General features: G+C 45.5%; 8 protein-coding genes across 11 annotated transcripts; 5 read left to right on the forward strand and 3 right to left on the reverse strand.

The window, feature by feature from the left end:
• Window positions 1-242: 242 nt before the first annotated feature.
• Window positions 243-6,868, reverse strand: LOC120818487 (cysteine-rich and transmembrane domain-containing protein 1). The gene is made up of 3 exons (XM_040175616.2): window positions 6,690-6,868; window positions 2,830-3,152; window positions 243-1,189 (listed from the first exon to the last, which is right to left on the reverse strand). The coding sequence occupies exons 2-3, from the start codon at window positions 3,131-3,133 to the stop codon at window positions 1,086-1,088; spliced, it is 408 nt and encodes a 135-aa protein (XP_040031550.1). The 5' UTR covers window positions 3,134-3,152; window positions 6,690-6,868; the 3' UTR covers window positions 243-1,085.
• A 4,373-nt stretch (window positions 6,869-11,241) lies between these two features.
• Window positions 11,242-15,316, reverse strand: eif4ebp3l (eukaryotic translation initiation factor 4E binding protein 3, like). The gene is made up of 3 exons (XM_040175617.2): window positions 14,721-15,316; window positions 12,532-12,708; window positions 11,242-11,800 (listed from the first exon to the last, which is right to left on the reverse strand). Exons 1-3 carry the CDS (start codon window positions 14,851-14,853, stop codon window positions 11,772-11,774), a joined length of 339 nt encoding a protein of 112 aa, XP_040031551.1. The 5' UTR covers window positions 14,854-15,316; the 3' UTR covers window positions 11,242-11,771.
• A 2,377-nt stretch (window positions 15,317-17,693) lies between these two features.
• On the forward strand, window positions 17,694-25,911 carry acsl4a (acyl-CoA synthetase long chain family member 4a). Of its 2 annotated transcripts, none has more exons than XM_040175582.2 (15): window positions 17,694-18,035; window positions 19,517-20,038; window positions 20,127-20,304; window positions 20,756-20,865; window positions 21,233-21,371; window positions 21,532-21,682; window positions 21,796-21,919; window positions 22,085-22,156; window positions 22,266-22,405; window positions 22,503-22,675; window positions 22,779-22,853; window positions 22,951-23,139; window positions 23,351-23,465; window positions 24,300-24,457; window positions 24,643-25,911. In XM_040175582.2, the coding sequence occupies exons 2-15, from the start codon at window positions 19,682-19,684 to the stop codon at window positions 24,798-24,800; spliced, it is 2,139 nt and encodes a 712-aa protein (XP_040031516.2). In that variant the 5' UTR covers window positions 17,694-18,035; window positions 19,517-19,681; the 3' UTR covers window positions 24,801-25,911. The 2 variants fall into 2 exon arrangements, with proteins under 2 accessions (XP_040031516.2, XP_040031517.2); XM_040175583.2 differs by lacking the exon at window positions 17,694-18,035 and adding an exon at window positions 18,238-19,253.
• Window positions 25,825-29,632, reverse strand: nxt2 (nuclear transport factor 2-like export factor 2). 2 transcript variants are annotated; one of them, XM_078102065.1, is made up of 4 exons: window positions 29,522-29,632; window positions 28,507-28,593; window positions 26,364-26,508; window positions 25,825-26,168 (listed from the first exon to the last, which is right to left on the reverse strand). In XM_078102065.1, the coding sequence occupies exons 1-4, from the start codon at window positions 29,591-29,593 to the stop codon at window positions 25,984-25,986; spliced, it is 489 nt and encodes a 162-aa protein (XP_077958191.1). In that variant the 5' UTR covers window positions 29,594-29,632; the 3' UTR covers window positions 25,825-25,983. The 2 variants fall into 2 exon arrangements, with proteins under 2 accessions (XP_077958191.1, XP_040031549.1); XM_040175615.2 differs by lacking the exon at window positions 29,522-29,632 and adding an exon at window positions 28,824-28,998.
• psmd10 (proteasome 26S subunit, non-ATPase 10) lies at window positions 28,871-31,928 on the forward strand. Its single transcript, XM_040175610.2, has 5 exons — window positions 28,871-29,447; window positions 29,544-29,642; window positions 29,993-30,139; window positions 30,976-31,142; window positions 31,420-31,928. Exons 1-5 carry the CDS (start codon window positions 29,334-29,336, stop codon window positions 31,571-31,573), a joined length of 681 nt encoding a protein of 226 aa, XP_040031544.2. The 5' UTR covers window positions 28,871-29,333; the 3' UTR covers window positions 31,574-31,928.
• Window positions 31,929-32,729: 801 nt separating this feature from the next.
• Window positions 32,730-36,978, forward strand: xiap (X-linked inhibitor of apoptosis). 2 transcript variants are annotated; one of them, XM_040175598.2, is made up of 8 exons: window positions 32,730-32,889; window positions 34,162-34,450; window positions 34,549-35,116; window positions 35,226-35,325; window positions 35,443-35,521; window positions 35,748-35,787; window positions 35,911-36,033; window positions 36,145-36,978. In XM_040175598.2, exons 2-8 carry the CDS (start codon window positions 34,211-34,213, stop codon window positions 36,336-36,338), a joined length of 1,344 nt encoding a protein of 447 aa, XP_040031532.2. In that variant the 5' UTR covers window positions 32,730-32,889; window positions 34,162-34,210; the 3' UTR covers window positions 36,339-36,978. The 2 variants fall into 2 exon arrangements, with proteins under 2 accessions (XP_040031532.2, XP_040031533.2); XM_040175599.2 differs by having other exon boundaries at window positions 32,732-32,884.
• Window positions 36,979-37,377: 399 nt separating this feature from the next.
• Window positions 37,378-64,278, forward strand: stag2b (STAG2 cohesin complex component b). Its single transcript, XM_040175557.2, has 34 exons — window positions 37,378-37,698; window positions 44,768-44,894; window positions 44,975-45,056; window positions 45,230-45,373; window positions 45,505-45,601; window positions 45,719-45,795; window positions 45,976-46,180; window positions 47,290-47,441; window positions 48,532-48,605; window positions 48,714-48,837; window positions 49,335-49,433; window positions 49,628-49,707; window positions 49,806-49,913; window positions 50,798-50,909; window positions 51,035-51,152; window positions 51,243-51,346; window positions 52,635-52,727; window positions 52,824-52,913; window positions 53,010-53,213; window positions 53,619-53,689; window positions 53,827-53,914; window positions 54,038-54,118; window positions 54,221-54,313; window positions 54,435-54,609; window positions 54,770-54,909; window positions 55,011-55,112; window positions 55,192-55,340; window positions 56,724-56,852; window positions 57,013-57,239; window positions 58,095-58,317; window positions 59,158-59,265; window positions 59,361-59,487; window positions 61,452-61,529; window positions 62,387-64,278. Exons 2-34 carry the CDS (start codon window positions 44,851-44,853, stop codon window positions 62,408-62,410), a joined length of 3,822 nt encoding a protein of 1,273 aa, XP_040031491.2. The 5' UTR covers window positions 37,378-37,698; window positions 44,768-44,850; the 3' UTR covers window positions 62,411-64,278.
• A 10,587-nt stretch (window positions 64,279-74,865) lies between these two features.
• efnb1 (ephrin-B1) lies at window positions 74,866-128,317 on the forward strand. Its single transcript, XM_040175606.2, has 5 exons — window positions 74,866-76,288; window positions 99,311-99,588; window positions 118,808-118,900; window positions 123,698-123,814; window positions 126,665-128,317. Exons 1-5 carry the CDS (start codon window positions 76,107-76,109, stop codon window positions 127,048-127,050), a joined length of 1,056 nt encoding a protein of 351 aa, XP_040031540.2. The 5' UTR covers window positions 74,866-76,106; the 3' UTR covers window positions 127,051-128,317.
• The last annotated feature ends 13,171 nt before the right edge of the window (window positions 128,318-141,488 follow it).

Below are 141,488 nucleotides of genomic sequence, written 5' to 3' on the forward strand. Positions count from 1 at the left end.
CTACTTTGTTGATCTTCACGGCTGTGCAAGCCCTGACACATCCGTAATTTATTCCATCGTCATATTTGTTTAAAACGGTCTCTCCACTTCTCTGGTTTCACTTTTGTAAACGTGTCAGACGTGCTCCGGCAGCTGTGGTATAAATAGTTGATTGATCCGGTCAGGCCTCAGGCGGCTGCAGTGGATCTATACTCCTGTAACGTCGCACACAGCTGATGTACAGAAACGACAAAACCTTCCGCTTTATGGGAATAACTCATTTTAATGCAAGTTTCTCATCAAGGCAAAACAAAAGGCATCCGACAGGTAATTTGGTGTCTTCTGTTAAGCAAGCACTTTTTTTCATATTTTCAGTTTTATTTCCAAGCTTTATAATAAAAACAACATTGGATTCTTTTTTTTCATAACGAGATCATGGAACAAAACATGTGGCCATTGACTGTTAACAGTAATCAAACAAATCGCTGTCATCTTTAAAAACGCATTCATATGATTCCACCGGAGGACATACGTCGGCAAAAAAACGTCCCCTGTGCAACTGAAAGGGACACATTTCAGGCGTTAACTTAATAGCGGCCAGTGGCTCGTCAACGGCCCTTTGGAGTGTAGAGGGGAGAGGGTCCGTGGTAATGGGCTTACCCTCGGTGAAGCAGAAGGGAGTGCTGGAGATGGTTGACAGGGCAAACAGGAGTAGTATCTTACAGAGGTAATCATCATAAAGTGCCAAGAAAGCCTCACACCAGATGAGCCTGAGATCCGAGTGTACCGCGTGTTACTGTGTGTGTGTGTGTGTGTGTGTGCGCCTGTTGTGCGTTAGTGTAGGATTCTAAAGAGGAGCCTGAAACGTAGGGTTATGTTTAGAAGCTAGGTACAAGCTGCTACGGAGTAGCCCCTGGACAGGGTGGGCCGGTCAGTGCTGGGGGGGGTCACATCAAGGTAGATAAGACTTCCATATGGGAATCAAGGCTTTTATTTATAGACGGGCAAGACTTGGGGTGGATTTGTAAAAGGAGTGCGAGGTATAAGGCAGATGAGGGGAGGGCTTGAGGCACAGAAATGGGGGGCGAACACGGGGGGTGGGCGAGTTATGTCAGCATGTCCCAGAGACAACAGCAACACAGAGCAGTCCAGCAGGCTGTCAGGCACGTGTCTCCTGAGTCGTCCCTTCTCCTGTCCTCCACCACGTACACTGGAGAAAAGAGAGAGAAAACATTTGGAATAAAGCAAATAGTGATTTGTTTTCTCGAATCACGTAAAACCGGGGCTGATTCATCGCTAGGCGCAAGTGTAACCTGCTATGATTTCCGTCTAATTGCGTTCATCCCGGGAGGTGACACGTCGCCATGGCGACGCCACAGAAGCCCAGCGCCATGATGCGGCAGCGTTACGGTCGAGTAGCACGAGCGCTGCTTTTGAGGTGAAACGAGGCTCAGAGCCGACCAGACTTTTTTTTTTTTTTTTTTATAAATGTGTCGTACAGCAGCAGCTTTCCGTCACCTTCAGTCAATGTGTCTAAATAAGTCATGTGAAAGGATTACGTTGGCCATGTGTGAAGTTCCCAATCTGTTCCACACACACACAAAAAAAGAAGTACAACAACAGGCCAGCGTGGAAAGATCTCCGTTCCTTGTGGTTTTGATTAATCATTCATGTGCAGGGAGACGGGCGCCCGGCACATAACAACCAGGCGCAGTGACTCGTGACAGAGGGCTGTTTGTTACCACGGTGACCGGCCCTGCACAATAGATTAGGTGAAGCTAGCTGGACTCTGATAATGAAATGACTAGTTAATGATTGGCCAATATGTAAGAATGAATGCCTTTTTTTGTTATCAAGATGATTCAAGGCGTGTTCTTAATAGTAGAACACTCTTTTATTCCATCAGAAGAAGCTTATCTTGATCAGTTCCATGAGCAGTGACACCTCACTGCTCTCTGTAATACAATACCGTGTTTTAAAAGGTGTTCTCAGGAAGCTTTGCATATATTCATTTGGAATATTTTGTAAGTGTGATGTGTGCCTTTTTAAAATATTTGATTCACAGATTGTATATCTGCATGACTTTCCACATTTAAATCCTTAATGATTTGCTTGGCGTGCTGACTGGTTTTGCTTTTTTTCAGCTCTCATCATTTGGTCAAAAGACAGAATGAAGTTGTTTTTTTTGTGGATTTTCACAGAAAAGTCAAACATTTAATGGTTCTGGCTTCATCTTGGACAGTGAGAAATCAAGATGAGCATTTTTGCCCCTTTTTTAGAACTAACTATCTGGAAAAAAAATGTCACATTAATTCCTAAAATAAATAATAGTTCCTTTTTAAGAGTAGACAGTTTCCTTTGTTGTCAAAGTTAAATATCATCAGTTTTATTCAAGAGTCCCACCTGGACCCTGAAACCAAAAGCAGCTTTAATGCAATTCAGTCACAACTCATTTTTATTTATTTTTTCTGTTTCAAAAAGGTAACTTGAGGCTTTGAGGAATATTGATTTAAACATTGCAAAACTAATCAAATACCTCCCAAATTCTAAATCAATGTTATTTTATCAGACATTTCCAGCACAACTCCGTTTGGATCGACCTGCTGATGAAATGTCACATAACGAAGACGCCGCAGCTAAACGCCAATGTGACAAGAGGGAATGAAGTCATTTCAGGAATCAATAGCTACTAAAATGTGCCTTTTGAAAATACGATCTCTCATAATAATAAAATCAAGCTCAATGTGCGGCTTGTCTGGTCGATTAGATAACACCGTAATCGTATATTTCTTGCTCGGCGCGTCTTTTGCTTGCCGTTTGCACTCGTCTCTGTCGCCTGTTGCCACTCACCTGTGTTTTTGGGAGCCTCCCCGTACATGGGCCCAGGGGGGGCCCCCCCCTGCCAGCCAAACTGAGGCTGCGGTTGACCTGGGTATCCGTAAGCAGGCTGTCCAGGGCCAGGGTAAGGACCTCCGGGGCCCATCTGTCCTGCAGGGTAGTTGGGGTACGCGGCGTTCGGCTGCTCCATGTTCACGGGGTATCCCTGTGGAGGGTAGCCCTGGGGGGGGTAGCCCTGTTGAGGTGGGCCCTGGCCTGGGTAGCCCGGGGCGGTGGGGCCATTGCCTGGGTACGGAGGAGGCTGCTCGAAATTCATCTTGGAGACAAACTCTCGCCTGAAGAGCAAGAAAATACAAGTTGAATTAGTCTGCTTAGAAAAGACGACAGTGACGAGAGGGGCAGAGGACGTTGATGTGTTGTCATGGAAACAGCACTGATGTCAAAACAGGGAGAAGAGAAAACAATACCAGTCAATACTTTGGGAGTGAAGTCAAAATTGAGGGCAACAAGTAGTAGAACTTGTTTTTACAACTGACACTAAACAATATATCATAAAGTTAAATAACGATGCTACATTGGTTTTAAACCTATATTAGTGTAATATAAAAGTAATTACCTTTTTTATAGTTGTAAAGTGTTGTAGATACAATACTAACCGCGTTCACTGGGGCTGGGCGGTATAACCGGTATGCCGGTTTCAAATTTCCTTACGGTAGGAATTTCTCCTACACGGTCACACTGCGTTTAGCCGCAACAACTGACAGGCTGCAATGTGTAATGCTCATCGCTCACTCGCGTTACGTGTACGGAGATTAACTTTTTAACTTTATAACGACAATGAATCACCCACGACACAACAAACGCTCTTTAACGGGGACAAACTCCACGACACGTAAACAATTTGTAACAACGAGCGGTGAACAGCTGCTCAGGGGGCAGTGAATGAATGAGTTTATTCGGGGAGAAAAAAAAGAAATACCGTGACCGTTTTTGGCCACACACCCCCGACTAGTGTACACGATTTGGGGGTTCTTGTATATCGAAATGGTTAGTTTAAACTGTCTCGTGGTCATACTAGTTTGCTGTTGACTTTATGTGAATGTTTCCAAATTCCATTGCAAATTGAGAATAATGTGGCATTGTATCAACTGCGTGTGCGTGTGCGTGTGTAAATTCGCCTCGAGGGTCACATTAGGGACGGAATTCCACTGAGCCCATCTATGAGAACACAACATTTTCAGACAGGCACAAGCACAAATGATGCAACCGTTTTCCCCGGATGGAAAAGTGAGGAGCACAGAGTCGCTCTCCAATCCCTCGAATCACCTCGGGTCCCGTCACGCCTTGGCAAGTATCGCACGGGGAACAATACCCGGACGCCGCGGCCACGATGAGCCCACATAGCGCTGTTTGCATGTCGAGTGAGTGCTACGAGTCAACCGTCATCAGGGCCCACATCACAACCCACAAAGATAAGCGGTTATGTTCACAGACATTACAAATAGGAGTGCAGAGCGATGCTAATAAAATTAACCATGGGAACGAAAGAGCGAGAACGAGATTGCGGCGACCAAACTTCACACAGCTTTTTTTCTCCTTGCTGGGAAACACACACACACACACACACACACACACACACACACTCTTAGTGTTTCATTTGATGCAAATGCCCAACCAGGACCTTTTTTTTGTTTGTTTCCACAGCTGTTTGGAAAGTCCAATAAATGTTTGTGATTAGCTTTGTGTCCTAAGGTTAAAAGTTCAACTTTAGACCTTGTAAGAAGAAAGGGCATTTCCCAACTTAATGGATTCCGATAAGGAACCTTCAAGTCTCCGTCACTGGATTTGCTCATGTAGAGGAAAGCGGGCGAGATGGAAAGCACGTCTGCCAGACCTCCCTGGATTCCTCTCAGGTTGTATATGTACACGGTAAACATGTAAATAGCACTCTAACTCCATTCTGCTCAGCTTCTCCTTCTACATCCACTCCTCCGCCCGAGACAAAGCAACGCTGTAAGCGGAAATGAGTCAGGAGGCATTTCTCGAATAGACGGAGAAACGGCTGCCATTTTGGAAATGCAACATTGTATTTATTAGGCTATAATTTATGAACACTGTTAATCTCTTTGATTAAATAATTCTACAATAATAATAATGTGATTTAAACAAATAAAATCATTGAAAAGGAAAATAACGTAATGTTGAATTGAGCAGTAAGCTTCTCTTTGCGGCGCTTTTCAAAAGATGTCCGCACATTTCTTCCCGCCTGACAGATGGCAAGGCCTCCGTAACTACGGTTACCGTGCTCCAGGAGGAAAAGAATGATCCCCGAGGCTTTTGTTGTACCTTGAGGCAGCGAGAAAGAGTGAAGTAACACAATCATCCGATGTCTCTTTCTCTCTGTCCCGGTTAACCGGGAAGCGTTGATGGCTGTCGGATCTCAAGTCATTTGTGACCATAGAGAGTGTTACATTACCGGCTACAGGCTGAGAAGCGCTTTTTTCAAAAGGGACCTTACAGCGAAAGGGGTAATCTGACACCGGTGAGGCTGTTTACACAGCATCAAAGTTTACCCAGTGGGTCACCTTGGCTCTATTGTACACACATAAATCTGCAAAAGCCTTCAGTATCGTATTAAGTTCTGATGAGAAGTGATTTACAGGTTTCGTCTCCTATGAAAGCTGTGTGTGTGTGTGTGTGTGTGTGTGTGTGTGTGTGTGTCTTTCTTTGGTGTATGGGTGTAAGTTCACTTGCATGTTTGTCATTTGTTTACCAAATGAGTAAGATCAGACATTGTTCCCACAATATAACCATTGAGACGTCTCTCCGACGATGGTTTTACCTTGAGAGGAGTAAACAGGCGTAGTCGGTTCATTAATATGTGCGTTATATAATCGCGGCCTTAAACGATGTAGCGCAAAAAACAAGCCTCTTAACCGGGGAAGCCATTAACCTTGATCAAAAAATACCTCTTGAGGCTAGAGGAGCAAAACAAAGCAACTGGTCTAAATAGTGTAAACTGGTTAAGGAAACAGCGGGTACAATGATCTAACAGGACACCAGGGGGGCTTCTCCTTATAAATACGTTCCCTTTCCTATGTAGCCTCAAGTGGAAATGTATGTCCAACTGAAATTGACAATGTGATTTTAAAATTACATTCAATTTCATACAATACCATAATGCACCTTTCCCAAGTAAAGGTATTACACAACAGAAAATCCAAGTTTGGCCTATAGGACACGTCGACAATACAAGGCCTGGTTTATTCAAAATAGGGGCTTATTATTGGGGCCTATCGGGTGGAGACCTGCTGCACAGGAGCAGCTCTGTACAGAAAGACATCACAAGACCGAGGGGCTGCATGTGAAGACACACACACACACACACACACACACACACACACACACACACACACACACGGGCGGAGCCAAGTCACGACAAAGTGACAACAGAAGATAGCATTAATGTAGCTTTGACAGTTTCAGTTGAAAATAAAAAGGTTTGGTGCCACGCTCTTAACTTCACTGACATTTAGCCGCATAGCATTCGTTTAAGTTCGGCTATTAAGCTAGCTAGTTATTAGCCTAATATTAATATTACCATTTTGACATCAGCCTTTTGGTATTAATGGTCTATTAATATCAGTAATGTATCAGTAAAGTCCATTCGTATGACGTTGTGTCGCGACGACAATAGGTTAAGTTATCAATATGATTTAATGTTTAAGAAATATTTTGAGCTAATAACAAATGGCACCTGCAGGCCGCAGCCCATAGCATCGTCCCGTTTGCCGGGCCAGTTAATGATGAATGTAATGTCGGGCTCACAAACGAGCAGAAATAACGCCCCACGACCCGTTGTGGACACCTACCTTTCGTATGAATGGTCTTTTGTAAATATCAGCACTGTCTGTGTAGAAAGACAACTCCTCTTTTTTTTCTGCGTTAACAACACTGTTACCGCAATGTGCGACCCTGTGTCTATAAAAACCCAGTGCGTATCGAGTTTGCTGGACGTGACGTCATTTAAGAATACGGCGCGGTGGGGGGGGTGGGTGGGGCTAGTGGGCAACAGAGGCTGGGATTGGCTGACATGACGGTCGCTGTACGTGGCGTCCAATCACCAACGAGAGCGATCGCCAGTGAGTCGTCAGCTAAAAGCAGGGACTCTTGATCATCTGACTTGATAAAAAAATGTAATCGGCCCATATCACCGAGCCGGTGACGCAATTACGCACGAGGAGAAAGAAAAGGCGAGAGGGGTGACTAGTTAATATTAATCATTAATCAGAAAATGTGTTGATCTCGCCCCTTGACCTTTGATAAGAGCATGGGACAATTGCAGCTCTTGACATGCTAGTGATATGTTATATTTAATATTATATACAAATATATAAATGTTTACAATTACTTTAGGTGCTCTTTTATTCAACTACAGCATGTGTTTTTATTCACCATATGCACCTGTTTGTCTAAGGTGCGTTACTGATTTTCTCCCAGCAGGTGTCAGACTACTCCCAGTCAATTCCACTCTGCCAGTTTTTGCTGTTTCTTCCTCTACAGTGAACAAGCTGTTGTCTTGTCATGTAGCTAACATATTATTTATGTTATTTTCAGCCCTAAACTTAGCATATGTTAGAACCCAAATGACCTGATTGAAACAACATAATGAATGTGGTTTGTGTAGTATTTTGATCATATATATTATATTATCAGGCAAACTTTATCAAAACAAAAATGGTGCAGCAACGCTTTTGTATAAAAGATAGCTTAACACAAAAATGAAGTGCTTGACAATCTGGGCTACAAGGTTCTCATAGTATAACCTTCTAATTGTGAGATTGTTGTGTTCAAAGAACAAAAATCTGAGCGAGTCTGTTCTATTTTTGTTATGACAAGAGAGAGCTATGGCTGCGGGGGGGTCTCTATATGCACACATCGAGCTCTCGACTCCTTTTAGGCAGGCGGTGATGAGACAGCTCACTGAAAGAACGAAGCACTCACTGACAAACGCATGGCTCACCGTGGGAGCATTTACATACACAGCACATGAGAGCTGGTAGTGGGAGAGATGTTAATCTATAACAAAGTATCCTGTTCTACATACACCTAGTGTATTATTAATCTCTAAACTAACTATTAACTAAAGCCGAGTACTTTACGTTCAAAAGGTAGGTCATTGGGTTTGAAGATGGGGGGGGGGGGGTTGTGCAACATCATCTCAGTTCCTCCATCATAACGTGAAATTATACGACTAGAATATGAGCGTAGTGACATACCAGGGGCCGGCCACCCCGACAGCTGCCACTGACAGTGGAAGTTAAATAGGAAACAGTTCATATTCTGCAAGCTGATATCGGACCGTGGAGCATCGTGTGCTGAAATATTGTACAACGAGTGTGTTCAAACAGCTCGCCTGTGACAACAGAGTTGTAGACCAGAGAAACAAGGACCTGACCTCTACCATACACACATTGAGCTATATTTACAGCCATTACAAAGTCAAGCATGGGAAACATTTTGGAAGGTGGTAGGTACTGTTACTGGACACATGGCCTGGCAGCAGCTGTGAGAGGACTGACCTGAGACTGTCCAACGAGGAATGTCACAGATTCTGCACACAGCAAAGGAATGCTTAGCTATTCTGTATTCTCTGTTAGTTGTATAGTGAGCAAGGCCAAGTTGTACGACAACACAAAGTATTCTGTATTCCCTGTTTGTTGCAGTGTGAGCAAGGCCAAGGCTTTGCTGCAGTGTAGGTGGAGCTGTGTAAAGTCGATTCAAAAGAGTATTTCTTGTCATTTCCTACAGTTTACAGGCTTCATTCAGTCCTCTGTTGGAAAGCTCACTTACAGGAGCTAAGCAGATGAAACCTGGTATGAAGCACACGTGTCTACGATAGCAGTGTTATCCAAGAAACGAACATAATCTGTTTATAAAGCGCAGCACGTCTAGGAAATGAAACCCTTTACTAGTGCACTCAACCGAACAGCTGGCTTAACTCCTGCAAAAAGGAAAGAGATGCAAAGGCAGGTTTAGGTTTATCTAAGCGTGTTTATGGTGCATGGGACAAACATGCAATCCACTTCCCCCCCACCCCGTCATGTTGGCTGTGACCAAGTCGGCCGTGTGTAAACCAGTGTCTGTTTACATCGTCACCCCGGCAATTTAACCCGAATCCGCTGCAACGGCTTCAGCAGGAGCAGCTGACTGAAATGGAGCCTGGCCGCCCCGGCCCAGCGCCACCCAACCCTGAGACGGGAAGAAAGGGGGTGGAGGTGGGGGTGGGGGGGATAATTTGTCTGTGGAAAAGGGCAAGGGAGCAAGATTACCAGAGTTCATTGAAGCCCAACGGGGGGGTCATCTGAAAAGAAGTTGTTTACGATGGTGCGAGAACGATGTCATCCGGAACAACGCCATTGACTTGTTCTCTACAAGCTAAGAGGAAGAATTTACACACTTATGGTCACTATTTGGTTTCAGGGTGGCAATTCCATCAAATAGCACTAAATATGTATATTTTACCTCTAAAAAGTACAGTAGCAGTCAGAGGTTTTCTATATTTTGACACATATTCACACAAAACATCATGGAGGTTTGTAGAAATCTTCATATTACTTCTCAGACGCGTGTTTGCACACTTTTTGCCCTGATTGCGTGACAGACGCCTCGCTCCGAAAAGTTGCTGCATGCTCCCGTGTTATTGTGACACATGCCCCGTGATAAACGTAATAACCGGGGTCTCCCACTCTGGACAATTGTTCACCAAACAATTGAACAATGAAACATAACATTCTTGACATAACTGCAATAATACAAAAAAAGTTTTTCTTCTAAACCACCAAGTGCCACTTAAAAGTACATGAACAGCGTGCAGTGGAAGGCAACTCTATGCAGGCATATTTGCAAATGAAAAATGTAGGCGGCCATGTTATCGTGCTGTAGTGCAGATGCATGAAGGGAAAGCACATTTTTCATGCAGAGAGTATTTTTCCATAATGGACAAGCTTTAAACGTGGTTCACAATGGTTGGGGTGCATTTGTATCCTTTTAGATGCAACTTGTCAGTCATGGAAGCGCCATTTTGAGCTAGTCAACAAGCCTTTTACCCTACAATGCACCGTGTGTACACTGAATTATTGCTTTTCAACGAGTCAGCAGGCTCGTGATGAAGGTAGAGGACCGTTCTGTAAACACGTTGAGTGGTTAGATCTACTTTTAGACGTGTCCTGCTTCTGGAAGTGTGGTAGAACTCACTAAATCATTTAGATACAACTGGCATAGCAGTCCTCTTGATTCTTTTCTTCTCAACACCAAGGCAGTATGTACTGGACATTGGAGCCGCCCCCCGAACAGGACATGGGATGTTTACATCTGGTTTAGCAGTAGCAGCATGTTCTTCAGTGTGTCCCAAAAACATCCAATCCAACAATCCCTCGAAACTTTGTCACAGATTCATGTGGCCTTTTTACTCTTGTGTGCTCAGAACAAAGACGAAAACTGAACATGCAGGCCAATCAGCATGTTTGAAAGATAACTTTTTGAAATACTGTGAAACGTTTATCTTATCATTCTGCACTCCACAGCAGGTGCAATATTTGCTGTAGGGCGCAGTAACATTATGGCACACAGCAAGTTGACTACTAAACAGGCCAGACACAGAGCACATGCTCTGAGTCACGTATGAGGTCATGCAAATCAGAGCTTCTTGCGCAAAAATAGCAGAATTAGTCTGATGCAACGCTGAGGGGTTGCCGGTCTCACCTGCCAGACCAGTCCATCAGAGCCGACTGGCCACAGCCCTGACTTACCTATGACGCATAGGGACCTCCTAGATATTTACTAAATAAACAATTGCGTATCGGAGACAAGTCTGGTCAAATACCAGCAGGTCTCACACGCCACCCCCGGCCTTCCGTCGTTTAGCTGGAGCGTACCTCCTTCCTACCCACCAGACCTGTTCCTACAGTCAGCCCCCTTAATCTACAGATCAGTGGCTGGAACAAACGGGCATACTTCGCCTCGACCTTGTGTACACAGAGCCCTTCAGGCTTCGCAGCAACGTGTGCGATCCTGCGCTTTGAAGGAAGGATTTCTTTCATAGACCGTTTTAGTGGTCAAGCATCAGATGTTTATCTATTACAATGTTTGACAGTTCAACATTGCTTCTTGGGCAACCGGAAAGTGTTTAACTTGAATTTGACCCAAAGTTAAAATAAATGCAACATCTGTGTCCCGCAATGAGTTCCCATCAGCGGTGCTTAAAAACTCTCCATGAGTTATTCAACATTTCTGTGCCCAAATGCTTTTCCATTACATTAATACTTGTATTGCATTTTAAAGAATAGTTCAAAAGGAATAACAATGTGCGAAACATGGTTTAAAATAGAATGAGGTACATTTGACAAAACAGAAAATCCATTGTTGGCAGTCTGAATAGCCTTTATTTGAAATGATTCACACTTCATGTCTCTCTCCATACAAAACAGAAGAGGCTGATTTTCAGAAGGCCCTGACCCCCAATATCATGACAAAGTAAGTTAGACATCTGGGGGGGGGGGGGGGGGGGTATACAACAAAAAAAACGATGCCTGCAGTGAAAAACTACATTCTTAATGTAATCATCCTGTATTCCCCAACTTAAAAAAGGCTACATTGTACAATGTTATTTACAAAAGATTTTAAAAAAGCGAAATCAAAATGGATTATTTTCAATCCTGCTGCAGTGAGTAAGCCACTAATCAGCCCTTTAAACACCATTTATTCTGCTTAACACTTTTAGGATCAAAAACACCCTACAGTTTGCTAACTTTTCAATTATTTTTTTGGTTCCTCACAAAAGCTTTTATTTACAAAAGATGAAAAAAAAGCTTCATTAGGTAATATGCATTACAGCCATGAATGACCTTGGAGGTTTTTAAATGATAATTCTCCACAGGAGGTAATACTGGAGCTCAGATGTCCATCTCAAACTGGTTGTCATCTGTTGAATGGGAGAAAAGAAACGGTTAAGATTAAAGGCATGGGAGGGGCTTGACAATCAGCTGGTAGTTAACATTGGTGTTTGCGGTGAGAGCCCAACAGCACATTAACGGACTAAAGTAAAGATCACAAAGTACAGACTTTATCAATGCGTACAGGATAGGCAAGAAAAAAAGACTTTATGAGTATATCTCGCAAATCCAGACGGCACAAAAGGTCCTGTGTGTTTATCAACCCAAGAGGAGAATAAAGGGCGTCAACATTAATCCTTTAGGTCTTTACTTTGACAGGAGTGATGATAGTTTGATTAATTAAAAAAAAATTAATCCAAACTTCACAAACCTTTGATAACACTCCTGAATCATAGCTCAAAATAAGCCTTTTATTCCCAGCAAGTTCTGTTATCTGGAACAGGCTTTAAGAAACTTAATAGTCAGTAAAACTGCACATTGGGGGAAGAAAGAAAATCCCTCTAATCTTAAAAGACAAAACAGCTGATATAATCAACTTAACAAAAAAAAGCATATGTGAAATAAATTGATTGTTGCGTAACTATTCACTAACCTACTTTAAAAGCCATGTAAATAATTGGTGATATTTTGAAGTCATTGAACCATGAAAAACACGAGAATTATATGAACATATGGGTTGTCACATAAACCTTGAAGTGTGCATTCTCCATTAAACGAACATGAATTAAGCTCAGCAAAAACAAATAACTTAAATATTTACCTGGTACATCCTTCTCTTCTTCTTCAGCCTCCTCCTTCAGATCCTGTAGTTTCCCCATAGGGTGCGTAGCAGGAACCGTCACCCCGGGGATCTGGGGCAGGCAGCAAGGGGGGGTCCGGGCCAATGGGGAGTTTCGACAATCCAACAGAAACTTCCTATCATAAATGATTCGGGTACCTGAGAAAGACAGACAATCCGGCAGTCAACCTACAGTGAAATACATCTATTCAAATCAAATCCATGCGAGTGCAAACATTCGGGAGCAAAACTCCTTCCTGCGCGAGCTATTTGCTATTTCTGCATTTTTTTTTTTTTAATTAAGGGATTAGAAAGTCTAAATTATTATGAGATAAGACACGCACAGGCTCCTTCATACAACGGACTTTTGCTCGCAAATGTTTGATTTGCGCTCTCGGATTTTAACATTGATTTGCCTTCATAGAATTCTTTGATGACAAACAACCGATTGAAAGCTAGTGCATCTAAATACAATAACAGCTATTTCAAGAGCATTTTTGCATGTGTGCAATGTGCACATCTGGGAAGTGGAGTATCAATTTCCTCTAGCAGAGGGAATGTGTGTGGGAAAGGGGGGGGCTATATTCGAGTGCGAGGGGAAGGGCTGAAGGCCGCCGCTGCCAGGAGTTCTTGGAAATCAGAGCACAAAACAGCTTCTCATTGAAGCAGGATGTCTTTAAATTAGACCAACATGTTATTATTTTCCTTGGTCTCATCTTTGACATTAATGGGAGGGGGAAAAAGGAGGGGTGGGGGGTTGGTTGATTGATTTCAACAGCTTGCACCATCTAAAACAGCCTTTCCAATCTCACGTCAGTGATCGTCAGGACTTTGACAAACTCAAAGCAAAAACAGCATCATAAATGGCGCGTTGTGATGAGTTTGACCGGGACGCTACTTTAGTCGAAGAGTGAACTGCTGCCTCTTTATCGGAGTTTGAACCTACTCAACCTCGCCAAGAGGAAAAACATGTTATGCAATGACTGTAGAGCAAACCGCCCTGGACAAAGGGACGCTAAGCAGAGGGTGGGGGTGAAGAAGATGGGGGCGAGGAAAGCGGGTGGGAATGCAAGCCATAGTGCTTGAGATACATTGCAAGGCAGCTCGCCCTGTGGGCGGAGTAGTTATGTTAAAGTTTTAAAAAAAAAGGGGGGGGGGGAGAGAGAGAGAGAGAGAGAGAGAGAGTGTCATTCCAGCGACACATGGCGTGACCCCAGTGAAATGTGTTGCACATAGGAGGTGGAAAACAAGTTGAAACTCTTTCCGTAGCAAGTTCCTCTGCCTTATTTGGCAGTGTCATGTTTTTTTCGTGTGTATTAACTAAAATGGACCGCTCACTTCCTCCATGCATTAAACATTTCCATTCACCCCTCCTCCTCTCCACTTGTACAGAATGTTCTCGACAGTTCTTGTGATGTAAAGCAGCGAGGACAGGACGGCCTCCACCTCCTCCACCACCAAGGCGAGGCCAACCACTCCACCGTTTTTGGCATCCACCCACTTTAAGTCACACGTCACTTGTTAAACCGCGTGTTGTTGTCTCCGCAAGCCAAAACAAAATACAGTGTCGACAGCAAATGTGATTTTTTAAAATCATGTTCATGTCAATTAACATGAATCTTTTGTGTAAGCCAAAAAGTTACTATAGTTCAGCTTTTAGCAATGGAAATATGTACATATGTATCGGTCACTATATAGTCTGATTATACTTAACTCCATAGTACTCGTGTACGCGTTTCTTTTATGTAAAGCTTCCGGTGTCGTGTTCACTAGGCTCGGAAAAAAAGAAAATGACAGCAAACTTGCTGTGCTGACAACACGAGGGCTGCAGACGCCTGTCAGCGTGCAGAACGTGAACAACGAGACACTTCTGCTCGACCCCGCTGCACAATAGCGACAGTTAACGCTCGCACGGTTATTAGACGGGTTGGGGCGGTGGTGTAAACACACACCCTCCATCAGCCGTCTCGAGCGCCTTCGTGTTGCATTGTTTGCAGCTTCTCGCGAGACTCATCACATCGTTTGCCTTTATGCTTCTTGACACATGCGAAAATCGTTGTGTACAGCTGCTGAAGCTGCTCCGACGTCCTTCCGTGGCGTTGGCGCATTTTGAAGAATTAAAAGAAAAAAGGCAAAAAAAAGTTGCATTGAACACGAGACGTGGCCCTTACCTCCGGGCGTGGTGGAGAAGAGGGTCCCCCCGGGTGTCTGGCTGTAACAGTCGGGTAGCTGGGACCAGTCCTTCAGGGTGAGCACCCTGGTGGGGATGGGGCAGCTTTTAGCTTCATTAGTGCCAGTCGACATGCTCAGCTTCTGCGGGAGTGCAACTAATTCGCTTTTTTCTTTTCTTAACGTCCTCGAACTCGCAGTTTAAGGCTCGCTCACCGGCCTGCGCGGAGACAAGCCGCTTCGGAGGGGTCTGCGCAGCGAGCGGGTGGCCGGAGTGAACTTAATGCAAGCGGAGAACTGGAACAAGCTGAAGCCCGGCGGTGTCCGTCGCTACAAGCTGCTTCTAAACGCCACCATGTGCTGTCTTTGTACCACACACCGCTGCAGCGGCCACTCGTGATGTTTTTGTGCAACGAGCTATGAGACACGTGGTTATGGGGTGCGATTGTTTTCTTGTAAAAGACAGCAGCGGGAGAAGGGCGGGGGGGTGTTAACAAAAATAACCCAAAGAACAAGACGTTTATTGATGATTTAATAGTATGATGTATATATATATATATTGTTTTACACTATTGCACAAAATAAACAGATTAAACGTGACGATGTCATGTTATTGTGTCAGAACGGGTTTCCTTCAGGAAAACGTCTCTTCAGCCCTTCATGGTGGTTGTCTAGTATATAACAACACAAAGTTGCCCTTTGGGTATGATGTATGTACAATTATGGCATTGCTTTTACAGATGGTTCAACATGAGCATTACAAAAATTACCATCCGTGTCTTGTCTGGTTCACAAATCCAGCGCTCCCCCACGTCATCCGTGACGCTCGCTCGAGCGCACTGCCCCCTACTGGCTCTCTATGCGTGGAGCAGACGGCACGTTTCTCACGGAGGGCTCGTCGTCAGCTGCTCCAGTCCACGGAGCGACGTACAAACAGACATCAACAAGCACTTTGTGTCATTTTCCTGAATCTACTCTTTATTTCTGTCACATGGATTTTTGTGGGTATTTGTGGGATTGTTGTCATAATTGCGGTACTGATTGTATTTACTCGATGTGCTTGAACCTTATGTTCTTCCTTGTAAATTGTTCTTGGTGATTAAGAAATGAAACACAAAATCCAAAGCTGTGTAAATTGCCTGTCGGATTTTTAATTACTGTCCACACAGTGGACACAAACAACGGCAAAAAAGTTATTTTCTTCTTCGCTTTTTTATTCCTTCTATGAATAGAGAGGAATAAATAATGTGACATCATAAAATTATATGTAAAAATACAGAAAAGTATTTCAAATGTTAAAAATACTAAATATATATTTAATTTTGCCCTTTCAGTTCCATTCCGGTTTCCGATAGAAATGTACTCTCATGTACCATCCACTTGAGGGCGTCAATGTCATGAACACATTTGGGCAACAGTTCTTATGCATAATATATGACAGTGAGATGTATAGTAATTAATATTTCAGATGTATACATTTTAATATGATGATTTTTTTTACATCTCGCGTTCACTGGTTACCCTCGTTTTTAACGTCCCATTACAATGACTTGTGTTTTTATTTTTTTATTTGCACAATTCAAAATAAACAATAACCAAATAATTGGTGGATTTCAGTTTACTGTGCCGCGAGAGGCTGTCAGGTGTGCCGTGAAAAAAAAATCATTTTTTACATACTGTCACTTCATTGGTGAAAAAAAAGAACCAACTTGTGTGTTTGTGTGTGTGTGTGTCGTCGCGCTGTTGGTGGTATGAAGGCTCAATACTCCCCTCTGCCTGTGGGGGGCGGTACGCAGCGTAATTAATAGGCAGATTTGCTGAGGCGACAATTTAAAACAGTGAGATTTACGTCCGGCGCATCTGGCGCATGCTTCTGCGTCGTCGCACTCGTTTCAATTCATGGTTCTGAATCTGCGTGTGTTGCAAAGCAATTCATCTCCAGAACAACAGGCGGAGTAACGTGTTTTTATTGAAGACGACCCAGAGAGTCACGTCTATTTATTTATTTGTTTGTTTATTTATCATAGACTTTATTGTCCCGTGCATCGACACTGCTGCTTTTCATCGCGGACACATTTGTCCAGTATTTTACTCCTCGACCAGCAAACCGGCGTTCGCGGCGATCTCACTCCGTGAATCCAACCCGCATATGCGGTCATATCTACGCATTTCTTCCGACAAAAGCTCTTCAATCTGATCCGTTCTCTCGTAAACATTCTTCGTTTTAATAATGGCGGTATCGGGCTATGAAAGCGGAAATGTGAGACTCCGTAAAGGACGTAGTTAGCGGACCAATCGCAGCCTGGTGCGCTGCGGAAGACTTGCGTTGTCTAGAAAAATGTCTCGACACACGCAAGGACGTGAGGAGGTGTGAAAAGACACGCAAGGGACACGCAAGAGGGTCTTAGGTCTGCGTCGCACTGAAAACGCAGAAGCATAAACTAGGCTTAAGAGATATCTGGGCATAAAGCCTGTGCCATCTTGGCATTAGGATGATGTTAAGTTTAATAAAACACAACTAATAGAACACGCGTTTCCCCGATTTCTTAGAGTATATTATGCTCATGCTGAAACTATGTTTGGGATCGATTTTCATATCATTTCCGGTTGTTGGTGTGCCGTGAGTATTTTTTCTGTGTCTTAAGTGTGCCTTGACGCAAAAAGGTTGAAAAATACTGTGATAGACAACAAAATAAAGTGAAAGAAAGAAAACTGAAGTCATTTTGTTGCGTGTGTATGTGTGCATGCAAAAGTAAGCACGGCTTGAGATTGTTCACTGATGTTGGATTGTACTCCTGTGGTAATTAATAAACAATGGAAATGTACTTATAGCAGTTAGATTTTTTTTCAGGCACTTTTTGAAACATTTTATAGGGGGACATGTTTCTTTTAGGCGGGGTAAATCATCCCATAATTCGGTTCACCTAAATATAACAGAAAACTGACCTCTGCTTTACCTTCACCTTTTCTTAAAGGTTCCTAAAGAGCTCTTCCAGAGAGCCCTCAAACACTCGGCGGTGTAGCAGTGGGGACAGACAGCCCTAAAACGCTGGAGTAAGCGGCAGCGCGCCTGAAAGTGCGTCAGCCCGTGCGGGGCGAACTGACATCGGGCCTTATTACCTCATGCCAAATACTTCCCCTTGCGGATGCGGGACGTACACAGAAAAAAACGACTGCAGACCTAGCTCGGCCTCTCATTGGTCCAGAAACATGGAATCAGATGACGTAGTAGTTCCGGTTTCTAGTTCCCTCATTAAAGGTAACTCTCGGTCATTTGTGAACAGAGGCGCGACTGACCCGCTTCCCCTCCGCTGAAGGTAAGGACGCCTCCAGTCAGCCGATAAGCGGGGTGGCTCTTTAATCCCATTCCCGCCCCCGAGACGTGTGTTGGGGGTTAATTTGTGTCGGAGGCGTTGAATTGGCTCAGGCTAACGTGCTCGGTAGCTAACGCGCACGCTAATCAATGCGCGGCCGCTTTGTCGTCATGTGTGTGTCCGCCGCGGCGCTCCTCAGCCCGTCGTGACACACGAGCCGCTAAATAGCGCGCGCGTGTGAGGAGGGACGCAAAAAACGCGCTCTCCGGCTCCTGTTTAGTGCGTGCGTGAGGGTGATTTTTAGGAAATGACGTTCCTTTTTTCCACATGGGATTTTGTGTGTAACTTTAACGTTAAACTATACACAATCGATACAATAGTTTGGTCTTTCCCGCTCTAAAAGTTAATTAATTTGGGTTATATTTGTAAATTATCTGTAATCTGTTATCTGTAAATTATTTATATTAGCGTGTAACATGCTCGGCATTTCGTCACGAGTCGAGTGCGACACGCGTGGTGTTTGTCTCGCCATGAATAATCATTGAAGGATGCGATTTGTATGAAGACCTTTTATTTATATTCACAAATAAAGGCGTGTCAGTCCATCCTGTTCTGTGTTAGTAAACTGAAATCCACCAAAGCAGGAAAAAGGCCCCAAAACGTCTCGTCATGCAAACAAACAGTCTTTATTTATCTAATGAAGATCAACCAGCTTTTTTTGTCCCCTTCTTACATATACACACTTTCTGTGACGTGGATGGAAGCAATGATTCACTACAGTGAGTAAAGTGAGGCTTTGGGAGTTTTGGTTACATCAGTCAGTGTTTTCCCGAGGTTTACAACTTCTATTGGGAAACGCTGCACTCCTTGTGCTGTACAATTAGTTCATTGCCTGTTCTTCCAGTCCAGCTGTTTCTGTATTGGTTATTTATTCAGATGTTGAAGACTCGTTGCATCCCCTTGTTTCCTCCTCAATGTGCCCTGCGTCTCGAGGCTATTCTTAGCGAACGGAGCTTGACCTATAGTGGCCTTTTCTCTGACCACCGAGTGGGGTGAGCTTCAGGAGTATTGTCATTGGTCGCGTGCAGCTCGGTGCCCTTGGGGATGACCCGCGGGGGGGGGGGTGGCGATTGTGAGGCGGACGCTTTGGTACATAAGTGATGGAACGTGCGTAGATGAAACACACGCTCCTGGTGCAACGTGGAGTTGAGGACGAAAGCGGTGAGTCTCTCGAGCGCTGAGTGTAGTCTGTAGCGTACAGGTTGTGGATGAACTTGAATGGCTGACTAGTTTGATGCACAAACCAGTTTTGTGAGGGTTTGTTTTTTGTGTGTGTGCAGCCACACAGGCTCACTTGTACAGCTCACTTCCTCTTTGAGACCGCTGTAGGCACACAGCTATTTCGCTTATCTTTGTTTAGTACTTTGACTTAGTTATTTTACATGTGTATAAACTTTATCATCTTTTTTTCCCTTTTTTTCCAGCTTTAGGTGTAACCTTTTGAGGGCAGTGGACCAAATATTTCCATCTCGTAGTAGTTCTAGGATTCTTAAGATTGGGTTACTTTTCTTGGGGGGGCTTGGACTTGTTTGTGACCAGCACACTATAGAAAACTAGCCTAAACAACCAGGGCTCCTCCAGAGAAAAGAATGGGTCCCCAACCACAGTCTGCCCTCCAAGCTGTCCTCCTGCTTCCAATCCACCTTCTGGTGTGGCTGTACTCCGTCCTGTCCTTCCTTCCCTGGTACTGCGTGACTGGAGCCGGGGGGCGAAAAGCTCTGTCCAAGCGGATAAAGGCCCGTTCAACTTCAGGCCGCGCGGAGGGGCCCTACCGCTCCGTGGACCACTTCGATTCCTTAGCCAGGGAAGACTTCCCGGGCAAGGACACGCTGGATAAGCTGTTCACGCATGCTGTGCAGCGCTTCGGACCGGCAGACTGTCTCGGCACCAGAGATGTGCTGTGCGAAGAGAATGAGATCCAACCCAGCGGTAAAGTATTTAAAAAGGTAAAGGCTCCCACTATCCTAACCGTGTTTTGCGAGTGATGCCCGTGAGGGAGGAAGACGTTTGACGTTGCAACCTGTCCCCCGTCAGCTGATCCTGGGCGACTATAGATGGCTCTCGTACAATGAAGTGGACTGTATCGTCGATCATTTTGGCAGTGGACTGGCAGCTTTGGGGCAGCAGCCCAAAAGCAGCATTGCAATCTTTTGTGAGACCAGAGCGGAGTGGATGATCACAGCCCAGACGTGCTTCAGGCGCAACTTCCCATGTAAGAACATCACATCGTGTGCCGCAGCGACGGTCAACTGACGCATAGAGGGGGAAAAAAACAATTATTGAATTAAACCCCGAAACAATTGAAATGGTATTTTCTAAGACAGTTCTCACACACACACACACACACACACACACACACACACACACACACACGAGGGTCCTGATGGCCGACTGTGTGAGAGCATTTTCTAGATAAATATATAGTCATTGTGGATTTACTGTGTTTATCTGTCTGTCTACATTAATATAGGCTAATATTAACATCCTTTTCTAAAAACTGAACAATTTAATTTTTTTAATCATCTTTACTTAAATTCTGCACTTTGGCATATTTAATTATGGAGAGATTATTTCATGAATGTAGATAATGCAATTACTGTTTATTAATATATACACACTACTACATACATATTTATATACATATATATATTTTTTGTATTCAGTGGTGACATTCTACGCCACTCTGGGAGAGGACGCGATTGCATTTGGACTAAACGAGGCTGAAGTGACGCATCTAGTCACTAGCGTGGAGCTGCTCGAGACAAAACTAAAAGTGAGTGGATCCTTTTTAAAGTAGCAGCTATATCGGTCCACTGGTTTAGTTTCTGTCTAAAGACCGATCAAATTCATTATGAAAGTGATTTCCTGCACATTGTGCTTGTCAAGCCACTTGTCTATTCTATATGAGGTAATCCTTTTACTAGCGGGTACTAAAGGATTACCTTAATTGAATAACAAAGTGTGAACAACATCAGCAGTTTTAGATTCCTACCTTTTATTTCAGTTAAGTTTACATTTATCTTTTTTATTTTTGTTTTGGTATCCATTCTAAAGGTTAAAGTCAGCGAAGATAGACCAAATGAACTGGTCTGATTAGGCGTCCCCTCCTAATGGCAGCTTTGTCTCCTCTTTCTGCCCAGAATGTGCTTCCACAGATCCCAAAACTGAAGCACGTGATCTACGTGGACCAAAAGAAGCTGAACACAACATGCTACCCAGCGGGATTGTCCACCCACAGCATGCAGGAGGTGCAAGAGCTGGGCGCGCTGCCCGAGAATAGTGCGTATTTGTCTGGTTTGAGATGTGCTGCTATTTCAAAATTGACTTGTACGCGCAATGAAAGGAAATACTGAAGCTTTCTTTGAATTCAGTCTAAAGCTTTGTATTTGCTCCATTGCATTGTTGATCCTTGACCTGTGTTTGTGTCCCTGTCCTGCAGTGGGGAGGGCGATTATGAAGCCCCAGCCCTCCGACCTGGCCATGGTGATGTACACCAGCGGCTCCACCGGCACACCGAAAGGAGTCATGATCGTCCACAGCAACCTGATAGCGGGAATGACGGGCCAGTGTGAACGCATTCCTGGACTTGGGTGAGTCAGTCAGTCAGTCAGACATGTAATTTTGAATGCTAAACCAATGCCGTTTGCACAGGATCCCAGGAGGTAGCTAACCTTTACCCCCCCGACCCCATGTGTTGTGGCAGGCCTAATGATACTTACATAGCCTATCTGCCCCTGGCTCATGTTCTGGAGATGACCGCGGAAATCTCCAGCGTCACATATGGCTGTCGGATCGGCTACTCGTCCCCTCAGACGCTATCAGACCAGGTAAAACCACGGCAGCCACTTCCATTCGTCATGCAGTTTTTCATCACACCTAGGTGTGGGTACTAATGCCTTGTTGCCATGCCCTTTCTCGTGTGCGTGTGTGTGTGTGTGTGTGTGTGTGTGTGACCTCGGTTTTTTATTGTTTCTATCTTCTGTTCCCTTTAGTCCACTAAGATAAAGAGAGGAAGTAGAGGAGACAGCTCTGTGCTCAAACCCACCTTGATGGCAGCTGTGCCAGTAAGGAATCTCTGTCCATCCCTCACTTCTGTCCTCCTTACAAATGTTTCCTTTATCTACCTCTCCTCAAATGTATACAGTTAATTTATTTCTTCTCTCTCCTTAAAAGGAAATTATGGACCGCATCAACAAGAATGTGATGAGCAAAGTGCAGGAAATGAATATCATCCAGAAGACGCTGTTTACGCTGGGCTACAAATATAAACTAGAGCAGATCAGGAGGGGCTATGACGCACCACTCTGCAATGCGTAAGCAAACCACCTGTGACTTTGTTTGTTTTTTCTTTGGAAATGTGCTTGTTGTGGTCCAGTTTAAATCAACCACCGGGCTCTTTGACTTTTGCAGCCTGTTGTTTGGGAAAGTGAAGAAACTCCTTGGGGGTCGTGTGAGGATGATGATGTCTGGAGGAGCCCCGCTGTCCTCGGCCACGCAGAGGTTCATGAATGTATGCTTCTGCTGTCCAGTGGGTCAGGGTTACGGCCTCACGGAAACCTGTGGGGCCGGAACCATCACAGAGGGTAAGATTAGGTGGGAGACTTTAGATTAATAAGGGGGAAAGAAGAAGAAGAAAGAAGATTAAGAAAATAAAGTCTGATAATATGTTGTGTCCTAATTCTACAGTTGCGGACATCAGCACTGGTCGGGTTGGAGCTCCTCTGATCTGCTGCGAGGTCCGGCTCAGGGACTGGGCTGAAGGTAGGTTTGAAAGAAACTGTTTGCATAAGCCGCACCTTTTTTAGTGAGTATTTTTGCAATTAATTGTTACTTATACATGATCATTTTCCAATCATAGGCGGCTACACCAGCAGAGACGAGCCAAACCCAAGAGGGGAAATCTTGATCGGCGGCCCCAACGTCACCATGGGTTACTACCGGCAGGAGAACCACAACGAGGACTTTTTTGTAGATGAAAAGGGTCAGAGGTGGTTCTGCACAGGAGACGTGGGCGAGGTTTACGCAGACGGCTGTCTCCAGATAGTGGGTGTGTATGTTCGTTCCCTCACTTATTACCCAGGGCTGTGGATGTGTCCTCTGATGGCGCCTGTGAGAGGCGCGCCATGCACTTTCCGATTTCATAGCACTGTCATGCAGACTTCCTGGTTGTAATTTAAAACAGGGAAGCGCTCTGTGCTCGATTTTTAAAAGTGCGTGATTGTCAAGCCATTTAATTTGTTTTTCCCATTCCAAATTAGATCGCAAGAAAGACTTGGTTAAGCTGCAGGCCGGGGAGTACGTGTCTCTTGGTAAAGTGGAGTGCGCTCTGAAAAACTGCTCTATCATAGACAACATCTGCGTTTATGCAAACAGGTGAGTGCGTTGCCCTAATTTGTTTAGGAATGAATTAAAAGGGGGATGTGAATAGCGTGTATAATAGTGTATTCCTAGACTTCAGCGTCTAATCATGTCCATTTTTTGAAGCCGTACATGTGATGTACTGTGAGAACCACTTGCTTACATTTTATTTTTTCTTCACTTAAATGTCCAGTTACCAGGTTCTTATAGTCAGTTCTTTTGGATGTAAATAAAATCAATGAAATCCTTCCTCTCAGTTAAAACGACCCTGATCAGTGTCATTTGGTTTGTTTACGAGGTCAAACGATCACATGTTTAAACTTTGTAATGCTGTTTGAATTCTCAAAATACCCTCTACAGATGACCTCTTAAATAATTTTCAGACGTCCCACCGCTGTGTTTTTAAATGTCATGTCAGCTGACATTTAACGGCTTATACACTGTCTGGAATGGTGGAGAAACTCTTTTCTCCTAAAAAATGAAATCATTTTTAGCATCAACTACTAGGATTGTGAGATTTTCAGAACTTAAAACTTAATGTTGTAATGTATTATTATATTCAAATCATCCTTAAATCTATTTGTAACCACGTGTATCGACTTTTCAGTGCGTTTAGCTTCAGCTGCATCGACAAATTGAGTGAGCACTTTCCCAACTTTAATCCCCACATACAATCAGATTAACACCTCAACTTGCTTCAGTGCTTACCCGTCAATCCAACCGTGTACATCAATTGCTTTCCAACTGGTTCAAGTATTTTTTTCTCTCGTGCTTCAATATGACTGAGCACAGATGCATCTTTATCCGTAGCCTTTCTTTCAACTTGTTTTATATTTTATATATTTTCAGTGACCAGAACTATGTGATCAGCTTCGTGGTTCCCAACCAGAAAACGATGACCGTACTGGCCAAACAAAGAGGCATAGTGGGAGCATGGGAAGACATCTGCACGCACCCGGACATGGAGAGGGAGGTCCTGAAGGAGATCAAGGAGGTTGCTGCTAACAGTAAGACACGGCTGTGTGTTTTCATAGTAGGGTGGCGCGGCTATAGTGATCGTGTCATACTCGTGTCCTCATCTGCTGTTTGTGATACATTTTGAGTTTGAACATAGCTTGTCTTCTCTTATAATTCTCGTATTTTGTGATAAATGCGAGTGAGCACCAGTGTTCTCTTCCTTTCTCTCATATAGTTAAACTCCAGCGATTTGAGATTCCAATGAAGGTGCATCTGAGTCCAGAGCCGTGGACCCCTGAGACGGGCCTCGTCACAGATGCATTCAAGCTGAAGAGAAAAGAGCTGAAGAACCACTATCTCCACCACATAGAGAGAATGTACGGGGGCAAATAACGTGTCTCACTCAAAGCGTCGCCACTGTAACCATTACCACTGTAAATAGTCCTCCCAGTGGTACCCAAATGGATCTGTATGCTGTTTGTGTCCCACCAAATGAAAATGTGTTGAACAGAGAAGCTGTAATTATTTGTAGTTGTGATCCATGTGACCTGCTTTGTATTTATTTATTTAAGTGTACACGGTCAAAGACATGCACTAGAGTAACAACTGTAGAAAAAAGTCACAAGACAGTTTACGGCACATCAATGGCACCCACTTAAGTCTGCTGGCTCTGTTTGTAGCTGAATTAAAAAAAAAAAAATAAAAAAAAAGTACCACTGTGGCCCATATGTTGCAAAGCTTTGTTGTTCAATTGAAAATGTTAATTTGTAGTTATCAGGGAGGCTTGTATTTTGTTAACTAGAAGTACTAATGCTGTGCCTTCGCTCTGCAGCACCTGTGTAGTTAAGCAGAAGTGGCATTGAGTTAGAAAAAATAATAGTTCACGCTTTTTTTGTGTGAAAAATAAATGCTTTTTTGCCATGTTTTACTTGAATACCCACCAAGAGACTGTACTCTTAAAGAGTACTGAAAGATCATGTAGATTGAGCATACTCGTGAGCATGTCTATCAACATACTTTCTTTTTCTTACAAATATTTAATTTATACTTTTGCTATTGTCGATTTATTTGGTGAGACCAAATGTATGAACCTAAATGACTCAGGAAAATAAGCAAATGTTTTAATACAGTATCAGTGTCCATTAGTGGGTTACTAGTACAGAAAGCCCTCTAGTCAAGGTTCTGGTGGGAAGTGTTTTTATTTAAGTTCAAGCATGTTTTGCAATAAAGATGTGTATTTGCATTAGCAAGTCATAGCTGGTTATGATACGATGTTCTTCGCTTCCGTTCCTGGGTTAATGTACATTTTGGTGTAAAGTTTAACTGAGTCTAGTTTGATCCTTTTAATGAAGGTGTATTTATCCAAATGTGTTGATGGTGTCTCATCAAACCTTAAAGACGCACACATTCACAATTGTTTTACATTTGGTTGTCTTTTTTTGTATTTATTACTCCATCATGAGCATATTGCCCTGTTCAACATTCAAGAATAAACACTTTTTTGCATCGTGTGGTGTTTGTTCATTTCTGTTTCTAATTACTGTTGAGTGTTCATACATTTTAGATCAGGGGAGCTTCAGCTATTCCAATCTTGAAAACGAAAACAGTCACTTGCAATCTTCCAAACAGGCTGGTCGTTGTTGGGTGTAGCCTGTGCTGTTAAAAGAAAGTTCTGGTTGAAGAAACGCTGTTTGTTCCCTTCGAACTTCACCGTCCCACCAGTCACCACAAGCAGTGTGGTCTGACCTTGGGTAGCTTGCTCTGTGAATGAAGAAAAAAGGGTTGATTGATTAGTGCAACTTCACATGCAGAACATCAGGTTATTAAACAGATCTCAGCTTGATAATTTCACTCCAACTCAAAACATGCACCACATTTTCATGCACAGTTCTCCATTCTAATCTGAGAATCCAACACAGCACTTAAATATAAATATATTGAGATCGACCCACTGACCATGAACTGGCTGGCAATCCAGGGTTTGAACTTGGAACTCGCTCGAAGGCAAAGACTCAAAGAACTCGCTGAGGGCCTCCTGTCCTGACACGGCATTCCCATTCCACACCAAGGTCGACTTGTCCAGGTACAGTCGGGTCAAGTTCTGGGACAAACACAATCGTTAGAAAAAATGATAACACTGACCACCAATGCACTCTGCTCCACCGATGCTGGATTAGTTTTCTGTTGAAAAGGTAAAATTGACATTGCTTACTGTCAGGGGTGAAAGTAACGAATTACAAATACTCACATTGGTGTAATTAAGTAGATTTTTTGGATACTTTTACAAGTATTTTCTTCAAGTGTGTAATTTTACTCACACTTGAGTACAATTTACACCATGTAATCTACTTCGCTACTTTTAAAATCAAAAGTCGCTATTGAGTATGCCAATTATGCCCACAATTTAAAATAATATTCAAACTGTCAGATTGTTGTTTTTTCAATGCAAATCATTATTGGCTGTCAGATCGCGCTCTTTTAATTATTCTAAGACATAATATAAGCAAAGGCCAACTCGCTGCTGCAGCAGGGAAATGTTTCTGGGGGTAAAATACACAGCGGTGTAACGAGTGGACTGAGAATTTGAGAAAGTAGCCAAAATGGAGTGACCAGGGAAAATGGCTGTACCTGGAGGAATATTTCATTTACCAAGGGAGAAAATGAGACAGCGTCCATATGAAGTGCAAACTTTGTTTTACCAACAAGGTGATATCTAATCTGCTTACATCACTTCAACGTCTAATCTAAAAAAACACATTGCGGTAAGAGCTTTTACAACTATACTTGTATGATATGGCTTTCATTTTTTGTCATGTGTTTTGGTTATTCATTTGGCTATGATAAGTCTGCCATTGGTTAGGCTGATAATAAAACGGAGCGAGCTAAGGTGTGGAGTCAGTGGGTTACCTGCCGCCATTCAGACATCCCACTAGTCCGACATGGGCCTCAAATTGACGGACTGGCGACACTTTATTTTCTATCAAACGTCCCGTCGTTCTGACACTTTTTTTCCTCCTATGGTCAGAATGGCGGTATGATTTTTTTTTTTTAAACATCCTGCCCTTGCGACAATTCCTTTAATAGCCTATTAAAACCTTTTTTATTTGAGGAACTCCGCAACCTCGCAAACCAACTTTAATAATCTATTATCAAAATCCCCTGAAATTAGTAGTATAAGGCTATAAGTTAGTTTAAAATAAAAAGAATTAAAAATATTTCAAAAATTAAAAAATAAAGTGCACTAGCGAACAGGAAGTGAAAAAAGCGAACAGGAAGGGACACAGGTGGCTTCTTGAGCTTACAGGGTAAGCTAACCATGAATAAATCCAAAAAAAGTCTATTATATTATATATATATAAAATAATATTTTGAAACATTAAGTTGCGGCTTAATGTTTTATTTATATTAAAGTGGGCTGGTCTTTATTTCATATTTATACAAATATGGGAAGGATTCAAATAGAACAGCATAGTCCAAAGTTTGATTTATTTCAAAGTAGGCCTACACATGCACACTGCACTTGTTTGTTGTATTCTGTGGTAACAGATACAATTAAAAAGGTTAAAATTAAAGATAATCAAAGATGAAAACTTTACAACTTAAAAGCTGTGTTATGGGTTTTTTGCGGCTATTTTTCTTTGGTGAAAAAGGGGGCAAAATGATAATAAAGGTTGCAGAGCACTAGGCTGATACAGTTGATCAATATCATTTATTATTCAAACATTTTATTTTTTAATTAAAAATGTACCACTTTTTTATACTATGCTAAACAATCAAATTTAAAAAGTAATTGGTACTTGATACAGTTGATCAATATCATTTATTATTCAAACATTTTATTTTTTAATTAAAAATGTACCACTTTTTTATACTATGCTAAACAATCAAATTTCAAAAGTAATTGGTACTCTGAGTAGTTTTTGAGAAGAATACTTTTACTGAAATATTTTTTTAACACGAGTACTATATATAAATATTAGATCAGCCTAAACCACAGCGGTAACGGCTTTGTTGATATATTTTTGTGCCATAGTGCACTCATACACATTATTCGCAATCAGATTTTCAATCGAGAGAACCGAATAAAAACACCACTCACCCTCCTTTTCTTATCCATGCAGTCGTAATAAATGTTGACAAATTCTTCTGAATATCTGCATGACTGATCGACATGGGTCCTGAAATCCTACAGCGGAAAAAAAGTGGTCACGATCAATCAAAGTCAAATACAGCTTGTGAACATCGTTTCCAGGTCAGCTCAATGTAGAAGATTAACTTTACGTTGAACATCGGGAAAAAAAGTTAATGTTAACCGGAAGCATGCAGAACAGCTCCCCGGATGCATTTGCAGTTGGCTCGCAAAACAACACGTTAGCAGGGTGATTTTCGGCGTAACTGTGTAACATTCAAACTTACCAGCGTATTCGCCATAATATAAAGTTTAATCGGACAAATGCTGAATATATATATTGACAGCGGGAAATAATTCCCACCAACAGATTAGTCTTTTCTTCTTCTTGTTCAAACAGCGCCTTGGCAACCAAAAGCGGCCATTTTGTATCATGTATTACTTCCTCCAGTCACCGACCATACCTACCAAAATAAAACGTTTGTACGTTCGTTCAAAATTAAGGAATGCCTATGATCGCACGGTTCTAAGCCATGTCCATGTTTTTGAAGGGACTCAAATTGAATATTACCTGAATTAATTATAAAATACCGGGTTTATTCAGTCTCACTGCAAGGTGATGCCACTGGTTGTGTTTTAATTTGAAGGGAAAGAATAACGCATGCGGAAGAAGAGCTCACGATTTCCTGAGTCATTGCTCATATTCGTTCTAACGATAAAACCAAACAACTTCTGAGCATCACTCGACTAATAATTACTACTCTAAACCATTCCTGGACATTAAAGCATATTTAGCAATGGAGGGTTCTGTATCAAATTTGGAGGTCTGTAATTTGGCGTACACTGGACAGTTTGAAAAACTAAAAGAGTGCATTCTGTTAGATAAATCGCTTGCCTGCAAAATAGACCAGGTAAGACTGCATTTTCTTTTTAATTTTGACAAGTTAAAAGTGACGTTTTTGCACGTTTTCGCCATTGTTCTTACCCATAACTTTCTGTCATCGCAGGACCGTAGGACCGCCCTGCACTGGGCTTGTTCTGCTGGACACACCAACATTGTGGAGTTTCTGCTTTATCTCGGTGTTGAAGTCAATCTGCAAGATGATGTAAGTACAATGTTTTAATGCACTATTTTTGTCATATAAGGTGGTGGAGGTGACCCTACGATATGATGTAGTCATTGTATTTCAGCAACAATCCATGCAAACAATACCCATCCACATAACCATAAAACAAGAGTGTAAATATTTGCATTTTAAGTGTTAAACGTGTTGTTTGTATGGACATTGTATTCACTGTATTTAGGGCTATATAAGTGGTATATCCACAACCAAATCTGAATGCAATAATGAAAATTACCTAGAATGTAAACGGGTGCAATATGGACTAATCTTAAAATAATCGATTTCTCTTTTTGTTGTGACTCCGCGATGATTGTGATGTTGTACTTGCTCAGGCTTTGTGGACGCCTCTTCACATTGCAGCATCTGCAGGCAGAGAAGATATTGTGCAGTCTCTAATATCCAAGGGAGCTCAGTTGAACTCCATCAATCAAAACGGATGCACCCCTCTGCACTACGCCGCCTCGAAAGACAGATATGAGGTAAGACACCCAGGCCGCAGTAACCTTTTTTGATCATTTCATCTAAATGGTGTTTAATTCTAGCTTTGTATTATGTTTGCTTCATGTCTTTAAAGTAGCATACATGCAATTCAAATGATTTAATATTTTGTAGAAATATCATCTTTGTTGAAGCCCTACGTTTTTGCTAATGCCTTTTGCTTTTCTTTCATTTGTGATCATGATGATGTCAAATATTAGGCGTAAGAAAGCCACAAATAAAGTAAACAACCGTATCTTTGATGAAGACATTTGTCCCTGACCATGTATTAGCGAGGTGTGTATGAAACAAATCAATGTGATTAATTATGGTTACTACCTTATCCAAATGCTAAACTGTTCAGCCTTGAATCTATGCTGATGTTTAACCATTTATTTATTCCTCCACGCCTACTACACACACTAAGATACTTGTACTTATTAATATTTATCCTACCTGTCAGATTTGTCGTTTGCTGTTAAGTGTTATTTTAAACTCATCTATGAGTCCAACTTATAAAAATACAGTTATTATATAGTAAACTGTGTACAATTAGTATGGAATTGGAAAACAGAAAATTACTTGCTGCATATTCGTCATTCCCAGAGAGGCTGACATAATGGAAAAAGTCCCATAACACCAGACATCTAAATTGTCATGGTACTTATTTGAGGAAGTTAAGTATCTGTATTTGGACGTTCCCTCGTGACCCGTGGTGTGCCGAAACCAACAGAACAGGATCTCATACCATGGGTTTCGTGTGAATGGAAAGCCGCTGATTAGAAAATAGATTATTTGTCGAGGGCACGCGAGTAACACGGCTTTCCCCTCGTTACAGATCGCTCTGCAGCTGTTGGAGAAAGGAGCAGACCCCAACGTCAAAGACAAGTATGAGTCCACGCCCCTTCACAGAGCGTCTTCCAAGGGCAACCTCCGCCTCATCCAACTGCTTCTGAAGCAGAGTGCCTCGACCAACATCCAGGACTCGCAGGGCAACACACCTCTGTATGTGTGAATAAGTATCAGTCCATTTCAACGTTGCGGCCACTGGCACGAATCTACAGCCACAGCGGGATTCTTTTAGGCTGAAGTTAAGCTAAATTCAAAACACCTTTCCGAACTTACTCTTGTAAGTTGGGTTTAACTTGCCTAAAACTTGAGGTGTTGGTGTCAGAGCTTTTTAGCCTGTGCGCTAATGAAATGGAGGTGAATTTAGTGTGTGATGCTTACGACACTGAAAATAACTTTTTGTATTTACAAATACTGCAATTTCCTGTACTAGCCACCTGGCGTGCGATGAGGATCGCGTGGAGGCCGCCAAGGTGCTGGTGGAACACGGGGCCAGCATCTACATTGAAAACAAGGAGGAGAAGACCCCCCTTCAGCTAACCAAGGGCGGACTGGGCAACGTACTCCGACGGATTGTTGAGGGATGATTTCTTTACCTTTCCTGGGCTCATGCTCCAGCTCGAGTGCCCGCCATTGCAAGTTCCATCATGAGAGTTGTCATCCCAGTCAGTCCTCCCTGAGCGGCCTGGTGTGACCCCCTTCACAGGTGGAAGATGAGATAGGGTCAGGGGGAAAAGTTGGAATGTGCTGTCTCGTTATCAGCTCCTCAGATGAGGGTTGTGAAACTGCTCAGACTTTAGGCTTCTCATGAAAAAACACTCTTTAGGGCACTTAGTCTAATCTGTTGCACTCTGCAGCCTAATTTCGCATTGATCTCTGACTTTTTACATTGTGAATTGTTGCAAAAATGCCCTAATAAAATCCACTTATCAGACAGTTTAAGTATGTCTAGGATGTATTTATCTGTTGTACATACATATTGGTGTCCTTCCCCCCTCTGAGGGGAATGACTGACTTTTAATCTGCAGGCTGAACAGAGTTTAAAGTCCCTTCACATATCTGATACCGTGGATACGGGTCATCATTATCACACAAAGTGACACCTTCTGCATCGTTTTTATGTTTTGATTTGGTCTCAGCACCAAAATGATCAGTGCCTCTGACTCATTTCACGTTTTTTGGGGAACTTCATTATATGATTACTTTGATAACTTTAGGGAATGTTTCAGTTTCTCAGTTTCAAGATGTGTTTTCTTTAGTCTTATAATCAAAGTAATGTGTACCTTTAGTGTTTAATGTATCACTGTTCAATTACGCCCACTTTAAACAGTGGTGGAACAAATACTTAAATAAAAATACCAGAACCACAGCGTGAAGCTGTAACATTTGAAAATTTTCTGGACCATCTAAATAATCTCTTCTGAAATTATTTTGTTATTGGCTTAAATTATTACATAAACATAAATTGTCATTGTCATTTTAAGTGGGTCCTTTTTTATTGGCTATTGTTGGTATAGGTCTCTCAGTCTGCCTGTCTTTCTTTCTTTCTGTCTGTCTTTTTAACGGTTTTTAAAAATTTAAAAATCGTGTTTTGTCCGAGAAGCAAAACCTTTATCATATTACAGACTGTTTCAACGAGAGAAAATCTGTTTTGTCAACGTTAGAACGGTGCACTTTGGCGTTGGGCTGGGAAACGCCAATATGCAAAGATTGACCGCTCAATTGGAAACCACTTTCTTGACGTCACGCTGAGGGATGCGCAGACATGGTGCGCACACGCCGCTTCTTTCACTTCCTGTAAGCGAGGTCACATAAAACAAGTTCTTCAATCCTTGCGTTGTCCCGTAGGCGGTGTTCGCACCAACGACTGACTGAAATTAAAGACTGAACAGTCGCCTGTAAGGTAAATTTGTAATGTTATCGAGTAACTTTTTGACCGTACGTCATTTAAAATAGCCAGGCTAATGTAGCTAGCTAGACTGTGTAGCTAACGTTAGCTAGTTACGTTGGGTAAACCTCATAACGTTATATTTATCCCGTGTACCAAACGAAGATTGTATTTCCAGAACGCTGGTCAAAGTCCATACAGGCAATTGATACACCGTAACGATTAGCGTTACTAGCTCGTGATTACTTTGCTTTAGTCTCACCACCGAGCTGAGGTTTGTCTGCTTACTGCGGTGTCAGCTGTCAGATGATCAGCAGTTCGCTGTACTCTGTGTCTGACCTGCCAGAGAGTGCGAGGCTGCTGCGGTGTTCTGCACAGCTGCGAGGCATTTCTGGAATGTTTGGGTTTAGTCATAACTAACGTTAACTATTAATGTAAAGTACAGATTAGCTAGACCTATGTAAGTTAGCTATTCTGTTTCCTTCTGCGTTTGTAAACGCGACATTTACGAAGTTGAAAGATCATAAATTGTTTGCTACGTTAGTACTGATACTGAGTGTCGTCACAAGTCAATGGAGGTTTTGGTTTATTTGTCAGATGACGTTCAAATAAGATGATGAGAAAACAAAATGCATATTTTACGTTACAGGGCAGAGCTTGTTACTTTAGGAATCTATGATCGGGTGGAGTCTGCTTATTAAATAAATATGTACCATTTCGGGTGTGGTATGCATCCCATGATGCCTTGCAACATAGTTTGACTAACCTACAAGTACCTTTTTTTTGCTATGCCACACCTACAGATGTTCTTTTTGATTTCCTGAATACAGACTGTCCTATATCCTAGTTAGAGTGGAGATGTTTTGTTTTTCCAATGGTGGTTATATTAGATGTTGGGCTGCAAAACGATACGCATTCTTTCTTGTGTATTGCAGTGTACTGTGTCAGCTGATGATCCTGAGTCTTTGGTGCCCATCCCTCATATGGATTATATAATGCTTATATAATGCCATGTGATTTCAGGCTGGCTTTTCTCTTAAAGCCACCGTGGCCCTCAGAGAGCCTAAATGTGCCGACCGGCTTTCTTCTGCCGGACAGAAATCTATTTCCCCTCAAAATTGTCTGACTTTTATGTGGACTACTTTTTACCCTTGTGGATTCAATGAATGTATGTTATGTGTGTTGTTCGCTCTTAGCAACTTTAGTTAACTTTTTATAACAAGCAAGACATGCTTTACCTCAAAATGTATACTTCTAATCCATTTTGTCTTTCTTTTTTGTCAACAGTCATTCTCTCCACCCAGTTCCACCAAGCAGTATCCTGTCTTCTTCCATCATGTGTGCTCTCAGACAAGACAACCAGTTGGAGTCAGATCACATGGCGGATTTTTCCGAGATCAACAATCGCTTGGACTCATTCCGTGGCTCCAGTCTGGCCCAGCAGGTACCAGCTGAAAGGTTGGCCCGGGCCGGCTTCTACTATACTGGCTATGCCGATCGTGTCTGCTGTTTCAGCTGCGAGAAGACTGTGGAAAACTGGTGCAGGGGAGACACACCTCTGGAGAGACATAAAGAGGTACTTATGTCATAATTTATGAAAATCAAGAGATCAACTTTTCTATTTGTTTACAGCCTCTTATAAATTGTTAAATTAAACATTCCCCATTGTTACAGGTTTCCCCCTCATGCATATTTCTCAGCTGCACCCAACGCACCAATTTCAACCTAAGTTGTGAAAACAGACTGACTAACGGTTTTTCATACAACGAGGAGGAAGAAGACCTGGAGTATCGTTTGAGGAGAGGAGAGGTGGTGGATGAGTCCACCTACCCAATGGCCCCTCACATGAAGAGTGAGGAGGCCCGGCTTCAGACCCTGTCTACGTGGCCCTCTAGTTCTCCTGTGAGACCCCGAGATCTGGCCCAAGCCGGCCTCTATTACCTCGGCCAAAGTGACCGGGTGCAGTGCTTCTGTTGTGGTGGCATGCTGGCCGGTTGGGAAGTGGGGGACACCGCTTGGGAAGAGCATAACAAGCATTTTCCCAACTGCTTCTTCATGCTCGGTCACGATGTGGGCAACATCCCGCTGCACAGGGGGGGAGTGGAGGAGGAGAACAGCGGCAGACAACATGCAAGTGCATGTGTCCCAATGGGGAGTTTTGAGGAGAGGCTTGGCAGCTTCGCAGGCGTCTTACATCCGATTGACCACGAGAGGCTTGCCAGAGCTGGCTTCTACAGCGCAGGTACAGCTCAGACGCCTTTAGGGCGAACGTTTTGCTTCACTGCATGTTTACGGGTGTTTGATCATCGACTATGAGTGCAAGCAAGATGGAATTGTGTGTGTCTTTGCAGGCACTGGAGACAGGGTGTTGTGTTTCCGGTGTGGCGGGGGCCTGAAAGGTTGGCAGCCTGAAGAAGACCCTTGGGAAGAACATGCCAAACACTACCCTGGGTGAGAAAAACGATGATTATCCCCTTTCTTATCTTAAAAATACTCTTTAATGTTTTGTTGGGGCATTTGATTTTTTTTAAATAAAATTGTGTTTTTTTATTTTTTTTATTTTATCAGATGCAGCTTCCTGTTGACAGAAAAAGGACAAGAATATGTCAACAGTATCCAGCTACAAGACCCACGACGCAACAGAACTGTAAGCATTTGGTGCTTTTACATGCATTTAAGGAACTGAGTTAAGGTGGATTTGATTTTATAATGTAAACTTGGCGCTTGGTACTAATAATGTTTGTTTTTCTTTTAACGAGTATACAAGATTTGGTTGTGTGGAATTTAAGATGTCACCTGAACCAATGTAATAGAGGGTTTTCTTTTTACTTGAATCATTCAAGACAACCAGTATGATCATGTTTTTGTTTCAGGTTTCAAGTCATCAGAATGGATTTTCTGGACATGGGAATGGTAAAAATTAACTTTATATTTACATCTCTCCCCACTGTGGTGTTTCGAGTTACTCGTAAACAAAATAACGTCAGACGTTAAATCAAGTAGCGATGTGTGATGATGTTTCTTCTCTGTGTTCAGAGGTGCTGCGGTCGGCCATGGCTCAGAAGGCCGTTGGGATGGGTCTAGAGCCCAGTGTGGTGGAAAAGAGCATCTTGGAGAAAATCAGCAAGACAGGCTCCGACTACTCCACCCTGGAGCAAGGTACTGTATCTGCTACATGCCATACCAGCCTCATGGTGTTGTTGACTACTACAACAAGTCCTAAGCAGCATTAAAACACATTTTGATCTTTTTTCATGTTCTTGTTTCTAGATGTGGACCCGCTGGAGAAACTGCGGGAGCTGCAGAGAGAGAAACTTTGCAAAATATGTATGGACAGAGATATTGGAATCGTCTTCATCCCATGCGGACATCTGGTGACCTGTACGAAGTGTTCCGAGTCACTCATCAAGTGTCCAATCTGCTGTGGAGCCATAACACAAAAGATCCAGACCTACATCGCCTAACGACATCTCAGACACTTGTCAAACATCAATGCTGCTTTCTCACTGACATTATAATATTGTATTTTAATATAAAATGTAGATACCCTGTGATTTGTGTGTGTGTGTGTGTGTGTGTGTGTGTGTGGATAATGTAGTTTGTATGTGAATGAGTAATCATCACAATATTTTCACAATCATTCAGATGGTAAATAGCTGATAATATGAGATGGGAGGACATTAGCTGATATGATTTTGTAGGTGAAACTTTAATTTCACATTTGAAATAATGACCACGTTGCAGTCTGTCTTGCCTGAGGTGCCTTTCTCTAGGTTCATGTACTTGTCACATTTGTTTGTTTTATTATGTACATGTGGCAATTGATCTGGACATTGGATGTGATAACAGTTGATTTCACACACTTCTGACTCATCTAGTTAGTACGTCGTACCTGCGGCCTCATCTTTCTAACTGTGTGCTGCTTCTTATTGCAACGTGTAAAAGTAGATCATTGACCCATTCCAAATGCTTTAGAGCTGACTTGTATATAAGACTCACAATCGTACAATCTGCAATGAATCCGTGTTGTTTGAAATTATTTTACCATTCCATCTGTTGAGTCATAAAGGGTGAATAAATAGTAATATTTTTGGACTGGGAAAATGTTTTTCTTTGATCAATACTACACTGAAAAGTCCAACTACAACTAGTTTGATTTGGTAGCAGATAAACCGTTTCCTGGTCCCCCATGGGTTTGTTTCCCTTTGCTAAACCAGTAGGCTGCAATTTAGAGTTAGTTCCGTTTTACAGACTACATAAGATTTTATCAGCTAGAAGCGCTCCTTCTCTACTGTGTAGTTTGGGTTCAGACATGTATAACGTGAGGTGAATTCTCTGCCTATTTAACGCTAAATAGATATGGTACAAGGGGGGGCAAATAAAGAAAATCCCTGTATCACAAAGATGCATGCATTCATAATGGCAGAATAAAATTACTCCTAATTTCCCCGTGTTGAAGTTAGATAGAATCGACAAAGAGTTGAGACGTGCAGCTTTTTAGGGAGAACAGGCGATAGGAGCCAGTTCGGAAGCGCCATTCTTCGGGCGCAGTGTCAGTCAGTGACCGCTAGAGGTCCGCTCGTCTGCCGTGTGTCCACTGCGGGTGTTGTGGCCGCTAGGTGGTAGCTCTGCACCAGGATTTCCTCCTCCCAGGTCGTCGAAACAACAAACCGAACTACGGAGCAAGCGGGGTGCGAGAACGTCCGAAACCGCCTCTGACCGCGACTTTTAAACTCTTTTTGCAGAATTGTAGTGGGATTTTGACGGAAGCGCTGTAAGAATATTACAAGTTACGCTTCTGCCGGGACTGCATTTTACAACAAGGTAAGTTAGCTGTAAAATGGCGGAGAGCTATCTGGAAGTTAGTAGATTTGTATTTTGCTAGCCGTCTAGCTAGCCAGGCTAGCGCTAGAAGCCCTGAGCGCAGATGCCTGAACCAAGTCGCTTCGCTAGCTCGCGGTACATAGCTACTTTGCTTGTTAGCAAGCTAACGACCTGAGTTTTTGGCACAGTAACGCGAGAATATTTCGTTGGTAGCTAAACTAAGCGTTTTATGGTTTCCAGCAACTTATTTGCACTTTATATATTTGTAAACAAAGTGTTAGTTGCTTATGCAATACGGCACTGGAACTCCCGAGGCAAGATGGAGGACGCAAGGACGTGATGTTTTTTTAGGGAACGCTAGCAGTAGCTGTTAGCATAGCTAACCAGTCGTAGTTATCACCAGCTCCTTTTTTTGCAACACAACGTTATATGGCAGGTTTATTTGCTTTGCCTTCTGGCTGGCTCTGGGTTCGACTGGTGGTTAGTCCGAACGTCGTCATTCTCCCCGGAAACATTGTTGACCAGCGTTATTGTGTACTAGCCGATATTAGCATGCGCTGGTACAGTAGGGCTTGCGTTGTTTTGTTATTATGCTCCCAAGTAAGATCGCGCTGAAAAAAACACTTGCATCTTCTCACTCTCTAAATAAAATGCAAGGCACATGTCTATCGTCCTTCTGGTCCGGTAAATTACAGCCGGTTCGCACTGAGTCCAGCATGCTTACGCGATCCAATTCCAACTAGCTTGATGCTGGTGGAAAAAGAACGCCAAAACCCTCCGCTGCCTAGCTAGCGGCGCTAGCACCTAGCCGCGCACCGGCGTCAATTTTGACAGGAGCCGACGAAGAGCGTAGCCGCGCCGGCGTGGTTAGAGGGAACCGAGCGGGTAGTTTGTGTATCGGTGAATTGCAGAAACGTGCGTCGTTGGGTTTCGCTGCCGTGTTTTTTAATGTAAGCGCGCCTTGTCTCGCTTGGCAGTAACAGGTTTATGAGATACACTGACCGATTTGGCGCCACTTTTTCAGTCTACACCCATAGAATCCCGTCGTCTTCGCGTGCTGCATCTCTCCCACTATCGAGGAAATAAGCGCCATCGCATATTCGCAGTTAAATTAAAGTCAAAGTCGTAGCTACCTGATTCATAGTGTGGTTTAATGCGTCTACGTTGACTATGATGTTTTTTTGCTTTGATCTTTGTATAAACCTAAAACGTGTGGCTGGGAATATCCCCAATGTGCCATATGTGGGCCATGATCACATAATAATGTGAGAGAATCCCCTTACTAATATTATATCTGATTTATATGTGACAATTTCATTGACATTTTTGTATCACTCCCCACTAACGCCAAAATATGATTTAATCAATACTATTGACACACATGTGTGTCGGGTTTGCGAGACAAAATGACGTAGCCAGTGGGTACATTATAATTGTAGTTGAGGGTTTAGCTCTAAGCAGATGTCTCTAAGGTGGTTTTATTGTCCTCCTTCACTCCTAAAAAAGGCATTTTTATTTCTGAAAGAAGCACCACGTCGGAATCCTAATTTTGAATGTTTTTCTCAGGTCTTCTTTGAAATGTGTGCCACCAATTTACACATCACAACCATGCATATTTTTTTCTTCGTCTGTGGCCTGCGGTATCTTGTTAGTTGGAATGCTTTAAGCATTCCAAGTATTGTTCTTCTAATCTTTATTCAACTTATTATTAGTTGGAATGCTTTAAGCATTCCAAGTATTGTTCTTCTAATCTTTATTTCAACTTATTCTTATTCTATTTCTTCCGTGCCACCTTTCAACTGCTTCCCATTTTCAGCTATTTAAACCGTTCAAATATTAAAATATTCAGCTCCTTTCTGGCTTGAGGGCTATGTATGTTCAGCTTTCTACCTCTTAAGCTTGAATTTATATAAATCAGTAATCATGAATATTTCGTCTAATGGTTTTCCTATGGAGATCGTGTTTAAATCCTCTTCAACTTCTTCAACTTTCAGATTTTTCAGCTTCGCAAATCTTTCAGCTACAGACACCATTTCAACTCTCAAATGTTCACACAAGTCTCAACTATTTTATGAAAAAAACTGCTTCTTCATATCTATTGTACTTTTTTTATAATCACTGATTATGTTTCACTAGTTCTTCGCTCCGTTTCTGACTTTTACATGAGTGTGTATTGCGTCTGCTAGAGGCGGGACCTCGCAGGCTAGAGTGTGGGGCATCGCAGGAATCTGGTTAAAAAAATATGGAACTTCTGTCCTTGCAGCCAAAGTATACACTCTAGAGGCTTCATTTCTTCAGATTAATGAGGGTATGGTTGTGCTGATTGGATTAATGTGTTCATGGAATCCCAGAGTTTTTTAGTTTTGGCGCAAGGAGTGTTTGAGTGACACAACCTCTGCCAAAAGCCCCATAGGCTCCAATACAAATCTGCCGACATATTTCTCACAAAAATCCACAAGGTACACGTTTTGTAAACGGCCATAGGAGCCGTATTTATTACCGGACAGACATAAAAACACATCCACGCGTTCGGTAGAGTCTTGGGTCTCATACAAACGCCGTATTTTTTAGATAGCTGTTATAGTTTTGCGCTGGTTCCCATTTGTTTGAGGTGTGGATTCTGTGTAACTTGCTGTTCTGTGTCTGCCTTTTGCAGCCGCTCGTTAATGAGCACAGGTGCGCCGTTGTCGTGGTTACGAGCACTCACACGCTGCAGGATCTGTCTGTGGCTCACAGCTGCTCCTTGTGACCTGATTAGTGGAGTCACATGACGCAGCTATGCTTTCTGTCAACAGACCAATATGATAAAGACACTGGCCCCCCCTCCCCCCTCCACCCTGACCTCTCACTGTTTATCACTCAGTCAGTCAGTATGTCTGTCTATCTCTCCTCTCTCTCTCTCTCCCTCTATCTCTTCCTCACCACCCCTCCCTTCCTCACCCTCTCACCCTCCCTCCCTCTATCTACACCCCCCCACCCCACCCAATCCAATAATTTCAAAACAAAAGCCCCATGGAGGGAATTTTTACTGTAATGTTTGTGATGAGGCCTATTAATTAAAAACTTCTTAGTTTGAATAACAAACATTCTGTCTCCCAACCCCCCCTCACCCAATTCCATCATTACAAACTAAAAGCCTCAATGATTATCTGTACCTTAACCATGAAGCGGTTTTGTTGAAATACGCATTGCTCTTTCAAATACTACTATAACCACTACGAATATTACCAGTACTTCTAGTAGAACTACAACTGATACTTCTACTACCATACTACTAGTATTTCTACTGCTATTAATACAACTACTACTAATGTTATTAAAAATACTACTATGGCTAATAGTATCAGTATTCCAGCTGTTTCTACTGCTATTGATACTAAACCGACTTCTACTGCTAGTACTAATACCCAAATTACAACTAACATTACTACAAACAATTTTAAACCTCTTTTTATTCATCTCAGCTTTTGTTATTTCTGTACTTTTTAAAATTCATTTAAGCTCCTGCAACTTCTGTTTTGCAATATTTCACATTTATTTCAGCTGTTTTCATTTCTGCTTTTTCAGCAAATCTATTGAAATTCCTTTCAGCTTCTCCCATTTCTGTATTTTCAACTATTTCAAATTAATTTCAGCTTTTCTAATATCTTTTATTTCAGCAAATGTATTCAAATTCCCTTCAACTTTCTGTATTTTCAGCTATTTTCAAATATTCAGCAAATGTACTCAAATTCCCTTCAACTTTCTGTATTTTCAGCTATTTTTAAATATTCAGCAAATGTATTCAAATTCCCTTCAACTTTCTGTATTTTCAGCTATTTTTAAATATTCAGTGCAGCTTTCAGCTTTTTGCATTCCAACGCATTTTCAGCAGGAAATGCTTTTTCTAGTTATTATTATTATTATATTTCTTCCGCGCCCCCTTTCAACTGCTTCCCATTTTCAGCTATTTAAACCGTTCAAATTTTAAAATATTCAGCTTCTTTCTGGCTTGAGGGCTATGTATGTTCAGCTTTCTAGCTCTTAAGCTTGAATTTATATAAATCAATAATCATTAATATTTTAACATGGTTTTCAAATGGAGTTTGCTTTTCAAATCCTCTTCAACTTCTTCAACTTTCAGATTTTTCAGCTTCGCCAATCTTTCAGCTACAGACACCATTTCAACTCTCAAATGTTCACACAAGTCTCAACTATTTTATGAAAAAAACTGCTTCTTGATATCTATTGTACTTTTTTCATAATCACTGATTATGTTTCACTAGTTTTTCGCTCCGTTTCTGACTTTTACATGAGTGTGTATTGCGTCTGCTAGAGTGGAGAGCTCGAGGCTAGAGTGTGGGGCAGCGCAGAAATCTGGTTAAAAAAGTATGGAACTTTTGTCCTTGCAGCCAAAGTATACACTCTAGAGGCTTCATTTCTTCAGATTAATGAGGGTATGGTTGTGCTGATTGGATTAATGTGTTCATGGAATCCCAGAGTTCTTTAGTTTTGGCGCAAGGTGTGTTTGAGTGACACAACCTCTGCCAAAAGCCCCATAGGCTCCAATACAAATCTGCCGACATATTTCTCACAAAAATCCACAAGGTACACGTTTTGTAAACGGCCATAGGAGCCGTATTTATTACCGGACAGACATAAAAACACATCCACGCGTTCGGTAGAGTCTTGGGTCTCATACAAACGCCGTATTTTTTAGATAGCTGTTATAGTTTTGCGCTGGTTCCCATTTGTTTGAGGTGTGGATTCTGTGTAACTCGCTGCCATGTCTCTGTCTTTTGCAGTAGATCGTTAATGATCACAGGTGCGCCGTTGTCGTGGTTACGAGCACTCACATGCTGCAGGATCTGTCTGTGACTCACAGCTGCTCCTTGTGACCTGATTAGTGGAGTCACATGACGCAGCTATGCTTTCTGTCAACAGACCAATATGATAAAGACACTAGCCCCCCCTCCCCCCTCCACCCTGACCTCTACTTACTGTTAATCACTCTCAGTCAGTCAGTCAGTCTAATTCTCCTCCCCTCTCCCTCTCTTCCTCACCACCATTCCCTTCCTCACCCTCTCACCCTCCCTCCCTCTATCTACACCCCCCCACCCCACCCAATCCAATAGGTGCGCCGTTGCCGTGGTTACTCGTAAACACGCTGCAGTATCTCTGTGTGTGACTCACAGCTGCTCCAATGACGTGATTAGTGGAGTCACATGACGCAGCTATGCTTTCTGTCAACAGACCAATATGATAAAGACACTAGCCCCCCCTCCCCCCTCCCCCCTCCCCCCTGACCTCTACTTACTGTTAATCACTCTCAGTCAGTCTAATTCTCCTCCCCTCTCCCTCTCTTCCTCACCACCATTCCCTTCCTCACCCTCTCACCCTCCCTCCCTCTATCTACACCCCCCCACCCCACCCAATGCAATACGTGCGCCGTTGCCGTGGTTACTCGTAAACACGCTGCAGTATCTCTGTGTGTGACTCACAGCTGCTCCAATGACCTGATTAGTGGAGTCACATGACGCAGCTATGCTTTCTGTCAACAGACCAATATGATAAAGACACTCGCCCCCCCTCCCCCCTCCACCCTGACCTCTTCTTACTGTTAATCACTCAGTCAGTCAGTATGTCTGTCTATTTCTCCTCCTCTCTCTCTCCCTCTATCTCTTCCTCACCACCCCTCCCTTCCTCACCCTCTCACCCTCCCTCCCTCTATCTACACCCCCCCAACCCACCCAATCCAATAATTTCAAAATAAAAGCCACATGGAGGGAATTTTTACTGTAATGTTTGTGATGAGGCCTATTAATTAAAAACTTCTTAGTTTGAATAACAAACATTCTGTCTCCCACTACGAATATTACTCGTACTTCTAGTACTACAACTGATACTTCTACTACCATACTACTAGTATTTCTACTGCTATTAATACTACAACTACTACTAATGTTATTACAAATACGACTATGGCTAATAGTATCAGTATTCCAGCTGTTTCTACTGCTATTGATACTAAACCGACTTCTACTGCTAGTACTAATACCCAAATTACAACTAACATTACTACAAACAATTTTAAACCTCTTTTTATTCATCTCAGCTGTTTCTACTGCTATTGATACTAAACCTACTATTACTGCTAGTACTACTAATACCACAATTATAACTAATACTACTACTAATATTACTACAAACAATTTTAAACCTCTTTTTATTCATCTCAGCTTTTGTTATTTCTGTACTTTTTAAAATTCATTTAAGCTCCTGCAACTTCTGTTTTGCAATATTTCACATTTATTTCAGCTGTTTTCATTTCTGCTTTTTCAGCAAATCTATTGAAATTCCTTTCAGCTTCTCCCATTTCTGTATTTTCAACTATTTCAAATTAATTTCAGCTTTTCTAATATCTTTTATTTCAGCAAATGTATTCAAATTCCCTTCAACTTTCTGTATTTTCAGCTATTTTCAAATATTCAGCAAATGTACTCAAATTCCCTTCAACTTTCTGTATTTTCAGCTATTTTTAAATATTCAGCAAATGTATTCAAATTCCCTTCAACTTTCTGTATTTTCAGCTATTTTTAAATATTCAGTGCAGCTTTCAGCTTTTTGCATTCCAACGCATTTTCAGCAGGAAATGCCTTTTCTAGTTGATGTTGATACTTTCTTTTGATTGGTTGAGACGTGTATGGGGCGGATAGAGCGGTGCCGTATTTGGCCACGGAGGAAGACCCTCCAGTGTTTCTCGCGTGACGTCAGTAAGCCCCGGGGAGCAGAGAAAGCGAGGGAGCCAATGGCCGGACAGCTGAGCGTGACAGGAGCGTTAGGGCACGCCCACTGTTACCATGTGAAACCGGGTTTTTTTTCTCCCTCTCAAAGACTTTGAAGAAACATTTTCTCACCACGGAGGATGTGATGTGTGATAATGTGTGCATATATGATATGTGTACTTGTAGTATTAATTGTTTATACTGTGTTGAAATGAGGAATCACCAAGTATTTCTCTATAAATTACTGTCATGTGTTTATATATATATATATATATATATATATATATATATTATATATTTTCTAGGTCACATGCAACCTTTGCTGTCTTGTAATTTCTGAGGATCCACGCCAGTCATAAGTTGAAGTTATCCAGAAGATGTTACAGAAATGATAGCAGCACCAGAAATACCATCAGAGTTCACCTTTACTCAGTAAGTGTTTTTTTTTCTATCTTACATTTTCTGTAGCTTGAGATTTTATATGAATTTTCATTCTGATATTTGTGCACCAGGGATACAGACACCCGATTCTCTTCAGACACAGACTTCTCCGAGGATCTCGATGGAAGGAGTACAACCTCAGCTAAAGGAAAGGTATATAAAGCACAAGTGGCCATATGCTTTTGGCCTGGATCAGGACAACCTGGTCAAATAACACTATTACATTCAGTTATTGATTAGTGTGACAAGCACATTCAATTAGCCTTGTGTTCTCTGCAATGATTATCACTGTTAACAATGTGTTATGGTCTTCTATTCTTTTAAAGGGTGGAAAGAAGGGGAAGAAAGCAGCAGGGGAGAAAGGCAAAGGAGGAAAGGGAGCAGGCCGGATAAATGGCCACCACCAGGAGAATGGCATGGAAAACATGATGCTGTTTGAGGTGGTGAAGCTGGGCCGAAGTGCAATGCAGGTATGAAAGACAAGATATTTGAGATTGCCCCCTATGAGAATCATTTCTTTTGCACGACTGAAGAAAATAACTAATGGCAGACAATGTTAATTGACTTTTTTTTTTTTGCATCCATCCCTCGTTTGATGCAGTCTGTCGTTGATGACTGGATTGAGTCTTACAAGCATGACAGAGATGTTGCGCTACTAGATCTCATCAATTTTTTCATCCAGTGCTCGGGATGTAAAGGTATGTGGTCTGTTACGGCATCTTAGATAGGGAACCACTGATATTTGGTCCTCCGTTCTCCCCGAGTTGGTCTACCTGACTGTAAATTGTCCTCTGTTTAACTCCTGTGTGCATCAGGTGTGGTCAGTGGAGAAATGTTCCGCAACATGCAGAACTCTGAGATCATCCGGCGAATGACGGAGGAATTTGATGAGGTAACTTCATGTTTTCTGTTATAATTGTCGCCTCATTCACCAGGAATAGTTAACGTGTCATTAAAGATTGAACACCACTTTTAGTATAATGATTTTATGCCAAAGGGCAACTGGGTGCCTTCTTTGGTTGGTAGTTAAGTTGTTAGTTGTTTGCATTAATTTACATTCCTCCCCCTGTAGGACAGTGGTGACTACCCTCTAACCATTGCCGGACCACAATGGAAAAAGTTCAAATCCAGCTTTTGTGAATTCATTTCGGTGCTCGTGCGCCAGTGTCAATACAGTATCATCTATGATGAGTACATGATGGACACAGTCATCTCCCTTCTCACCGGACTATCAGACTCTCAAGTCCGAGCCTTCAGACACACCTCAACACTGGCAGGTAAGATGAAGTGTGTGTGTGTGTGTGTGTCCCAGCTGAGGAGCAGTAACTGACGTGTTCTTTAAGTACACCGAGTTGATAGCTGTGTGGGAAAAGTAGCACTTGGAAGGGCTCTGCAGGCTGTAGTTGGCCATATAGTGTTGTGCGTTATGTATATGTTGATTATAACAACTGATTAAAGCCAAAATACACTCATGTATTTTTCCTCATTCGTTGGAATAACTTTTATTTTTATTTAACTGCTTATGTAGAAATAATGAAGCCAAACAAAGTGTCAGAGTGCAGATGAGATGCTCTACATCTGCCAAACGCCTACAGAACCCACACAGCCAATTTCATTCATGCGGCAGCATTATACATTTGTCAAGAACGCAAGTAATTGAGCGTGTGGGCCGTGTGACAACAGAGCATTTGTGTCACGTTCTTTCAAGCAAACCATCTTGGTCCTTACCTGTTTATGTACAGCTGTGAAGGGGTTTTGTTGCCTTCATGTTTTGATGCTGTCTCCGTACCCGGCTGTGAGGTCGGAGAGGGTCTAACTCTACTACGCAGAGCTATTTTAGGTGCTAGTAATGTGTGTAATTATTAGTTCCTGCGCCTAGGTAATACAGTAAATGGTGCAGCTACAAATTTATAATCTTGTTGTGTGGAGATTGTTTCTCTTGTATAATTTCCAATTTTTTGTCCCATTCAATTGTTTATTTTTTGTATAAAAGGGCTGTGTTTCCCCATGGTTTACAACCTGGGGGGGGTGGCTAGTAGGGGACCGCCATGTGCGCGCATACACGGTCATACTTATGCATGTGTCTCTGCGGAAATTAAGTTTTTTATTTTATTAAAATTTTTGGGGGGCGTGCGCTCCCTGTTATAATGGTTGGGGAAACACTGAGGGGTCAAAAATATAGTCTAATGTCCCCGGCTTAAACATTGGTGCACCTTGGTTTGCCGCCGATTACATTCTGTCCGGTGTTTATGTTCCCTGTTTATTGTTCGCTGTAGAAAATGTCAGGCCAGGTCAACAAGTCCCACGCTTGTGTTGTCAGCCAGTTATTTGTTATGTGGATTCTCCTCATTTCTTGATGCAACTGTTTTTTTGTTTTTTTTTGCAGCCATGAAGCTGATGACAGCCCTGGTGAATGTAGCTCTAAACCTGAGTATCAACATGGACAACACTCAGCGCCAGTACGAGGCAGAGAGGAATAAGATCATGGCCAAAAGGGCCAATGACAGGCTGGAGTTGCTCCTGCAGAAACGCAAAGAGGTAAGAATGGCCGCACAGCAATTTGCTGTCTATTGTTTGAAGAAATAAACTTCACGTAGGCCCATACCTTCCTGCATTTTGACAGATGTGTCACATCTGTGTCAGCAAATTCCACCCTGAGGCAGGGGACTTAGAGCAGGGTTTTAGTGGCAAATTTGTCTCAAAGCTGCAGCGGCAGGCCCTTTTTATGTAGCGTGCGCTCACTGTGTTGCTCTTTGTTTCTGTAATAGAAAAGCCTGTACATAGCTGTGGAAAACGATGTTTCACAGGCACTGGGATTGAAGCACAGACGTTGTTCTCTGCTGCAGAGTAGAGAGCGTTAGTAACACAGGCTTTGCTCTTAGGCGGCAAGTAAATTGCACTAATTTATGGTCTCATGGGGGCAGAAAACCTATAAATGCAGTCGCTTGTTTTATGAAGCTAGCGTTTTTCAAACACAATGTTGTTGTTTTTTCATTGTATAACTAATATCAGCTGGCTGAGTCGATGGCTATGTTTTCACATTTGGCAGCCTCAACTACCTGTACATCAATTTGGTTTGTCAGACTGGAACTGGATGTATTTTTTTAGTCTTGAAAAGTGGCTGTTATGAGAAAATTGCAGCAGGTTTTTCCATTCATGATTCATTCATGTGTGCAGGTTTGTAATTGTTAGAACTAAGTGTCATGTGTGAACAGTGTCCTGCACAATCTTGATAACAATATTGCAGGTTCTCCCAACATGACATTTTATCAGGCAATTAAAAATAAAAGCGTCAAAGTGAACCATTATGAATGGCTTTTGCTTGGGACCATGAAGCTGTTCCATTTTTAGACTCGTAACAGCTCTGCAGGTGATGGATCCGCGGTGACTGAGTGCTGGCTGTTACTCGCCATGGATAGTCAGTTTTAATATCTTGCTCAACAGCAGGTCCCACCGGGTCTCCATCTGTCAGTTCAGTGTGCAGCGTGGTGAGGTAGTTGGCTGTCCCTCGTCTGGTTAAGTTAACGATGCCCCCTGGTCGCCGCTTAATGTGCCGTTCTGCTGGGGTTAGGATTTATGTCCGACCAAACAAATTAGCTCACGAGATTTGTTTTGCTCTCCATTTCAGCTCCAAGAAAATCAAGACGAGATTGAAAATATGATGAACGCAATATTCAAAGGAGTGTTTGTTCATCGATATCGGTACGGATGTTCTGTTCATCTCAATTATATGAAAGTAGGACTTTTAATACTGGCTGCTGGTGCTGTTGTACAAACCTTTTTTTAATAGACAACATTTTCTTTCCACAGAGATGCAATAGCAGAAATCAGGGCAATCTGTATTGAAGAGATTGGAGTGTGGATGAAACTGTATAGCGACGCCTTCCTCAACGACAGCTATCTGAAGTACGTGGGCTGGACGATGCACGATAAGGTGGGTTACAGGAGCATTTCTTCACACACTCACTGGCCACCAACCACTCTCCACTTTGTTTTCCTCATCATACTTCTAGGGCGGTATTGACAAACAGACTTTTTTACCATCCTGCTCTTGTTAGTTTAATTGTGTCTGTTATTATAGCATTACCTTTTTTTTCTTTCGATTACTATGTGACGTTTTAATTTTTGCAGCGTGATTTCACTGTGATCAACAGTCGACTGAGCAGGTGTCTGATCAGCTGGAGCAAAAAACACATGTGCCGGTGTGCGGTGCTGTAAAAAGGCCCAATCAATAACATTGTAAACTAATTGGCGCCGCAACAATTCTGAACACAGGAACGATGTCCTGCGGCTTTTCCAGCATTGGGCTTACAGATCTAACAGGCAATCGAGTAGAAGAACAGGATAGTCTTGGTTGTCAACGCCTTGCGATGTTTAACGTTGTTTATTTCAGTTTTGGGTGACTGACTCTTTTCCAATCCTGTATTGCAGCAAGGCGAGGTACGTCTGAAGTGTCTGACAGCCCTGCAGGGTCTGTACTACAACAGAGAGCTCAACGCAAGACTGGAGCTCTTCACCAGCCGCTTCAAGGTCAGCACCACCTGCTGGACAACCTCCACACAACAGCTCCCACTTTGTTTCCCACACTTCCACATAGACAAACACCGGCCTCATGCTCTGAGGATATAAATATATTTGTGATTGATCCGACATAATTTCTCTCACAGATCAAATGAATAGTTTCGGCTGAATAGTTGTTAACTATCATCTTTGTTTTTCTGTAGGACCGCATCGTCTCCATGACGCTCGACAAAGAGTATGACGTTGCTGTGCAGGCGATTAAACTACTCACCCTAGTGTTGAAGTGAGTGGTCGTGCTTTATTTGCATTTGAACTTCACCGTAGTATGTTTGTGCTGCCACGGAGCTTTAGCTGACGGCCTCGTTGTGTTTGTCTCTGCAGCAGCACCGATGAGGTGCTGACCCCCGAGGACTGCGAGAGCGTCTACCACTTGGTCTACTCGGCACACCGGCCGGTCGCTATCGCAGCCGGAGAATTCCTTTTCAAGAAGTATGTCCGATATATATGGCTGAACAGATCAGGAAAGTTGATGTCGAGAAGGGTTGGGGACGTAGGATCAGAAGACGGGGATTTAACGGTTCTGTGGGAATGTAAGGAGTACTTCTGGAAGTCGATTCTTTGCTGACTGCCGGTGGTTTTATTTTTCACTGAGCTGCAGTGGACTGCAGGTGGACTCTGGTGACACATCACTTTTGGGTGTGTTTACAGGGTTAATGGAGCACACATCCATGAGTGGCGCTGGGTGTGGTCAGGGGTAAAACCGTAACCCAGAAAGGGGAAAACGGCCAACATCAAACTCCATTTGTCCATATTATGAAGTTGCTCAATGACCGACTTAAATTTTATAAGTCCGGTAACGAAGGTGCCCCAACCCGGGCAGCGAAAGCTCGCATTGCCCAAAACCGGACATGTGCAAATTGATGCTGTTTTTTTGTCGTTGATCGCCTTGAAAGTAAAGTTAATTAGTACATCTCAACGAATCTACGTCTCAAACCTCCATTTACATGTCTTAACTACTGCAGGAAATGACTAAAGTAGTAAGATTGAGTCGGGCAAATTCATTCAAATTTGGAGGGGTTGGCGTTCACATCCCAACTCTGGTTAAGACCATTTTAACTCTCATAATTAAAGCAGTAATTGGCTCGAAAGATAAGGCGCTAACGCTTACATAGACACTGTCAAATCACCTGAATACACAATCAATTTTATTATTAGTTTTACTGGATTATTAGCTAAAAACTGCTCGGGTTTGGGCCCTTTTACGTTAGTCATCAGCTTAGTTTAGGAGACTTGATTTGTGCCAATGCAGTTGGAGGATTGTGCGGGAATTTCCTTTTGTGTGACGCCAAACCAATTATTGATGCACCCCAAAGATTGTTCAGCCAGCGAGAACCAGAGGAGGAAGGTGCCCCGAAGAGGAGAGGCAGACAAAGCCCCAACGCCAACCTCATCAAGACCACTGTCTTCTTCTTCCTGGAGAGTGAGGTGTGTTATGAGGCGACTTCCCTGTTACTGCCTCGCACAGGGCCTTGAGTTTCTGTCTTTAATGACCGCATGGAAGCAATTGGACGGTCCGTCCTTCATGTGTGTGTGAACGTTTCTCTCCTTAGCTCCACGAGCATGCGGCCTACCTGGTGGACTCTCTGTGGGAATGCGGTGCGGAGCTGCTGAAGGACTGGGAGTGTATGATCAGCTTGCTGCTAGATGACCCGTTGCCAGGAGAGGAAGGTACGGCACCGGCTTCTCTTACGTCGGGGTTCAGGGCTCGAATGTGATTCGGATCGAGCTGATGGATTTTGTGTGCGTCTTCTTTTGCAGCTCTTACAGACCGGCAAGAGACAGCGTTGATTGAAATCATGCTGTGCACTGTGCGCCAGGCTGCTGAATGCCACCCACCTATTGGAAGAGGCACGGGCAAGAGGGTAAGCGTGGCTCTATACCTTTTAAAAGATTATTTGAAGGATTTTTATTGTCTCACTTTCCCGGATTCGCCATGATGATGATTTTCCTTGAACGTTAATCACTTCAGAGCTGGGTCAGTACAATCTAAGCCCAGAAATAGTTCAAACATGACCCTTGAACGGCACTCGCACGGTTGATGTCTTTCTAGATAACTGATCTGACCATTTAAAAATGCTATTTATTCCTATATTATTTACTATTATTAATTTGCTATTTATTTTTGTACTGCTGTTTTTTTTTGTTTTCTGCTTTGCGGTTACTCAAAATTTCCCAATATTCTGCTTGTTATTACCAGTAAAAATCGCACAGACGTGTAGCTATTTGCCCCCTGGATTCATGTACAATCTGACCTGAGAACTAGAAATGAACATTTATTTAGAATTAATCTAATATAATGTACTTTATAAGCCATATGTGATGGTGCTGGACAGACATATCTTAATTTCTTATTGATTTTAACTACCAGAGTTTTGGCATTAACGTGTATTGGAAAGCTGTTACTGGGTATGTTTTACAATGGGGTTTATTGAAATAACAAGACATGTTTCAATAATGACCCGAGGCCTCTACTGCAAAGCAGGATTCGGGGTTAGGGTGGTAACTTCAGACGGAGGTCCACTTAGATCACCATGGTAACTCATGCTGCTCCTCAGCAGGTTATGATGTATGTTCGAGTTAGAGTTTATCATATAAAAGCACTGCTTACTGACCATTAAAAGCTTGACTATTGAATAGTTTATAATGATACTATTATACAAAGATCAGTTCTAATTCATAGTCATACAGTTTAAACAGACACATGCAAAAAGCCAGCAATAAATGAATAACTGGGAATCCATAAATTAACTGATAATATCGCTGCTTTGTTTGGAGCATGTCTACGTCTATTTAAATATATCTACATTTTTTTATTTTTGCCACACACCGCTGAAGGAATAAGACTCAAAATTGTCACACATGCCATAAATCTAAGCAACACATTCTTTCAATGGAATACGCATAATCAGATCTATCTTGCTCTCTGAGGCGGGGATGTTATGAATCTGTTAATTGTTAACCGTTAATCTGTTAATTTATGCCACAAGGAACCGTTCCCAAGTAATATGGAGCTTCTTGCATCTCGAGGAAAGTGCCAAAACTGGCATCAACTTCAAATTAACATTAAATGCCCGGGTGAAAAGTAACATTTATTTAGATGAATGCAAACCAGTTGTGAGGACAAGCATCTAACTCTCTGTCTATTATCAGGTGATGACAGCAAAAGAGAGGAAGACTCAACTGGATGACAAAACCCGAATGACCGAGCTGTTTGCTGTGGCTTTGCCCCCTCTACTGGCCAAGGTTTGTTACTGCCGTCCCGTGTCCTCAACCAGCACTCTATTCGCCTCAGCTGTATCTTCACAAAATTACTCAACTTTCATCTGTTTTGTTCTACAGTACGCTGTGGATTCAGAGAAGGTGACTAACTTGTTGCAGCTGCCTCAGTATTTTGACCTGGAAATTTATACCACAGGACGTCTAGAGAAGGTAAGACGCTTATCAGACACCAATCAAATTGGGAAAAGCAATAATTAACTTCCTCACTGACGGTTATCTTACATGGTGACTCTCTCTCTAATCCAGCACCTGGAATCCCTGCTGCGTCAGATCAGGGAAATTGTGGAGAAGCACACAGACACTGAAGTTTTGGAGGTCTGCTCTAAGACTTACCACGCCCTCTGCAATGAGGAGTTCACAATCTTTAACAGGGTGGACATTGCCCGCTCCCAGCTGCTGGATGAGCTGGTGGACAAGTTCAACAGATTACTGGAGGACTTCCTGCAAGAGGTCAGAGTGACGCTCGTAAACGCGCATGATTTTAGCCGTTGCTCTTCTGTTAAAGTGGGACTCATTCTCTCAGACCCAACTACTCCACTGCTGTTATCAGTTATGTATTGTTGCCTGGACTTTTGCTTGTGGCTGCCTCCTTACTTAAGCTTGTATCGTCACTTTGATTCACCTGCACATTAGAGTTCTCAAGTTGATTTCATTTCAAATGCTTCCAAAAGCTTTCAAATTCAAGTATGTGAAATATTTTAATAGAAACCTTACCAAATACTTTGGAAGTTCATCATATATATATATATATATATATATATATATATATCCGTTCCAGATGGCTTGCTCTGCAATGAATAATGAATGCCTTGATCTCCCAAAAATTCAACGTGCTTGTGAAATCTTTCCTTCCAGGGTGAAGAGGCTGATGAAGATGATGCTTATCAGGTTTTGTCAACTCTCAAGAGGATCACCGCTTTCCACAAGTATGAAATTGATTCCACCTCTAGTACCCGTTTCCTCACTCACATCCCCCTTTCACGTCTCCCGTGCTGCAGTTGGAACAATCATTTGCTTGTGACCCTGTGCACATGTGTCTGAACCTGCCCCAAATCTGTTGCAGTGCACACGACCTGTCGGGGTGGGACCTCTTTACCAGCAACTTCAAGCTGCTCAACACGGGCATCGAGAATGGAGACATGCCTGAGCAGGTTATTAGAAATGCACACACACCCACACACAGAGTGAAAGGGACTCAACAAGCTGTCATTTTCTTCTCAATAGTAACGTGTATTAACCAAGCTGGGAATGTCGTTGTTCTTTCTGATGAGCAGATAGTCATCCACTCGCTGCAGTGTACCCACTACGTGATCCTGTGGAACCTGGCCAAGTCTTCCGAGGGCAGCTCCAGGAAGGTGAGCTCTCCTAAAGACTGCGCCGCCCCCATTCTCAACTGAGTAAGTGTATGTGTGACGTTAAAAAAATAATAATACAAATGCTTGTTTCTATCAAATCAGGATGACATGGTGACTTTGAGGAAGCAGATGAGGGCCTTCTGTATGATGTGTCAGCGCTACCTCACCAATGTCAACACAGCCGTCAAAGAGCAGGTGACACCAACACACGCGCAACAAATTGACACGTGTAGCAGCATCAGTGGTAATAACGTCCACTTAAGAGACGGGCCGCACAGTTTGACCTTTTTTTTGTCTTTTTTTTCCCCTCCGACAGGCATTCACCATCCTGTGTGATCTACTGCTCATCTTCAGCCACCAGATGGTGTCCGGAGGCAGGGAACACCTGGAGCCTCTGGTCTATTCCTCGGAAGACTCGCTGCAGGCTGAACTTCTCTCCTTCATCTTGAACCACGTCTTCATAGACCAGGACGATGACACAAATAGCACAGGTACTAATGCTAATGTTGCATTGCAGAAGCTCGTTGGCTTTCTCTTCTGCACTCCTCCAATGTGCAAGGAGAGCAAGTCAAAGTACGCTTTTTAAATTTGGCGAATGTGCATTTTATGAAACTGCTAATTTGTTTTTTTTTTTTCCTCCAATCATCTCAGATGGGCAACAGGACGATGAAGCCGTGAAGATCGAAGCCCTGCACAAGAGGAGAAACCTCCTGGCTGCCTACTGTAAACTGATCATCTACTGCGTGGTGGACATGAAGACTGGAGCGGACATCTTTAAACAGTACATGAGGGTCAGTCAAACCTTTTAACCTTTAAAGTCGGGCCGTGCAGGAGCTGCACTTCCAATATATGCAGATACTTTTTAACGTCCCTAGTATTGTTCTTGTTGCAGTATTACAATGATTACGGTGACATCATCAAGGAGACGATGAGCAAGACTCGGCAAATCGACAAGATTCAATGTGCCAAAACGCTCATCCTCAGTCTGCAGCAGGTCAGTGGACACCCTTTGGATCCTTCGTTTCTCGTTTTCAAAGGACGTTCGTCTAACGTTTTGACGTCCCCCCTGCCAGCTGTTCAATGAGATGCTGTCGGAACTGGGCCACGGGTTCGATCGCTCGTCCTCTTCATTCTGTGGAATTAAAGAGTTGGCCCGTCGCTTCTCTCTGACCTTCGGCCTCGACCAAGTGAAAACCAGGGATGCCATCGCTATGCTGCACAAGTAAGGCTTTGCTGCTCTTGTTGCGTTCCATCGGGGAGCCTTCATGTTAGACAAATCACTGTTGAATACTGTTTCTATGCGTGCAATTCTTTAATTCGTGGTTTTAAAAGGCTTGCGCGTGTTGCAAAGCAGAGTAACTTTTTTTTGTCGAAGACGCCCTAGAGACGTCTTTGTGTGTGGAAGTCGTTGGTTTGTTTATTTACCCGGTCTTGTTGTCCACATACACCTTGAAGGATGGCAGAGAGGGCAATCCCAACCCAAAGACCGTTGATGGCGCTTTTCATCGTCTTTTTTTTTTGCCGACACATTTGTCCCGTATTTTCCTCCACAACTTTGTTCCCCTCGACCAGCAAACCGACGTTTGCAGAGATCTCCCGCCATGAATCAGAGGCCATTGCGCATCCTTATAGTCCGCCAATGACGGGTTGTAGAAGTGGTCATATTTCCGTATTTCTTCCAACAAAAGCTCTTCAATCTGATTCACTCACTATTAAAAATGGCTGTATTGTGCTATAAAATCGGAAATGTGAGACTCTGGAAAGGATGTAGTCAGCAGACCAATCGCAGCATTGCGAGCTGCGTGAGGCTTGCGTAGCTTTTGTCGCTAGTCTAGAAAAATTTGTTGATGCGTTTCTCTAAAAACGCATAACCGTAAACTAGGCTTCAGGAACCTAAGAGTTCATCAAAAGACCTCTGTTTGCTTTTATGCTGTGATCCTAAATATGTTAATACATTTGTAACTCATTTCTGTCGCTACATCAAGTATTACCCTCTAGTGCATATCAACATTAATTGTTATTTATTAACCAAGAAAAATAGTTTCTTTTGATTTTGACCTTTCTAAATGATGCACGTGTCTTTTCACTGACAATTGAGAAATGCTTTTATAAAAGGCGAACAATCCCATACTCCCATCACATTGTACTCGTTTTTTCTCATGTGGATTATTATCATAATCCCAGGATGTTTCCAGGAAATCCTATGCATGCACATTTGCTATGCTATCTTGGATTACCCAACACTAGTACAACATCTGGTTGCACAATGTAACGAGATATGCCAGATGTGCGACAGGAGTTAAAGTAATAAAAGGCCAAAAATTCTACTCTCTCTGAACGGGGAATCCTTATTTCATTGCGAGAGTTAACATGATTCAATTTCTTGACGTTGAAGTTATGACAGCTTCTTTTACAGAGACATGTTGGGCATGTTGGAGTTCTAGTGGTTTAAAACATGTACCACAGTGTCCCGAGTTCAGATTAATAAATGCATCTTTTTCTTCATGTGTTCAGTTGCATTTGACTTTTAAGGGAACACCCAATGTTAATGTTGTGTACAACCATTTTCTCCAGCTCAGTTATTCTTTCTCTTTTAATCTATCAGGGATGGTATTGAGTTTGCGTTTAAGGATCCCAGTACCCAGGGAGAAGGAGGCCCTCCCCTTAACCTGGCATTCTTGGACATCCTCAGCGAGTTCTCTTCAAAGCTTATGAAACAAGACAAGAGAACTGTGTAAGTGTTTTCTCCTGCTCAGTTGACGGGTGTAACAGGTGTTTGCAGCAACTGGTGTTTCTGACTGATGTGTTGATGTGAGCGCCCCGCAGTCCTCCGGTCGGAATGTGCACCTGGTCGTGTCTGTAGATGTCCGTGTGACCTCCTGCTTCTTCCTCAGCCACATGTACCTGGAGCGCTTCATGACGTTCCAGATGGCCCTGCAGCGGGAAGACTGCTGGCTGCCCCTCATCTCCTACAGGAATTCACTGCAGGCGGGTGGTGACGACGACACCATGTCGGTGATGAGCGGCTACTCCAGCAGAGGCTCCTCCGTCCGCTCCAAGAAGATCAAGCCTCCAGCTGCCACGGCTGGAACTTCTGCAGCCAAGAGGAAGCTGCCAGAGGGTATGTGGCCCCCTAAGGAGTCAGCAAAGCCATTAATAAGGCTGCCTTAGTTTCTCTTTTTGTTTCACTTCAGAAGAAAAACAAATATAGTCGATTCCTGTTGCCTGTTAAAACATTTTTAAACCGAAAGCACACCGAGCCGCGACTAAACACAGCGACACGTGCGTACAAAATTAAAAAAATAGGTCTCCCTACATTTTAGTCCGGCAATAATGATCGAGCCCAGATTAACCCAAATGCATTTCTAACAGCCTGTCCCAGTTGAGGGGCGAGGAGATTAAACAGCAGATGGTGGGATACAGTCAGGAGAGTCCGACGGCTCCTCACCATCACACAAGCTCACTGATCTGTGTGCTTGCTGGAGACGTGCTCTTGGCCGAATTGGCCGGTCTTCAAGTTGTGGCAATAAACACAACGTATAAAAACGATCGTTATGACAACATACATCCGCATAACGCAGAGCGGTTTTAGCGCATGAGAATTACCTGATGAGATAAACCCGTATTTTAATTATGACTCCTGATACTAAAGCTTTTTTTAAAGTTGTATTCTCCTTTTCCAAAGAAGCTCTTCAACTATTTTTTTTTTTTGCTAATTTTCTCAAGCTTATGTTTTGCAATAATCATCACGTGACCGAGACAAGTGTCAAGAGGGACGGGCGCATGTAATTGGGAGAGAAAAAAAAACATTTTTCAAAAAGAAAAATTCAAACAAATTAGTTATTTATTCTTTCTGTTTGGGACCAATTGGCCCAGGGTCTAGATTATATTTTATGTTGACCCGATTCAATGCCGCGTTGAAAAAATAACACTGATTACATGATAACGCTGACGTTTGACCGATCTTCCTCTCCAGAAGAGAGCAGCAGCAGCAGCGAGGTGTGGCAGCAGAGCCTGCAGACCCCGGTGATGTTGCCTTCCCCCCATCTCACCTCCACTGCCATGCGAGACCCAAAGCGGGCCCGTGAAGACAGCTTCATGGGGGTCTATCCGCTTCCCCACGACCAACAGCAACCCCATCAACTCCCACAGCACCATCAACAGACGCCACAGCACCATCAAACACCAATGGACTACAAGTATGTGTTTGATAGATACCAGATTTATTTTGGGGTGGGGGGTTATGAATAAAATTGTTGCTGGATAAGCCCTTCATTCAAATGTTTTTTACCCCCTCTTTTCTTTTAGTTTTTGTTGTGGTTTTCTTAAAGATTTACGTGCATAATCAAAAACCGTTTTAGTTTGGTTTGACCAAAAAATCAAAACCTCTTCAGACAAACATTAGACATAAATTTTGGTATTAATCATGGTTCTGGTTTCAGGTTATTTGTGCTGATGCTTGCTTTGAATTTATTCATATATAAACCAGTTCTGCTAAGGGGCATAATTGAGGTGAATATTTAATAATTCTATTATTGTGCCAATACAAATACACAGATTTAATTATAGTCCAACAGAACTTGTCCCCTCTTAAAATTGCTGTGCTTTTTCAAACTTTTTCAAACTCTTGATGATGATGATTTTCTTTTATTTGATTAGTCAACACTTCCTTCCAAAATATATTAATGTATCCAGGCCCATCATACAGCTCAGTGGATCGCTCATTCTCTTGGGATGGAAACACCGGACGAGAACATGAGCCAAAATAAATTAGGAAAAGGTTCAATGAAATGTCCCATTTGCATGTTATTAATTTTGAAGGGTAAACGATGTGAAATACGCTTACCTTACAGCCTGCCAAGTGTTGGTCCTACCGGGACACTGACTGATTAGTTTACTTATCCAACCTGACTTTTCATAGGCGCTGGGCCAGTGAGGCATTCATGTATTGGTATCGGACGTGCTTGTGATCTCCCCCGGTTGAATCTGCAAATCTGTCCATTAAGAATTCTCTAATTAATGTGCTCATGTGCATTCAGTTCCCAGGTGACGTGGATGCTGGCTCAGAGACAGCAAGAAGAGGCGCGCCAGCAGCAGGAAAGGGCCATGAACTACGCCAAGCTCAGGACCAATCTGCAGCAGGCAATGTAAGACGCAAGCACACTTGTCACACATGTTGAGTTTCCTGTTAAACTCCTCAAACGTGGGATTCGCTTCACTGTTTGGTGCTTTACAATTGCAGTCGTCGCGGTACTGGGCTTATGGAGGAAGACGAAGAGCCAATCGTGGAGGATGTGATGATGTCATCTGAGGGTCGCATGGACGACCTCAACGAAGGCATGGACTTTGACACCATGGACATTGATCTGGTAAGAAGTCAAACAGAACATCCTGCTGTAAAACACCACAACCTCAATTCAAGAGTTACAGTGTTTATGCATTCCTGGTTGTGACCATTTACCAAGTGGCAGTCGCTGCGCTCGACTGTTTAGATCTTCTTGTACTTAACCTCTACCAAGCGTAACAGGTTGATCCTTACTGCCTTCAGTGTCCCGTGTAGGTCTCCATTACCCACACACGCCTCACTGAACAAAAAGGCCGCCTGCAGATCAAATTACACAGCAGGCGGACATTTCATAACCAAATGACACCTCACAAAATTGCCAGTAGGAGGCGACACTAGTAGCTGTTTCTACAACTAACATCTGCTTATAGGCCATTAAGGCCAGATGTTGTACCTGGACACTCCTCTTGGACGGTTTATTTCACATGCACAATCCTGGATACGGTGTCATTCTGACATGCATCTTAAGAACCTCTAAATTGTTGGTCCGCCGCGTTGGTTCACGTCGTGTTCTTCCCCGCTGCTCCTCGATAGCGAATGCACATCAAACGCTCATCACATTATGGTTGCTGGCTTTGAATTCGTACTCTGCCTGGGGAATAACCACTCGGTTATCCTAAGAAAAGACAGATTTGTTTAGCGCGCAACAAATCAATAACAAGCAGCTCGTGTTGATCTTCGCATGCAACGTCAAAATGAGCAGAGAAAGACAAAAGAGAATTGTTGACTGCGGGGCAGGAGATGTGGTTTTTGAAGAGATAATGAAAGACTCTCTAGTGTTTTACAACGTCACCACACCACGAAGCAACATGAGCAATTTATGTGACCGTTTACCCAAATGCAAAACCATATATGAGTGTAAAGCCAGAACTTTATTTTTGTTCTAGAAAGGTCTATTTTGGTTTGCTTACATTAGGGCAGCCTTCTATGAGAAGGGACTCAAATGTCATATTGAATCGATAAAGCAGCAAATTGAGTTACATTTTTTTCTAAATTGACTCCATTTGTTGAATCTATAATCGTTTCAGACCTCACATTTTTCTTAATCGAAAACACGGCACTCTGGAGCCATGCGGATCCAATTATACAAAAATATGTGCGTAAATCACTGAACACGCAAGTCACGACTTCCAACTTACTTTCATTCTTGTTTTATAATAAAAAAAAAATGTAAAAGCTAATGGACAGCACACACACCCCGAACAGTGTCCACTCAGGGATACAAACACAGTCGTTGTTCTTCCTCTGCGAGGATTTGGGCAAAAAGCTAAAACGAGGGAAGCTGCGTTCCTCTCTGTGGCCCATCGACCGTTCGCTCCGTCATCAGTCTGACAAACAAACAAGAACACACTCATTTAAAGGTCGTTTGAGCAGAGATGTTATTATTATTATTACTATTACCAAGCGCTTTTTTTTGGTAATATATTTAAAGTTAATCGTAATAATGTAATTAATAAAAAACATTTGAGTTTTTTTTTTTAGCTTCTTTTGATTTATACAACAGGGTTTTACATTTCCAGAATTCTTCATAGAGATAAATCCGATCAAAATTAAAGTAGATTAGCAGATTATTAAAGATTAAACATTTTTTTGTCTTTCAGCATCTAAGCCGTTGGCTACAGTAATGAGATCGCTCTGAAGTGATGATAATGGTGAAGCTGCTTGGTTTTAATTCAAAAACCCTCTGGAGGGGTGGATTTCTGCATTAAAAGTCCCACTATCACTAGCGCAGGGTGGTCTGAGGCAGAATGATTGCTTCCTACTAATTCCCCCTGTGAAACAGAAGATGGGAATGCTTGGTTTTAAATTCCATGCCTGAATTTGAGCCATTATGAGTTAATCAGTCATACAATTATCTTTAATTGTAACCCATGTCACAATGTGGTTATTTTTTTGCAGTCTGTGTTTTTAGTGCTGGTAAAGTTTGTTTCAATGTTCAGGTTGTCTCCCAATGCATCTGCTGTTAGTAACTCTGTCTTTGTCTTCCAGCCGCCCTCAAAGAACCGCCGGGAAAGGTCTGAGCTGAAGCCGGACTACTTCGACCCCGCTTCTATCATGGACGAATCGGTACGAGGCATCTGCCTTCCATCGCTTATTGGAAAATGTCCTGGTGTGTTGTTTCTGTGCAACAGCCAGCTGGAGGCTCGAAGCTGCACTATAATTAGGATGATTCTATAAAAGTAAATCGAGACGAGGTGGCTTGGAATCAATCTCATTACGAGTGCCACTTGCGAGGCCTTTTGGTCTGCAGCCACACACGTAGCCACCGTTTCTAACGGTAAACAAGGCTTGTTTACACAATTTCCCGCCTTGAGAAACCCTGTGGATTCGCCTCAGGGCTCGCTCTCACACGGAGGCTTACACAGCCGCCCCAGAGCAGAGGCCAAGAAGAAATGCAATGTGTGGCTGTTTTGTTTTGTCAAATTTGAACAATTTCTTTGTCACACACAAAATTTGAAAGCAGGCTTCTCCCCAACAGAAACGCGGCGTCTTGTTCCATTGAGCTTTTTCTTGAACAAAGTAACACAATGGAGCGCCGTTAGCGGCTCACACTTCACTTTTATTTCTTCAATGCCGGAAACGGCGCAGCTGCAGAGGAGACTAAACTGAGTTCAGATGATCAATGAAGAAAATGTTGACGGCAGCCGGCATTTTTTTTTTCTGGAGATGTTAATTGACAACATGATTACATTACATGTCATTTGGCTGACACTTTAATCCAAAAGCGACTTACGATAAGTGATAAATTATCATGCACATGGGTTTTTGTTCATGTGTTTTTCATACCACAGAGCCGAGTGCTTTATTTGATGTCGGCTTGTTCAATACCGCCATGTGATGCCTAACGGTTCAATTTTATGTCCCACTCAATAACTGGTTGTTAACCTGTTATTTTTTTCTCCCCCGTTTGTGTTTTCATCTAGGTCCTCGGGGTGTCCATGTTTTAAGATACCAGATGATTTTGAAGCTGGGATGGAAGAAGAGGCGCTTTGTATTTAAAGAGAATTTTAGATGCGAAAACAGAAGTGTTTTCTGTAAGAAAAAGCAAAAACAACAAAAAACAAAAAGTCTGGCTTGTACTCCACGTGGACCAATGACAACCCACACTCAGTGTTGCTTGCTCAGAGAGGACATTGTTTCAAATATTTACTTTTTATAATCTTGGGTAAGCTCTTCCTGTTCTGAAATAGTGTAACAGGCCACTTCCAAACCTACTAGAAACGAGACGTGTCTGAAGAAAATCCATGATAGCTTCTTCATTTTTTCCCTTCTTTTTCCTTTTTTTTTTTTTTTTTTCTTCCAAACCGGGATGAATTGGTGTGTTTAACTTAAGATACATTTTTTTGTTTATGTCTAACCCTTTTTACAATTGTAGTAAGTTACCAGGTGTGAAGTAGTAATTTATAAACAGACTGTAGTAGCTTGCTTGTACTGTGTTAGCCAAGTGGATGGAGGTCTTTGTTTCTGTGCCCCCCCCCCTTCTATCTCTTTTGTTTGTCCCCCCCTGTTGTTGGGCCTGACGTGAGGTCCTGGTAACCACTGGTGGTTAAGATGTTGAGGTGTTGCGTAGAATCAGTCATGATCCCCTTTATGCTGTGAAGATTTCCAGAGTCCGCTGAGCGCCCCACACTGTTACGCAGTAAGTCTCAGAGCTTACCCCAAGATTTGGACCGCTCCCTTAGCACCATCTACTCAAGAAATATGCCCCCCTCCCTTCCAACAATGAGCAGATTTTCTCCCAGTAGTGCCACTGTGTGGGCTCTGGCAGATAGCAGCTCAGTCCAAGAATTACACATCCTTTTCTCTTAAAATCCAGCAGCATAATGTTGAAATGGGTACCTCTACATTTTAAATAAAAGTTATATATGAATCGGTGCTGATTTTATATATGTGCTTTTGGTTTTTTCTTATTTTTGACTTTTCAACCTTCAGTCACAAACGTTTGAGAGATGTAAGTAAAAAGAAAAAGGAAAAAAAAATGAAAGCATGCAAAGCCATGCATCAAGGAAGATTTTTAAATTTGTATTTTTATGTTTGTTTTTCTTTTTTTTTTGTCTTGATAATGTCTTCGGGGTTTCTACCTTTTTTCCTACGTGTAAATTAGTTTGGATAAGACTAATGAAAAGACTTGTGAAATTCAGCTTTAAGGTTTTCTCAACATTAAATAGTCCTCTCACAAAATACTTAAAGTTCAAATGTTAAAAGTGAAAGGTAGTCATTCAGACGATACTGAAGAGGAACGTTATTCAGCAGCGCTGTGGCAGCTAGACAAAGCTTAGATTTTGACATATATTTGTCACACACAAGTTTTAATGAAATGTTTTGTCTACTGAGGTTTTTATTTTGTAGTCATTCCATGCTTAAGCCTTAAACATGCTCGTGGAGGTCACCTTCTCTCACAGTAATCTTCCATGTCAGAGGATCAGTCATGTTTAAAGGTGGATAATTGGCTTCTTAGAACATGAAACATGAGGTGGTCAGGTGTAATGTGATAAAGTAGATGAACAGCCTATATGTGTTTTGCCTAATTATTTTATGTAAGTAAAAAAGAAAATTCTTTTAAGGAAAAAGTACTGTTTATTGTTTGTTACTTACCACTACATTGGTATAAATTCTTATTAGATCACTTGTATATATACAAAATTTAAAATCTTTTTTTTTCTTTTTTTTGGCCATTTGTTTTTTGTTAATTTACTGCACCCTTGCCTACACTCTTAAGTTGTTGTCTATTATCCCATCCTCTTTCAGTCACTCTGTTTTCTGATTTGTACTTGTCTGGAGACAGTAACTTTTGAATAAAAATCAACACATTTCATCTGTGGTACTTTTTTGACCACCACGAGCTTCTTGCAGCTGATACCGGGCTGCACAGTGTCCCTATTGTCCTGTTTGTTTCTCTTTGCGCAGTCATGCAATATGGGGTGACTATAGTTTAGGTTTGGTGTCGTGTGACTATAATAACACAAGGGGGCAGTAGAGCCTAAAGTAGACCGCTGAGACTGCCCACAGTGGCGTTGCTCCTACTGCACGCCGTGCTTTCTGTTTCTGAAGGTGATGAATATTTGGGCATGAAAGCAGCACAGACTTGTGTGTAAAGAGGAGAGGAGCTCGGATCAATGCCGGCGTTTTAGAATGGGCCGTGGCCGAGGGCTCTCCTTCGTGCGCGGCCCGTGAGACTCGAAGAAGGGCCCCGTCCCGCCATGTGCGCCAATCACCTCTCACGGGCTGTATTTCCCTGTGACCCCTCTTAAGTGACGCGCCGTTGGTGACGTTCATTCAAACCGGCTTCCTGGCGGGGGCGATTCATGTCGACACGCCGCGCTGATAAAGACGGTGTCAAGCGGTTGTTTGTTGACTCGCTGCATCAGGTTGAAACAAGTGTCGAAATGTTCAGTCGACTCTTGACAACCTAAAAAAAAAAAAAAAAAGGTTTGAGACAACCGGAGCCTTTGCAGTTGGATCAACTTTTATCAACCGTGTCGTCCGAGTGGGACGAAAAGGCAGTTTTTTGAGTTCAGTTAACTTGCGTTTTTTTTTTTGGGTCAACTCAAGAAGCCTCATGAGCACGCTTCGGTGCCAAAACATTTTTATTTTTCCCTCTGCGACTCGGTGCGGCGCGCCTGCTCGGGCCGAACTTCAGTTATCTGGCTGAGGTTGAGGCTGCTCAGTTTAGATCAGAGCCACGGGGCTTCCGGCGTGTACTTACCCCGATAACCCAAAAGGCCTCCACAGGGCCCTATCAGTTAAGCCGGTGTTGAGACCCTAGAAGAGGGTCAAGGAGGACTGGGAATCATAACACGCACGGGGGGGGGGGTCTAATCTAACAGCACCTCAAGTATTTCTTTTGAACACGTAACTTTTTAAAACACCCGCTGCATGTAAGCGCTCTTTAGTCGACTCTTATGTATAATTGATTAACTTTCAGAAGAGCTGTCGCGCTCGGATGAGATCTTTTTTTTTTCTTTTTTTTTTTTTACTCTGCAAGAGGATAAACTTCTCAAATTTTATTTCAACAGATTAATCCTCAGCGAGAGCATTGCTTGTAATCTCCTCAGTTTTTTTTTTTTTTTGGCGTGGCCAGAGGAAAGGGGTTGAACCATGGCGGGACCCACAAGTCCGATTAGAGACGCACGTGCGCACGCATGCAGACACGCCAACTTCCAAGCCGCTTGACCCCGACCCGTCTGGTGCCTGGTGGGCCGCTGCGGCACAACCCGTCCTTGACACGTCACATGCCATCTCCCAACAATGTGCGGGCCGCCCGATGAAATATGCGGTAGCCTATGAAAGGGGGGAAAGAATCTCTCCCGGATTAAGAGGAGACGCTCCGTGGGCCGTAACGGAGACGTCTAGGTGAATGTGAAATGAGCAAAAAAAAAAGAATCAATGGCCTTCATTATGGGGAGCAGGTTTTAACGAGACAAGCCAGAACAGGTCGGAGATTCCAGTAGCTATGAATAGAGTGTGGGAACCTTGACGTCGGGCCTCCTGTCGGTTCCCTTCGTATTGACACGCGGGGCCGAGCGAGTGAAGGTATGCCGAACGAGGGGCCGAGTGACGGGGCCATTGTGCGTGAGGAGACAGCAGCAGGAGGATTAGCTCGGCCCTTTTAACGCCGAGTCCTGAGACGGTCCAGCGCGTCGAGGAGATCTGTCATCGGCCAGGCTGCAGGTGGTCCAGAGGTCCGCGTGGGGCATTCGACCCTGTGAGGCGAGAAAACAAGGCCATGTTTTCAGCCGGGACCGGGGGGGGAGGCGGGGGGTATTTACCCCGGGTGACCCTGGAATCTGATTCTCTACACCTTCTCTCCTCACCTTACTGTCGTGGAACCACTTTCTCTAGTTCCAGCAAAACAATGGCCAACCCCCCCCTCCCCCCCCCCCACCCCTCCTCCATCTCCCCCTCCCCCATGCAAGGAAACGAGAAACAAAATGAAGCTTTTTCTTATTAGGAGGAAAACTGTGAAAAAGAAAAAAGGAATTCATGCAAGCCTTTGAGGCAGACTCCGTTTCTTCCATTTCCCTTGAAGCTCGCTCAAAGGTGACCTGCCGATGACTGAACCCATTTCTGGGCCAAGCCAGCTCTGCTAAATCACGAGTCTCTGTAAAATTTGGATGAGTGTCTTATAAGGGCGTGATGAGACAGGTCTAATAAAGATGACAGAGAGCCCTGCGTGTCACCGGCCCCTGCCAGGAAACCCCGGTGATTAACGAGGGCCGGGGCACCTCCGCTAATAAGGCTCATTTCTTTAATTGCCTCTGCACGGTCATGGCGTACAAACGGCCCAGGGGTGTGAGCTCGTGCGCTGCTTAAATGTGTGCGTGCACGTAATATCCGCGCTGTGTGGGTTTCTGCATGCATGCATGCTGGGGGGGTGGGGGTGTAATATGCGAGTGGTGCATGTGCCTGTGATTAGCTTTCCTCACCTCCCTTCTGCGTGGATACAGGCCAGCGATGACGCAGCCGAGCCTCATTAGAAAGAAAGCACTTCTGTAGCCGGCCAGGACTTAACGCCTCACCCAATAATAATTTATTCAATCTATTCTTAAGTATTGCACGGGCTGGTAGATATGGGGTTAGGTTATGTAAGAGTGCGACCGCGCCTGGTTTGAATGTGATATGATGATAATTATAAATCCGAGGGAGACGACAGATGGCGGGGTACTTTAAAGGTTTGAGCAGGTAGAACTGTTACTACTCTTGTGCTGCCAGATCTGTCATTTGGAAAGTGAGAAGGGGAGAGGGGGGTGGCGTGTGTGTGTGAAGGGGGGGGATTAAGCGGTATAGTCAAAGACGAGGAGAGAGAGTGCAGACCAGGGAGAGCTGGTCCTCGTTAGCACACTATTCATCAGTCATGTGAGGTCAGAGAACCCTGAAGGGCCGGGGGGGGGGTCTGTGTGACCCCTCACCTCTCACCCCTGAACCCCAACCAGCACCTGGAGACGAGGTATTTCCTTATAAAAATGTTCTTGTAACATTGGGGGTCTCATTCAACAGCGGTGGGCGGACTGCTTTGAGCTTGAGGTTGTGAGTTTGATCCGTATCTGTGCTGCACATCGCCGCAACGTTACACCAAAAAAGAAAAAAATAGTAGCAGCCAGTATTTGCATGGCAGGGAGTGCTTGACCCCGGGGCGAATGTGAGTGGAAGGCATCGAGAAGGAAGGAGGAAATGCAAAGAGGACAGGGAGGTACAGGACACGGAACGGGAGGCGCGGGAGGAAGGTCGGGGTCACAGCTGCGATAAAGAGGTCAGGATGAAAGATGCTGCTTCGGTCCGGCTGTGAGGAAAACAATCATCCTCCTAAAAATAGTTGGCAGACTTGTTCATCCGTCATCGCGGGGGCCTCGCACAGGTGTGAGCGGCTGCGCTCTGGGTAGCAGACCTGGAACCTGCAGGAACTGGGTTAATAGTGTGAAGGAGAAGAAGAAAAAATAAGGCGAAGGGAGGAGGAGGGAGGTGGGGGGGGGGCTTAATCCCAACTTCTTTGGAGTTAGTCAGCCCATTGACAAAGCATCAGTGATTATCTACACCCCCTCCAATAAATATGACATGCAGCTTTTAAGTTCATATCTGCCCCTGACCACTAAACCTTCAACTCTGACCTTTTACCCCAACCCGAGCTGGTGACCTCCCCTCACTCCATACGTCTTAATATCCCGTGAAGAATTTCCCCCGAGCCGCAGCAGAGCTGTTTTCAGTAAAGTTTTCCTTTGACTGTCTGATTGACAGATTGCAGTGGGAGCGAGCCCCCCCCCCCCCCCCCCCCCCTCGACCGCTCAGGGCCAACAGGACGAGCCAGAACACACACACACACACACACATCGTGGGCCTCCGTCTCCCTATCTTCCGATTCTCTCCGTGCCCCCCCCCCCCCCCCACTCGCTTCTTCCGGTGCCCCTCCTTCCTTTATTTATGCCTGCAGATTCACTTTGTTGTGCTTTTAGTGGCTGGGTTTGTAGATGGAGCAGATGCTGGAGCTGATATTCCCTGATCCTGCAGCGAGCCGAGATAAGAGCAGATTTATGCCGGAGTGAGGGAGCATGGGAGTAATTGCTGAGGCTTTGATGATGCGGCTGAGAGCCCTCGTGTACCATCGGCTTCCTACTAACAAGGACATCCTCGGATTCAGCAGTATGTCTCCCTTGGTTTAAAGCGTGTGTGTGTGTTTTCTTGGTGTACATCTGATGTTACCTGAGGTCCAGCTCGGGCAGCAGCACTCTCTGGGGGGGGGGGGCAACGCTTCCTTTCTGCTCTGTGTGCGTGTTTGTACATGAGCAGTGGATATTCACTGTTTTAAGGGCGGGTCATAATTACAGCTCCATGTGTGTACGTGTGTGTGTGTGTGTGTGTGTGGTCATTACGGACTACAGACCTCTTCCAAGTTTTTTATGGTCCCTTTATGTATTTATAGCTGCAGAGAGTCACACTCAGCTGAGAACACATGACATAATCAGGATGATAGATAACATATTATCTACAGATAAGGTTATCTCAGTGTGATTTCATAAGGGTTCAAATGCGTGTATTTTGCCCGGAACCGATCACAGCAGCTGCTGCATGTGAAATGTTCCTGTCGTCGTGGCGACCGGGCCGGTATGCAGGGCCTCAACGCGTCCCCTTCCTTCCAATCGTTGCATGATCTGTTTTTATAGGTTACATGCTGTGTGTTAGCCTATAACATATTTCACATAACATAAGTGCCAGTCTTACACACTAGAATAGGTAGGTAAATAAAACAGCAACAAGAAACACACAAGATTAACACACAAAAAATAAATCCTCCTCCTCCTCCTTCCTGTCGACCCTGCAATTACAGTTAAATATTTTATGAATACTTTGAACCTAACTCTCTCACGTGGAACCCAAAGTGACAAAACCCTCTTTCTTTCAGCTATTTTGTTTTCCACCTAGGAATGCCAAATAATTCTGTAAACAATAGTTATGTTTAACACAACAGTTAAAGTCAGCCACAAGCTCGGTTAAAGAAAAAATGCAAAAGAAAAAAAGAAAATATCATCCTTCATAACATACTTGCCATAACAATGAAATAATAATACATATTGTGGACTTTTCTTGTGCTTCTTCTTCAAATAGATGTTCAAAGCTGTGGCGGCCTTCGCCGTTACAATGCACCTCCCGAGGGAGGGGAGGGGAGGGGAGGAGGGTGCAAAAGCATCGCTGGTGTGGTGGCGCCTCCTTATTGTGGCCTCTGGTCAGCTCTGTGGACTCTCAGCGGCTCCTGGGCTGAGAGAGACTCGTCTGCCGTGTCCCCGAGTGATGATGTCACTGAGGACATGTCCGTGACACCAGGCAGCAACAGTGACATGTTGATCCCAGCGGGCTTTGGAGTCTGACCCGGTGCTTGACTGATGCAAGTGGGCTCAGATAGGAGAGATACCTTTGTGAGGCATGCAAAGCCCCCCCCCATTCCACAGACATGGGATCACATAGGCCAAAACACGCACACAAATCTTATCTCCCTGGCTGCCCTGGCCATCACCCCCGGGCCTTCCTGTTTTTCTCAGGGGCCACAGAGGGATTCCGACTCAGTGGAGTCGTGCGCGGCTATTAGCGGTGCTTGGAGAGCCACTTTGAGGAGTATCTACTGTAGAGAGAGGGGTGATAAGTGGGAGATCATTAGAAGTACCGGGGCCAGAGCCAAACAGAATGAAAAGGCGCACACCGCAAGATCACAGTGCGCGCCAATATTTTTAAGGACCTCGGTATCAAATGAGACGCCAGATCACTTTGTATCATTTAAGGACAATCATTTTCATCAACTGGTCCGCTCTGTGGGCTGCTCGCTTTAGTTCCAGTACTCGGTTCAGAGCTGGAGAGCAATGAGTCAGATCCACTGCTCCAATTATATCTGCATCCTGCAGTCTGCTCTCTTAAAAGCAAACACACACACACACACACACATCTTCATGCGAGACAAAAACACACGCAGGCAGAAAGACACACTTTGATATCCACACCGTGCACATAGTTGCCAATAAATGCATGTAGCAGAAAATAACAGGCTGGAAAACAGAATCGCACAAGCCGTGCAAACACACACGCCCATACACACACACACACGCCCACACACACACACACACACACACACACACACACACACACACACAGAGAGCACTTGAACAGGAGCTTGTTGACCATCACACAGCCGCGGACTGTGGAGAAGAGAGGGGGGGGGGGCGAGTGAGCTCACAGAGGTCGCTTTGAAGTTTCTATTCAGGTCTTTGTCCCATTCAGGCTGCTGGCAGTCGACATCTCTACTAGAGGCCCGGCTCCTCCCACCGCCACACCGTCCCCTCGCACACACACTCAGGGAGAAAAGAAAGCACGTCCACAGGTCCTGTCCATCACGCAGGCCTTAATTAGAGGGGATTCGAATGCCCCCCTTTGTGCCCTCCTCACTCTCGCTCCCCTCTTTCTTTAACCCCCCCCAACCTTACTCATTTCACTCTCTTTTCAGCAGCTCCCACCCTTTCTTGTTTATCCCATTCCTCCATCTCTCCTCTAACCCTTTTATTCACTTTTGTTGCCCTCATTTTCTTGGCAAGGAGCGAGGCACCTCTCCAGACGTTCTCTCCTCTATGCCTTGAGCCCCTTTGTGCCCCCCCCTCCCCCTCCCTCCCGTTTCTCTCTCTCGCTCCTGCTGCCCCTTCCTCCCAGCCCAGTCTGGAAGCTGAGTGTGACCTAATGTTTGACAGACAATTAGCCTTGGAGAAAAGACTCATCTATCAGAGGCTTGTAATTCCATTAGAATAGACAGAACCCTGCCCCCCCCCCCTCCCCCTCCTGCAGCCCGGGGCTGAAATTTGGCATATTCTCTCCATCAATTTAGCTCTTCTCTAAACTCTCCGGGCGACCGGCCTACTAAATGCAGTTTACCCCGACAAATAATCACAGCGAGTTAATATCAATGCGTGTTTGTGTGTGTTTGTGTGGTTCTGTGTGCCTGTGCGTGGAGGGGGGGGGTCTATGTCTGGGAGCGCGCGCGTCGTAACTTTCTACCATCTTTCCTTCTCCGCCGAGAACTGTTAAGCGCTTTGATATCAAGCATCAAACAATTTCTCTTTTCAAATTTTAATCTCATCCGTGAGGCTGCAAAATAAAGGTCTGATTCGGGGAACAAGTTAAGATAGGAGGATCACAAACAGCCACTAATCAGGAATCTTATCAAGATCCCCAGATGTTTATATGTAGACAAAGAAGGCTACACGAAACATCTATTGTCGAGGCTTTTTATCAGACCTAATGACTGATATGAGAGACGGCGAGAGGAAGCTTTGCTTACATCCCCTGGTGGGATGTCAAATCGAGGAGGATATGTTTAGTGCAGATTGTTATTTGTCTGTAATCAGCGCCTTCCTGTCAGTCACGATGTCTCGTGACGAGTAAATGAGAGGACGCGGAGTGAAGCAAGTGAGGGAGACAAGAGAGGAAGACGACGTCTGGACAGCAATCAGGCGCACCACAAACAGGAAATGTACGTTTGCCGACGTCCCAGCTGTTTCTGACCTCGCTGCTGTTTCAGTCCAATCAAAGCAGCAGGAATCGCTCCAACGACAACTTTTCAAGTGTCAGGCCCTGAAAATAGTTTGTTTACGTTCACGGAGCTTTCCCACTGTTTCAAACTGGCCCATTATTTGGATTGTTTGCCTCTATGCTTCCTTCAGAGGACACTTTACTGTGCGTGAGACGGACAGGAAACATGCTGCACAGTGCGTGTGTGTGTTTGTGCGCGTCTGCCTTTGTGAAGACGTATTGTCTCAGTGGTTAATGGCTGTTCGATATTGATTGCAGCTGGAGACGTCCGAGTCACATGTTCCTCGCCGCCCCCCCCCAAGATAACGAGGGTTAACCACTTGACCCTGTGCATGCCAAAGGGGCTCCGCTCATACCTGGATCTGTAGCCCAGCAGGTCCCACAGCTCCACGCAGGCCGCGGCCCACCGGCCTCCGGCCTGGAACCGCGGATCAGGGCCGTGTCATAGAGCCGCTCCAGAGGGGAACGCGGCCAGACTTCATTAAGGGCAGCTCGAGAAGCAAAGGAGAGGCCACTTTTGCTGTGATTTTATTTTCACTGTGAGGTTGCTGGGTTGACTTCTGGACTGCTGCGGCTTCATCCCGGAATGATGATGTCATGGTTTCAGCGTTTGCGAAGTGTAAATAGCGGACGGGGGAAGAAACCGTGTCCTCGGCAGCGGGGTTCATCTTGGAGAGGCGGGGGAGTGGAAAACAAAACTCACAAAGAAGCACTGACTGTTCTCCATTTTAAAGCTAAAACGAATCAGTGGATGATTAAGAAAAAATGAATCGGCAAACATCTTTACTAATTGATGTTCTTATTTATTATTGATCCTCTCTAAATGACAGGATTTATCTGCTTCCCTCTCTTGTAGATCATTATAAAGTGAATATATTCAGCCGTGGCACGTAGGTCTGATGGTCCTCAGCTTTGTTCCAGACTGAACTGTTGGATTGCCATGTGGTTTGGTTTCAGACGGTGGTGGTTCCCAGAGGATGAATCCTCCTGACTAATGACAATGCCCTGTAGACATTTCTGCTTTTTAATGAAATTTCTGGACAGTTATTGGATCAATTCCCGTTCCATCTTGCATAAATATTTACCGTCTCTCCGGAGGATGAATCCTTCTGTCTTTTCTGATTGTCTCACATATCCGGTTGGGCCACAGCCAGGTCGAAGCTTTCACTTGTTTTGAGAAATACCTCAACATCTACTACAGTAGATATTGTGTGATATTCGGGGGCCCCGTAGGATAAATCTTTACGACCATTGGGATTTTTGCTCTAAGAGGTGGACATTTGTGTTCAAACGTGATGATAAATGTCTCAAAAATGTACGCCATTAGCATTGGTTACACACGTTCGTCTCCCCTTCGGGATGAACTCAGAAAAACATCATCAAAATCATCATTAATGAGGATAATCTTTTGTTTCTGCCCGACTCCATTTTGAATCTGAAGAGCGTGTGTGAGCTTGTGTGGTATCAAAGTACATTCAAGCTATTTATAGAGGAAGTAATCACAGCCACCTATACACATTAACATGATGACCTCATTTCTTGAAAATGCCATTATCTCATAGGTGGCTGTCTGGAGAGGGGGGAATAAATCAAACTGCCTTCTGCGTGTTTGACAGAACGTGAAACTTGCTCAATGCTTTCCTTTGTCCTTACATGTACTCCACTTGGTAGAGCTTTTATGTCTTGGTAGAATAGCGTGGATGATCCAATACCGGATGCTGTATATGGTGATGAGTTTGTCCTCTGCCACGTGCACTGTTCTCAAGGCAAAGGTCCGCGTTGTGTTGTGCTTGGCTCATGATGTGTTTTGAATTCCGCTGCTTCCCAAGCTGCGGTTGGATGAATCTCTTCCAACAACAGCACGCTACATCGATACCGTCGTCCTCGTTGGGCCGAAGCTCCTATTGACCGCTGAGCTCGGGCCCTTCTTCTCCCCCAAAGTTGCACAAAGGAGGCGTCTCATTGGCTCGCCGTGGATCGGGGCTCTATCCGTGACTGAGGTATCAGGTATCCCAGACGTCCCCACAGTCGGACGGGCACATGCCAGCTTTGTGCCAACCGGCCTGTGTTTGCTGGTTACTATGACAACTAAATTCAGGCACCATAAATCGTGTCTTAATTTCTCTTATCTCTCCTCTCTAATTATATTGAATCCAACCTTCTGTGTTCCATGAATCGATTTCGTCCCAGCCATTAGGGGGCGACATTGATTGAATTAATGCTCCAAAATTAAGAGAAACCCTCCCTCTCCCCTTATTTCTCTCTCTCTCTCTCTCTCTCTCTCTCTCTTTCCCACACACACACACACACACACACACACACACACACACACACACACACACAGACCCACAAAGGGGGCACAGACATGGACATGATCAATTATGTGTCAAGCATTTCTTCCTCAATGAATGAATGGCCCAATGACTATAGGCTACCGACCGTCTATTGTCTATGGACACTGGAGACTAAGTTCTCATGCAGTTCATTATCCCTAAAGGGGACAACTAGAAAGAGATCCAACGAGACCATTAATCATCATGCCTTTCACAGCGCATAGAAGGAAAGGACCAAAATAACAGTTGTCCTTTACAGTACATTCCAAAGATCATGTAAATGATGAGAGGCTTTAACGTTCAAGTATATTTATCGAGAGAAAATATTTCAAATTCCCTCTTCCCTCTACCTACCTACCTACCTACCACAGGCATAATTATAATTCCCTATTGCGAGGTTTTCATAGGGATATATTACAGGAATGTTACGGCATCCATGCTCAGTGCAGGATCTCCAGGGACAAGCAGGTCCTGGGCTTAAAGGGGACTTTTTTTTTTTTTTTTTTCCTCCAGTAGGCACTTTTACGCAGATACTCCAACAGCCTATCGCGCTCGTTTCCCCATCTCCACAGCTCTCAGTATGACGAATAACTCTAAAGTCCAATTCAATTTGGGTCGATGGCTCGGACCGACGTTTTTTTTATTTTTTTAAAGTGGAGGGATGGGGGGGGGGTGGAGATCCGGGGGTCAACCCAATAACAGACGCCCTCCCCTGGCAGCCCCTCCACGTCCCCATAAATAAATGCCTTCGCTTCCTGCATGCGAGTGGGGGCGGCGCGCTGTGATTGGCCGCCGCTCACCCGGTGGGCGGTCCCCGGCGTCGGTCCTCTCCGGCTCGGGTTACAGTTGAGCTCGAGCCGCTGCACTCAGCGGAGCGCAGAGTGGCTGGAGCGGGTTTTAAAAGAGAGAAATACACCGGCGTGGACGCGTTGACGAGCCGATTCAGAGCCACGGGAGCAGAACGATAGACTGATCTGACCTCAACCCGCCACTTCCCCCCCCCCTTTCCTTTTTAATGTTTGTTGGCCACCGAACAACAACAACGAAACACGACGTGCGGTTTAATTAACGCGGCGGTCACGCAGCACGTCCCCAAGCCGACTAGAGAGGCGACCCCGCGGGAGCGCAGCGCGCACGCGGAACGGCACCGGGACCCCCGCGAGGAATATTTACAATAGCAGCACAGTTCATTCGCGAGGAAGAATAGCAAAGGTTGAGGAGGAGGAGGAGGAGGAGGAGCGAAAGATAACAGTGGAATGAAGTGGACCTCGGGATTCCCGGCGCGCTGCGGAGTTGTGACTGACGGGTGAATGTGGCCATCTGTAGCTTGTGTACGGCGGCAGGTACGCGCACCATCGGCGCAGCTCTGAGAGGGACGCGACGCCTGCGCTTCGCCCAATTAAATCTCCAGATCGGAAAAGAAAAAACTATCCCACCGGTGAAGGATCTGTGCCATCGCGCATCGGGTCGCACCGCTGTCCGGTCCCCCCCCCCCCACTCGCACGAAAGGACGCGACGGGCCGCGTTGCCTCAGCCACGGGTCAAGCGGGACACTGAGGGGTTCTGCTCGTCCCACGGACAGTTTACGCTAGGACGCCCGGGAGGTCTGGAGCAGGTTTTCTTTTAAAAAAAGGAGGAGGAGGAGGAGGAGGGAGAGAAACAGCGGTTGGACAGAAGGACATGTATCTGATCACGACCTCTCATGCTCCCGACTGATCGCTGCTCACCTTCCCACCGGGCGAACCACAACTGAATGCTCGCGCGCACCGGTCCGACGCTCCGAGACCCCTTTTGGCTCACTGTCCGCGCACCGATCGCAATGGCGGGACTCGGCTGTTGGAAGCATTGCCTCTGGATCTTTATTTTAATGTGCAGGACGGCGTTAACCTCGACCAAATCGCTGGAGACTATAATCTGGGGCTCGCAGAATTCCAAGTAAGTCTCGTATTTCATGTTGTACCGGCGAGCCAAAAGTCGCTGGGTGCGCGCGCGCGTAATGGAGGACTGGCATTACTGGAAAAGTTACCATCGTGTGCGAGCTGCGTTAAATGTTCAGTTGGGTCCCTTCAATGTGGCCCTTGGAAAAGGGCGAGCACAATCTGTTTGCTTGTTCACCGTGTTGCTGTTGAATTATTTCCCGGCGGGGGGGTAAAGAAACACGGAATGTGCAGTGTTCTGCAATTTACAGTGGACCTTGCTATAATTGATGGTTAATCATAAGAACGTATGGTTATATTCACGCCCTCCTTTTTATAACCAGACACGGGTAAAGTCTGCCTATCTCCGCAGAGCTGTGCGAGCTTGTCCACTTCTTTCCTCGTCATTTCTTTCTAATTGGTGCAATTTGCCGAGTGGGTGACACAGGTCGTGGAAAGCTTGCCAAGTGTGCCAAGGTGTGGTTCAGGTCGCTGGATCCAGGACGATTGTCCTCTCAGGGCCCTAAACGTGGGCTACTTGGCTTCATTGTGTGCGTGAGGGCCACGCTGAGTCTCAACTCTCCCTAAGTTGGATTTGGATTTTTCCCACATATTTACGGGGGCGAGATGGTTTCACGTATCAGACGAGGAAATGCTCAGGAGATATTGAAATGTTCTGTTAAAAATTCTGGCTAAGTTTCTCAGCTGAAGCCAGACTATTTTTTTTCTTCTTCTTCCTTTTCTTTCCTTCTCTTAAAGATTCATTTTACTCCCATCAAACCAAGTAAAAAGGGAGCCCAGACTGCTGATAATAAAAAACACTCTGGTAACAATTATCACCCACTTAGACTTGACTCCCACACTTGCAAGGTGTTTGAAAGCGTTCATAAGGGGAAAATAATATAAATGGAGGGGAGAGGGCGAGAGAGGGGGAGAGAGAAAACGTCCTCTCTCCTGTATTTCTGTGTGGTGCCGAGCCGAGGAGCTGACCTTCATCTGAGCTCGCTGCACCGAGGGGAAATGGAGAGTAGCTCGACCAGCTTCTAACTAGAACTCGCTCATTCAAGTGAATCTATGATTCATCACCCAAATGTCAGGTGTCACAGGAGCTCGCTGTGCAGTCAGGAGGTATGAATATTGCTGCCATGTTCGATGGAGTGTGTGTGTGTGTAGGTGTGTATATGTGTGGCCTGGTCCGAATGGTGACACTTCCACGGCCCATCAGCTTTTATCTGAATATATGGCTGCAGAGGAAGTGGAACAATGAGTGCCATCACTAACCCACGTGCATTAAAAAAAAAAAAAAAAAAAAAGCCCTAGACAGAAAAATGAACAAAAAAGAAAAATCGAAGGGAGACATTTATTGATTGATGATGTCACCTGCTGGGAATGTCTTAGAAGGTTGCCATGCCGGTTTAGAGCCCGGGAAGATCATTTCTCCATGTGTTCCCCCCCCCCGTCCCCCGTCCCCCTCCTCCACTACCGCCCGCCAGCCCGATTTTTCATAAAGTTCACAGTGGAACAATAATGCGCTCTGCAAAGTGTTCCTCGCAACCTAATTATCCTGCTGCTCCGCGCTTAGAAAACAAAAGACAATTATCGTGCCGTGTGCAAGGCTTTGCAATAACAGAAGACAAACCTGTTTTTCTCCTAAAATGTGTCTGTCAGCAGCGGCGTCTAAGAGGCAATAAAAAAATAAAAAAATAATACTTGTGCGGCAATCAGCATCTGTCTTCGGTGTTGTGTTGTTTTAATCTCCGTCGCTCTGCCTCCTCCTATATTCCTCCACGGCGAGAACGCCGAGAGGGCGAGAGAGAGGCCTATAGAAATGTACAGTACGCTATCTGGTGACTTATCTAGATTTACGACGTCTTACTTCCTGGTCCCACTTTGGGGAGCTCTGCTGCCTGAGCTAATAAATTAATCTGGCCCTCTGCTTGCACACCGTTCCGCGTCCACACCAGAGCTAACTATACCAGGGCCTCCCTAAAGGCCGTGAGTTATGAGACCATGTGCAGGAAACCAGCAGGTTTGAACCACTACGGTGTGTGAGTTCTCTTTCTTTATGTGTGTGTGTGTGTGTGTAGGTTTATGTGCGGCTCGCCCACAGCGTCCCCGTCATTATGGATCTTGGTGTGAGGATGCCGTCGCTCCCGCTCCTCCATTATCAATAACCGGGGTTTGCTTAATTGATTTCCGCCCAGTGTGCTGCAACGTGTATCGTCGCAGTGAAGAAGAAGAAGAAGAGGAAACATCCCAGAGTTTAAAGTTGCGGGATCCATCAATCCTTTTTTGATATTTAATTTGAGGGCGGATGAGGGAAAGGGCGAGGGCCGGCGTAGGGAGGAGCATTCGGGTGGAGGAGCAGCCGAGCAGAAGGGGGCTGGATGTGTCAACGTCCTCAACCGGTAAAGAAGCGTCTAACATTTGATCAGAGCAAATCGGATTAGTTCTCATTTAGCCGAGTGGGATTACGCCCGAAAATGTCACTTTGTTATGACTGATCACGTCCCATCGGTTTGGCTGAGACCAGCACTGCGTACTACACACACACACACACACACACACACGGTGTGGTAAGGAATTCTGCTGCAGTGACTTCCAATTTAATGACAATCTGACAAGGTTGCTATGAGTGGGTCCTGCATGTCCTCCAACCCTCCTTAGCTAATATTTACCTCATGACCCGGAGCCCCCGTGGACTGTTTGCATCAAGCCAGGAAAGGCAAACAAGATGATGGGAGGGCGGCGCAGTAAAGAGAACGCGCTCGCGCACCTCCCGGCCCGCGAGTCCTCTGCACTGGTTTTGAACCCCTTCTGCGTTTCGCCGAGGCATGGAAACAGTTTGCAGGCATTTCTTGGCCCCCACGTTGGCTTTTGAGGCCCACAAATGAGCACGAAGCAGCATAACGCGGGGAGAGAGGCGTTCGTGTTGATGGAAGGCAGCTAAAGCCTCCGTCGCCGCCGGTCTTTACTTACTCATCTTATTTCGCCGTCCGCTGACCTCAGCCGCTGCTCCGCTTAACACTTGGCTGGTTCGGTTTATTGTGTGCGTGCACACTTTAAAGGTTCAGGGAGTTTGATGATGATTCAGTTGGATTTGAATACCGCCGTGGTATTTAGTAAACATGTTTATTTTTTTTTTCTTTACCAAAAGAGAACATTTCTCAAGGGGGTGAAGGGAGCAAAAAAACAAACGCATTGAAGGGATGAGGTAGCGAGTCCGATGCGTTTTAAACCCACCATAATTGTATTCGGCTGCTATTAGGAGAATAGGTGCACAGAAGGCCTAATTAAATTTCAACATTTGTTTTTACAATTACCTTTTTGCCATTAAGATAATTGGGGCAAAAAAAATGTTTTCCTATGAGTTAAGTAGGGAAAAAAACAAAATACTCCCTTATCTCTGTCTTTAGAACCAGATCCAATCAAAGTACGTTGTTTTTTTTGTTTTTTTTTCAAAAGCTTTTCTTCTGGAACGTTGAGACACCTTTGACTCCTGCAAAGTGGTGTTCAGAAACGCTTCCCCGCGCTGACATTTGAATACATAACAAGGGTTCCAGTCTGCGCTTTCTCTTTTAAAAAAACAAATTGTTCAAAAACTGCCGCAACCTGTCGAGCGAGAGTCTGCTGAAACCTCGTGGACTGGAAAAGGAACCGGATCGCTCCGCTCCGCCGGCGAGAGGGCCCCGAGGCCTGTTTTCCGTTCCAACCCCGCTGCTTGCCCCCTTTTTCTCCCCTACCTACACACCTTCCCGCCCCACTCCTCTCTCCCCCTTTAGACTGTGATCGTGTTTCCGTCTGATAAAGATCTCATTACACACAGAGAGGACTCAGAGCCTGAGCCCCACTCCAGAGAGAGAAAGAGCGAGGGCTTGACCAATAAGAAATATTTGTGGGGAGCAACTGGCCCTCGGCGGTGTGAAGGCACCCTGTGTCCCGCGCCGTGGACAGCTGCGTTTGCTCCTGCGTGTGTGCACTTCTGTGTCCACATGGCTGTCGTTTCAGCGACGGATCCTTCGTTTTGGTTTTAGCGACGCACGGAAACTGCGCTCCGTGACGGGCTTCAGGTCATTCCACCCCCCCGCACCCCACCCCCCCATCAGGGTTTCTGCTCCAGATGGACTCACTTTATCCGCCGGTGGTTTTGGCCGCCACATCACTGACGACTGATCATTCTGCTTCGTGTGTTATTGATGCGTCCGTTTCTTTTATATTCGAGCAGTCGGGCACACGGAAACCCCGCTTTCGTTCCCCCGGCTTAGGGAGCATTTGCAACCAATCTTTTCGGTTTGTTGTTTGAAAAAGAAAAACAATATCTTGTGTGCATGGACGTGATCATAACTGTCCCTTATGACCCAGGGTTAGAGTGGTTTTTTTATCCGAGAGCCACTTGATTCACAACTGGGCCAACAGCTGAATGTAATGAGTCAGTTGACAGAAGAGCTAAAATGATAATTTGATTTATCAGTTGGCTGATCAAAAACATGAATGAAATTTGATAATCAACCAGCTGTATACGGCTGGGAAGAGATTTGATTACTGACTCAAAATACCAGTATATTCTAATTTTACTTTCTTGTAACTCAGTTGTGAAACAGTTTGTGGCTAAAATAACTGGCCAGGAATGTCTGGTTATTTTTTTAGCTTGATTCCGGGAATTAAGGTCACCGCGTTGATGAAACCTGTTAATTCAACCAGGTTGATGCATGAGAAATGTTTCACACATGTATCTTGTCTCATTCTTTATATTTCCTGCATGGTGTGAAAACTCACCACATTTCTGCTTTACATACTTTTGAAAGAAAAACTTTTTTTCTTCTAAAATCTTTTGGAAAAGTAAGTACGTTTTTTATCATGACACAAAATGACGAATCAGTTAACCAATAATGCAACTGACAAATAAATTATAATTATTAGTTGCCGCTGTAGAACATATAATTATCTTAATCCTGAGCACCAGAGGTAGAAACTAATAGTCTCTCATGTGGGCGTAACAGACAACAGGCTTATGTTGTCTGCTGCGAGTCTCCTAAAACTCTTACAAACCTCTCTCAACTTTGTGCTTCTCAACATAACAGTTTTGGTAATAAAACCTAATTAAGTGACGCGGGCCAAAACAAACACGTCATTATTATGTGGTGCGATAATTCCAAGTGCAATTATTTTTAGCAAAAAAAAATTTTTTTTAAAAGGAGTCCAGTTCAATTTTACCCAATTTCTTTGCTCATGCTACAGTTAAAAGACACAACGTCTGGTATGAAAGGGACACGTATAAGCTCCTGGTGGTGAATGAGTGCTGCGGAGTGCACGTCGGTGCGCCATTGTTCTTTGTCCAGCCACAGAGGAGCATTAAGGAAGTGTTAGAAGCGTGCCAGTGTGCCCCTGTGAAAGTGTTGAGGGCCGAGCGGTGGACGAGTGTGGAGTGGCTGAACAGTGGCTGCCTTTACAGGCCGCGAGCCCCCCGGCTTCATTAGACGGAGGCCCGGCTGGCGACGACCAGCAAGTTCCCATCAGCTCCGGCTCTGCCAAGCAGAGGCACAGGCGCTGGAAGGCTTCCCTTAAGATTCTCCTGCTTCGGCTGAATCGATCCAAAGCGTAGGGATGCGGAGTTACAGGAAGTAGAGAAGAGGGGCGGGGCGGGGCGGGGGGGGTCTGGCTAAAGTGGGGAAAAGCCTGCCTTTTGTTTGCCATCTTAGTTATTTTGCATAAGAGCAGTTGAAAAATAAGGGGATTAAACGGGGAAGGAAGCTAATGTAGAGCGCTGAAATGCAGCCCTGGGCTCAACCGCACATCCTTTCAGTCCGGCGTGGAGCTCCCAGATTACTTCCATGTGTCAGTGTGAAGGGGGGGACGGAAGAAGAGAGGGAGAAAAGAAGAAAGGGGGACGGGGAGAGAAAGTTGAGCGATTTTGAAAAGCGAGTGGACTTGAATTGGTGGAGATCAGCGGCGGTGTGGGACAGTGGAACGGATCCGTATGACAGCCATCTCTAAAACCATTACCCCTGCGGCTTGGACTGGGGAACTGGTAACCTCCCTCTCTGGACTGACCTCATGGACTTAACTCTTTCTCAGAGAACCCCTCTGTGCTGCGGAGGCAGACCTCGTCAGACGCCAGGCCCCAAACAGCGGGCAGGCAACCTTAACAGCCAGCTGCACTACGAGACGTCATGAGTTGTCTCCGGCACACGGGCGGCCAGGGATCGCTTTTACACCCAGTTTGTGGCACTTGAAAGACTTTTGTGGGAAGGTTTGAATTTAGTGGGCCAGGATTTTGAGGAAGGGGACAAACAATGTGGTGGATTATTAATACGTAAAAAAAAAAAAAAAAAAAAAGGTATGACGCAATTGCAGACAGTGTTTTCTTTCATTTCTTTAGTACAAAATATCTTGGTCAATAATTTTGTAGCGGTTTTTAACCACAATGTGAAAATAGAGAAGGGGAATATATTAATGTACATAGTTAGAAATGAGTGCATGAAAATGATTTTGACTGAAAGTCCACTTACAACCCTTTAAGTGGGTAATATTACTTTTCCGGAGCTTTTAGACTTCATATAAACAATTACAAAAAATATACTCAGCAACAAAAAAAAAATCTGGACTCAAGGTCCACTTGGAAACTTTACTAGTCAATTTTCTTGCTACATCTACAAAACTATGGTCAATTAAAAAACAAAATCAACCAACTACTTTTTAACTTTAGATTCATTTACTAACTTTGATGTTACCAGCTTTCTCTGGGTCCCCTCATGAAGCCTCCACTGGCTGAAGGTGAGAGGTGGACTTATTTTGTCAAACATGAGTCAAGCTCTCCAAGGTGAATAAGAAGCGTGCAACTAAATATATTTATTTGTTCCAAAAAATAACGTCATACCCCTTAATATGAATATAATACAATACATTCCCTACCGTTGAACCACTTATCTGAGTGACTCCTGAGGTGGAACTTTACTTTTGTAACCAATGATATCTTACAAGTGGAGACCGGATGAGGCATGACCGTACCCAACCAGCTCTGAACATATCATTAATGACCATCATGGAGCGCTTTGTTCACTGTTATGGGTACACTAATGGAGTGACAGGGTAATTGAATGGAGTGCTAGGATAATAGAATGATAAAGTAATGGAATAGTGTGGTAGTGGCCCCCATTTCCCAAGGGATACCCCTCGTAAGTGTGTCAGTGTGGCAGATGGGCGGTCTGTAATGTCCCTCCGCCCCCATTAACTATAAAGCATCATAATCCATCTATGGCGTACAGGGGCAGGACATGGAGACTATGAGGGCCAGCATGGAAATGGCACAGTGTATAATCCTCAGGACTTTACCACTATTAGGCTCCCCAGGCATCACGCAAAAAAAACTCATTTCTGCTGTAATCTTGTTTGAGAAGTCCCTTTCCTACACTACGCGTGTGCGTGTGTGTGTGTGTGTCTCTCCCTTTAAACGTGTGCCCCAAATTTTCGAATGTTAATTGGAAGTTTAATCTATCTCCGAATCCCCCCCCCCCCTCCACCTACTTTATCTTTCTTTTTCCCACCATGCCGTTAGGCAAAGATGGACAGCCCCGAAAAGCTTTGAAAGTTGTGTGTGTGTGAGTGTGCGTGCAAGTCTCCGTTAACCCATTCTGCCAAGTCTTGGCCCAGGCTTTTCTAAGCAAACTCCCAGCATGATCCCGTTCCCCTTGTGCTGGTGAGAGGAGTGGGAAGAAAGGGCCTGTGGGACTCCCGCTGCTCCGAGGCCCGGCCCCGGCCCCTCCGCCCATGAGGGCCGGTCCTGGGATTTGCTGCGCGCCGGGGCTCTGTGTGGCAGCTGTGACTGACGCTTCAATCGCCTCTCCCCGGGACGCCCCAGCGCAACCCTGCATTCCCTTTCACACCTCGGAAACGGGGGGGAAAAAGACAATTACACACATATTCAGCAACCTCCCTCGCTCAGTCTCTCCGCAGTCCGCCATCTCTGATGTACGGCCATTGACCAGATCTCTGGAAAGAGGAAAAAAAACAAAACCTAAGCGTTTCTAAAGTTTCTGTGTTTTGCAAATGGACCCCTCTAAACAACTTGCAAATTAGTTTAGCTGTCTGGCTGGCTTGGCTGCAATTTTATTATGTATCTAAAGTTGCTATTGTTTATTTAATCTATTCCTGGTAGTCCTCTCCCCTAAGTAAACAGCAGAACTCGGCTATTTCCTTTTGCATTTCCCTTGATATTCAGAAAATGTAAGTAATGGAAAAAGATTTGATCCTTAAAGTGGAGTTAATGCTATCATATATGGATTGTCAGTAAATTGAGTTTGTCTCCGGGCCATTGGAGCAGGGACTCATAAGCCAGCGGGATTTAACTTTCTTAATTGAATTATTTTGATTGCTGACTTGATGGATGGAGTCAGATGTGAAGCGTTTTCTGTGAGTTTTTTGTCCCACTAATTCCTCCTCCAATAGAACCACACCAGACAGATACAATAGGAACCTGCAATCAATCACAAAGGAGCATTTGGTTTGGAGAGAAATGTGCCTGCCATCGCGGTCCGAGTTCCGAGAGTCATGCAGACCACGCAAAAACCAACAATGACATCAGATAGTAGGGCACTCTAAAGTCTAATCTTCCCATAATGCCACGCTAAACCCCATGGAGACCCACTGCGGGGAGAAAGGCTTTTTTTATGCCCCAGCACTGCTCCTCCTCCCATGGCCTCTGGCTCTGTGTGTGTCTGTGTGTGTGTGTGTGTGTGTGTGTGTGTGTGTGTGTGAGTGAGAGTCGAAGCATGTTGGGAAGAGAAAAAGAATTCAAGAGTGAATGGAGATGTCACTGTCAGACGCTGGCCTCAACGTGAATCCGCTCCAGAATGGCCATATTGGCAGCTTGGGCGTGGGGGTGTGTGTGTTGAGTGAGAGAGTCGGTCGGGGGTCTGCCGTTTCCCCTCCACGCCGAGATCTTACGGCCGTGATTGGAGCGCGGCAGGACACAGGTCTATATTTCATCCTATTCATATGAGGGAGTCCGTTTCATCTCCCACACACATGTTTCCCATCAGATGTGTGTTTATTCTCCCCCATGATGTCCTCGGCCCTGGAAGCCTCTCATCTCTCCGATATTGGAAATGTGAGCGAAGGTCTGCTAAAGCAAACACAATATCCTCAAACCTCTCCCCGCTTGCTTTATGAACTTTGCAGAGAATAAGGCCGAAAGCGTTGAATTGGTATAATGAGTTACCGGGCTACTTCTTCCTCTTAGGCCTCTGTAACTTTTACCTCGCTAAACGTAATGTGCCTGGACCGGCTGGCTCATCTTCCAATATTTCTGCACTAAAAAAAAAATTTTTTTTGCTGCTTTTAGCTGCTCCCATCAGATGTCTCTGGAGTCCCCCATTGTGAAACACGTTAGCCCCAAAAAGCTCGGCCACATCACCCCTCTCTTCTCCTCTCCCGTCTCCGATATGACAGCTTCTTCTGCACACAAACCTCTGCGAATCCTTCTTTTGCTCGCCTGTGTTGATGCCTTCAGTAGCTCTGTTTGCTGCATTTTCTGATTTATTTATACACCGCTGATTGTTGCACCTCGCACTTGTCATGGATTTGAAAGTAGGAAACCTTGCGTGTGCATTATGTGGGCTGAGTCAAATTCTCATTTTAAATATACATGAATGCATGAATATATTTATTGCAGAGAAGCCCCTTGTGCATCGGGGACAGTCTCATTTCCTTCAGCGGCGGCGCTCAGGAATGGAGTGGCGTGATCCTCGAAGGCGCCCCACATGCGGCCACCGAATAGAGCCGCCCGGTGCACCTCTCACACAATGGAGTGGCGAAGGGAAGGGAAACGGTTTGGCTCCTGTTGGAAGGGCTGCAGCAGTCGCTTCAAAGCGCCGCGTCTGGCCTAGGCTTTAATCGGCCTTCTCTCTGCATTAGATGTGCGTCCTGTGATGAGCCTTTGAAGGGTGCGGGCAGTTCTGGCTGGAAGATTGCGATTGCATGGCAGTGGTGTCGGCGGGAGGGGGGGTGGTGGTGCGGAGAGGGGGATGCGGCCTCGCCGGCAGACTTGGTGCCCGGCTGACACTTTATTTTTTGGCCCTGTGCTCGGTGTCGCTGAAGCAGGCTCGACTTAAACGTGTCGACCCGAAAGCTGCAATGTGTGGAAGGAGCAGCCGTTGTGTCCCTCTTCGATGCAGACACAAAAATGTAAAATCTCAGAGCGTAGTTCTTGTAATTCATTTTCACTTTATTTTACCGTATATTGGTTGACAGTATGTGATAGAAAAATGACTGGGTTTTACAGTTATTGTACGGTACATATCAGCATTTTATCAAATTTACAAAGGGCAATAAAATCACCTTCTTTTGCATGAAGTTACTGCTAATAAAAAAAAGTATAAAACAGAAGGGTTCATAAATAATACATTTATAATAACTGTAGTTTATTATTGCCCTCAATCAATTTTACTGCTGAATTTAAAATACAAATAATATTAGGAACATTTGTATTCCACAATTGAAGCGGTACTGCATGCAATTAGCGCTTTCATTAAAATGTGTTAAAATCATAGCAGAGCCTACAATCAACAGATGGGGACTATTTCCACCACAAAATATTGTATGTTGATAAATTAATATAAATAATCTGCCGCTATAGTTAACCAATGGAGTTGATTGTTAATTTAAATGTCAAAGATGAATATTTATCTAAGTCTAAGTTAAGTTGTATATGACATATATATATATATATATGGCGGATGGTGGTGTGCATGTGTCTGCAGCTGTGGCGGGCGGGCTAAGGTTCGAGTGTGGCTTACAGATGGCGGCAATAATGATCAGATAGCCTTTGTAATGGAGACGGCCCAGTTTGTAATGGCTTCCTAAAACAACACATGGAGTGCCTTTACGAGGCCACAATCCGCCCGGTTATCACAGAGCAAACCGTGTGAATGAGAATAGCATCATGTTAAACAAGCTATTTATTAGCACGCATATCACACACACACACACACACACACACACACACACACACACACACACACTTCATTTTAATACCAAGCGGCGGCATCTTGCCCGCGCTCTGCTTGTTAAAGACGAGTGTTATCAGAGGAGACACAGACTCCCGCTACACCAGTTAGGCCGTCCTCCCCCTTTGCATTTGCTGTTAATGAGCCTAATGATGTGTGTCACGGCGATTGCATCAGTCAATATGCTGTTCAATATGGATCTTAGAAACCCAGTGACAACTTAAGCGTGCCCGCCTGGATAAGATCTCCCATCCCGGGGAGGAAAGAAAGAGCAACTCATTTGTCCCGGATCGGATGGGACATGTGTTAGCTGTCTTTTGCAATCACGAGCCGAGATTGGGAGCAGAGAATGGTCTTGTCACTCAAATGTTGTGATAAGAAGACGCTTTTAAGACATAGAAGGCAGCCGCGTGTGAAAAGCGCCGCGTCTCGGTTATAAAAGCGCCCGGCGCTCTCTTATACGGAGATCTATTGTTTGTTTGGTGTCGATAGTTCTCAGCTGTTTTCGTCTTTCCGTTGTGCTTCCTTTTTGGTTTCGGTGGAAGGGTTTATTTTCAGTAACGTTTTTATGTTTTTAGGAGGTGTCTGGTCGGAATTTTATTTCCGTTTGTGTCGAGGTAGTGTTTACTGTGTCAGGGGCCCGGGGACGTTTAACGGTCTCCGTGTGCCCTGTGCTGACGGGCCTTCTTCCTTTCCACTGCAACTTTTTTCATCACGTGTACTTCAGATTGTACTGAGAGGCAAAAAAGTGAAGGCAAAGACCCCTCTGACACAGATAAAAGCTGTTCCTTTTATAAACCACACAGCTTTTGATTGATGTGTCCCGTGGTCTTGATCCCTGTGCTCGGCTGATTAAACCCATCCATCAGCTTCTCTTATCAGCTCCCTAACAGATCGACTGCAGGACACCGAACTAAAACCCCCCGCTTTGTTGTTACACAGAAAAAGTCAAAGGCTAAGGACGGGGAGGGGAGAGGTTTGTTCTTCTGTGCGAGGCCGTTTGAACAAAGAAGAAATAATCCCCACAACGTGGTTTAAAAAAAAAAGAAGAAGAAAAAAGCTTTTCGGGGGACGTATCTGGCCACATTTGCGGATGTGCTACGTCGGACGTATTGCAATAACCTCGACAAGAGGTCCAACAGTGGCGCTGCAGATGGGGACAAGAGTGTTTCCCCTCTAGTGGGAAATCAGAAAGTAATGTTTCCTGTCCGGTGTGTCGGCTCCCCGCTAGTGATGTGACCCGGCCCCCGGTCACAGCTCACACAGGCATCAGCAAGATAATGACATCTCTTTCACTGACAGGCTGTCATTCACGTGGCTGTGGGAGTGCCGACGCACACACGCGCACACACACACACACACACACACTCTCACACCCTCTCTCACCCTCTCTCCTGGAAGCACGTGTCCTTGCAATTCTTGAAAACGGAGGCAGACGAGCTCGGCAGCCGTTATGAATCATCAGAGCGATTTGCAAGTCAAATATCCCGTTTCACGAGATGCGGCTGTTATTTGCGGAGATAAATTTAGTGTTTCTCATCCTCCCAGTGACTGTTAAAGCAGATGTGTCAAGGCCGCTAAAACGTGGATGATTGCGTGTCACTTTGCTCTCATTTATCTGCGAGCATCTATTACCATCATGTTGTCAAGTCAATGAAAACAGCATAGGAACAGCCAACAGATGGGCTCTGATTGTTCACAGATGTATGATTTTTGGGACATTTTGTTGAAGGTAAAGCATTGGACTGATCCCGAACAACTTAAATTACACCAATTTCAAATTCTCAACATCGGGAAACCAACTGGCTCACGTGGTCCGACCTAAACGAACACTCGCCAATTTTTGGCAGATTACGATCAAATATCTTCCTGCTTGGTCACTTGATAGCGTGTCGAAATCTGATAGATTCCGGTAGAAACTTGCAACTTGCTACTTTATCACAAAACAATCAACCTCCGAGTTTACACAGTCAGAATTTCCTGTTGAAAGAAGATGGTTTATTGAAATCGCGTTGCAGCACGTCCCGCAGAAGCAGGTGTGGGCTTGCTGGCTCGCCTACTTGCAGCTAGTGATTTGGTTCGGGCCGGGGGGGAGGGTGTGTGAACACGCCCCCCAATGCTGGACGGGAGGAGCTGCATTCGTGGCACACTCATTAACCTGGCATCCAGCTAAGCTCCCAGCTAATTCATATATTCCTCCGTGGACTATTGTGTATTAATATCCCCTCCGTGCTGCCGCTCATGTGACGCGCGCTCAGAGCGTAGCCATGGCGATGATTGTGTCATTATTTTGCAGGCCGATGAGTGATATCCCAGAGGACCGTAGCTGGGCTGTCCAGGCCTGTCGAGAGGGGCTGATTAGAATTGCAAATGGCCGCCAAGTGTTGTGTTTATTGTGTGTCTCAATATTGGAGACATTCAGGCGAATCAAAGCCCTCAGCTGGAGAGATGGGGCCGAGGTACGGTGGGCCTCTCTGGTTGGCACCATGTCCTCGGCGCTTACACAGTTCCCCCCCTCTGTTGTTCTTATGTTTTACTCTCTCCAGTCAACTCGTGCGTGCGTGCGTGTGTGTGTGTGTGTGTGTGTGTGTGTGTGTGTGCGCGCGTGCGCGCGCGTCCTGAAGTACGTGGACACAGCTGGAGGAGAGCGAAAGAGGGGCAGAAAGAGACACGAAATCCAGTGCACTCAATCATCTGTAGTGTGGCGGGTCGTGGCCCAGCTGAGAAATCTGAAACACGCTTTATGATAATGACTGAGCAGCCAACAGGCATAAATACTGGAGGAACTGCCGAAGGATTAAAATGTCTTGTTTGTTTGCTCGTAATGAAATTTATCTTTTGATTTTATGGCTTTTTTTTAAACGGCGGAAACGGAATTAGCTGCTTTTCATTAGTGGAATTTCTTCTTTTTTTCCCCCCCTCTACCTCACCGCAATAAGGTGTATGGAGTCCCATATTAATGGCTGGGGAATCTTCAGGGATCTGCATGCTGTCACGCCCTGCAGATGGAGCCCACTGGCAGCGGGCCCTTGTTATGGCTGGGTGACAGATTGTGGTACAAAGTGCCCTAAATACACACTTTTGCCGCAAATCACTCGCAAATTGTTCTCCCCCAACGATTGGCCATTACCCCATTATTTACTCACTGTTTGTGCAGGATTCGGCCAAATCCATCTGAAAGGCATCCTGTTGTGTGAGGCGAGGAGCTAGTGCTTTAGCGCACCGTGTAATTCACTCTGTCAGCCGCACACAGAGAGGCCTATCTTCTCTTGTTTCGCTACTGTTGGCTTTTAAAGAATTTGTGTGTGCCTGTGTGTAACGTACAGGCACATGCAAGAATGTGCGCTCATGCACACATACTTCCCTGTTGGAACAGAGGATAATTCCTCAGGTCATACACGCTTCCCTTTATAGCACCGCATGACCGGTTCCAACAGGCCTTTGTGAGGCCCAGGTACGGACGTGCACAGCGAGCAGGTATCCCCGCCGCGAAACGGCCATGGAGGTTTTAGCGTGACACACACACACACACACACACGTTCTATTTTCTGAGCTCTCGCGGCTGCGGGCTAAATGAAACAGGAATGCGTCCGCGCTCGACAGCAGTCGCGGAGATTTACTGTGAGTTTTTTTAACCGCAACATGTGAACGAAGGGAGGGCCAGAAGCCAACGCAAGGCTCACGTGTCCGCCGCGATACGATCAAATGTCACCGGCCTCGGGAAGGGCTGCAGTCGGCCTCATGCGAGGGAGCTTGAGGCCCACGGCCTGTTTGGACAGCGCTGTGTGCCGTTGAGCTTGACAAGCAGTTGATGAGAGATCCTTAGAATTGTGTGTGTGAAGGGGAAAAAGAGAAGGTAGTGTGTGTGTGTGTGTGTGTCGGATCGCCGACGTGGCTGTTCGTGAGTGTGTGAAACCAAGGAGAGAGTTCATGAGGTGACGTCTCGTCAGCTGTTTGACTTTCCCAGTTTCCCAGGGAAGCAGTTTCAAGAACAATGCCGAAGAAAAACCACCGACTGCCGACAATTGAAATGCCAAAAAAAAAAAAAAAAAAAAAAGAAGACTAAGAAGAAGAAAAGCCCCCGGTGCTGTTTGTTGGTGCCTGAATTATTGCCGTTGCTCACGATTGGAGACGAGGGAAATGTTTGTGAGTGACCGCCCTGTGCTCGTAGCAGACCTGCCGGACTCCTCTGGCCATCCATCTCCCAGCGCCGCTCACAATGGCAGGAATACATTAAAAAAGAGTCAGGAGGGAAGGGGACGCAAGATAAATATTGTGCTGGTATTTTCCCTCCCGCTCGGCTGCGATTGTCTCTCCCGCTGACAGATGAACAATGAAAGTATTGAACTTTGCTGCGTGCTATCTTTTACTCCTGGGTTCAGAACCGTGCTGTCAAAGCCAGACGAGTTCTGGCAGAGATTGATTGACTCGCTTTCTGTGCGCCGCGTCGCCCCTTTGTTCTTGTGGGAAGGCTTTGGTTCCTCTCCAGCATCCCAGACTTTCTGTAGCACATTAACACCTGTTAACAACACACAGGCGCATGCGTTATTTATTCTGCTCCCCCCTTTAATCAATAAGGAGTTGCAGTATAATTCAATTCAACTCATTCTGAGAGAAACAAACCCTGAGTCTTTTTTTCTGGGCAAAAAAGAAAATCAATGTGTATTATATCTATTAGGAAACAGGGAAATATTCCTGTGCTTGCTTTGTGTTTTGCATTTAGAGATACCATTTTCACGTCCGTCACCTGAATTCAAAGCTTCAGTCAGTTAGCGTAGCTTAGCTTAGCCTACCAGCACCTCCGAAGTGCACTGATTCATGCGTTGCGTCCCGTTGGTTTAATCCGGGCAAAGTGTAACACCGACACACACAGCGGTGTAACTGGGTGGTGCCGGTCAGATTGTGTTACCTTCCTGCAGAGCTAGGCGAGCTGTTTCCCCTTGTTGTTTTAGTCTTAAAGCTAAGCTAACAGGCCCGCTGGCTCCGGCTCCACGTACTTGCTGTACAGATACGTCAGCGGCGTCTCAACTCGCGGCGAGAGAGGGACTAGATGTGTCTCGTAGAAGGTAGTGGAGCCTCATTAGCAATGGACGTCGGGTCTGTTCGTGAGATGCCTTGTGGACGATCCCTCGCTGATTTGATTCCCTCCGGTGCCAAAATACTGCTGAGCTGAGAAGGGATAGCCGAGTTTAGAAAAAATGAGCTAACTTGAGCTGTAAAGCCTCTCATCCAATCCATGAGCTTTTCACTTTGCTTCATTATGTAGTTTAAAACCGTGATCCCTCAAGTCATTTTTAACCATGCAGAGATAGGAAGGCATTTGTTGAAAATTGAATTTAGTCATGACTGGCTCTTTCTTAGCCAAGAAAAAAAACGACTGAAAATTGAGCTATTTGTACATGTTTGTGGGTGTTTTTTTTTAGCACATTGCTGATCGAGTAGCAACTGTGAAGAGATGTTTGCTGAAGGCTTCTAATCGATGGGGTCAGAGATACAGAGCAGGAAAATGGCCGCCGGGTCACGAACCGGGGCAAGCTGCTCGGGTTTGATAGTGGCCGCGATTCCGTTTCTCCCCAGTTTCTCCTCCGCTCTCCCCCAAGCGGGAGTGAAGAACAATCAGCGAGAGTGTGAGAGCTGCCATTGTTCGCTGTGGAGGTTCTCCTGCTCTCTCCCCTCCTGCTCTGCTCGCCACTGATTACAGCCTTGCATCATGGTCCAGCTCTCGACTCTGCAGCTCTTGGTCCTTGGGGGAGTCTCTCTATCTCTCTCTGTCTCTATCTCACCCCCCCCTCACACAAACACGCTCACGCATACAGTGGGCTCGGGCCAGGCGGGTTTTGGCAGCGACTGTAGACCGGGCCTGTGGAGAGATCTTTACGGCGCATGCAGAGCCCATCTGTGGCGGCTCCTCAGCGATGGGAGGCAGCTGGGTGTGTGTGTGTGTGGTTGTGCATGTGTGTTGTTGTTGTTGTCGAGGCCAGGGAAGGAGGACGTTTGTGTGCGTTCGGGTCAGAGAGCACCCCCACAATGAGGGCTAAACTCAGGCTGAAACTGACCCAAGCGCTCTCGCCTAGCCGAGCCAAATCTTCCCTTCCCCTCCTCCTTTCATTTTTTTTTTTCTCCCTCCCCTCCGCCGCCCAAGCCCTCCAGCTGGAAGAGCTCAGTCCCTGGGATCCGGGATGAATAAGTGGAGAGGCAGAGAGCAACAGCCTGGGTCTTCTCTCGCTTGTCAGTGATACCGTGGATGAGGTTCAATCCCAGCCGCACACACCCGTGCTTGCTTAACTCTGACTGCTCTTAGAGAGCGATGGGAAACCACGGAGGCCGTAAGAAGTTATTCCTCCTTCTCCTCCCTGACTTCTGACACTCCTCTCAGCCTCCGCTGCACGTCCGCCTCACGGCAACATCCGCTCCCCTCTGAGGACCGTTTAGGCGTCATCGTGTTAGCTCATCAAGGTGTGATGTTAGGTGTCGCGTGGTCGCGTCGGAGGGCGAACGCGCAGGGCTCGCTTGGTGGACGCGCGCGTGCGTGTGCGTGTCTGCTTCCGTGTTGTGTAGCTTGTCCGCGTGCAACTGTTCTGAGTGATGCTGAATCTGATTTGCTCTGCATGGCAGCCTGTTGACTGAGCTAACCGAAGCTAGTGCATGTTTGTCTGTGTGAGTGCACGAGAGAGAAAGAGGGGGGGGGATTCTGTGTTCACACGTACAAAGCAGCTCTCGGCAGGACGGAATTCAGGATATTGTGTCCCTCTCTTTTGCCCGTGACATCTTCATTTATGTCCCTCTAATGGGGACAGCGCAGAGGGGAAAATACTCTGCTTTCTGCTTTTCAGCGAGTCACAGTTGCCAAGTCTGGCCACTGGAGTGGAAATGCAAGTTGGACCGAGTTTGTAGTTTATCCAAAGCACTACTCGTTAGCAAGTTTGTCCTGCTTCTCTATAATAAGGGTCAAATCCTTCCTGCTTTGCTAAACACTCCTGCAGCCAGATGGGCCTTGTTTTGCTTAATTTCAGGATCTTTGCTGCGTGTGTGTGTGTGTGCGTGTGTGTGTGTGTGGCCCGTGTGGCCTCCGTCTGCATTGCGGCAACTTGTTTACCGTGTTTGACGTGAGGAAATCAGCGTGTGTACACTGCGGGGCGTGTGTTTATGTGTGCGTGTTTATAGACAGGCCTCCCTAAGAACATCTGCCCCCGCGACGGCCTGACGGAAGCCAGCTATGTATACAAGCTACGGCCACTGCGGGCGAGGACCCATGACCAGCTCACCCTTCCCCCCCGCTGCGTCGTCTCAAACGACGGGGGGACGGACGGACGGACGGACGCTTCAAACCGTCTTCGGATCGGTTTGACACGCAGCTCGACGGCCTCGCGAACGCGGCAGAATCCCCAAGAGCTTTTTCACACACGCATACTGACGGTTTGGCGGTGGCGAGTATGAAGTGATCACGCCGTGTCAACAGCACTCGGTGGATCTCAACCGCACATCACGAGAGAAGCCATTTCGGCGTGGTGAGGCCGGGCCGGCGTGCCGCTCTATCTTGATGGATCTGAAAGCGGTTTACGGCAGGAACAGCCTCCGCTCGCAGACAATTATTTGATATTGATTGACCCGAGCTCGGGCGGGGTGGAAGTGCACCCTGTGATTACACAAAAACGCAGGTCGCCTCGAGCAAATGAATCCGCCTTAAATCCCCCCCCCCCTTCCCCGCCCCCGACCACCACGTGTGTCCCACGGCAGAGCTTAACTACAATGCGCTTTGCATAATGCCGCTTTGTGCCGCTGACGGACCTCACCCTGTGATGTGGCTGAATTCCTGGCAAAGAACCCATAGGCGACACTATATGCGACCCCGATTGAAAGGGCCTGAAATATGGCGGCCGCGTTGGAAGTTTCGACTGCCACGACGCAGGGAGGCAGCCGCTGCTGATTCAGTGGATGGTGTGAGAGAGAGATGGTAATTGGTGAGGGAACACTCCTCCTGCCGCGATAATTACCTCGCAGATCGCTATCGAGGAGTAGGGCGCCAACCTGTTGTGGCGGGGATTGTGTTTCTTTTTGCGTGACGTGCACTCATGTGATGAAAGCCGGAGGGGGAGAGACCGAGAGACCGAGAGAGAGAGAAATGTTGGTCCGCGGAAACAAGACGGAGGGAACCAGAAGGCGGGACTGTCGTCCGGTCCGTTGGCGTCTTCCCCTTGTGGAGATGAGTCGCCCTGTTCACGTAGTCGAGAAATGACGTATCGCAATTGATATGTGCGGCGTGTTCACGCTGCTGCTCACAAGGGAACAATTTATTTTGAAAACCATTCTGTCGATATGAGCCGCCCCTGCCTCCTTTCTCTCTCGCCGTTCCTGCGTCTCGGGTCCTTTCATCCAGCGGGGCGCAGGCCGAGGCCCGAGTGGACTGGACGGGGGGGTGTAGAGCACGTGGGAGGGGGTTAAGAGGGACCAGGGGGGTTGAGGCTCTGTGGGGGCTTTGAGTGGGCCTTGGTGTAGGTGGCATTTTATTTGAAAGTCGGTGAGGGCCGGGGAGCTTGAATAGGGGTGGCTGGGAAGTTGGGCTGGGAAGGTCCAGGATGCACCCCACGGTGCCTTTGTGGGCTCTCACATCAGTGCTGTGTGTGTGTGTGTGTGTGTGGAGGTGGTAGAGGGGGGGTTGGGCTGTAGCATATGTGAGATCATGTGCTCATATTCACCAGTGGAATGTAAAAAGAGAGGGGGCGAGGGGGGACGGGGGTTCTCCCCTCGTCTCTTTTCCCTCCGCCGAGTTGTTTTCTGTTCTCCCTCCGCTGCGCTGTAGCGTGGGCCTGTTTGTATAAGCTCTTTGCAGGATTGAGCGCGGCCGCGAAGCCATCCAGATGAAACAAAACCAATCGCATTTGACTGTTTGGAGAATGGTTCCCTTTATTGTGCTTGGTTGGGGCAGATGCAGCTCCTTCCCTCGCACTTGGGGTCATTTCCCAGAAACACTGTTTGTGTCCGCGCGGCTCTTCCTCTGTGCACTCGAGCCTCTTTCATCAACAGGTCTTCTAAAAGCCTCCAGACGACGTGAATGAAAGATGCAATTCAAACCTCCCTTTCCCCCCCCCGTCTCTTTTTTTCCCTTTCGACCTCCTCAAAAGTACAATAATCTTCAGTCAGTCGTCTCCTCCTCTCCGTTGCGTGTGGCTGTGTGCAGCACCGGAGTGGCGCTGATTAAGCCAACAGAGAGACAAACGGGAGACAAAGTCCCGGCCCACCAGTTTAGTTTCACATCCTGGACTGGAGCTGGGCTGCAGCTTGCCAAGTGGAGGGCTTTTAAACTGGGCTAAACACTAATTGCTGCCCTATTTCTTTTATGTTGCTTCTTTCCCATCTGCGATGGCGCTTCCAGACCTCCACAGCAGCCAGAGCCTCATTATAGCAGACAGTTAACAAAGGCTGGGAAACAGAAGCGGAGAATTCACTTAGGATAGCTATCTAACCGCCAACCAGGAGGCCCGCTCCGAAAATTGAATCAATGACAGGGGCCGGCTCGTGATTAAACCCTTCAGGGATATTAAGATATTACGATTTTGGAGATCTTAATTATTCATCTAAATTGTTGCCGCTTGCTTTGATAATGGAATAAATGGTTTGTAAAACTTTGAAGCGGGTTGTCACGCTCGTTGTTTCATTTGAGAGACGTTTAAAAAAATTTATTTTAATCATTACAGTTATTGTTTGAAAAAAAAATACAACAAAGAAAACAGAACAAAATACCTACTTGTTGAGTCAAACAAATCAAGGTCTAATTATGATGTTTGCCTGGTCTGAAAACCTGGTTTCTCACTTGTTTTTTCTGTAGGTGTTTTGTGTGTGTGTGAGAGGAGAGAGGGGGAGGATGGAGAGCAAAATAGGAAAAAAAAAAAAAAAAAGAATGAGGGAAATGTTGAGGAGGTGAATGAGAAGGATAAAGCGAGAGGGAATGAGATGGGGAGCAGAAGTAGGGAAGTAGGGGCTGAGATGTGGGGAGGAGAGGGGGTGGTCAGCAACAAAGACTAATGTTGCCATGGAAACTTGTTTATGCCTCACTGATGCATCTTGTAGATCCAATTAGAGGCTGATTGTGTCCGTGTCTTCATAGACACACGCACGTGCACCCCCTCCACACACACACACACACACACACACACACACACACACATGCATGAAAACATATGTATGCTCTCATACACGCACACACATGCACACACAGGCTCAGGCAGGGTGTTGCTTCTGAAAACCAGTAAATTGTTTGGGGAGGTAGGACAAAGCACACCCCGCGTTCTCTCTCGCTCTCCTATCGGCCCTTGAATTAGTGCCCCCCCCTCCAGCCAGCCCCCATGAGCACCAGACAATAGCGTGGAAATAACGTCTCACCCGCTCCCAAGCCTCGTACGAGAGGTCCTACCCGTGCATTCTTTCATGACATCATTGCAGCCCACAACAAAAAAAAAAAAAAGTGAGGGTGTTGATGGTGGAGGATTTAGACCGTTTTGCAAATTTGTGGCTGCGTTTATGTGCTTTTGTGAATTAACTAATTGATTTGGTAATGTGGCTGCCCGAGAACAATGGCCATGAATGTGGAAACGGCCTTAATCCGATCATGTTCATTTTCATGGAGGGTTATTTCCTCAGAAAATGGGACTTAAAAAACAACCGTATCTCACAATGGCTGGACGTTTGCCCGAGCTTAACATCAGGGGAGGAGGAATGGTGATCATAGACCCCCCCCGCTCCCTGCACTTACACACTCCTTTATCACACGAGTCCTCCCCTTCCCTCGGCCTGTCAGAAGAGTCAGTTATTTAGTTGTCAAATGATGTGTGTGATGATGGCACTGTGATAGAGAGAGAGAGAGACAGAGAGAGAGACCCTGATGTCTTGTTAAAGCGCGAGGGATCAGAAAGAACAACAACGGCATTGCACGCCGCTAAATCCTGCTTAAATCCGCTGGCATGGGCAGATCTAGCAGATAGCCCCGCTGCTGTGCTCGCTGTCTGCGACCACAACACACACACACACACACACACACACACACCAACACACACCCGTGGTCAGTCCGGCTGTCTAGGTTAATGCTTGGCTAACTGGGACAGCAGAGCTGAACCATGTTGACATTTTAAGCCTCAAACAAGTCCAGAACAATGATTCGGCCCCCTCCCCTCCGACTGCGCCCCCCCCCCCCCCCCCCCCCCCACCCACACCCATCAGACGGCAAACTCAGCTCATTTTTCTGACTGACACACGCACGCAGAAACACACACACACCACTGCCCAAATACATTGCAAGTACTCAGTGTAGTCGCCCCCCCCCCCTCTCCTGCTCACTTACACTCACACACACAGGGTCTCCTCCTGTTCCCCTTCTTTGGTGAATAAAGAAGAACAAGAGCTGATCTGATTGAGTTGGCAGCAGAGAGCGCGGTGGAGAGGTACAGTGAGGCCAGATGGATTATCTTAATCCTCCAGTAGATGATCGCGGCAGCGGGAAGATGAAGTGTGAATACCGAACCTTCCGGCCGGCGCGCCGTGTTCCTTTCAGAAACTCGTACCTCCTGAAGTCGAGGCGGCGTAGAAAGTGCATGTTGACGCACAGGGGTTATTATTGAAGTCCACAAATATGGAGAAGAAAACAAAACCAGCCGCTGCATTCTCCGGTTGTAATCCCATTTGCAGCCGCTTCTGCGGCAGCCATTTTGTGTGTGGCCATCTTGTCTCGAAAACTTTTGGTATGCTTTGATTTGGGGCCAAGTATGAAAAAAAAAAAAAAAAAAAAAACTTTGAGAGGATTTGCCTGAAACGCTCCGTCGCCTGACGCTGAACAATGTCAAGCTGCTACATGTAGTGTTTTTGCGGGGGATGAATAAAGCACGCTTTGCCCGAAGGCCCACGGCAGACAAATCTAAACCTGTAACTGCCATAGCTCAAAGTATTAAGGTTGTATAAACCGTTGTCGAATTATGCGGCTGCGTTTCCAGACTGCCTTTATTACGTGTTAGTGATCGCTTTGTCTCTCTGTTTTTCTCTCCCGCCAGGTTTGTGGCCGGACAGGGCCTCGTCATCTACCCAGACATCGGGGACAAGCTGGACATCATCTGTCCCAAAGCGGACGAAGGCAGAGAGTATGAGTTCTACAAGCTGTACCTGGTGAAGAGGGAGCAGGCGGAGAGCTGCAGCACGGTCCTCGATCCCAACGTCCTGGTCAACTGTAACAAGCCCGAGAAGGACATCAAGTTCACCATCAAATTCCAGGAGTTCAGCCCCAACTACATGGGCCTGGAGTTCAAGAAGAACGTCAACTACTACATCACCTGTAAGTTTGTCTTCCAAGGTGAAACACAGTGGTCGGTCAAAGGTTTGGAAGCATTTTCTCATTCGATTTGATGAGAAAGTGTGTCCATTTTGTGTATGTGTGTGTGTGTGTGCAACTTGCCATGAAAGCACACAAGCAAGAAGAGAACAGATCAGCTTCACCCTCGGTTACACACAGTCACACCGGGGAGGTTGCTGTTGTAACGGCCCTGCAGCAGCTCCGTAGTAACCCTGGAGCGGACGCGCCTCGCTTTGGGAACCCTGGCGTTTGGCAGTTAGGAGGGTGGAGTTCAGGATTAACCTCCAGTCCCGACGGACATTTCCTCAAGTGCTTCTTTACTTAAATACAGCTAGTTTTTAACTCCTACGAGAGCAAAATTCAATACTATTGTAAGATTTTAAACCTAATAGTAAACCTTTAATTGACACAACTTTATTTAATAACAATAAACTCCTAATAATAAAAATAATGTCCGTTAAGTTATTAGGTTGTTGGAGAACAGATCCGTTGTTGAATTGCGAGCGTAACCTGAGAGTGTCTGGTCACGGTTTACGTCCCAAGTTTTCAATAATAAATCCCTAATGATAGACTATTCTTTTGGACGTCAAACTATATTTTCTTTCACAAACCTTTCCGTTCAGTTAGTCCCAAAATGATAGAATTATATTCTGGAAACTTCCTATAAACTTCCGAATGAATTGCAGCCCTGCAGAATGAGACGGAAGATTACAGAAGAGACTGTTCTGCACAACTAGTATTTTTACTTACAGATTCTCTTTTTCTCACATTTTGCCGGAGACACCTATGCTTTTACGAAAGTAATAATTTAAAAGTATCAAGCCTAAAGCTCTGAAGAGGTTTATTAAAAACCCGGCAACTTTCTACAAACTTTCCTCTCGTAGACACGCGTCTCTCTGTGTTTGGTTCAATACGAATTACTCATTGTCAGTTATGTTGTTGGTAACAATTGAATCACAGTTCTGCAGTTCAAATATCATGTACCAAAATTTCAAAATTAGATGGTGTTAAATAAGAGAAACAATAACAACAAAATCTACAGCAAACATTTCTCTCTTTGCATTAAATTATGAAAGAAAAAAAAAAGATAAAAATGCTTTTTATCAAGTGAGCGAGCAGAATATGTGTATTATTCAAATGCTTTTTATTTTGGACAATGACTGTAAACAATGACTACCATATTCAAAGACAATCCTCAGTCTGGTTGACTGGTGGCTTCTGGGTAAATACCCAAGCAGGGTTTATCATTTACATCAGTCATCGATGGAGGTTCAACGGGGGCCGTCGTAGAGAACCTGGTTCGGGGGGAAACCTCAGCGGGGTTTCTATCTGTAATCTAATAGATTAAAATAATAAATAAATAAATAAATAAATAGATAGAATAAAAGTTCACCACGGGGTGTTGGAGGAAATGGTGGCGGTACCACCTCGGCGCAGTTTCTCTCTGGACTGGGTGTTAGCGACTCCTCAGCTAAAGTCAGGTCTAATCTAGTCAAGACTAATCTTGCTGGACCCGAGTGTTTGCAGAAGGTGTGTCATCCCTGATGGAGCGGAGGAAGTTGACCCGGCGCTTCACACCGGTGAGAGCTTCAAACTGATTCAAAGCGTCCTTTGAAACCCAGACAGACATTTCTGTTGAGTTTCTGCGGCCTTTTCGTCTGGATCAAGCATTTTGCCATGGTGAAAATGTTATGGTGTCTGTAGGTTACAATGATTAGAGTTAGTGTCAGAATATATTATTCTGACGGGCTTTAAACACTAAATCTAATCATATATTATTCTGAGGAGAGAGAAACATTTGGAGGACAAAATAATGTAACAATTCACTCCAAACTACTCAAAGCTTCTTCTTATGGTTCTTCTCCTACCAGAGTCTGCAGAGACTTGGCCTCCTCATCAAATCCTCCCGTTCAAACTTCCAAAGACATTATCGGAGTCATAGAGGTGTGATATAAACATAGGTCAAGAATAGTTCTTCTCTCAGAGTACTTTTACTCTTCTCCAAAATGAGGTTGATCATGTTGTCAGCGGTCACCTGAGATGGGATCGGTTTTTCTGCTGAAGCCTTAAGAGGTTCCCTCATCAGTGAAATCTACAAAAGCGTGAAGGAGATAAGTCATGCCCAAGCATGGAAAGACATAAGTTATCTATATTCTGCTTGGTTACACGCGTGTCCCGTTGTTAAATAAAGTCGATAGTGTACTCTATATGAATGTCTTCATGCATAAAGCCGTGTGAAGCAGTTGATAGAGCCAAAATGTGCCATTGATTACATATTGACACCCAGTGAAATCCTCTGGGGTATTTTTACTCCAAAGAATAAGGCTGGTGTTTTAAAATGATCATTAGATCCCATGAAACTGCCTGAAACAACAAATAATTAATCCTACCTACAAGGTTTGACAAAACCTAATATAGATGGCTGATACCTCTGAGCCAAAGAGCTCCTTTGTTGTGCAACGACTATTAAAAACACATCACTGGGCGACATGTTATTTTATTACCATAGACCTGAGCTCTATCTAATATTACCAATCTGACTCAACTCAATCATCTTTTACAGTATATTTTGCTGGAGCTTTAAACTCACTACAGCACCAAACGTGTTTGAATCAGACACTGAAAGTGGTCCCTAAAGAATGCACTTAATCTTTGGTTTGAGTAATGTCTGCTAAATCATCTACAGTTTTTACAGTTTTTTCCCCTAAAAGTAACATTTCTTCATTTTTTTTTTTTTCATTTCTTTCAGTTTTTCAGGATTCAGGTCTTTAGCGGGAACAAAAGAGCTTAAAGCTGCCTCGAGGAAGTCATGGAGCATTAAGAGACAGACTAACACGTTGTTGATTTTAGTGTTTTAATGGGATTTGTAAATAACAAGCGGGTAGGTTACAAAGCTGCAGGTCATCCGACGGCTATGACGACAACCTAGAGTCTCTTTGTCCCTCATGTTAGCTCAGTAGCTGCAGAAGCTTGCATGCTGGGGCTCAGTTTACAAATGCCAAGGACAGTGTTATTTTAGACGCCGCTTTGGCCTTATCTAATTATTACTTGAATCCGTCATTTCCTACATTTCCTGGATGGAGTTGATTACATGCGGTGGGGTTGATCTGTTCTGAGGATAGTTGTTCTGCCACATCTGTAATTGATTCTACTCCGTATCAATGAAATGTCTGCAGACCATAAGAAATCAACTGATCTACAACATATCTAGTCTCATGCAGCACAACCCTGTGAAAATACAATGAAGCTATTTGAAAGTACCTTTTAAAATATTCTACTCCTTTTATGGCGTTTCCACCTGAATATGGATGATTTAAGTTTGTATATCGAAGTGTTCCTTGGTAAAAGGTATACATTTATATTTTATGAGTAAATAAAAACAAGTTCCTTTTATATTTTGATCATAAATGAATACTTCATCGCCCCCTAAAGGAAAATAACGCATGCTAAACTAAATCCTGCATATGTTATGTTTTTGATCTGGAGCAGTTCAATCGATGTTTGTGAGCTCTCGCTCAAAGCCAGAATGTGGGGAAGCATGAAGCCTGTGATGTTATCAAGCGACAGTTTTTCGGGGGCCGCTCCTGTGGCAACACATCATGTGGACTTTAAAGAAATACTTCTTTGAGCTTTATTACGCCCACATGTCTTTGGAACACACCTTGGGCATTTTTCAGCGTCTGCTGAAAGTTTTCCTCGCCAGCTGCCGCTCCGCATATTGTCTCCTGATTACATGATAAATATTTTAACAAACTCCATTAGTGGCATGTGCGTGGGCTGCAGATGAACCCGAAAACTCCACGTGCGGCCGATTTTTGCTTTCCTACAACTCTGCGCCGCGTGGAACCCTCCCTGCTGGTGCGTGTGAGCGCTAAGAACACTGAACCTCCACCCCGAAGTGTTTCAATGGCGCTTTCAAATCTGTCAGATGCAGCATCCAGCGCGACGGTGGATCATCATTACACTCGTCCACCGTAACATTCTCTCGCCAGCAGTAATCGGATGAGGCATTCTGCCTCGCTATTATTATCAATAGTGTTGTCCTTTGCAACGCGGAGAGCTTCCTTCATGTATTCCATTTACCGGAGCACACTTCATCAATCATTTAGACAATGCGTGTTTGCTGTACGCGTGTATCGCTCTTGAGAGAGCGAGCGAGCACCGGCGCATATCACACCTTCAGACTTCTGCTGGGGTGTTTGGTTGGGCCTCTTCAGGCCGGCTCAGCCCCACCTGGAAGATGTGGCCGCGTTATCCGGACCCCTCTGATGGCATTGCGGTTCCGACCCGCCAGCAGAGCGGCGTAAATCTGCCCGGCTTAAAAACACCCGGCTTATCTGGGGTGATTAAGGGAGCAAACAGCGTTTGAAGAAGACGCACAGGGAGTGGACATTCCACTAAATCTCCAAAAGTCTAACCCCCCGCCCCCCTGTCTCCAAGGCTCCGTTTGTCTTGTCCTTGATCAGCCCCCCCCCTGCCCCCACTTCCACTTCTGCTCCTTGCATGAGGTAGAATAAGCAACAAAAGGTGTGGGGTAAAGAAAGCAACAAATGGTGCGTCTGTGTATATTTTCTTTGCGTGTGTGCCTCGGTGTCACAACAGGGGATCCACGTCAACCAGGTCCCGTCTATCCCAGCGCAGCTTTGACAGGAGTCGTAGGGGGGGGGTCAAAGGTCAAAACTCACGGACAAGGGGTCGCGGAAACCCTGCAGGGGATCCGTAATGGTAAACCAGGACTGATCTAAACCCCAGACCAGCACCAGCCGGTGCTGTCCGTCAGCACCCCCACCTACCCACCTATGTACACACTCGTGCACGCGCGCACAAACACATAATCATCCCCCCCCGGTGTATGAGTGCACAAACTGGTTGTATTTCACTGCGTTGTCTAAACACAGGATGTGGAATGAGCTGTTTGGGAGTAAAATGGCCGTGCTTGTTTAGGGGTCGGAGTCGGGAAAGAAGTGATTTTAGGCAGGAGGCTTTTAAGGAGGAGGTGATATAATGGAGAATAGACAAGCACACACAGGTGTGTGTATGTGGGTGTGTGTGTGTATATATATATATATATATATATATATATATATACACATGTGTGTGTGTGTGTAGACAGTCTTTATACTCCCAACAGCCCCATTGGAGCAAAAAAAAAAAGCCCCATTTTCTTTCCCATTTGCTCCTCATTGGAATAATGCAGCATGACTGCTCCGTGATACGTTTTCGGTCGGTAGCCGGTGAGTCTCTGTTGTTCTATATAAGGGTGAAGCCACGAGGCAGTAAACAGAGGCGGCCTGTCGCTGTGCACTCCCCTTCTCCCTTGATTTCCAGCGCAGCGGGCTGGGTAAGCCTGATCCCTCCTGACAGCTGCCACTCTCCATCTCAGCGTGCCATCGTGGACTCTGAAACACACGACGTCCCCGGCAGAGCAGTGCCGCAGCACATGCTATCAAACCTCCAGAGCATTGCCTCAGTGAAACATGGATAATGGCCGATTTTATTCTTGTTGCTGTGCTTCCTAGACCTACAAAAAAATATATATATATATATATACATACATACATACATACACAATTAAAAAATGAAGGAGTTTATTATTTATTTACTCCTCCAGTGGGCACTTTTGCTTCTTTTGCCATCCAGAACAAGCAGTCGCCCTTGGGAGACTGTTGAAGGCCATGGTTTAAATCTTTGACCCTGGCTGCAGAGGAACACATGATCCTCCCCTGCTCCACATTTGTTAGCATGTAAATGCCCATGTGCACTTGCATGCTATCGGCCCTCGCTTATGCCAGCACACGCACCAACGAAGGCTTGTGCACAGTCAAACAGGCAGGTTTATTGCTCAATTTGTTGCTGTGCAATAACTGCATTCTGATTAGGAACATAAAGTGTTGAATGTCATCTTTTAGAGCCATTATGAAATTACCATAATCAAATAACAGCCAACCACCGAAACCAAAAAAAGCCCCAAAGCGGTTGTAATTGTCAGCGGCGTGTTTTTAACAAGACAAAGGGATTTTTTATTGTCAGATTACAGATGCAAATAATTCACATATTTCTAGACGCAGTGAAATGATTTTCATTTCTTTGTGAAGAATAACTTGTAACATGTAGTTTACCCCCTCCGTAAGATTTTACTGAAATGTTTGAATTATTAGCAAAAGACACAGTGCAGGATTTTCTTTTTGTCCAAACAAAGGGCTTATTTTGTTTGTTTTGTTGCTTATTTAGCAGCTTTGTTCCCAGAACTTGAAATAATAATTAAAGTTGGTCAAATAGTTTTTTAACTGTAAAGGAATAAAGAAACACAAAAGCTAAAAATAAACAGCTTGGAAAGAATCCGTTTTGCTAGATCACACTTGGAAAAGAAGAAAAAAAACACGTGTCACCTCGTTCACGGCGTGAAATAGTCTAAACACGGCGTTGCCCCTTCGCTTCGCCCCTGCCTGCGTCTTGTTTTTCAGTCAGTAAACATGGGTTCTTTAGTTGCGGGGTAGCTGTCGTTTGCTGTGGCCGATTAGCGTTTTAGGCAGCTGATCGGTAAGCCTTAATGGATTTCAATTTCACGGTAAACCCTGCTAACAGGTCGGGTTAGCGCCGGTGAAGCAGCATGACCTGGGATGAGGAGACTTAACCCACGCCCCTCCATTTGGATGGAATACAGCCCGGCGTATATTAGTGCCGCTGTAATGTATGACTTTCTGCTTGCTTTGCAAATCCATCCATGCCGCCTGTGCTTCCTCTCCTCTGGATATTTCATTCAGGGGGGGTTAGCAGGCCCAGCGTTATTGTCGCTGGTTATTGCCTTTTGTTTATTACAGAGGAGTTTGTTTAGAGGGAGGCGGGGGGGGGGGGGTTGTGTTGTCTGGAGGCGATAGAGGGGTGGGGGGGGTGACGGCTACTCAAGTGAATGGTAACCATTGGTTACGCCTGAACCCGTCGCTGCTTGATGAAGCTGATATATTCATGTATTCATCTCAATTAGTCGCTCCGTGCATCTTCAAATGCAGACACTCATCCCTCCTCGGCTGCGCTCCACGCTCGTCTTATTACAATATTTCATCCTGCGTGTGGGTCCCCCCCCCCCTCCCCTCCCTCCCCTCGCCCATTACGTCCTCCCTTGCTCCTTCCCGCTCTCCTTCATTTATCCTGAACCTCACGTAAAAGGTTGCGTGTGTGTGTGTGTGTGTGTGTGTGTGTGTGTGTGTGTCGGATTCAAAGTCTTGTGTTCAAGTCATTTTTGTTAACTGATAGTTTAGATCTCCTCTCAACACACAGACCACAGGAGACCACAGAGCTCACTCTGCGAAACAACAACACTGTTTGTTTGTCTTTTTGTCCTTTTTCTATCCCCCTCAGCTCAACACAAGCCCATCTGCAGAATGACTCTGTCAGCTGCTGGAAGAAGCGTCCTTGTTGTCTTTGATTCCGTCCGCTGTGCTCAGAAACCATCTCTGTGGTTTTTGCCTGTGTTAAAATAGCTGTAGGCTAAAGGGAGAGGAGACGTCTTAAGGCTGCTGGAACAGAAGGTCAGGACAAAGTGAACTTACGACAGGGGAACATTCGCGTCATGGTCCAAGAGGCGATTTGCTCGGGACAAAGGGGCGAATCGCTTCATCAGAAAACATAAGAGCAGCAGAAAAACAACGACGGCCATGAAGTAAAACACTCTGCATATCTGCCTCTCAGTCAGAGATGTCTGAGGTCTCTTGCCCTCTGCTTTGCCAGCAACACATACTCTCGGCGCCTTTCTTCTCCGGGCCAATAGCTAAGCTCAAATCACAGCTCTCAGCCTGTCGGATGGAGCTCCATCTCCCCCCCCTCACCACCCCCCCACCCCTCCGCCATCCCCAGAACAGTGGTTTCTCTTTTCCAAGGCGCTCTCTGAAATGGCTTTGTTTTCCGACAGCCATTCAGTGGCACCCTCAGCCGAGCCCTGCCAAGACGTCCGCCTCCCCGAGCTGGAGCCCGGGCCTGTTTACACAAACTCATCGGAGAAATATGGACGTATAATTATAGAGGCTGTTTTAATGTCGCATCCTCTCGATGGAAACCACTGCATGCTTGGTCAGCTACGGCGAGGGACGGCTGATGAAACCCGGCGTGAACTCGGCGCGAACATTTCTGCAGAGAGCGCTTTCTGGGAGGGGAGGAGGGGGGGGGGGGGTTTGGATGGATGTATGATCCAGGGGAGAAAAGGGAAAGAAAGATCTTCCTGGTGGAATGGAATCAGCGCCGAGCAAAGCAAACAAAACATGAATCACGTGGCGGTGATGGAGTTTGCTGCGGTCGTCCAACGCATAAATACAGAGTCTAAATACTGCTCGGCAGGCCAGGGCCGAGCCCGTTTCTGTGAATTCAGCTCGGTGATGTCCGGGTTCCATTCCAGCACGGCCACAGACACACAAACTCAGTAACAGGGGCAGACAAACACACACAAAAATACATATATATATGCTTGCTCACAAACATCGCCAGAAAAAGGCAAAATGCTCCCTGCCCTCAGATTGGCCTGCGTCACAAAATCTGCTAAATGCGTTTGTTAAATGCCGGATGGATGAGAACCCCCTAAAGAAAGCTCCTTGTCTTCAAATAAAATACGTGATGTGTTTGCGACCATTCGGTAGACGGCGATGGAACGCAACCCTCACCCCCCCACCCCTCCTCTTCCTCCTCCTCCTCCTCCTCCAAACCCACAGGTTCAATTTCTGACTCTTTCCATTCCTCTCCCTACTTTTTGCTTCTGCAACTTAATATGTTTCTCCCCCTGCCTTGCCATTCCACCTATGTTCTCTCTTCCTTAGATCCCCACCCCTGTTTCACACAAACACACTCTTCCTCCTCCCCCCATCCCTCCCTCCCGCACGGTGACAGATCCCTCAGGAAATTGTTTCGAGTCTGCCTGACATATTCTTTTTGTGTGTGTTGTAGCTGTTTATTTGTGCCGGGGGCCCCCGGAGCCCCGGTTTCTCTCGGACTAGAGGTTAAGCCTCCGAACTCGTCCATCGCCCCGCGCCAAAAAACACTGATCCTCGATCAGCGTGGCTTTACCGCGTAACCGATACCGGGGGATGCGAGGGGGAGAGAGGAGCACCGAGGAGGATGTAATCAGCGCATGTGCGCGCGTGTGTGTTTGTGTATGTGCTTCAGCTGCCGGCTTTGTGTGTATTAGGATGTAATCAGCAGCATTTTCTCTGTGCGCTTTGCTCTGTGATTGGGGTTTTGGCGACAGCAGGAGAAGGGAGGAAAAAGAGTGCTTCTTTTCCTGCGTCTTGTGTTGCAGGCCGGCCTGCGGTTTGGAGCCTCGCTCGCAGCTCATGGCGCCTTACGCGCGAGCTCCTCCAGACCCCCGCATCTGTTACATTATACGCGCACAACCGCCTGCTGGCCCGCCACCTCGCGCAATCCCAAATGTCTGGAGAGCTGTGGAGAGTCCGCTTCGCTCAGTCGCCTCCATGTTAGCATGTACAGGGGTATCGCCGCGCCCCCCACCCGGGCTTTAGGCTCGCACACTTGCATTAACGCGCGTGCACGGCCCTCCATCATCTCGCTATCCAGCTCTGTGTTTGTACCGCTTGCGGATTTAGTTTTTGCGGACAGCAGATGGGCCGACATCAACTCTCACCTAAATAACAAGATCTCTCTCTCTCACACACACACACACACACACACCGCATTCGCGTGTTTCACTCGTTTATCGAGCAATAATCCCAAACATGGACTCGTGCAGATTGACTGTGTCATATAATTCTAATTTGAATATCTTTGGGTTTTGGGGCATCGTTTGGACAAAAAAAAACACACATTTGAAAGCTCATCAGTTGAAGCACGGCCTGTTTTTGTGTTCTTCTGGCCTCCTGGTCAGGCGGACATTACTTCATTACCCCGACAGCAGTTTCCTCAGCTGAGCCGCAGCCCTCTCGTCCCTGCCGGCACACGCCATCGCCATCGCCATCGCCTCTCGCTTACAACCCCCCACTGGGCTTCGTCCCGCATTAACTATTTGTGATTTGGAAGCGCCTGAGCCTACGTAAGCGTCATTGTTTGTCTGTTTGTGGCCCATCTTTGATGAGTTTTATTGTGACGAGGAGCACAAGGCGGCTTCAGCTGTCATAACTCTCCATTGGAGGCCAGATTGAGAAGGTCAGTGCACTGGAGCTCCTCTCTCCACCGCTGAATGGACACAGTGGAGCTACACACGCTCAGACATCTCCGTGCCTTTTTTAATGCGTGACCACGTTTTTCGGCAACAGGCCCCAGCGCGGGCGTGCGGGTTCCCTGAGGACGATCCGTCGCCCTTCCTTTTTGGTGTTCCTTAACTTTTTCCAGGGCTCCGTTGCCTCTGCTTTCCCTCAGAGGGGAGTTTGCTCACAGATTAGCTCTGTGGTCAGACTGGATTTTTGGAGTCTCATGGCCTTTGACACGCCACCGCTATCACCCGCCACATTCCGATCCGTCCCAGCGCTTCTTTTATCAGGCGGCGCGGGGCTGATTTGTCTCTCGTGGGTCTTTTTAGACCGTTCAGGGCGACTCCTCTGCCGGGGTCCCACGCGACCTTTGTAGACGACCACAAAGGCCTCAGAGGAGCCGGAGAGGATCAGTTTTATCATCTGCACGGATTTAGCGAGTGAACCGCGGTTCACCTCGTGTGATTATCAGGGCAAATGGAGCAAGACGAAGACTTCTATGAGCCTCCTGCTGAGGAACAAGCTCACTAAGACCTCGTGTGTGCATCTGTCAGCTGATTACACACATGTAACCTGACAAAAGCAATACCACCCACTAATGCGGATGTTGCTGCTTTGAGGAAGTACCCGCTGAGATTTGTAATAGGCTTTTAGATCGACGCAAAGGCATTGTAATAGACACAATAATGGGGGAATTAGATATCATTTATTCTATCCTATTATCAAGCCAAATGACGTCATTTAAAGAATATTTTGGGGTTGCGGTTGTGTTGCCTGAAAAACCTGTAAGACTCATTACGTGCGGGTTAGTAAACATATGGCCTGCGGACCAGAACCGGCCCTGCTGAGGCTTTAGTCTTGCACGTAAAATGACATTGCAAAGTGTAGAAAAAGCACTGATGTTTTTTCAATATAACGCACTGCTATTCCAACACAGAAAAGATTGATTACAATAGGTGCCTTTTCCATCCTGACCGGAAGACAGTCCCCGGAAAAACAACAAGGGTTGTTAAAGATATTCAACATCGTGCAAAATATTGACAGCGCAAATGAGCGATATCGGCGGAATCCTAACCCTGATACATCGACAGCTTGCGCTTTACTTGTTATGCTTGTGCTAGCTCCTGCTAACGGGGTGAAGTGGGAAACTAGGAAAGCAAATAAGTGAGATGTAACATTGTTGTTCCAAAATACTCGGGAGAAAAGGTTTTGGGCTTTGTAGATCTATGAATAAATAATGGCCATATAATGAAAGTGAGTATACTGACTCTATTACTATGCAATGCTTTTAGTGGTCCGGCCAAATGAAGATCAAGGTTAGCTGAACATAAATAAGTTTTGACGCCCCTGCATTACACATTTTTTTCAGGCTATTTTTAGTAGTTCATTTCGGGGCAGTAACTCTTAATGTTGTCAACAGTCAACCCCCCCGTCCCCGGTATAAAGACTGCTACCGTAGAAAATGGAATAATATGCTCCATTTCTTTGTGTACGACTTCCTAGAATGGCCTGAACCCTGAACGGGATATGACCACGGTGTGGGGCTTTTCTAATTTGAAATAGCAGCAGGAAGTTGTCCGTCAGCCTGACAGAAGCTCCAATAACGTGGCAAACGATTGCGGGTCAGACGAGCTGCTGCTATAGATTAAATCATGAGCACAAGTAGAGAGTCCACGGATTTCTCTGGTGAGGGAAACACCTGGCTGAGCTGATGGGATCCATCAAACACCCATGTGCCACTTACCTTTGTCTTACATTCTGTAACCAGCCTTATGTACACACACGCACACATTAGCTAAGCACCAGATAAACGGTAACTCGGCATTCACCTTTATCTCTTGATCGAATGTGTGTGTGTGTGTGTGTGTGTGTGTGTGTGTGTTGCATCTCTTCTAACCTTTCCTTCTGACCAATAGTGCAATGCCGTTTTTTTCCCTCTGACCCAGTTCCCCTTCTGCTTCTTTCTCTGAACACGCAACATTTCAGCTGCTGTTAGTGAAATGATGCACCGTCTGAGTCGGCGGAGGCAAGCGTGTGCGCTCGGGCTCTGTGTGTGTGTTTTGTGTGTCGCTCTAAGGGCGTGTTTCTTCGCCTGTTAGTTACTGTGTGTTCAATGGTGTTAATGTGTGTGTTGAGTCCACAAGAGCTGTGCCAGTTTGAAAACAATGATAATCTTTATAACTGATCAGTTTTACGCCGCGAGCATGGCCGTCTGAAATGCTGTATTTTGAGTCCGTGCTTTTAGGTGAACGCAACCGCCGGTCATCTGAAGCAAAACCAGCGCCCCCCCCCCCACCCCCCCAACCCGGCATTTTCCCCCCCGCCCATGTTTTGTTTAAAACTGCTGAGGTTTTCTGCGGCTGCAACTCGATGATATCGGTGAAAAGAGCCATTACAGCCAATTAGCTACTCTGTCATTAGGGAGGGCTGTGTGGGCTACTGGCAACTTCTGCACACAACAGAATACATTAAACCTAAAATAGCTGCTAAAGTTTGAAAAAAAAAAAAAAAAGCTAATATCTAAAAAAAAATGTTCCACATTAGCGTCAGAGTCCTGGTGGGCTGGATTTCTGCATCCAGCGCGGCCAAGGAATGAATATCGGGCGCGGCGGCCGCTGTCGTGGGCTCTCATAACGTGAGCGCCGCATGCAGCAGCTCACGGCGTTGCAGGCTGTGCCTCCCCAGCCCTCAGGTGACACTGTGCTATTGTGCCAATCGACCGCATTCAGAAATTCCATCATCTGAAGTCCCCACAGTGCGCACCTGTCAGATTACGTGGGCTTTTGGGCTTAGAAGCGTGTGTGCGCATTGTTAGCAGGCCTTTATTTTGTTGCTGTGTGTACGTGTGTTTGCGGCGGGTGTTGTGTGGCGGGAGTTCTGGAGAGAGGTTCAGGATGCGATGTACTCTGAGATCAGTCTTGTCTGCATCTGTCATGTTGGAGTGTGCTGAGTCTGTTCGTGTTTGAGACGGATGACTTGCTCCGCTCCCCAAGGTCCTCCTGTTATTCCGCGTCCTTTATCGCCTGCTGATCCGACAGACGGACCTTTGTTTGTTTGTGTGCGCGTGCGTCTCTGTCTCCGTGTGCGTAAAACCTCCGCATGTCCAGGGCCCCGTCGCATGTGCTTTCGTTGAGTGCACGAGGAACTGGGTTGTCCTTCCTCATGGTCTTTGCGTGTGGATGGACGTTTTTTAAGGCTGCGCAGGGGGTTTGCCGAGTTGGTAAATGGAGAAAAAAAGAAAGGTTGAAAGCTCTGCTCACCGGCGGGTACACCGGAGACGTGCAACACAGACACCCTGAGCTAAATGATGCAGAGGCTCTCTGTGTCTGCAGGCTGTGAGTCTTGTAGAGACACACACTCAGAGACACTTTGGGAGCTGCTGACAGGTCCGCTGCAGAGGTTAAAAGCTGTCATAAGTAGTCTTGAAGCTCGAGGCCATGGAAGTCCTCCATGCATAACCTTTGGCTCAGTGATGTGGGACTGTCTTGACTGATGTACAGCGACCACAAATACACACACACACAGATCAGCAAGGAAACTTCACAAGTTCCCGAACATTTGTAAATATACATGCTGGAATACAAAGTCACACTTGTGCACATATCTGTCCAGGCATGCAAGCATACTATAACTGGACACCCACACACACGGACTCAAATGAACACAAATGCACAGGGGCCAAAACACACACAATGAGAGATTCAGGGGAGCGTGTAAGAAATTGTGAGTGTAAAAGAGACGCGGGCTGGCAGAAACACACACACACACACACACACACACAAAAACATGCAGATACGCACACAATCCAACACTTGCATATGCTTCCTCCGCTTCACAGAGAGATCACCTCCCACTTCTTCTTTTTTTCCAAACTGAGCTCTCCTCCTCCTCTTAACTCCTCACTTCATCACCTCCTTCCATATTCCCTTACCGACATATGCACACACACACACACACACACACACACACACACGCTGGCATGCAAGCTCACTTCAGACGGATCAGGTCTCACCCCTCCCCGGGTCGTACGCTACCTCATCTTCGAAAAAAGGAATCTCCTGCTTCCTCTCCTGCCCTCCCTCACCCCTCTTTCCATGCCCTCTCTTAACACCTCACCCCTGCACACGCACACCCCCCCCCCCCCCCCCCCCCCCACCCTCCCCCACGCTATCCCATATTGCTCTCTGCTGGAAGGACTTAGAGGTGGCCTGTAATTTTGGTGTCGGAGGAGCTCTTAAGTCCTGCCTGATCTTCTGGCTACACAGGCAGCCAGTGTGTGTGTCTGTGTGTGTGGGTGTGTGTGAATAAGTATGTGTGTGTGTGTGTGTGTGTGTGTGCACATGTCAGTGTGTATTTTAGTGTGTATTTGCTTCCGTTGGGCCAAGTGCTTACATGTCTGTATATATTTTTCAAAACTATTTTCAACTGGGGTTGTGTGCAGCCGTGCGTGTGTGTGTGTGTGTGTGTGTGTGTGTGTGTGAGTGTGTATGAGAGAGAGGGAGAGAGAGAGAGCAGACTAATCGGGATGCAGGAGAGGAGCTCCCCCTCTGGCTGCATCCTGAAGCAGTAAGCCGAGCAACAGTTGTGTGCACCGGACCGCTAACCACCTCAAACCTCGACACTAATGCTGCGACGTGCTCGCCGCGGCGGCTACCGGCAACATCTACAGTTTAGCCCGACCCAAATTCGATATAAGATTAGCAAAAATGAAGATGCAGCGATGAAGTCCATGATAGGACTATTTCATTTTGTCTGCCGGGTTTCATTATTGAAGAGGAGGACGAGAAGGAAGGGTTCATCGGAGATGATGTGAAAGGTTCTGAGTGCGAGCGAGAGGTTGGAGGTTGATTATTGATTTCCAGTTCTATTCCTGGGACAGAGAAATGTAGGCAAAGACATCTATTTAGATCCATTTCATTGTGCAGTAATCAGGCTTTAGCCATGGCCTAATACTCGGGATTAGAAAAGGTTCAAAGTGCAAACATCCCGATCCCCCAGTATTATTCCAGTCTACCAACTTCTGTCTGTCTGTCTGTCTGTGTGTGTGTGTGCGTGTGTGTGTGTGTGTGTGTGTGTGTGCGTGTGCTCGCATGCATGCCAGATCTGCTGGGTAATCTGTGGAATCAGGCCCATAAACCTAATCTAACGCTCTCTGCGCTCGTTCAGGAGTGAAATATAATGTTCAAATAGGCTCCTTCTCCCCCACTTTGAATGCGGCGCGCTAATGTAAAGCAAAGACCAAGATGGAAACATGGCAGGTGTGAGCAATAGCCCGGCTCTGTTGTGACGCTGTTGTTTGATAGTCTAGCCCCGTGCTTTGCCTCCAACGGCATCCGAGCGGCTTTGTTTGCTGCTGTTTTTCCTGATGCTAAGTGTGAGCGATGGGATCCTGGTTGCGACTGTTTATTTGTTGAGCTTCTTTTTTTCCTTTTTTTTTTTTTTTTTTTCTTCTTCTCAAAATGTAGTCACTATTACTGCGGGTGGTTGCCGTGAATACGCCGGCTAGGCTTGGCTCGTCTAAGTGGAAGTGTGAATGCTGTGGAGAATGAGGGTTTGTGTGTGTGTGTGTGAGTCAAAGAAAGGTAGCCAATGAATGTCACCTCTCATCCACTTTCTCATTAAACAACCTGCTCTCTGTCTGTCACACACACTGTATCCATCCCCCTCGTTCGCTGCTTTAGGGCAGATGTTGCGCACAAGAGCAGGTACGCAAGCGCACACACACACACACACACACACACACACACACACACACACACACACACACACATGCCCACTGTATGAAAGCCAGCAGCCCCTCCTGGGCTGGACAGGAATAATAAGCAGCGGATGATTCATGATGGAGTTGGGGAGGAGGGATGTATTCAGCAGGACCACCTGAGTGACCTCATTTAGCAGACCTGAGAACAAATATAGACCGCCGAGTCACCCCTTAGCCTCAGCTTGTGTCGTCCCTCACACGTCTCTCCCACTCCTGCACCTCCGGGAGCAGTTCTTCGGCTCCATCCCGAACGTCCTTGGGTAAATCTGTGTGCATTCACATATGGATCTGAATGCGGCGTTGGCGGCGGTGTGCATGCGTAGTATTGGAACAGGAGCCCTTGTTGCGGGCCAGCTCTTTGACCCGGCGAGGCTTTCTGTTGGCTGACACGTTTTGCGCTGTAGAAATTTCCCAACATCAACATTTGGCACCTGGTTTCTCTTATGACTTCAGCAGCTGTAGTTCTTTTGTTCTCCCAGTGGCCCCTCTGCGGCCAGTGAGACACACCCACAGAAAGGGCCCTAAACTATACAAAAAAGCAGCTTTGGAGCCTAACCGCTTTATTAAAAAAGAGCAACATTCCTTCATGCAATGACCAGCTCTTTCGGTATCCTGGGCTCCTCGCGCTTAACCGGTTTGTTCCACTAAATCATTAACAGAAGAGAGGGGGTTTCTTTGTTCTTCGTCCTACGGTTTGCTTTATCCCCTTGGGTTTTAAAAATTTTTTTTTTATCTCCGCCGAGACACACAGGAAGACCCAATTCCCCAGTTTCCTCTTTCCAAAACACGACATGACCGTTGGCCTTTTAATATCTGGAAATCCAGATTTGGATTAACGTCAGGAGTTAGCGAGAGAAAGAGAGAGAGAGAGAGGCTTTCAGATTAAAATGAGCCGACAGTGTGTCCTTGTTGTGGACAACGGTTTTTGAGTTTGAGTAATGTGACTGGCAGTTATGTGTTTTTCATTGTAGACCGACATGGTAAATGTAACTACAGATATATCACACACCGGATGAAATGACAAACAGCAGTGTGTGAGCACACACACGTTAATGGACTCAACAGTCGTTTCTGGAGTCAATTTCCCATCTGAAATATTGCTTAAAAGAGGCAAAGACATAAGGAAATGTGGTTGGAATTGTTCACGGTTAATCGGATTATGACTTTTCCGTTGGTACAGTAAAAGCCTTGAGTTATCTGACGTTTTTTTAAACGACCCGAGCACAAACAAGGTACAAAGTGATCATCGCTGCATAAAAACCCAGCTCTCGTTCAGCGCCCCAAACAGAAGCCCCGAAGGGGCAACTTATCATTGTGCCACATCAGCCGCGGAGCCTGTTCAGCCAGCCTGAAGGAAAAGCTTATTTAGATGACAGAGGTAAGTTAACACTGAGAAGATTAGCTCCCCCTGAGTGGATATAAAATTCATAGCATGACGCTCACTCTTACTCAGATTATTCGAGGAGCCTCTTGAGCTTCCATCTTCAAAGAGCTCATTTTTCCGCACACCTTCCCCTGGAAATTTGGAAATAAGGGGAGAAATTGGGCAGTGTGGGCCGTTGCGCCTTTGTGTGTGTGTGTGTGTGTCTGTGTTCACCTCACTGTCTTTGAATGTTCCCTTTAGAAAGAGGCGTGTTCCCTGCATGGGCTTTTCATAAATCATAGGACTCACTTAGCCTCCAGTGTTCATTCACATTAATGTCCTACGTAAATTTAAAAGATCCTGCGCCTCACTCGGCGGGGCCTGGCCCCCTCGTATATATTTCAGTGTCCGGCTCGCTCCAGCCTGTTGAGTCTACAGCTGGGGGAATTTGCCAGAGAGCTGCTGTCACAATGTTATCGCAATCCCCCTTCGCGAATTATCACGTAGTCCGGAATGTTGCGGTTCCCTTCCTAATCTGCAGCCCGGGTATGATCTGATAACGTAACATAATATTGGCGCAATTCATTACTTTTTTGTTCTCCAATTTTGCCGGAGTACAAGCTGAGCTCCCATAGGGCAACGAAATGTCAGCGTTAATAATACTTAGCTACGACAAGGCATGAATCAAGCAGAGGAGCTTGTTTCAGCGCCGCTGGATGCGCCGCCAGGTTATAGCAGGGAAAGGCCGGTGGAAACCTAGACAGAGCGCGGAGGGTAAGCATTTACCCCCCTGCCCCCCCGCCACGTCTGTGTCTGCCCCTCTTTGTGTCATCATTAGATAACCACCCTCTCCCGGACTGCCTCTCCGTAATGAGGGTGCCATCTGAAGCAATCACCAAGGGAGATGGTCATTGAGTTAAAAGGGAGGGAAGGGGGAGGATAAAAAAAAAAAAAAACCTCCACGCACTAAGCCAAAAAGAGAGAGAGGGAGGGAGGGAGGAAGAGAGCGAGAGAGGCCAAGGCGGGTAATGCGAGGAAGAGAAACAAAAGCATTTCAGAGGAAGGGAGTAAGTTGAAACAGCAGACTAAGCGTAGATGGAGATCGTTCGGGGAATTCCAAAATTAGAGCTGCCATCGCATGCGCCCACACAGGCGTACGGCCGCACACAAACACACGCACACACACACGCACGCACAAACGCACAGCCGCCTTGCGCCGGCCGTTAAGGTCAGAGTCACACTCTGTCTCCCCAGGTCATTATCATGGGCCCTGAAATAGACAGCCAATTGTGTCACAGTGTGTGAAGAGAATGTGACATTGAATAAACAGCCTCGCTCAAGTTCGAGCAGAACGCGCACTTTAAAACAAGTCGAATGAGGCCGACGCACGCACACTAATGGAGAACGGACACACACACACACACACACACACACACACACACACAAACGTTAAGGGGGGCCTTTAGCTCTCGGCTCTACCAGCGAGTAATGACACATGTGGCTCTGAGGGAGTAAGCAGCTCGAGAACTTTGGCTGGCACGTCTCACCGTTCACGCACGCAATGACATAAAACAAACGCACACACACACACACACACACATACACACAGGTCTGACCAGGCTCCTCCCAGTGGACTAATGTTGTTCCACTCGTTTGACTTATTGGAGTAATGAGAGATGCCGTTGAGAGGAGCTGACGGTTGATTGAGGGTGAGAACGGCTAATCACTGCAACAGCTAATCAGTGCTTGTCGTAAATATTGATTAGTTCTGTGCGTTGTGGACGTGCTCATTAACCAGTGTGTCATCCTCTCTTCTCTCCTGCTTCTTTTTTCTCCCCCCACCCCCTCTCTCCTTTCTCCTCGCACCTCATCTCCTTCTCTCCCCTCCAGCCACCTCCAACGGTACCATCGAGGGCCTGGAGAACCGGGAGGGAGGCGTGTGCAAGAGCCGATCCATGAAAGTCGTTATGAAAGTCGGGCAAGGTAAATGTTTGCTCACCTCACATGTGCGACACAACACGGCGCTTCTGCCTCAAAGCCGTGTTTCCCTCTGGGTTTGACATTCTCATTTATCGCTATTTGTGTGCCTAGCGTGCCACCGGCCTCCGACAGGAGCTGCTGCCAAGAACTATAGATTTTTTATATATATTTTTGTTGTTTTTTTTTAGTTAGTTTTGTTAAACATAATTATTAAACAGGTTATGACACAGTACAGATACATTCAAAAATTCATAGTGTTTTGCATCTTACTCTAAATGTATGTATTTTTCAACAGTTAAAATCTCCAGTACAAAAATCTATGACAGTTTTTTATTAATATTTAATGAAGGATTGATAACACAGAACAATCATATTTAATAATGTATGATTATACACAGAAACAAATTCTTACATTCTTATGATCAAGTTTATTTGAAGTTCAATAGAATGTATGAAATAAATATGTTACATTAATATGAACAGGGGGCCATCATTTCTAATTATTATAAAGCTAGTCAGTCAAAAAAAGACATTATTATTATATTATAAGTGCACAAAAACCTCATTCGGTTATATAAACCATTAAATATTAATGCTATACTGTTTATTGATGCCAAAAAAGAAAACGAGAAGAAAAAAAAGAAGAAATTGTATTATAACTTATTGTACTGGCTTCGTAGGATTTTTAAATCCGCAGTTATTGAATAATATTTGACATTAGACAAGATTCCCCCACACACTTTATCATACTGAGGTAACCGTTGCTTTAATATCTCTGGTTGTATCAGTCCATTAAGGGCAATGTTGCAAATCAATAAGCGGGACTGCTTTATAGACTGGCTTTACAGGATTTTTCCTTCAGAGTGATGAAGTGCAGTGATTAGATAAGGTATATCGATAGCCATACATCTGCCGCCTGGTTACTTACTTCTACAAGCTGCGTCTCAGTTGAATATCTAGATACGTGATTTTATTGCCTCACGTACTGAGATCCCAGAGAGAGAACAAAGAAATGACTGAAAAGAAACCTTTGTTTGAAAATGTAAAAAAAAAGTCTTCTGATATCCCTCAGCTGTTATTTGAGATTCTTCTAAACTCAACCAGGAATGGAAATGTGTTTGGAAATTTATATGTAAGTGCACAGTCAGGGTAAGACATCTCAAAGCGCTGGAAGTAAACAAGCCGGCTTTGTTTAGATATCCTTGGACACAACATTTGGTTCGTATCATACTTTTCACATTTAGACGTAGTTTTTTGCTCAATATGTGGACCTCTATCTCCTGAACGTGACAGAGCACAGTACACAGATGTGTTGCTCTCTAAACATCCCCCCTCATCCTGGGCGATGCTGTTTTGACCTAAACAGACACTGAACGCCCCATTAGAGGAACATCTGCCCACCACCACGAGCTGATTGGGGCTTAAAATCTGCTTCCCAGCCTGTCAAGAATAAACCTTAGACTTGCAGAGACAGTGTGTGTGTGTGTGTGTGTGTGTCTGCAAATTTGTGTTCAGATATTTGAACGTTGGCCAGTGGGATGGCAGCAGAGTATCCTGGCAGTCTGCGGGAGAATGGAAGCTAACCGGCTGCTAATGCTAGCAAGGTCGGCGTCTGTTTTAAACAAATTCAGCAAAAACAGCAAAAAAAATCTGCAACAATCTCGGGCGTCAGACAGTCGTGGCCTCACGGACTTTTGCACTAAACCACTAACATGGATGAAAAAATAAAAAAAATGCCTCGGCTCAGGTTAACGGCAGTTGAAAGGAAATGTCTTACTTAAGGAAACGCTCACGCTCGGCTCGAGAGTTTCTCTCTGGCTGTCGGCATTTCCTCAACGTCGCCTGGGCGGCACGCACAGTTCAGGCTTTTCAAGCTGTCACTCAACAAGCTGTGCACCCTAAAAACCGTGTTTTGAAAAAGATGCTGCTGGTCCAGCCGCTACTACTTTTAAATCTATTCCTGTGAGCGGACGACACAATGTGGCCGTCCAACGCAAACACGGTTGAAAGAGCCGTCAGAAATGAGAGCATCGACTGAAACTTTGATTTAGCTGCTGTTTGCATATTCTAAGTTACTTTTTCAAAAGTATTAATTGAAATAAGATTTAATCTTTAGGTGGTTATAATTAAAAAGTGATCTTTTTAGCTGTATTTCACATGTCATAATGATGCTCAAAATAAGAATAGTTTCAATTTAAATGATATTCATTGTCAAAAATCAAGCCCCTACGTATCTCTAAATTTAGACGTTTTATTGGACAAAATATAATTATAAAGATAAGATTTAGCATTTTTGTGGACTAACAATTCTATCAATAATAATACAAAGATATAAGAGGGTCCGTTTTCCCACATGGGCTTGTAATACTGTAATACTACACAGTTTTACCCATGGAAAGGTTTTAAAGCAAGACTTTTATTTGTAATGGAGTATTTGTACATTATGGTATTGTTACTGCTATTGTTTTTGATTAAGTATCTGAATATTTTTCCACTGTTTACCAAAGAAAAGCATCAGTTTCCCAGAAAAGCAATATAACTGAAAGTGATACTTTAGACCGACTCTACTGGTGCTGAAAGGACGTGTTGATAAGTCGCCAGAAGGGTTGACTCAAAGTTCATCTCATTTACCAAAAATGTGTTTTGGGAAATCATCCAGCGGCAAACCTCAAACATTTGCCCGTTGTAGCTCACAAAGTGCTGCTTTTCTCTTTCCCATTTGACCACAAATTGAATATTCTTTTTCTTGTGACCTGTTCAAAAAGTCTTTTGAAGACAAAAAAAAAAAACAATTCCTATTTTGCAGCCCAGACTCAAACCCTGTGCAGCCGCGCTGGATGTTGTTTCAATTAACAACATTAACAATCCAGGTCTCAGCCTGGCCCTCACCCTGCATGCTATTGTGTTGAAGCTAATGCCAGCCCTTCCTGCAGCCGCGATCCCAACATATACCCAGCCAGCGTAGGTCCACTCCAGCCCTTTTGCACTTTGCTCCGTGGATTACATCCTGGTGACTCACGCCGATGTGCACTTTCCATCCGTAGCGCATTTTCCTGCAAAGACGCCCCCGCGCCCAATCACGTTGAATCATCGGTCCATGTGGGGAAAGCATGCGTCATCCTGACGCGTCAATATCTAATTGTACTCTTTTCGTGTTCCGCCTTTTGTCTCCATTTGAAATGGGAAGGAAAGAGGAAGCTCAATTGATTGCAGGGGAAGATATGGGCAGCCCATATTTTATACATTCATCGCTGCTCTCCTTCCCCTCCACCACATCATGTCACCGAGCTCATTAGAAATATGTTGACTCACCGCCTCGAACGCACCTTCCCCTCTCTCTCTCTCTCTCTCTCTCTCTCTCTCTCTCTCCCCCGTCTCCCGATCTCCCTTCTTCTGCCATTTGGCAGTTCTGATGTAGTGGTTGTCTGCATAGCTAAGGAAAATGTCAGCAGTACACACACAGGAAAATGGGTCAGAACGTTCCCTGCACATGCTCCGTGGTAGACGCACAGGCCTTTGTGTCTGAATCAGATCACTGTTTCCCGTCGCACCGCCCGCCGTACGCCAATGTTCCCCCATTTCTCGCTCCTGTCTTTTCTCATCAATTATTGACGGAGCACAACAGCTCGTGGCTAAGTCCACCGCGGCTGCAGCGGCTGCGGAGCAATGCGGTGGTCTGGACATGGAGGAGATGGAAGAGGAGATCAATTTGTTCATAGTGAGGTGGTTTTTGCAAAAACAGAAACAAACATTATTGCTCATGATTTTATCTCCTCTTTTTTTTTTTCTCCCTCTCCTTTTCTCTCGGTTATATCTTCCAGACATCACACATCCGAATCATTTCCCTTTCCCGTCTCGGCCTAACTGAGGTGGAAATAGAAAATGGACTGCTAGACTGTCTCTCTCTCGCACACACACGCATTGCAATGTTGCCACAAGGGACCCTGATGTAAATTGCCTCCTCACACACCCTCCTCTCTGTTTCTCACACACGACCCTTCAGGCGGGCCTTCGGGGCAGATGCAGATTGTGCATCGGATAGTGTTCTGTGGAATCCATCAGAGCGGCTTCGGTAATAGTTTATAAGCGTCCTCTGGCTGGCGGCCCGGCCCTCGTAAAAGCCGCGCCGCGCGCCCACCGGGTGCTTACCGCGGAAATACTTCAAAGTGCGTGTTCTGAAATCACAACAGACGGACAGATAAACCGTCTGTTTCCTTTGCGTTCCCCCCCTCGAGCCTATACAACCTCCTCCTTTCCTTGTCCCCCTCCCGTTGTCCTCTCCTCCTCGGAGGAGTCAAACCCAGAGCAATAAATAAGACATATCATGGCCTTTTAACGTGATGAATAATGTAGAACAATAAAAAGTTAATATATAACTACTTTACCCTCATTCTGCCATGCCTAAGTGTATTGTAAGTATATTCTAGGTGTGGGCTGTTGTGTGTGTGTGTGTGTGCGTGCCCTGAGATGGTATGAATGTGTGTGTGTGGGGAAGGCCTGTCTGAGTGTTTGCTGAAGGAGCTGCTGATGTGTAGATGTGAGCTCATTTTTTACGACAGGACAGGGATAATGCCGTGTTTCGCAGACGTTCGCTAACTTGTCCTTCCTTCTTTTTTTTTCTGCTTTCATCTTCACTTCTGAGGCACTTTCAACACACGCAACAATAACCTTCTCTGTGTATAACGCATTCATCAGAAGATAATAAGAAGAAATAACTGACGCAGGGGGAACGAGTCATTGCAATTCAGCACATGCAGCAGGCCGAGGCTGAGTTTTCTGTGCGTTTTGTGTTTCCCACAGTCCCAAACGCAGCGAACCCCGTGGCGCCGGACGCTACAGACGACAACGCCATACCGGAGTCCATTCCCAGTCCGTCTGCCCCGGGTCGGAAAGAACCCGAGATGCCAGGAAACACTGGTGAGCAGATTGACAGATCAACACTTGACCCCAAAAACTGCTGACTCTTTGCACAAGGCTTTGTGCAAATATTTAAGTAATATAGTTGTTTTTAATGGTAAAAAGGGGATATTCATAGCTTGAAGGATCTCTCTAATAATTAATCATATTTAGCCTGAAAAGAGAAAATAAAAAACCATAGTTGAAGCTGCCAAAGTAAGTATTCTCTCATGTGTCTTTTTCATGCCGGAGGCCTTCTTTTGATACCTTGGGGGGGGGGGTCGGCATGTGAAAAGGGAAGATGTTATAAAGGGTAGAATAACCCTCACCAAAACACAATCAGCATTCAAACAATACCAAACCACACCCGAAACAAATACAGCTCACCCTGAGTCAATTTCTCCTACACAAAGTGCGCGCTGCACCCAAGGAGACCCAAAGACATTCCTCTTTGTTATATCGCTTTTTAAACCTCATTTGAATTGCAGATGAATTGAGATTAAAAGCAGAGATAATTGAAGGAGTCACTGCAGCTCCGGGCCCTCCTCCTTTCCTGTTTTCACCCGCACCTTTCAGAACTTCCTTCCCACAAAAGAGACCACTTCTCAACTTTTTGACTTACTCCACAACTTTGTGTGCCACAAACTCCCCCAAAGTACAGACCGTTCTGCCCTTCCCAATGTGATGAGCTGCCCTCATTAAATAATTGCTTATTCGACATTAGTTAGCTCTACAAAAAGATTTCCTGGTCACTTTTCCCTCCACCGAGGCTTTCACCTGTCTACCATTGTTGGATCAGTGATTATGTAAAGTAAAGTGTCGGGTAGATTGAAGAACCGCGTCACTGCGGTTTGAGGGGCTGAAATCTCAGGAATGAAACGTGCGGCAGCCTCTCCGGCTGCCTTCCAGCGCCCAGAAATTCCTCACGCCTCTGATTTCACTGATAAGGCTGCAATCGGTAGCTTTCAGTGATGTCACTTAGGCGCGATAAGGCGTGAGGGCGCAGCGATCCCCTCCCTCGGTAAATGGTTAAGTGCGGAGTGGTCAGCCGAGTGCAACGACACAGTCATTAGAGGGGACGGCCGGCTCCGGAGGTACAAGGCTCTTGTGTGCCTGTGGAGGGAGGGGGGGGGGGGGTCATGGACAGTAAAGGGGTGATGGTGGGAGGAGGTGAGTGCTGCTCTTTGGCAGCAGCTGCGTACATACATGGAAAACAGATTGGGTTCTTCTCAGATTTCGGTCACTGGAGGGGGCAGTCTCAGCCCCGATCCCCAAAACCCCAGAGACAAAGGGACAAAATACAATCAGATGTTCAGATATGCCCTCGTCAATCATTTTTTTTTAGCCCCCCCCCCCCCATGTGTCGCTTGGCCTTCGCCGGACTAACGTGGCCCCGACACGTCACACCAGCTGCCACGGCTCCGTCTTATCAGAGCGGGAATCTCTGGTGTGTGGAGTGATGTCTGCAGATTTCATTAGGAGTCTATTTTGAATGAGCTAATGCAATTAAATCACGTCAGCGGGGCTGTTAGTCATGTAGAGAGAACAACAAATGAGGACGCGATCACAGCTGATTTGCGGCGAGCAGTGAGATCTGCACGCGAGAGGCGATGCTTACTGTAAATGATATGATCCTCTGATTGTTCTGTAGTCTCTGAGCAGCTGTAATGGAAATAATTGGGTTGGTGAGGGTCACTGACTGTTGCCCATCCAATCTGTTGGGAAGTAAGAAGTAAACAAATAATGGATCCAGCTACAGAGCCAGAGATATCGGAGTCTGTCTGTGTGTGCACCAGCGCAGTGTTGAATTTAGTGCAATTTCAAGCACACAACCCACTGTGTGTGTGTGTGTGTGTGTGTGGGGGGGGGGGGGGTCCAGAGCCCTGTGGAGCGGTATTTCCTCCGCAAGCCGGTCTTCCCTGGAGTCAAAATGAGCCGGTAGCTGACAGGAAATAGAATTAAACCAGGGTTTATTTTGCCAACCTACATGTGTGCTTTCAGGGTCGGTTTAGTGATGTGATTTGGGAAGTTGGTTAAACACCGTCGTGCTTTACTTCTCTAGCTGAGGATGTTGGTCTCTGTAGTGGTGGGACAAGGAGAGCACTCAAACATTTTTTTTTCCTGATGTAAAACTATTAACTATTGATAGAACAACTACAAATGCTGCTCAGTACAAGTCCTGCATTCAAATGTTCACTTCAAGTGAAGAGTGAGCGAGGAGTTCAGCCCAATGGGCTTAGATGAGACATCTGTTCAAAGTGGAGCCTTTAATTCTAATGTGGCGCTCGATAGTTTATTGAATAGTAATAGAGAAGAGATATTGTGGTTTGAAAATAATAGTCTACTTAATCAGTAGGATTTCTCATTCAGGAACACAATAGCTTTTCGGTTGAGTTGCATATTTTAAAGTGCTTTTGCTCCCTTTTGTGAGTTATATTTCTGGGTAAAATGATTTCAAATAGTAAAATAATTCCATATTTCCAGACCTAATGTTTGAAATAAATACACAGCAGTTTGGATCCTTTTTTGTGTGGTGTCTCAGGCCCCGGTTGGCGACAAAGCCTTCAGCTCAGGCACTGCACAAGTTCGTTGCCAACAAAATTGTGAAAACACAGCACCTCTCGCTTTTAGAATAAAGAGCCGCTAAATAAACTGTTATCGTATTCACCAAATGTGTGAACCAGGAGCCGGCAACCGCTCCGTCCCCAGCGGCTTGAGCACTGCAATACTTCCAGCCCCCCCCCCCCCCCCCCCCCCCCCCCCCCATATCCTCTGCATATGGCCAAACGGACCTTTATGGCTCACATGAAAGCCCTTTTTCAAAGATTTATGCACAGTCCCTAAGCCCTCTCTTTTTATTCCTCTCTCCAGACTCCATGAATCAGGGCCCGTCTGGAAACTCGGACGGCTTCCTCAGCTCCAAACTGGCCGTGTTCTGCGCCATCGGGGCCGGCTGCATCATCTTCCTCCTGCTCATCCTCCTCCTCGTCATCCTGCTCATTAAGATGCGCAAGCGCTCCAGGAAAAACGCCCACTCGCAGCCCCGCCCCTCGGCGCTGTCTCTCAGCACGCTGTCCAATCCGAAGCTGCCCGGGGGCACGGCCGGCACGGAGCCCAGTGACATCATCATTCCGCTGCGGACAGAGAACAACTACTGCCCTCACTATGAGAAGGTGAGCGGCGACTATGGCCACCCCGTCTACATCGTCCAGGAGATGCCCCCGCAGAGCCCCGCCAACATCTACTACAAAGTCTGACGCGCTCCGCACGGACGGGAGGGAGGAGGAGAGGAGCGTTTGATTTTTGTCCTTGGGAAGAACACTTTTCCTTCGCATTTTTGGGGGACTTGATGCGCGTTCGAGCCCAGTATTATTTCTAGCACCTGCTGCACACATCTGGAGAGACGAGCACTGACCAGTCACCGGCGGGGTTGTGCGCTGACTGACGAGAGCGGTTTACTCTGTTTTGTTTGGGTTGTCTGACAATCCCCACCCGCCCCTCCTCCTCTCCCTACCCGCCCCCCCTCCGCCTCCTCACCTCCACACCTGCTACATCTCCCCACTGGGCTCCGACCAGGGAGGGAGCGCTGGTGGCTGGAGCGCAACCGGCAGATGGAACTCCGGCTTCCTGGTTTTGCTGTCCCCTTTAACGGGCAGAATATAACTTATCTCAGTTCCCCGAAGTACGGTGCGTGCTACACCCAATTAAACACACCATCCCGCCACACGAGCCAGGAACAGGCAGACACAGGCCCCAGACGCCACTCGGCCTGCAGTTTGTGTGCAAGCATTAAACGTGTGTGTGTGTGTGCCTGTCGACGTGCATGTGTGTTAGTCAGGCCGCCGCTTTGGGCCAGGAAACACTCCAGGTAGCTCAGGTATCAGACACAGCGTGTGAAGATAACGTGTTCCTCTCCCTTCGCACCTCTGATGTTTGCCTTACTTACTATTTTTGATGGAGGATTTCCTCAAACCCAGATTCAGTTCACAAAGCAGTTGTATTTTGTTAGACTTTTCCTAAAAGTGCACAATGTATAGAGTTGAATAGATCATCATTATTACCACATCTTATTCTCACCACCCATGTCAACCATTGCATTCATTGCATTTTCTCCACTCCTTTTACCCCCCCCCCCCCCCTGAGAAAGTTTCTTAACCCGGACTGTTGACATAGAGGTGTGTGTGTGTGTGTGTGTGTGTTTGTGTGTCTTAGAAAAATCCTTTCTCCACTGGTCTGATATGAGCTTTGCCATTACTCTGGTATTTATGACCCGCTTATTTGTATTTGAAGGTGTGTATTGTGTGAGTGCGTGTGTGTCTGGGCATGTCCGGACCGGTCCTGTGTCTGGGCATACGCATTGGCTTCTGGGTAAAACACTCAAGACAGACAGGCATACTGACGCACCGAAAATTTTTACAAAGAATTCGTTCCACTTGGCTTCAGCTGAAGGTTTCATCATCTCTGATGAGCTTTAAGAGGAGGCTGTTTTTTCTAAGTACAGCCGGCGTGTTGATATTTGTTTGTTCTGGCTTCTGGTGTTCCTGTGTAAGCATCAAGCACGTGTGTGATGCCCGCTGCGAGGTGGCTGCAGGTTGTGTGGCTGGCCTACATAGGGAGGATGCCCTAAATATAAGCTGGACGGCGGGCGGCGGCTGAGCGCTGGGATACTGTACAGGCCGATGCCAATTGGCTGCCATCTGTGGATGAGTCAGTGGAGCGCTCCGTCGGCTGTGTCGCCAGCGTGTGACTAATCTATGTGCCATCTCCGTGCCCACACCCGCCAGCCGGGGAGGAGAGAGAGAGAGAGAGAGAGAGAGACACACACACACACACAGAGAGAGGCGGAAATGTTCCTGTGACTTGGCTTTAACCTGCGAGGGAAGATGGCACTGGGGATGGGGAATGAGGCCGGGTGTAGGCGGTGGGGGGGGTGGTGTTTGTAGTTTAGCATTCGTTTTCCCCCCACCCTCTCGCCAGTTGCGCTGTGAATGGAAAAATGCTGTGCAGAACGTTCCTCAGTCAAGGTGTTCGCCGGCGAGGACACTGCAGCTCAGCTATCACACGGCCCAGGGCGGCGGGAACCGAGACAGGATTTAGAGCTGCCGGATGTGTGCCGACGCTCGCTTCTAGGCGAGGGGGGGGGGGGGGGGAGGGCGGCCGCCTGTGTGTGCACATCCAGGTGCTTCTGAGTGTGAGTGCTTATTTGTGCTGATATTTGCAGTTTTTCTTATTTCTATCTTTCCTGCACGTGTAGGTGTGTGTGTGTGTGTGTGCGTGCGAAGGCCTCTCGCGGGCCGTCGGCTCACTTCGTTTTTTGGGGGGGGGAGGGGGGGGGGGGACCGGAACTAGGTGCTCCCAAACAGTGCGGCTGTTGTACAGAGCGCCGCAGTCCCAGTTAATGACGTGCGAGAGGATGAGAGGAGAGGGTCGGGGCGGTTGAGGACAGCCGTCCCCTCGGCGCGCGCTGACGTTTTTGGACGCGTGCGTGCGCACTGACGCGCCAGTCGAAGAGGTCAGGCAGAGACACACATCATCCGCTGCCACGTACTGTTGGCATCCACGGACACACACCGCTGAGTTAAAGGGCAGCCCCGGCTTGGAGACTCTGGAGGTGTGTGTGTGTGTTGGGGGGGTGGGGGGGGGGGTTGGATGACTCCAGTGGCGTTTGCGTGTCGTTAACCTCGGAGTTAACGGCCTGAGCAGCTGCTGGTGCTTTTTTGCGGCCCTGTGTTTTAACTCAGCACGCGGCCCCTCAGCGGCCCTCTGTGAAACACATTTAAATCAAATATTTTTGTTTCGGATCGGTGCGCATCCATTCACCTATGGCCAGCCAAGGGAGTCATTATCAAATTACCACACACCATATTTCATTTCCATTCATTCTATTGACCACCTCAAACGTTTTTCAAATTTTTGGGTAAGAAGTAACAAAAAAAGAAAATGAAAAAGGAGACAACAAGAGTAATGTAAATATATGGATAGAGCCCAATTTAAGATGTAATGTCACCTGAACACTGCTCATAAAAAGAATTTAAGATTAGATTTTTGTAATGGAGGATGTTTGTAAATAGCTGTCTTTTTAAAAGTGTGTTTTGTATGAATCCTTGCATTTTTTTTGTTGCATTTTTTCTGTTTTTATTTTTATTTTAGAGTTAATCTGAATATTGCAACACATGAGCTGTCTTTTATTGTTTGTTTGCAGGGTCAAGTATTGTCAAAAAGTCTTTGTTACCACACGTGTTAAGAAAAAACAACAATGGGGTTCAGAGTTTTAACATTGCCATTCAACGGGACTGTGGTTGCTCAGAAAACTGTTGCGGACTGAAGCGTTGCCACCGAGCGGCTCCGGAATGCAGAGGTCATTGAAAGTAAGAGTGAGAAGGCCCGTTCCCTGTGGGGGACGCCACTTAACTCTGCACGTGAAGACTGTTTTAATTCCACTGCCTTTGAGTTACCCACACCTTCCACTCCATTACTAGATGTAACAAAACCATTTTGGTCCAGGAAGATGAATCTTTTCTCAGTTTTAATAAGACTACCGGGCTTGACGGAGAGAGAGAGAGAGAGCGGGGGGTTGCTGGTGGTTTGAGCCTCACTGTAGGTTGAGTTCTGCTATTGTTCAATGCCACAGTATTATTTTTCAATGTGCATGTGTACGCAAAAAACCTGTTGAATTTGTTTCCCTTTGTTTGGATCATAACTGTCAAGTTGTTTTGTTTCTTTCGTTTGTTTCTTCTTCTTCTTTTTTTTTGCCATTCACTTCTTTTGCCGCTTCTCAGCGTAACCTATCGGCACCAGCTACAATGGAAATAACGTTCCAACAGTTTGGAAATTACCGCATATTGATAAATAAAATTTTTCCCATGGAACTTGTTCTGGAGGGATGTTCTTTCTTACTTCCTTGTTTTTTTTTTCCTTTAAGCTTCTACAACTGTGGATAAAATAATGTTTAATTTGCCTTCTTCTCACTGACCACCTTGGTTCATGGTGGGAGGATAAACCATCCGCCCACGCTCGCTGCATCCCCCCCCGCAATCCCTCACTTCAGGGGTCAGTGCTGCACAGATGGGTTTGTTCTGATACATTAGTCAGATTGAAATCACAAGCAGGCTTCATAAATTCATATTCGGGGAGGATGGACACGCCTCTTTGCATAGTAACTAACACCCGTATCAACCCGCTCTGCCCTGGTGTCCTCCAAAATTACATCTCTTCATACATGATTAAATCTGATTGGCTGCCCTCTGCATTTCCATTGCGTTTTGTCTGAAATTACAGTCCCCATTTAGCCAGACTGGAGGAAAAAAGCTCTCCAGAGTCCCTTTGTGAAAGCAGAGATGGCATGAAATGCTATTAAAGTGATTGGGCATTTTCTCTGACAAACACATCAGTGTTTGTGGGCGAGGCTTTCGTGTGGCTGATGATGTTAGCAGCGACGGAGTGGGCGAGTGACGGGACTTAGAGGAGAAGTCAGGGCAATGAGAGACATAATGTGCCTGTGGCTTCACCGGCTCCCACCCCCATCCGTGCTGTTTCTCCTCGCGCCCCGGGGCAGGTACGTTCATCTGGTTTCCTGGCTCCGTCCCGAGACGCCCCCATAGATCCACGATACTGTGGGTTTATTAACCCCCCCCCCCGCTGAGCCACCGTGTGTGACTCCATGTTTTTACTGTGTGTGTGTGAGTGTGCACGCACACATTTGCCAAAGAGCTCTCCTGTTGTTCTAAAACTAAATCAACATGACAAATACAAGGAACTGTCGCTGTTGCAGCATGCATGCACTGCAGCATTCTTACAGTTCATTTTTTGAGGAAATGCCTCCTCTAGATCTTTATTCAATTCAATATTGGAACAACCGTTCTCATTGGGTGTACACATATATGTGTACATATATATATATATGTATATGTATGTATGTATATATATATAAATTGCTGCATCCTCTTCAGAAGTTTAGAACTTTTATCGATTGTTGATCTCTTCTACTGTCAGTTTTTCTGCTCCTGCACTCGAGACCCCTCTACACTTGAATATTCAAACATCAGTGCTTTTTTAAAGTGCAGCTTAAAACACCCTCATGAGAGGATGCGTAATCCCTCACATTGTCTTTTTTTCTTTTTTTCCCTGGATTGTGTAACATGGTGGCCTGCATGTCTTTGTAGATGAAACAAGTCACCTGGGAGAGCAGCAGCTGCCAGCGGTTTGAGGTGGCTTGGGAACAATTTAACTTACACTCGTTTTCAGCCGTGAATACTAATTGAGAATACATCCAAGGAAGACTTTCCTTTTTTTTGAAAGGTGGAGGCAATCACAGGAGATTATCATAGCGTCACCTTTAAGGCATTTGTAACCTATAAGCGGAGCCATTTTGCATTTTTGTCTTTCCAGGCTGACAAAAATTGCATGATATAAATTCCTTACTATCAAACCGATGTACGAGCACGGGGTCTTTTAAGGTGAGGGAAGCAAAGATGAATGTTCTTCTGAGCCGAGGGATTCGTTTTGGATTACAAAGCTGTTGTTTTTGTCTTTCTTTCTTTCTTGCCTCAGATGAGCGCCACCGGCTTGTGCATTAGCATAGTTTAGAGGTCATTCTCACTTCCGCAGAAGCCAAGGAAATGAAAATAGGCAGCGGGAGATGAGAAAGGATCGCTAACCAGCTGAGGGAAGGATGTCAATAACGGTAAGACTCCTCTGACGCCACATCTTAGTTTTCCCATCACGTCATTTCACACTCGGCTCCCACACAAAAATCTGCTGCATGTGCAGACACTATACCCTTGATCTATTGAAGCCAGCAAGTTCAAACTCTGCAACTTCTGGACCGTGACAATGCATCCGGAGGTGGTGGCGGTCGGGGGTGGGGAGGGGTCAATATAGCTCTTAAACGATTTGGTGTGCCGTCTTTCCTAATGCTTTTTTTTCTCCATATGGATCGTGCAGGGGACTCGTAACTCACACCAGAATCAATATGACATGCTATGGGACATGTTCTTTCTCATGTAATGTACGTATACATATTTAATGAGTCAATGCATCACTCGCCAGTGATAAATAATGCAGGCCCACTAATGCCTTTCATCAAATGCTGCTCATCAAGTATCAAGCCCTTTTTTTTTTCTGTCTACGAACGCAACCTGAGACGGCCCCAAAAGAAGCAGGAAAAAAAAAGCATGAAAGGGGTTCATTAGTCAAAGGGTTACACGTGGATCATTCATGAAAGGGCCAATTAATGTGATTCCAGTTCCAATCAATCTGGGGGGGGGGGGACTTTATCTAAACAACGTTAATCTCTTATCCCTCCGAGGGGCAGGAAACGTCTTGCTTCCTTTCTATGTTTCATCGCACACACGGCCGTCAGCCACATATTGATGCCATTGTTATGACCAGAACATGCCTGATCGGACCTGGGCCGTGGCCGGGATCCTGCTCTGACCGAGAGCGAGACTTGGACACACATGGGAAACGCACGTACGTGCACGGGAGGAATCGCTGTTGCGGCCGGCTGGGTCACAGGTGTGGAGACCAAGGAAGAAAGTGGGAATTATTCCCTTTTCTTTCTTTCCCTCCTCCCCTTTAAGTAGAAGCAGCTCGCTGCCCCTTCCTCCCTCCCCTCCCACATCTTTGAAAACATCCCATTTCCATCCACATTTCCTTCACCCAATTTAAAACCCACACTTCATTCGCCCCCTCAGTATCACCACCCTTCTCCTCCTCCATCTCCTACTCTCAATTAGGCCATGCCTCGAATCTCAAGCATTATCTCTCCTGGCCATTTATATAACATGACTCCAAAACGCATTTGCACAATTTTCCAATTACAGTATTATGCCTTGAAGCTTTGGTTCCCTCTGTCTCTCTCATTTCCCCCGTTCACTCAAACTGCTCTTGATGTTTAACACTATAAAAGAACAACCCAGCAAATACAGACACGTTGGTACTTTGGAGTAATGGCCTTTCTTTTCTTTGTGCTTTGGTGATGTTTATTTTCTACCTGTTTTTAAGCTCCGGTGATCAAGGACCTGGTCTTGGCTGACTGATTGGTGCGGGAAGGACAAATAAATTATGGAGGGATGTCTGGCAAAGCCCGAGAGTAAATGAAAATCTTAAAAAGTATTTTAAAATACAACAAACTAAACCGCTGATCTAAAACTAAAAGGCACTGGCATACCGTTGAAGAACATGACATGGAATAATAAACTAAATACCTATAATAATCTATAATAGACAACGTTTTATTATTAATCTGCACATTGTCTGAGAACCTGCGAAAAATTACTTCAAATTAAAACGTGAAAGAATTTGATCAACGTTACATAAGTAAAACTCATTGTGGTGAAACCTGAGGTTATTGAATAGAAACTTGGCAATATAAAATGAAAGTCTAGGAATAACAAACGAATCCTGAGGATGTAGACTGAAAGCGTTTAAGAAAATATTCAACGGATATTAAATTAATAACAAAGCATATTAAATCAGAATGTGGAAATATTTAATTCAAACCCGACTGTATTGAACATAGCCCCAAGAACTAAAAGTAAAAGTTTGCGACACGTGCCATGATGTTGACACAATGCTATTATGTACAGCGTAATATAGCTTTAGCATATCATTTGTGTCAATGTCAGTCCTATTTAGTGATGTTTGTGCTATGTTATGAACTTTGCTGTATGTGCACAAGCACTTTCTAGTGCTCGTGGACATTTAACGGTTGCCATAGGAAACGTTTGCGATAATTTTATCTTAACTCATTTAGAGTATGCTGGGCTTTTTTGTTGGGGGGCCTTAAAGAGACAGGTGCCAAGAAGAAGCATGTCGGACAGAAGGCCGCCTCGGATATATTCACACATATGGTATGAGAAAGATTATTAACAGTGGACACTGGTGCTGTACTAACTTGGACTGCATGAAATGTGTTCTTAATTATTGATAAAATAGCTGCCTAGTGCCAAATGCATAAAAGTATAAATAAAAAAACAACATGTGCAAAAACCTTTCATGGTAACGTGCTTGATCATAATGTGCTCAGTGATAGTACAAAAATACAGCAATCGGCTGATCAATAAAGTATTAATCTTGTAGCCACAATCGTTAGTGGGACCTTAAAGCTGCTCAGCATCCTTATGTGAACTGTGTCCGTTATGATTGTGGAGCTTCGCCTCCGGCCTCTCCAGGGTGGCCGCTCAGAGCTGACTGGTCCATTGTATCAATTCCTGGAAACCCAAGCTAATACGGGCGTCTCTGACCACCCATCCGCAAACTAACTGACCTAAATACTAGGCAACATCTGTGGGGGCAGAGATGGTGGATGCTGACAGATAGAGAGAGAGAGAGAGAGAGTGTGTGTGTGTGTGTGCTTGTGCATGCCTCTGCGTCCGCCTGCTAGCCTGTTTGACAATGACAGTGTCAGAATAACAATATTTCTCATTCAGTGCCACACTGAAGGATCTCTCAATGTCACTCGGCGTGAAGAGAGCAAAACAGACCTTTTATATCAGAGCTTTTCAGCTTAACTGGCAAATTCACGACAAACGCCCTGCTGAGAAATTAAAACCGAGAGGAGCCGTCGGGAGGCATCACGAGCGGGCGCAGACATGCCTTTGTGTTCCCTGTGACGCTGTGGCTGCACAGCGGTTGACAGGATGCATTAGAGAATCCCCCAGTGAGGGGGACTGACCTAAACATGTGACCTAAGTGCTGCCCTAGTTTTAAGGGTGCCACATGAGATCTGCAAGATTTCACTCAGCTGAATTTTTACCGGCTCCACAGCAGCACGCTTTGTATTTTGTGGCTGAATTACATTATGTGTCCCCAAATTCACTTCTTTTTTTTGCAGCAGTAAGAACAGCTTTGGGGGAGTATGGTAACTGTGGAAACTACTTTTCCCACACGCAAGCTGACATCAGTGAGACATCAGGGGAACTCAGGGGGTAACTGAATATTCATGAAGGGCCGGGACCCATTTCAGCCCAATGAACACTCCCTCCCTCCCTCTGACTCTAACACACACACACACACACACACACACACACACACACACACACACACACACACACACACACTTACATGCAGATACACACTCACCGATTCCAGTCACAAAATCACACACACACACACACACACACAAGAAGTGCAAGGACTTGTTCCATACCAGCAGGCACATACTCATCTCACGCCTCACTGCACTCATTCATATCAAAAGCGCATGCTCATTACATACAACAGCGGAACAAACACACACACACACACACACACACACACACACACATTAGCCCTCATGCAACTCATCTAACTTGACTTCTCTCATAAAGATATAATAAACATTTGAGCAATATCGCTAAGCAGAGGCTGCTCATAAATTCACGAGCTCAGTAAGTGCATTTCTTGTTTCATTATAAAAATAACTGCTTAAAAATGTCTGCAGGCTAAATCTGCCATGTGCAAAAAATAAATAAAAAATAGTAATACATGCAAAGAGACAGCTCTGCTTAAAGCAGATGGTTCCTAGCAGCAACTAACAGCTGGATTCATGTTTCCCGTTTATGCAGACATTGTTTGACATCGCAATTATTAAACAGGTCCATTTCAGTGCTGTTCCTCCTTTGTGTTATTCTGATATTGGTATGCAGAGGCGGCGGCGAGAAAAGGCGGCGGAGGAGGAGGAGGCGGAGGAGGAGGAGTGGACGGTGCGATGAGAGGATAGACTTGGATGTGATGAGAGGCTGAGGGCAGTCAGTCAGTCTGGACGTTTGGCACAGAGACAGCAGATTCCATTTCCGTGCCAATCTGCCTTGTCTCTTTCTGAATCAGACTTGACCTTCACAGGCCGATGACTCTGGAGGCCTGGGACGCTTTCTGCCTAAAACCAGATACACACTTACTAAGATATGTTGCAGCAGGAAGCATGCACAATGGGGAAAACGTTCCCCTCGGTGCACTCGCAGCTATACTTGCACACATGTAGCCTTAAGTATATACACACGCACAAGATTTCACCATAGGAAGAAAAGAATAACCTCTCCCTTGATTTACTGTAAAGGAGTGATACAAAAGGCAGAAATGAGACCAGATCGTCTTTAGAGAGGCAGCCCTCTGAGCAGATGGCTCTGTTTTTCATCTTCCCTCTCATGAGATCTAATTTTCTCTGCTCTGTTCAGCAATTTTGCTGTTTTTCACCATTCTAGTTTGTTTCCATAAAACACCAACAGAATCCAGTTCAACAAAACAAATAACAAAATAGATGACTCTCAAGAGGTGCTTTTTTTCTTCCTCTCGCTGGTTTTAAGAGCCCCCCCCCCCCCCCCCTCCCCTCCACCGCGTCTACGACCACCTCCAAGTACCCGTCTTGTCTCCCCACACTTTTATTTAAAGCCAGACTGAAAAAGACCTTCACAAGCCGCCTAATGAAAGTGACTCCGAGCCCTGCGGTTAATTGACCACCTTTAATGAGTGTCAAACTGCTGCCGTCATTAGGCTGGGGGTTGCTTCGGGTCACCGCTGGGGTGAGGCAGAAAGAGAAAAAAAAAGGGAGAAAAGCAGGTAGGCAATAAAATAGCACAAATGATTTTGCCGGTCCCGAGGTCTGCGTCGCTGTGCTGCGTTTGTGCTCGCGTGCGAAACGGTGTGCGATGAACAGCGTGCATGCATTTGTTAATGCGAAACAGCCTCGGGGCAGCACCTGTCCTGCTAACAATCCCTGACATAACCCGTACGGTAGTGGCCATATGGCTGGAAATTCCTTCATATCAACTATTCTACATCCCGATCAGGCGCCTCTCCACCAGCAGCAGCTGGCCTCTTCTCGACAAACAAATCCAATAAACAAGCCGGAGAATATTGAAAAATGCCTCGTTTTCGCATGAGCCCGGTGGGCTGTCATTTTTTCCATCCCTTCCATATGATTTAGGAACCCGGGGCTGTAAATTAGCACCATCATCTAGTCTGTCAACGCCAATAGCGGGGCGATTTCTGCTTTCACGTGTGCCAGATGATCATGATGCTTCTTTAAAGCCATGCATTTGCTGTTGATGACCTCATTCCAGAAGCATACGGCAAACAAACACATCGTCCTTGTCCTTTTCATTTTGTGTTCCGTGCAAAGGCCCCTCAAGGGTACGCGCACGCACGCTCACGTGCGCCAGCGTGCGCGGACGCACGACTTAAGCCCCTGTGTTATTGGATTGAAATGGAGCCCACCGCACATTTCCTCAGAGTATTGATTTAATCAACTGCGTATCATGTTGAGACCCGTATCATCTGATGCAACACACACCACCGGCAGCGAAAAGAAGCGATCCATCACCATTTAGCTGGACAGGCCCTTGTAGTCTAAACACGGAACCATTACGCATGGTTTAACATGGACACTTTGACCTCTGGGGGGGTGGCAAGGTCAATGACATCATTAGACAGGAGTCAGTCTGTGTGCCGGAGCGGGACTAATTGCTATCAGACCTCAATCACAACTAATAACTACTTGGATTTGTTTCGATACTCATATTATCCACTTCTAATATCCGGACAGAGTTGCTGTCGTTTCCACACCGACGCAGGGAGAAGTCGGCTTGCGCCTCTTTTTGGAGTGTTGCTACGGAAGCGCAGTAGATCCCTTTATCCTAAGGCTCTGTTAGTCCAGTCAAAGGTAGCTAAGCTTACAAAACAGCTAGAGGGTGATTTCCCACACACAGATAAAGGCCAGACTTGAAAATCACTTTAAAGCCGTCGTCTCTTAGGTGCTTTGAAGCCCAGGAGAAGAGCTTGAAAAAGCCACGCATGGGAACCAAGAATTCTCTTGAGTTTAGCAGAAATATTGGGACTTTGTTATCACTCTTTCATCCTGTACTCTGGCCTGATGCTGCGGATCGGCTCCGTGGTCTCCGGTCTTGTTGCAGACTCGCCCTGGAGGCGCCACACGCAGCCTCGCCCCAACGAGGCTTTGTCAGCGACCTCACTGGACCGTGAACGCAGACAGACCACTCCGGAATGTCGGCAGGACCGGCATCGAACTCGGCTGGACGTTGAGCACAGACACACACACACACACACACACACACAGAAGTAACCTGATCCAATGACATAGGAGCTGCCTCAGTGTGCGGCTAACTGCCTTATCTCCCTCTGGCCGCGCTCCTCTTTCCTCTCAACATTCTTTCAGGTATTTGGCCGAGACCTTTTCTCTTTGTCTGCCCTTTTCAAAGACCTGCATTATGCTTGGAGCCCTCCAGCCGTCGTGCTGCAATCTCCTCACCGCCTCTCTCTCTATCTCTCTCTCTCTCTCTCTCTCTCTCCCTTTCTCTCTGCCCACACATCTCCCAAACTTATTCCATCCTTGCTCTCTCTTTTTTTTCCCCCCCTCCCTCACCCTGTCTCTCAAACCCCCCCGAAACCCGCCTTCCACCACCCCTTCACGGGAGACACGGTGCCACCTGTGCTGCGTCCCGGCTGTGTGAGAGTAGAGGCAGGGGGCCTGCAGTTCCTGGCCTATGACAGTCAGACAGAAAGTGGACTGAGGTTAGGCTAATAGGACCTTTGATCCGTCCTTTGTGATGAAGCGAGAAAGACCCTCTTTGAAGAGAGGTTTGAGCATACATATAGGGGGGGGGGGGCAAACACTGTGAAGAGCCATCCAGCATCTTCAAAAACCACCCGACAATCTTTCATGGGATAACCGACTCACGATCACACCTCCAGAAGCATTTGCATCCCGCTACCTACACATATTCTCTTCCCCCGAGGTGATCAATGGTTTCTTTTTTTTCCTCCCCAAATGAATACAATCAACACAATACCTGTGCAGCTTTTGGAGAGCTTTTGGACTAATCAGCTCTGACAAGTGGAACAAAACAATTTAATACAGGGCTGATTTCACATCTGAGCGGTTCGTCATTTACATAAGCTTTTCACAGTCTGCTCACTGAGCTGCGACAGGCATGTGGTGCACCCAGAGAGACCGGAAAGGCTGCTCCGAATACTCTGCACCCCCCCCCCCCCCCCCCCCGCCACCCCCCCACAGCTCTCTACCTGACCTCATCAAGGTTACACATGCAAAGGCTCATTATTATACACATGTGTGCAGATCTTAGCCCGCAGTCACCCTGTTTCCATAATACACACACACACACACACACTTTTAGTGTCCGGCGGTTAGCATAGAGAGGAGGCAGTGGCGCGTCTCTCTGCTGACTTAATGTCTTTTAACAGTTTGCCTCCAGGACCAGCGCCGGGTCAAAGCTGAGCTAAAGCCCAAACCGGGCCTGATCAGCTGTGACGGCGAGAGAAACCGGAGGCAAAGTGCAGGCGTGTTGGTGTCCTCCCGGTCTTTCCCTCCCCCTGTCGTGTCATTTCCTCCGTTTCCATCATGTCTGCGTGTGTGTGAGCAGATCGAGACACTTTGCCTGGGAAGGCTACCGGGGATAGTAACACCCGCCGAATTACCACCGGACAAAGCCATCGACGGACGCATAAAAGTGACAATAGAATATTTACAGCACACAGAGCTCATTCACTCTGCTGCCTAATGTGCAGCACATCAATATCCCGGAGAACGCTCGTAGCACACTGCAGCGCATCGGAGTGGGAATTAGCCTAGCGTGCATTCTCACACACATGTGCACACGTGCACACACCGAAGATACTAATAACTGGTGCTGACTTGGAGGCAAACGGGGAGGGAAGGGGAGCAGAACGGAGTGGGGAAATAACTGCTCCACTGGGGAGAATAGATTGCTGTGTGCCCGTGCAGAGGACTACCTCTCAGGTGGCCAACAGGACAACAAGTCACCTTGTCGGTCCGTATCAGACACACTAGAACAGCTGTACCGGTGTTTATGCTGGTGGGGACTGCTGCCATAATGGTGTGTGTTTGTATGCATGAGTGTGTGTGGAAATGATTTGAAGTATAAAGGCCTAAGGCCTTTCTCCTCAGCTTCAGAAAAATCTGCATCACATCAAACAAATATGTCATTCCGTTTTGACTTTTCCTCTCCAACGGCTTACCCCCCCCATATTCACAGCCAGTTAGATCATGCTCACATGCAGCACAGACCCTCTTCGTCCTGTCTCAGTTTCACAGTGCAGAGCTGCCAAAATAGCCAACATATGTTTGGAAAATGAATGTGCCACGCAGAGGTCAAACAGTTACGCAGCTCTGGGCTCATTTAGTTAAGTACGGACCTCCCCGTACTTAGTCTGATTATGAAACTCTTTCGGCTGTTGCTCTACGTCGGTTTTGAAATATTTCATATCATTCATGATTCACCAGCACGGGAAAATTAAGAGCACTTACAATGGTTGTAATTCGAGAGAAGGAAGAAGTCGGTTGCGTTCTTCAATGTGACAGTGATGTATTTAAGCATCACTTATTAGAAATGGACAAATTGCTGTGTTACATGCATTAGGGTACAAACCAAGACGTATTGCACGTCAGCGTTGAGCACAGAGCACTGAGTGTTGTAATACAGTGTAATACAGGAGTGTGGCCCCTATTAAATTAGCCCTGTCTGCAGTGTTCAATGTACTGTATAAAAAGTTCTCAGACAAATTGCTGCAGTCTTTACGCAGTGGTACATGCTGGTATGTGTTTAACACGGACCACCTACAACAATAGGAGTCAATAGGAGAACAACAACAATCTCCATTTACAGGCTAAATATGACATTGTTCAACCGAAAACATTTATTATGTTTTTTAGTGACTT

Source organism: Gasterosteus aculeatus, chromosome 4 (assembly GCF_964276395.1).
Source record: "Gasterosteus aculeatus chromosome 4, fGasAcu3.hap1.1, whole genome shotgun sequence".
NCBI lineage: Eukaryota > Metazoa > Chordata > Actinopteri > Perciformes > Gasterosteidae > Gasterosteus > Gasterosteus aculeatus.

Bases quoted from the DNA above. Each gene is read 5' to 3' on its own strand.
- efnb1 (XM_040175606.2), top strand. From the start codon at position 76,107: ATGCTCGCGCGCACCGGTCCGACGCTCCGAGACCCCTTTTGGCTCACT. The intron at 99,589-118,807 runs GTAAGTTTGTCT...TCTCCCCTCCAG, and splicing joins CGTCAACTACTACATCACCT to CCACCTCCAACGGTACCATC. The intron at 118,901-123,697 runs GTAAATGTTTGC...TGTTTCCCACAG, and splicing joins CGTTATGAAAGTCGGGCAAG to TCCCAAACGCAGCGAACCCC.
- xiap (XM_040175598.2), top strand. From the start codon at position 34,211: ATGTGTGCTCTCAGACAAGACAACCAGTTGGAGTCAGATCACATGGCG. The intron at 35,326-35,442 runs GTGAGAAAAACG...TTATTTTATCAG, and splicing joins CATGCCAAACACTACCCTGG to ATGCAGCTTCCTGTTGACAG. The intron at 36,034-36,144 runs GTACTGTATCTG...TCTTGTTTCTAG, and splicing joins CTACTCCACCCTGGAGCAAG to ATGTGGACCCGCTGGAGAAA.
- stag2b (XM_040175557.2), top strand. From the start codon at position 44,851: ATGATAGCAGCACCAGAAATACCATCAGAGTTCACCTTTACTCA. The intron at 58,318-59,157 runs GTATGTGTTTGA...ATGTGCATTCAG, and splicing joins CAAACACCAATGGACTACAA to TTCCCAGGTGACGTGGATGC. The intron at 61,530-62,386 runs GTACGAGGCATC...GTTTTCATCTAG, and splicing joins CTTCTATCATGGACGAATCG to GTCCTCGGGGTGTCCATGTT.
- psmd10 (XM_040175610.2), top strand. From the start codon at position 29,334: ATGGAGGGTTCTGTATCAAATTTGGAGGTCTGTAATTTGGCGTACACT. The intron at 29,448-29,543 runs GTAAGACTGCAT...CTGTCATCGCAG, and splicing joins TTGCCTGCAAAATAGACCAG to GACCGTAGGACCGCCCTGCA. The intron at 31,143-31,419 runs GTATGTGTGAAT...TTCCTGTACTAG, and splicing joins TCGCAGGGCAACACACCTCT to CCACCTGGCGTGCGATGAGG.
- acsl4a (XM_040175582.2), top strand. From the start codon at position 19,682: ATGGGTCCCCAACCACAGTCTGCCCTCCAAGCTGTCCTCCTGCTTCCA. The intron at 21,372-21,531 runs GTGCGTATTTGT...CCTGTCCTGCAG, and splicing joins GGGCGCGCTGCCCGAGAATA to TGGGGAGGGCGATTATGAAG. The intron at 22,157-22,265 runs GTAAGGAATCTC...TCTCCTTAAAAG, and splicing joins CCTTGATGGCAGCTGTGCCA to GAAATTATGGACCGCATCAA.
- LOC120818487 (XM_040175616.2), bottom strand. From the start codon at position 3,133: ATGAATTTCGAGCAGCCTCCTCCGTACCCAGGCAATGGCCCCACCGCC. The intron at 1,190-2,829 runs GTGAGTGGCAAC...TCTTTTCTCCAG, and splicing joins GGAGGCTCCCAAAAACACAG to TGTACGTGGTGGAGGACAGG.
- eif4ebp3l (XM_040175617.2), bottom strand. From the start codon at position 14,853: ATGTCGACTGGCACTAATGAAGCTAAAAGCTGCCCCATCCCCACCAGG. The intron at 12,709-14,720 runs GTAAGGGCCACG...TGTCTTTCTCAG, and splicing joins CTTCTCCACCACGCCCGGAG to GTACCCGAATCATTTATGAT. The intron at 11,801-12,531 runs GTAAATATTTAA...CCCATTCAACAG, and splicing joins AGAAGAGAAGGATGTACCAG to ATGACAACCAGTTTGAGATG.
- nxt2 (XM_078102065.1), bottom strand. From the start codon at position 29,593: ATGTTGGTGTGTCCAGCAGAACAAGCCCAGTGCAGGGCGGTCCTACGG. The intron at 28,594-29,521 runs GTAAGAACAATG...TTTCCGCTGTAG, and splicing joins GCGATGACAGAAAGTTATGG to GATTTCAGGACCCATGTCGA. The intron at 26,509-28,506 runs GTGAGTGGTGTT...TGTTTGTCCCAG, and splicing joins GCATGGATAAGAAAAGGAGG to AACTTGACCCGACTGTACCT.